The sequence below is a fragment of the Tachypleus tridentatus genome, chromosome 9 (assembly GCF_004210375.1).
Source record: "Tachypleus tridentatus isolate NWPU-2018 chromosome 9, ASM421037v1, whole genome shotgun sequence".
NCBI lineage: Eukaryota > Metazoa > Arthropoda > Merostomata > Xiphosura > Limulidae > Tachypleus > Tachypleus tridentatus.
This window is the reverse complement of record NC_134833.1, coordinates 105,214,063-105,358,241: the sequence shown is the minus strand read 5'-3', so window position 1 is coordinate 105,358,241 and position 144,179 is coordinate 105,214,063. Positions and strand designations below refer to the sequence as shown.

Here is a 144,179-nt window from a genome sequence, read left to right as displayed (position 1 = left end):
GTTATTGACATTTCTTGCATTCAAGACAATATAATATTAAATAATTAAATGTTGAATTAATATTAATTAAAATAAAGCCAAATGAAAAGTTACTAAGAATATTACTATCTATTACATAATAAACAAGTATTTAAATTTGGATGGAATTTCAATAATAAAGGTTAATGGTTATGTAGATAACATGAGTACAAAAGGTTTGAAAATGATATGAATTAATTAGGAAGTTTGAAATAAGAAATTTTTCAAAGGTGTTAAAATTAAGAATATACAAGATATCATTAGCAGCAGTGTTAACTAATAAACATGAAATCTGTGTTCCTACAAATAAATAAGTGGTATTGATCAGCTGCATCAGTTACTGTTCAAGGTTAATTACTAAACATATATCCTTGACCTTTAAACTATCTTAAAGATATGAATTTATTCATTCTAACGTTGATTAGACTTATTTGAGTTTTTTGTCCTTCATAACAATAGTCATGGTTGTACAGCTGTTTACTACTTTTGATTTTGTTTATACGTTAAATAACAAAGGAAGTGATATACGAGGTCTGTTCAAAAAATACGCGGACTGTTTGAATTGCGCGGCTCCAGTTGGTTCTAGGGGAATCCGCTTGGTGTCGCTAGGTTTGCACAGATCAGCTGATTACGACGCCATTTCCCGATTGCAGATATCTTCATTTGTGTATTACCTACGCGGTTTTAAGTGAAGTGCGATTTTTTCGTTTGGCGGATTTCAGAATGAATGACCTGAAGGAGCAACGACTTGCTGTGAAATTTTGTGTTAAACTTGGAAAATCTGAGACTGAAACTTTTGCTATGCTTAACACGGCGTACGGTGATGTTGCTATGAATCGTACGGCATGTTTCAAGTGGCATGAACGTTTTAAGGATGGTCGACAGTCCATTGAAGATGATGAACGTCCTGGACGTCCTTCCACGTCAACTGACGACCCACACGTCGACAAAATCAACATCCTGGTGCGGGCAAATCAACGTCTGACTGTCAGAGAGCTTGCTGAAGAGTGTGGGATATCAGTTGGATCTTGTTACGAGATTTTGACCGAAAAATTGAAGATGCACCGCGTTGCTGCGAAATTTGTGCCTCAGAACTCGTGTGTTTTTGGCCAAACATTCGATCACTGTTCTTCCCCATCCCCCCAACTCACCTGATCTTGTTCCTTGCGATTTTTTCTTGTTCCCCAAACTTAATAGACCCTTGAAAGGAAGAAGATTTGAGACGATTCCCGAGATTAAGGCAAATGCGACGAAGGAGCTGGAGGACATTACAAAAGAAGCGTACCAGGACTGTTTCAACAAGTGGAAACACCGTTGGGATAAGTGTGTGCGTTGGGGAGGAGAGTACTTTGAAGGAGTCCCAGACCTGTAACTTCTAAATAAAGTACATTTTGTTTTATGACGTCAGTCCGCGTATTTTTTGAACAGCCCTCGTATGTGCATGCTTTGAAGGTGAAACCGGTACAGTTAGAGTCATTAGAACATTCTGTTTTCTGGATGAAACCAGAACCACTAGAATGGTGAGAATATTCTGTCCTCTGGGTGAAACCGGAATCACTGGAGTGGTTATAATACTTTGTACTCTGAGCGAAGATGGAGCCACTAAAATTATAAGAATATTTTCTTCTCTGAACTAAACTGAAACAAACATGTGTTTAAAAAGCATCAAGTTACTTTTTTAAATTGATAAATTTAACGAACAACGTTTCGATCTTCTTCGGTCATCGTCAGGTTCACAAAGAAAGAAAGAGGAAACTGACCGGAAGCTGACCACATGTTTGAAAGGGGTTGTGTAACTGAGTGTCGGAATGTAGAGGGCGGTGTTAGATATTTGAATATATAATTTTATATTATTCATTTCATATTTTTTAATATAGGTATAAAAGTGTTCCTTTATATTGGTTTATTTTGGGTTTAAGTTGTTGTATAAGTAAGGTTTCTTTAATTTTGTGTTTGTTTATGTTTGTTTGTTTATTTAGTATTTGAGTGTTTTCTATGGTTATGTTGTGTTTATTTGACTTGCAGTGTTCGAAAACGTGTGAATGTGACTTTTTATGTTCTCTGAATCTGGTTTCCATTTTTCTACTTGTTCCTCCAATATAGAAGTCGTGGCAGTTATCACATTGTATGTTATAAATAATGTTGGTGTGGTAATTGTCAGTGTAGTTTTTACATAGTATAGACCTGAGTTTTGTGACTGGATATTGAATAAATTTGGTATTAACTGGGATGTCATATTTTGTTACTAGTTTTTGCCAAATGTTAGATATATTTACTTTTGTTGATTGATTTTGCTTTCTGTCTAGGTGTGTGTGTATAATGTTTTCTGTGGTTTGTGGAGGAAACTTATTGATGTTGATGCAGTATTGTTTTATTTTGTCCAATTCATCGTTAATTTTATCTGGTGAGCATAGTTTTATGGCTGTGTTTATTTGCTTTCTTACTATGTTGAGTGTTTGTTTTGTTTCATGTGCTGAGTACCAAGGAATGTAGTCCAGTATGGATGATTTTTCGGTGGATTTCTGTTTTAAATTGTGTGTCGGTTCTAGTGACTTTGAGGTTAAGAAATGATATTTGATTGCTTTCTTCCTGTTCACATGTGAAGTTAATGTTGGGATGTATAGAGTTAATGTGATTGAAAAAATTAAGTGTGTGTTCTGTAGATGTGAATCCCGCAATCGTGTCGTCTACATATCTGTAATAGTATAGTGGTGGATGTAATGCTGTGTTAATTGCTTGTGTTTCAACTTGTGTCACAAAAATATTGGCTAGAACTGGTGATACTGGGTTGCCCATGCTTAGTCCATTTGTTTGTATATAGTTGAACATGAAGTTTGTCTTTATCGTGGTGAGTTCTATAATGGTTGCTAATTGGTTGCTGGGAATGTCTATAGTTGGGTTAAGGTCTCGGATATAGAGTTCTAAAGCTACCTTGCAGGCTTCAGTGGTTGGAACTTCTGTAAAGAGGGATATAACATCGAAACTGGCCATTAAGGCTTTATGATTAAGTTGATTAAATTTAGACTTGAAATTAAAAGAGTCTTTGATGAATGAGCTGGCTGATGTTACATATTTGGAGAATGCCCATGCTATGTATTTTCCAAGATTGTAATTAAACGATTCATATGTGGACATTATTGGTCATAATAGACAATCTGGTTTATGAGGTTTGGGGATGCCGTATATTTGTGGTGTGCGTGAGTCGGTTTTACGTGGGTAGGAATAAAGTGTTTGTGAAATTGTGTTGGCTTTTTTCATTTTTTAGTAGAATTTTGTTTAATTGCGTCTCGTGTGTCTTTATTGGATTTGTGTGTATTGGTTTAAATTTGTTCGTGTCTGACAGGATGCTCTTTATTTTTTGGATGTATTCATTCGTGTTTATTGTAACTATAGTGTTACCTTTATCTGCTTTTAGAATTTTTATGTTTCTTATCTTGTTTTAGGTTTTTAATGTCTCTTTTTGTAAGATTGTTTTTTAGCCTTTTGTTTTGTGAAATTATGTTGATGGTTTTGTGAGAAAATTCTTTGAAAAAATCGTTTAAGATGTTGTTTTTAGGTGTTTCTGAAAAATATTAATTTTTAATTTTTCCTGGAAAGTTTGGCTGTTGGATGTCAATAAAATTATCTAAGTTGTCTTCTTTCTGTTGGTTGTTTTTGGTTGTTTTCTTGTTTTTGTTTTCTGTAGAAAGTATCACAAGTCTCCTGGCTAGGTCTTCTAAAGATGTTTTAAATTCTAAGGTTGGAATGTACCTAAGTGCCATTGCGAAGTTGAGTCCTTTATTAAGTAGATGTATCTCGTCTGTGTTTAATTGTCAGTTATCTCTTTCTTTATTTGTGAACCTGACGATGGCCGAAGTAGGTCGAAACGTTGTTTGCTCCTCTACGTAAAATATTTTCTCAACTCAAACGAGCCGTTTTTACAAATATATATAAAGTGTTAGGCTTATGCTTTTACCGTACTATTTTCAACATGTCAGTTGTCGAGATGTTTATGGGCGCTGTGTTCAACATCTTGATCTGCATGTTTTCGGATCGAATTGTTTGAATACTCGTTTAATTCTCAACTTTAAAATAGAGATATGACTGGAAGCTTTATCTTTACACTGTTGCCTCTGTTTCAGTAAAAGACCAATATTTTTTAAGACATAAAGGGTACAAAAGATTGGCCTGATAGTAAGCAAAGTTTGATTTGATCTCGATAACTACTCTCTTCTTCAACACTTCCCTGTGGTGATCATACATCACTTTAAAATGGTTTCGGTATTTGTTATGAAACGCTTTTGAAATATTTATTCATCCATTGGCTGTTAGAAAGTGGCAGTAGATCTTTTGAGTTAACAAAGGAACAAAAATAAAATAGTGTAAACTTTGGTAAAAATAGTGAGATTGAAACAAACACCACTAAAATTGTCACCAGAAAGAAATAGTGTTTACGTTTTGTAAACTTTAATAAAACTGAAACCCACTAAAAGTGTTATAAGGAGACCGGAACTGACTGATTCACTTTTTAGTTTAACTTTTTAAATAAAAGTCATCTGTGAATTCTAAGATAAGAGAAATCTCGAGACCAACATGAACTGTATACCTTCCTCCCTTGCATAACAAATACAAACCACCTACTTTTTACTAATTTTCTCAGAAATAAACATAATAAAAAGGTATGTGCTCTGTATGTTTGTGTGTCAACTAGCTCTTGTTTCGAACGAAATTAAATCAAAATATACTTTTTTGTATCAATCTATTTAAACACACTTCAGCAAATGAAATAGAAAACACCTCAACTATTTTTCACAACAATGCCAACAAAGACAGTTTGAAATTAAAAATTTAGAAAACCAATCACAAGATAGTAATGGAAAACAATCAACGTAATGAGAAATTTACAAGAATTTTAATTAATTTTCTAAACATTCAGACATTGATTAAAATTTATCAAAATGTATTTGAATATTTTGGTATTATATCTAACGTTGTTTTTAGAACATAAAAATTACATACAAATTCCTCACTGTGGGCTGTCTGACACGTGGGTTAATCGACATTTTGTCAGAAATTATTTGTATGTTGTTGTTCCAGTCATAGTTGTCAGACAAAATTATTTACCATTATATAGCTTAAAGAATGTATTTTCAAACACATTTTAACTTAAATTATTTCAGCAAAGTTATATATATGACAAAAAAATATTTTCAGAGAAAATATTTACTTACGTGTGTTCAAATACTTCATTATAATTATTTTACTCTTGAGTAGTCGATACGATTTTGGACCAAAAGTATATCATTTATGCATACATTATAACATAAGGGTATTTCAACAGCTTGAAATGCAAATGTGTTTCAAATCTGTAGTCCCAACTTTAGTTCGTAAACAATAAAGAACAAGAGTTAGCTTGACCCAAGAGATGAAGTTATGAAAGGAAAATACTAACATTCATGTTTGTTATTTGGAAAAGCATTGATATGTGCCACTAACAGTATCTGGCTTATTCCTATTTGTCTTTGTTTTATGTTTATTATCCTTTCTTAACACATGAGACAAGGAAGCGGAGGCTATGACTACTAGACAGTATATCCTCTCTGTAATGTGGGTCCTAGTATAGAAATTAAAATACCTTCCGTAGTCACCTCTTTGATTTATTTTCAAAACCCTTCACACAAGTGTCTGCAAGGTACGTCTTAATATCCCCACATTAGTCTGTGTCCTAGCGATATTTTTAATATATGCAGTGTTTTGTTGTAATCATTAAGGCTTGTTTTGATAATTAAAATATACACTAAAAACAACCAAGATTCAGTTTAATTTTTCAATTATGTATATTCCATACAAATGCCCAACAGTAGGAATGTACAAGGGAAAAGAACTGAGTAATTAGTTAACAATAGTGTGTTTTGTGACAGACGTGGGTCTCACTGTACTTTATGTGTCGATATTTGATGGGTTTACAAAGCGTTGCATTTTAGTCTTTTTTTTTTGTTGTTTGTTTTGACCTAAAAATTTGTTTTTGCAATGTACATAGTTCCATCTGCCTGCGTTTTAATAAATATTACAAGAAGCTAGTAGAAAGTTCAGTGTTAGAAAGTATACACTGACAATTTTGATATGACGCACCAAGAAGGTATGTGTGAAAATGCAGGGTAATATATAGTAATACATCAAATCTATTCCATCTGTTATTACTAATGCCGATGAAGCCTTTTGCTGACTGTGAAAATCTATTTGTCTACGTTCATTAGAAAGAGTTTTAAAATAGTGACGATATACATATCTTTAACATTTTTAATTTATCACAAGAAACATAAATGGTATTAGTTAGTACACTAATCTAGAGTATCATTATATTAGCTTCATAAAACTATTTTTTTCATCACACATTTAATTCCTAACTAGGAGGCCCAACATGGCCAGGTCGTTAAAGTACTCGATTTGTAATCCGAGGGGCGTGGGTTCGAATCCCCATCACACCAAACGTGCTCGCTCTTTTAGCCGTGGGGAGATAATAATGTAACAGTCAATCCCACTATTTGTTGGTAAAAGAGTAGCCCAGGAGTTGGCAGTGGGTGGTGATGACTGGTTGCCTTCCCTCTAGTTTTACACTCTAGTCTCTTAGTTTTGAGCGAAATTCAAAACAAAACAAACCAAATCCTTACTAGGAAAAATATACTTACGTTTCGTTTCAAAACTTTCGTTAGGTACATAAGACTAATTGTATAAATAAAAAGATTCTCTTAATATTTAATTTTGAATGTTATTGTTGAAACTGTTGTATGCTAATTAATCTTGAATGATTATTATTGAAAGTGTCGGATGTTAAAATAATTGTCAGAAAAAAATTGAACCATTTATAAGTTGTGTTGTTTTTCTTCAGATTATGACAAGTTAGAGTTTTTATTGGAATATTGAATTTCTGCTTTCAGAAAAAAGAATAATATGGATTTATTAAGATCGTACAAAAATATATTTGAAATTTTTTAGATTTTTTCAATCTTCTATTATTTCAAAAAAAATATTGTCTACTATCAATTTGTATTACTTCCAGAAATGTATTGGTGTCTACCATCAATTTGTATTACTTCAAGAAATATATTGATGTCTACTACCAATTGGTATTACTTCAAACAATATATGCTGCCTACTCTCAATTCGTCCATTATGATCTAAAGCTTTCCTTTCTTGATGACGGTTTCAAATGAGATATTTAACCACTTATATGTGTGCATACATACTTCGTCTTACTGCCATGTCTTATAATGTAAATAGAAAAGCGTAGTTGTTCAAAGTATAGTACATAAACTGTTGTTAATGGCTCTTTCGTCCCCCAGTGGCTCAGCGGTATGTCTGCGGACTTCCAACACTAAAACCAGGATTTTGATACCCATGGTGGGCAGAGCACAGATAGCCCATTGTGTAGATTTGTGCTTAATTCAATACAATAACAATGGTTCTTTCCTGCGAAGACGATTAAATAAAGTAATTAAAAAAGCACACGCTTATGGTTCATAGTGAAGCAAGTAAATTATTATCAATGGCTCTTTCCTTCGATCTAGATTAATTAAAAGTTTCGTTTTGAGTTTATATACTTGTTATAAGTACTATTTTATTACTAGTACAATTTTTACAGTAAGGAAGAATTTTCTTTCCAGAACAAGTATGACGTTTCGATTACTGGTACAATAACTTTGAAGTACTCTTTTGGTATTGACGAATTACGTTATGTAAACGTAGTAACATAAGACTGAGACGATAGGAAACTTAGACGACAGCAGTTGTGAATCAGCTATACTGGGACTCTAGGCGCAACCACAACTTTAGGCCTTTATCGATCTTCAGATAATTGTTTAGATCATGTTTTTTTCAAACTATGTTCATCGGAGCCATTGGGCTCCGCCATAGTTATCTGTGGCTCCGCAAGGAAATTTTAGAATGTTAATATTTTTCTTAAGACTATAAAATTGAATCGGAATACGCTGTACAAAAAAGTAAAATATGTCTTAAATATAACACGTTTATCACGTATTGGGCCTTTTATTATTTTATTTTGCCGAACGCCAGACGATTTTATTTAGCTTAGGGGACGTTCTCGCGGTGAAAGTGTTAATGCAATCTCAATTAACTTTGACTGTGGCACCACTGGTTGCTAGTAGATATGGTACCATCTCAAGATCGCTTGTGTCATTAGACTTGCAAGATAGCCTAGTAATTTCGTATGAAACATCGGTCAACCCTTGGTAGTGATGCCAACTGTCTTTTAAAAGCCAGATCTGGATTAGCTGCTAAATCTCGAACGAAATTAAACAAAATAAAACATAACGTCATAGCTGAAACTTGTCTAAATTTGAAACATTGTGATGCAATTAGGTGGAGTATCAATTATTTCAAAGTATATTTATATGAAGTATAATTATATTTATGACAATTATAATTGGTAATTGTTACTTTAAATTAGATTCGTTGTAGCTTAATTAGACAAACTTGGTGCCAATGAGCTCTATGACGTCATACGCCCGCGTGATGTCATGTTTCATTTTGTTTCATTTCCTTCGAGATTTAGACGCACGTCAGATCTAACATAATATTTTTTTAATTGGCTTAAAATTTCTGTTAAAAAAAGAAAAGTGTAAAAATAATTGGTCACTATTTTCCTTTAGAAAAATATATTATTCTTGTGGCCTAGTCTTTTTTTTTCCACAAATCTTTATTTCTGATTTCGTTATGGCAACAATGATTTTAGGTCAGCATATCATTGTATGATGATGAAACTCAAGTGCTTGAACGAGTTTTCATTAAGACGCTATTTCGTGTCCATTAAAATACTTTTGAAGTGCTAAAGATATAAGAATACGTTTTTAGACAAATTAATAATTAATTGTCACCCTTATAACTGATAAGTGGTTGAATATGAGCAATAAATTTGATACGAGTAAAAATCTTCCTAGGCCTAATACGAATTCATCGGCGTTATCATCGTGTGCAAATACTTCAACGCAGGATGATGTAAGAAGTACCGAAACAAGAAAGAAAAGAAAGTATGATAAAAGTGTCATCGAATATGGTTTTACACGTACAGGTAATGAAGATGGACTTAGTTGGTTATGTGTTGATTGTGGAACAGTGTTGAGTAACAGTAGTTTGCATCTAGCAAAGTTAAAACGGTATCTAGAAACCAAACACTCCCAGTCAAAAAATCCATTTTCGAGTGTTTCAAAGGAAAGTGTTTATAATTAAATGCAATGAAAGCTATATTTCGTTTGTTTGTCCATCATGACAACAAAGGTGCTCTTATTTTTTCATATCGTGTTTTTACCGTATTGCAAAAGCAGATGAAGCTCACACAATTGCAGAAGATTTGATAAAACCATGCGCAAAATATTTGATAGAGTGCTCAATTGATGAAAAATTTCTTAAAACATTAACTCTGTGCCCCTTTCTGACAACTCGGCTTCTCGAAGAATCAAGTATTTGTCAGCAAGTTCCTTAACAGAGTTAATAAGGCGAGTAAAAGCTAGTCCAACTTTTTCACTTCAGATGGATGAATCAACAGATGTCGCAGGTTATGCGATGTTGCTCGTGTTTGTTCGCTATATTTACGAAACTAGTTTTGAAGAAGATATGCTAATTTATAAGCCTCTGCCTACTTAAACAAAGCTGTCGTTGGATATCATGTTATTCCATGAATAAGTCAATGAGTTTAAATATTTCTTTGCTTGTTGTTTGAGTGGTCTTGATTTTATAAAATTAACTATTTTTATGACATCACCCAATACGAGGATCTTCAGTTTACTCTGTGAGGATATGGCACGTTTGCATAAAACTTTGCTGCTTCATACTGAAATCTGATGGCTTTCTCCAGAAAAAAATGCATGCTCGGTTTTACGAACTGCGTGAGGAGATAGTTTTTTTTTTTTTATCTGAATGCCATTTTGAACTTGCATACAAATTAAAGGGCAAATGTTGGATATAGAAAGGGGCTTATCTTTCGGACATATTTGCTTATCTAAATGGAGTGAATTCTATAATGTAGGGTACCAGAGTAACGTACTTCAAAACTCAAAGTAAAATTGAAGCACTTCAACGTAAGCTAAAACTTTGGGGTTAATTTATACTTACGAAAGAACTTGATTGTTTCGAAAATCTCAGTGGTTTTTCACTTATGAATGAAATTTCCTTAAGTGAAGATGCAAAAGTTTCAGTCTTACAGCACATATCTGATTTGTGTACAGCTACTGGGGAGTACTTCCCTCCTCATTTAGAAACATTATTGTATATTCAAAATCCCTTTTTGGCTCTGCAAATATCAACGATTTGCCTTTGAAAGAGCAAGAACAGCTTATAGAAATTTCAACTGATTACACCATACAAACAAAATGTCAGCAGGAAAAAATTACACAATTTTGGATTCAAATGATCATGGAATACCTTGAAATAAGTAACAGAGCTTTGAAAATTTTGATTCGTTATCTTTGTGAAAAAACATTTTCCCTGTATACAGCTGCAAAGATCAAATTTAGAAACAGCATAAATATTGAAGATGACTTGCGCTTACAGGTAACAACCATAACTCCAAATATTGAACTACTTTGTGAACCAAAGCAAGCCAAACCGAGCCACTAATAAGTAAAAGTGTACACTATAATTTTACTGATATAAATTTTGTAAGCAGAAATTTTTGAACAAGTAAGTAAGTAGAAGTAAAAATTTTTCTTTAACTATTGATATTTTTAATAAATTAATGTTCTAAAAGCTTGAAGTAAACTTTATCTGGTGTTAGTGACAGACTGTTTCTATTTTTCGTGTTTTTTTTATTAAGGCTCTGCAGGTCTAAAATGTTTGGGAACTCCAGGTTTAGATAATTCATAATGGTGTCAATTATTAAGTAATATGGTGTCAAATACATTGATAATAATATAAACTCAAACAATTAAAGAATAAGTACATATCTCACATTAAAACTTCATTGACTTGAGAAGCCTCAAACCGGTCAATTTTTTTTCATGATTCATATGTTTTAATTACTCGTTTTCTATGTTCAGAAGTAAAAGTGAAGGCAAACGGTCCTGGAATATCGTGTTTAGTGAATAATTCTTTACACTGTTTCAACACTTAAAATGATCTTTCATCTGTAACACTAGTGGATGAAAGAGTTTTAAAATTCTCAGAACAGTTTCTGTGTTTGAAAATGTCGAATGCGATCCATTTGATAGTAAGTTATATATATATGAGTAGAGTAAAAAACATTTTCTTCTTCACAAAATTAAAAAAAGAAGTGTTAGTTCTTCAAATGACTCCGTGTTTATATCATTCATGTATAAATTAGATATATTTTCAAACATTCATGTTTTTTTGTCTTTTGAAAATTCAAAGAATGTTTTAAAATGTTTAACAATTCATCTGTAACTTTCAATCCATTTGTCAATTTGGGTAACAAGTCGATCACAAATATCAAAGAAAACACAAGAAGTGAATTAATATCTTCCTGTTAACAATGCTTCACTAGTAATGTTTTCATCAAATGATACCATCTGTTATTTTGTTGTTGTTCTCTGCTTCTTTCTTCGTAACATATTTTGTTACAAGTGGTGAATAAATTACTGACTTCATTTTCAGTTGATTCAAAATCATTTCTCATATCAGAGATGAATTCTTTCAAAGATTTTACTAGTGTTTCTTCAAAATATCCAGCTTTGAATCTTGTAATGATAGATTTACCACTCTTACTGGTTTTAACATTTTGGACGAACATAAAATCATCGGTTTTGTTTCATAACTGTCAAGTTTGTTTGTTTTTTAAATTAAAGAAGTAGCTTATATTTTAAAGTAAATTTCTTGTGCAGGAATTTCAATAGTTTTTAAGAGAGCTTCCTTGACGTTGCAAAAATTGTTTGTAAAAGCATAAACATTTTGTCTTAGATATTTCTTTTAATGTTGTTTTTTCTTCCCTAGAGAATCTGTAAGTATGTTCTATCTTTATTTTGAAGCAGAGAAAAATACATACAAATTTTTACAAAATTAATAAATCATGCCGTTTTAATATACGATTTTACTTATAATTACCGACTAGATTTAACAAATGGCTAGCACAAGGCAGATTCTGCTTAATTTTTTTTATTCTTGAAAGAAGTTTCAAATATTTTCGAGACCTATTATTACAGGTCTGTCCTCTATATTTTAAAGTATAAATTTAATACTTGCATGATATTTAGCACAATTCCCTCAAAGATTCAACATTGTGAGATTTTATAAGAATAAATATAAAAAGTAAACTTTTATTTTCCTGTCTTCCCTAATATATCTTATTATAAAAGTTGATTAATATGACTTATGTTCGATGTTGAAATCAATAATTAAGGAAAAAATAAAATGCACAGTTATTTGATGCGATAAATAACTTGTAATTCCTTGAGCTAAACTATCATGCTGTTTCAAGTGATTTTTTTAAAAAATAAACATCATCAAATTCATTAAGACACTCGAGACAACTCAAATAATTATCTTTAATGCTTGATATTAAACTTTTGTCGTGGGCTCTAAATCCTAATCTAGACAAAAAATTTTTAGTTGTTATCACAGCGTATTTCAAAATTTCATATTAATATCTTTTTATTCAAAGAATTGTTTTGTCACTGCAAAATCAATGCGAACGAAATAAGTACAACGCCTTGAAAATGTACACATAGATATGTTTATGTTCAATCACTTTATTTTGTATGTTTTTCTTATCACAAAAAAAAACTGTAATTAATTTACTTTTTAGGGTTACTTCCTTTTTTTTCTCATTTTAGGAATAATTTGCAAACTTAACAATACACATGCTTGCTTCTTTGTTTTTGACCGTTGTAATCTTGAAACTCTGATTTTAATTCGCTCATGTTTCCCATATTTTCGGTTTTATTTATTATGTAACAGTCAATAACTTTGTTGGCAATTACACCAATCCATAAATCAATACTCTGCGAGTAGTTAATAAAGCTGGACTTTACTATTGCTCAACTTCAGCTTTATTGTGGTTTAAAACGTTACTGCTAGTTGAAGCTACATTTATTTTATTATCTCGAGATTAATCACTATATTTTTCTTTAGTTATTTTATCAAGTGAGCTAATTTATTCACTTTTGATTGCATGGTGTATAAAGAAAAAAGAAATAGTACCATTTTGTTTCCACACCAGAATAGTATACCATTTTCTTTTTTATTACTACACAATTTGATTCAGAAGAGAAAAAAATCACTTAAAAATGAACTAAATAGTTGTATTTACTAAGTTTTTTTTCGTAAGGCACTTGAAGTAATTACTTCTACTTATGAATGCTAGTTTACGTCACTTATGAGGGTAAAACATTCACAGGATAGCAAAATACATGTTACAATTTCTGGTTGCAAGACGACAGCTGGCGCCTTTCCCGCACATAACGACGCTGCTCATGTGTGTTGTATTGGTTTGCCATCTTTTTTAATAGAAATCTAGGAGATAAATCTGTGTGTATATGAACTTAAGTTTTCATAATTAATATACAGCCCAACTGTTGGACTACTCTTTTATCAACGAATAGTGGGATTGACCGACACATTATAACGCCCCATGGATGAAAGGGCAAGCATGTTTGGTGTGACGGGAATTCGAACCCGCGACCTTCGAATTACGAGTCGAACGCCCTAACCACCTGGCCATGTCGGGCCTCTGAACAAACGTGCGCCACACTTTGGTCCTACTTGTGTGTAAAATGGGTGACGTCGAAATCCAACAACTTGGTCAGACAAGAGAAAATCGAAAGCTGGTGTTGGTAGTGATGATTCATTGATTAATTCTAGTATACTGTTTAAAAAGTAAGGACGACTTGTTTTATTTGTGCGGAAGTTCTAAAACAAAAGAGGATGCATGTGAGTTTCATTAAAGCCAATGGATCCAGTCTTAAGAGTCTCAGAAACTCCAAATGAAGGTCCCAGTATTAAAAATTACTAAATATATTCCTAAGAAAATACAGGATCATAAAGTTTGATGACCTATGAAAGTTAACTGCCTGTCACTTGTCGTCAGGTAAACCTAAAACAACAACCGACTAAGTTTTTGGTATAGTTCTGTTTATTGACAGAAGTGAATAACTATTAAGGTTTGAAACTATAATCAGAGAAACTTCAATAGAAAAAGTATCTTAGGGTGATAATATTAAATATACTATTTTCATCTATTCTTTGGGTGTGGCCGTTGGCAGTAAAATCTTTAAGAATAATAACATATTCGATAACATAAATATTGAGGAATCACACAACATTTTATCTTATAAATGCGAATGTAATTCACCCCAATGCATTTATTCTTCTATAAACTATTGTCTGGTGGTAACCTTGACTAGGTAACTAATAAATATTTAAGACTGTTAATGAGTAAAGGTCTTAAACTCCAGGAATAATAAAAAAATAACTGAAAGCACATTAAACAAAAGTAAAAAGAAAAGGAGAACTTAAAACTAATACCATTTAGAAATTGGGATACTAATGTAAAATACATAATCCTTAAACGTATATCATATATAAAGAAATTCACTACCGCCAACAATGAATACGTCGTGAGTATGAAAGAAGTTACTGAGTAGTTAAATTCTTTTTATTATTAGATGTGTCTAATATAAGCAGTTAACAGCCCGTTTTAACCAGTAAAATATAGGCAGTTAACAAACCTTTTTAAACCATAAAAATATAAGCAATTAACAACCTATTTTAAACCAGTGACATATATATGTGAGTTTATATGTGACGCTGTGCTAAAACCTACAGAATACAAAATTCTTCTCATGAACTATAGCATGTGCATGTTTCATTGACGTTATGATAGTACAAATTGCAAGGTTAAGCATCCCTTATGTGACACCATTTTAGTGCCTACTGACTGACACAGACGACATCCTTCTGTCCAGTGGTGCGAGTGGTTGAATCAGGTGCCACTTCCAGATGACACTTTATGTAACAAATATTGGGTTTAATTCTAAAACGTTAAAATATTTGGGTAACAAAGCGCACAAACACCTTAAAATCGACCTAGAAAGCATCATATAGAAAAAACAATAAATTATAGTTTTACATATTCTATTAAAGTTTAATGTATAACATTTAAAATATCTTGTGGCTAAAAAGATTTGTTAGTTATAGTAAATAATAGTCTGAAACATTTTTAAATGCATTTAAAGAAATATTATAAAAATCGATAATAATCAGTTTATTATCATCAATAGATCCATTGAATATACTGAGAAAATTAAATACATTGATGCTAAAACAAAAGATATATTGATAATATATTTTTATATCGAAATAATCAAAAGTTTCTAGGCACAGATGAATTGCTCACTTCAGAAAAAAAGGAGGTTCTTCTATGAAAATTGTAATATTAAGCGTCTCTCATGTGACGTCATTTTAGTTTCTACTTATTGACTGGCAGACAACACATTACTATGAAGTTGTGGGAGTAGTTACAATAGATGACCCTTCAAGTTTTTTAGGTAAAGCTGCAGAGCTAATTTAAGTATTTGAGTGTTTTCTATGGTTATGTTGTGCTTATTTGACTTACAGTGTTCGAAAACGTGTGAAGGTGACTTTTAATGTTTTTTTAATCTGGTTTCCATTTTTCTACTTGTTTCTCTAATATAGAAGTCGTGGCAGTTATCACATTGTATTTTATAAATAATGTTGGTGTGGTGTTTGACAGTGTAGTTTTTTACAAATAAACACAACGTAACCATAGGAAACATTCAAATCTAAATAAAGAAACAAACATGAACAAACGCAAAATTAAAGAAGCCTTACTTATACAACAACTTAAACCCAAAATAAACCAATATAAAGGAACGCCTTTATACCTATATTAAATATAATAAAATAAAATTATATATTCAAACATCTAACACCGTCCTCTACATTCCGACACTCAGTTACACAACCCCTTCCAAACATGTGGTCAGCTTCCGGTCAGTTAACTCTTTCTTTCTTTGTGAACCTGACGATGATCGAAGAAGGTCGAAAGTTGTTCGCTCTTCTACGTAAAAAATTTTCTCAACCCAAACGAGCTGTTTTTGCACATATATTTCTTTACAAGTGGGTTTTCTCGACATCACTGATTATTATTTCATCACGGCGATTGTACGAGAAGTGTAAGTCTTTGTGTTTTTCTCAGTGTATCTGTACTTACCTGTTACCATTATGTCTGAACTAGCATACCGTACACCACTATTAACAGTACACGCTCACACGGTCGTTAAGAAACTAAGAAATTTAAACCAACGAATTATTAATAGAAGAAATGACATCTATTTCATTCAACAATGTAGAAAGGAACAACTAACCCCTAATTTTGTAAAGGTAAAAAATTCAAAAAAATTAATAAATACACAAACATAATCCAAAATTTACAGAAAAAACTACTTAAAACCATGTTGAACACAAAATACAAAGAACTACATGACTTACAAAAACAAAAAATGAACCTAGACCATCAACTGGCATGCTGCATTAAACCAGAGATTTACGGACTTATACAACGAAACATAAACCAAATCAAGACTAAGAACGACAGAGAAAAAAAGATCTGCCACAACAAAAAAACTAGAAAAACTAAGATGCAAAAAATAGAAAAGGCACCAACACGACAAATCGTTGATTAACCTCATAATTAACAGATCCGACCGACGATTAAACACAAATGAGAAACATCTACTTAATAAAGGACTCAACTTCGCAATAGCATCTAGGCACATCCCAACCATGGAAATCAAAACATGTTTAGAAGATCTAGCCAGGAGACTTGAGATACTTTCTACAGAAAAAAAAAACATGAAAACAACCAAAAACAACCAACAGAAAGAAGACAACTTAGACAATTTTATTGACATCCAACAGCCAAACTTCCCAAGTAAAATTAAAAATTTATATTTTCCAGAAACACCTATAAACAACATCTTAAACGATTTTTTCAAAGAATTTTCTCACAAAACCATCAACATAATTTCACAAAACAAAAGGCTAAAAAACAATCTTACAAAAAGAGACATTAAAAACCTAAAACAAGATAAGAAACATAAAAATTCTAAAAGCAGATAAAGGTAACACTATAGTTACAATAAACACGAATGAATACATCCAAAAAATAAAGAGCATCCTGTCAGACACGAACAAATTTAAACCAATACACACAAATCCAATAAAGACACACGAGACGCAATTAAACAAAATTCTACTAAAAATGAAAAAAGCCAACACAATTTCACAAACACTTTATTCCTACCCACGTAAAACCGACTCACGCACACCACAAATATACGGCATCCCCAAACCTCATAAACCAGATTGTCTATTATGACCAATAATGTCCACATATGAATCGTTTAATTACAATCTTGGAAAATACATAGCATGGGCATTCTCCAAATATGTAACATCAGCCAGCTCATTCATCAAAGACTCTTTTAATTTCAAGTCTAAACTTAATCAACTTAATCATAAAGCCTTAATGGCCAGTTTCGATGTTATATCCCTCTTTACAGAAGTTCCAACCACTGAAGCCTGCAAGATAGCTTTAGAACTCTATATCCGAGACCTTAACCCAACTATAGACATTCCCAGCAACCAATTAGCAACCATTATAGAACTCACCACGATAAAGACAAACTTCATGTTCAACTATATACAAACAAATGGACTAAGCATGGGCAACCCAGTATCACCAGTTCTAGCCAATATTTTTGTGACACAAGTTGAAACACAAGCAATTAACACAGCATTACATCCACCACTATACTATTACAGATATGTAGACGACACGATTGCGGGATTCACATCTACAGAACACACACTTAATTTTTTCAACCACATTAACTCTATACATCCCAACATTAACTTCACATGTGAACAGGAAGAAAGCAATCAAATATCATTTCTTAACCTCAAAGTCACTAGAACCGACACACAATTTAAAACAGAAATCCACCGAAAAATCATCCATACTGGACTACATTCCTTGGTACTCAGCACATGAAACAAAACAAACACTCAAAAGAGTAAGAAAGCAAATAAACACAGCCATAAAACTATGCTCACCAGATAAAATTAACGATGAATTAGACAAAATAAAACAATACTTCATCAACATCAATAAGTTTCCTCCACAAAATCAACCAACTAAAGTAAATATATCTCACGAATCAAAAAATCACGAAACCATATACTGCTGCATTCCATATATTCCCGACATCAGCAGAAAAATAACCAACATTTGGCAAAAATTAGTAACAAAATATGACATTCCAGTTAATACCAAATGTATTCAAAAACCAGGCACAAAACTGAGGTCTATACTATGTAAAAACTACACTGACAAACACCACACTAACATTATTTATAAAATACAATGTGATAACTGCCACGACTTCTATATTGGAGGAACAAGTAGAAAAATGGAAACCAGATTCAAAGAACATAAAAAGTCACCTTCACACGTTTTCGAACACTGCAAGTCAAATAAACACAACATAACCATAGAAAACACTCAAATACTATATAAAGAAACAAACATAAACAAATGCAAAATTAAAGAAGCCTTACTTATAAAACAACTTAAACCCAAAATAAGCCAATATAAAGGAACGCCTTTATACCTATATTAAATATAATAAAATAAAATTATATATTCAAACATCTAACACCGTCCTCTACATTCTGACACTCAGTTACACAACCCCTTTCAATCATGTGGTCAGCTTCCGGTCAGTTACCTCTTTCTTTCTTTGTGAACCTGACGATGACCGAAGAAGGTCGAAACGTTGTTCGCTCTTCTACGCAAAATATATTCTCAACCCAAACGAGCCGTTTTTGCATATATATTTCTCTATAAGTGGGTTTTTTCGACATCACTGAATGTCTACATTTAAATTTTTATATGGTATATCATTACATCATTGGTTTTTGCTAATTTCTTTAATTGTCATATTTATCAATGTTGTTTATTCGCAATTAAACAAAAGATTGCATAACGGGTTATCTGTGTTGTGCCAACCACGGCTATCGAAACCCGATTTTAGCATTATCGTCCTCCAGGCTAAGAGCTGAACCACTGGAGATTATCTTGTTTTTTAGTTCATTGTTTTATTATGATTACTAAATTTTCGTGAAGCTTAACTGCATTTTGGGTTTTGTAGAAGAATTAACTTTATTAATTAATTCCTCTTGTCTGCTCTATATATACTGCTTTGTTTAGTGACAGAGGTTAGTTTAAGTCAGATTATACATATATATGTATGTAGTAGAGATGGTTGATACGGTTAGTAAAAATTTGTATTTAAAACAAAAAATTATTAACAAAATTTTGACATCTTCAGTTTATTCATTGTATTGGATATTTATTTCCGACTTTGTTGGACCTGGGGAGGTTAAATACAACTTCGATCTTTCATGTTCAACTGTAGATTTTTGCTTTCTTATTTTTATTACTGTATTAGATGTTTCAGATCTCATGTTTAATTTTCTTTTCTTCTGAGATGAATTTTAGTACTTTTTATTGTTTGGAATTTAAAGTTTTTCTTGTTGTAGTTTGGTCGAGTTTACAGTGCAAGACGTAGTCACGTGCTCCCCCTAACGATGTTGAGTTCACCCGGGGTTTTATTTAATCCCCATAGAACTTTTCATGTGATGCTTCATACACTTACACAATGATAGATTTGTTTTCTTGGTGCTCGTAAATACAAGTTTGTGTTGTCATTTTAAGACCTTGTCTACATTATGGGCTGATTTAATTACACACAAACCACTGAAGTAGATTTACACAAAGTCCTACTTTCACACAATTGTCCATTGAGTATTACTGTAATATACATAAATAAATTTATTTCAGTACATATAAAATAAACTTTTTTAAAAAATAAATTTATAAATGTATCGGAAAAACTGTAATGCCTAGCACTAAATTGTCGTTTTAACAACATTATTTATCTCTTAAGCAGCTTATTAGGTCGTCTTTTGTGTGTGATTTTTTACAGTATACGAGTGAGTTTTAAAGAAGATAACCGAGAAATGTTTCATTATGTCTATAAAAAAATCAGATTTATTGTACGTGAATCTTTATAGACTTTTGTGAGTATAAAGTTTTGTGCTTTCTGTAGATGTTATATCTGTGTGTTAGAAACATTTAACCACGCCTTGTATGTTTTATATATTTTAAGTGTGATATCAGTGTGACAATTTACTTCGTACGAGTCTCCATTTATTATGTTACGTATACTAGGTATTAAGATTTCAAATGGCAGGAAATTTTAATTTAGTAGTTAATTGAATGTTAATATGTATTAAATTTATGATGTTTGCTAACAAGATTGAAACACACAATTTTCTTTTTCAACACAAATATATTTTAATATACAAATAAAAATAATACACTTAATAATAATGGTTTATATACAATAATTTTACAAACTAAAAAATAACACTGAATCTTCTGGTCCGGAACTGAATCTTTTATCCACGCTCATGGAAAGCAAATTATTTCTTTCTTGCTACACTTGTATGCTTCTTTTGAAGGCAAGCTAAGCTTGAAGCTCCTGTAAGTTTCACTGGCGACAATGTCTAATGACTTTGTAAAAATACTAACATCTGAAGTTAATTCAATAAAGTTGAATGGTTCGTCTTGTTAGAAATCTATAAACGTTCCTGGTCAAATTCTGTAATTTTCTGATTAATAGGTGTTAATCACAATTATAGCACACTGACTGTAGTTGACTAACAATGTTTTACATCTTCTGCTTTATACAACTCACGCGAGTTTTTAAAATTTTCAACAATGTTCTAAAACGCTAGCGCCTTTTCGTGAAACAAATATTTTTGACTCTTTCTCCCAAAAATCTTCTACAAATTTAGAGAACATGAAAAATTTGCGCAATGCATAGGTAGCGATGTACATCACATGCAAAAAAAGAAAACTGTACTAAACTATAACGTTGTTATTAAAATAAACGTATAACGTTAAATATCTTACATATCTGGTGAATATTCTGGATTATTATCTGCAGGCTCGCAAGATATATCACTCTAAACCATATCCGATTTTTGACACTCTTAATATATTCAATCCAAGTTGGTTGTGAAACGTAAATTAATCCGGAGAATTTTGCAGATATGGCGATATTGAGGAGTGTTCTATCTGTATATAGTTGAGGTTAAGATCTGCCTTGTTCAGTTGATTTTGTGAATAATGTTACCTGTCTTCTGCGGATGTTTATTTTGACCCTCCATTTATTACACAGTTGTTTTGTTGTGTTTAATAGTAGTTGAATACTATAGGATGTTGTTATAGAAGATAGGGTATTTTTCCAAATGGCCATATAATGTTCGAGGAGTGAGCATCGTATGAAGTTTGAGTCTTTTAGAAATATTTTATTTATATGCATAATGAACAAGATAGTACTAAGTACTCCTCCTTTCTCAGGGTGGAGATATTCGAGAAAGTGCTTTCTATATTCACTCTGGTGCTCGTATCCCACACTGTAAAAAATCACACGTAATAATCCGTGATGAAAACCCACTTGTAGAAAATTATATATATAAAAACAGTTGGTATGGATAGAGAAAGTACTAGTAGAGGAGCAAACAATATTTCGACCTTCTTCGGTCATCGTCAGGTTCACAAAGAAAAAAAGGGTTACTGACCGACAGTTGACCACATGTTTGAAGGCGGCTGTGTAATTGAGTGTAGGAATGTAGAAGGCGTGCTTAGATGTTGGTTGTTGTTTTGAATGAAGCACAAAACTACACAATGGGCTATCGGTGCTCTGCTCACCACGGGTATCGAAACCCGGTTTTTAGCGTTGTAAGTCCGCAAACAAACCGCTGATCTACTGGGGGGTCTTAGATGTTGGATATATTTATCAATATAGGTATAAAGGTGTTCCTTTGTATTGGTTTGTTTTTGGGCTTGAGTTCTTGTATAAGTAAGGCTTCTTTAATAAATATATCCAACATGTAAGCACGCCCTCTACATTCCTACACGCAATTACACAACTGCCTTCAAACATGTAGTCAGCTACCGATCAGTAACTCTTTCTTTCTTTGTGAACCTGACGATGACCGAAGAAGGTCGAAACGTTGTTTGCTCCTATACTAGTGCCTTTTTTACTCATACCAGCCGTTTTTATATATATAAATCACCTGTAAAAGCTACGGTAAAATGCCTGGAAGCATTGGGTGCCAACCTTTTACCGTAAAATAATTAATTTTACTGCTTAAAATCTGTAATATTACAGGGATAAATAATATCACTGTTAATTTATGTACTTTGATACTATTTTTACAGCTTTATTGCAGTAGTTTTACGACGAGAAAATTTTAATTTATTATTGTCCACAATCCTAGGATTCTGCTTGGATACTGGAAAGTTATCTGTAAAGAGGCAATAAAAACAGAAACAAACTTGCTTACATATAACAAGGTAATAAATTTTATTTGATCCTAATACTTCTTAAGAATAACAGAATAACAATAATGAACCCAACACAAATGCATTCTGGCAGTGGCATCACCTGGACCAATCCTATAGGAAGTTCATAATACCTATGATATATCAGTTCATAAAGAGACCAAGGACCTGGTAGAAAATACTTTCTCACACATTATTCAACTTTCATTAGACTGTAGTATATACTAACCCAGACGCACATTCATATGTTTACATTCTAAAAAAAAAAAGTACCCTAGCATATCCACCAGCCTCCAAAGTCACTTAAAAATGTGTATAATAGCTTTGAATTTTGTGACTTTATGATATAAAATAATAGAAATGAAAATCTACCTGTCATTGATATACAGCACATGAAATTAAAATATATATATAAAATACTTACAGTACCTCATAAAAATCTAAAACTGAGGGTAGGTAGACAATTAAAACAATATAGGCATTGCCGATTACTGGTAAAAGTGCAATAATCTTACTTACTGAATAGCATGGCTTTGCAAACTACAAAATGAACATTATTAAAACAATACTGTAAGATCAATCACAATACAGCTAATTTGTATTCGGTGATGATACAGAGATACAAAATAAACAAAAAATGGCATTAATTCTCTTTTTTTGAGTTTTACATGTTGGTTTCAACACGTTCATTCAAAGTCAGTAATCGCATTTATCAGAGTTATGACTTTGGGGTTGATGGCAAATAACTTTTTCCATTCACTCCTCTGGACCTTCGAACCTTTGTCTGGATTTAGCAATACAAGACACCTGTTAACTCTTTCGGCAGTGAATAACAACTTTGAATGTTTGGCATAGCGCTGAATATACATGTTTGATACTTCAACTAATAACGGTATCAGTACTAAAAGCATGATATCACGGCAATAACTCAACAAAAGTTCCTGAAATGTTCAGTGATTGCACCCAATACTATATATGTTAAATTCAATACATTAGAATAACAGGAATAAAGGAAGGTCGCCTGCCGTGCCGAAAGGGTTAACTAAAAGTAAATCAAAATACAACACATTAAAACTGTTGTTCATGATAAATAATGAAGCTACATATTCAAGAGAGTCCTTCGCTAGTACAGCGGTAAGTCGCTAAAATCGCTAAAATCAGGGGTTTGATCTCCCTCGGTAAACTCAGCAGATAGCCTGATGTGGCTTTGCTATAAGAAAACACAAACACACACCTATTTAAGAGACATTTATAAATGTAGTATTATGGTCAGAACAGCTTAACAATAGTAGAAACAATACATTAGTGACAGCAGAGTTAATGACACGGAGATACCTAAATATCTTTTTAAAAGAATATTTTAATAAAACTACATATATACGAGCCTCTGAATAAACTCCAAGGTTGATGCCGCTGCCTGGGGATATTGTATGTTGAAGCAGTAGAAACTGCCAAACAGCATTGCCAGAGAAGAATCAAAGTTTTTTATGATGTCCCGACTACTGTCTTGTCAATAGAAAGGTATAGTTCAGCACTGGTAAGCAAAGAGTCTCTTATAAAGACATGAACTAAGTTAGAGCCAAAAGTACTTTTCATTACATAGGTATTATAAAAACAGTTATATGATAAGATTTAATCATACTGAATGTTAGTATGCAGTTATTACTCCAATGGATGTATCCATTCCTGTTTATACTTTGAGTTCCCTGGGGCAACAACATCACAAGTATTTTCTGTACATTTTTTATAAAAGCCGAGACCTTCCGAGGAATTCCCTTATATTGTTGAGGGTTATTTAGCGCACTACTCCCAAAACATAGCAAAACGAAAGCCCAGATTACTCCACTCTGTTATACTCAGAAATAGAACAAAGTATTCATAAGAGATGGAAAATTTGGGAATCCCCACAATTTTGACAAGATCAGTACAATCCCGCTCAAATGTGAAAAAAAAAAAAACCTGGTACAGTGGTTTCCGAGGTGGAGTTGTGTACAGAAAAGGCTGGCAGATGGATGAATCAGTGTATTATAAGTTCCATTGATCAAAGGCCACAGTGAAGCTAAACATTCAGTTAGCTGGTGGAAAAAGTAAGTGTAAATATATCACTTACCACAAACTAATGCAAGGAGTGTCTGATAGGGTTGCCATTGACTCCAACTCTGAAGGAGTAGCAGTTTTCTGCAAAATTTTAGAAAAAAGTTGATTGTATAATACTTGAAAGATTGATATATATATGTATATATATATATTTCTGTTGTCAAAATATAGGTAGATAAAAGAGAAATGAAGTGGACATGTTTATTTTTTAAAGACAATTTGGGGTTTCCAAACAGATGTTTACGGTAAACTTTGTCAGATTTTTTATGACTTAGAGTATTTCTGTCTCAGACTGGTTTATTTTACAATGTAATACTATCCAGCAAAAATAGGTAATTACATAAATAGTAATTAATCTATACCTAGATTATAACTATTATTATTTTGACTGTGACTGCGGAGAACCTTCACTGTTCTACATGAGTAGTATTTTCACTAGTTGATGTGACACAACACAAAATCACTTCTAAATCACTCAGAAATTACGCGCTCGGAATTAAACTTGTATGACACTAATGAATCAATTTTTCATATTTTTGATTTTGTCAAATTATTCTACCTCAGATACGCTTCAGCCAATGAAATGTTTACAATAAAACTTACATCAGCCAGAAGGAAGGGATCTTCCTTTTTCTCTCCAAAGTAGCTCATAACAGTCAGTATCGTTCCTGTAGTCTCTAAGCTACAGTTGCCTGATATCTTTTTGGCAACTTGTATATCTTCCATTACCATTTGAGCTTCTCTTTTCTTCTGGGTGGCCATAAGGATAAAATGCCTGGGCGCTTCTTGGACAGAGATCTCAACATTGTGGTCTTAAAATCAATGTCCACTAGCTGTTTGAAATGTGTCATGAGTTCTACTTCATGAAACAGAAATGGCCATTTCTTTTGTAGTTCAAGAACTGAGTCCCCACCATTAGTGGCAAGCCTCTGACTGTAGTACGAGGACGTCATCATACTTTCGCAGGCAACTCTAGGCTACTTGCTTTCCCCTTCCTTATATATAGCTTGCAATTCATGTTTAATTGTAGCTTGAGATTCGGGAGTTTCACCTTCAGGCAAGGTGCTGGGCTACCATTTAACACATTCATAATTGTCGACTTTCCCCATTTTCTTTGTGGCCTTATCTTCATTACTATCATTCGCCCTCTCCAGGAGTCTGGCTATAGCAAGGTTGCTACCACAGGTTACATTTTTCCATTTACTGTTTTTTTGCTTTGCGAGAGAATAATATCCAGAACCAATTTTTTCTCCATCTAGACAGTCTTGAACTAATTTTAGATAAGCCTGGACAATCTTGTAGTGATGGTTTCACTTGTTTTCATTAAAGGCTTTTCCGATGTTGCCTAATGCCATCTACCACAGTGTGAACCATGACCCTCCTATCAGATGAACTGGGCCTTTTTCCCTACTTCAAACATTCAAGTAACTCACTTGAGAATTTACTCCACTAGATATCAAAAATTAGAAGCCTAGTTTGGGTTTGAGGTGAATGGCAATGCTCTCATCTTGTCAAAATTTGGAGTGGACGATTTGGATAATGTTGATGTGGAAGAATTGTAACTTGGCGATTCTGATGACCATTCTAGTAACTGGTTTGGACTTGTTATTCCTGGACTCCTGAACTTCATATCAGCCAGCTTAGGAGACGAGTACAAAGCTTGAAAAACAAATAAAGGACCAAAACAAAGATCAATGCTTTGGATGGCTCCACTGTAATTTTGAACACAAGTGTGAAAAAAATATTAAAGCGACAAGATGGAGTCAATGGGATTATGCTCATCTGGTGTAACATCTGAATACATACACCACCAAAAATACAAGTAAGCAACAAGCAGGTAAAATTAAACCATTGTAACCATACTATATGCTAACCAGACCTGGACATTTGTAAACTCACCCGCACCTTTAGGCTACCAAGCTTGAAGCAGTTTGCGGAATTGAATGGGTTTGAGAACATCTTTGAGGTCACACTTTTCTATGACTTCTAGGTCTTCCTCTTTCTCTACATCAGCAGCCTGTAGCTTTGCCAAGACTAAGTCTAATATATCAGTTTTTAGGGAAGGCAATATCTCTTTTATATTCTGCGTCAATTTGTCTATGTGACTGGCTTATTAATGAAATAATACAGCATGGTGTAAGGGAACAAGAAATGAGCCTCTGAGTTTGTATTTCATCAAGGGATCATAATCTAACAAATCTTCGACATTCACGCATGAAATAGAATGGTACGTATTAAGGCATGTACTGACAAGTTGACCATAAGAACAGAATGTCATTTTTTCTGCGACAAAGAACACTCCACAGTTATGTTTGGCAAGTATAAGCAAAATATGACCAAACACAGGTCCGTCTTTATGTTTCTCCCAAATAAAATACATGCCTTTTCTGTAAGTAGAACCTTTGTATGTCACACAGTTGGTTTATACAGTATCCTGAGAGATTAAACTAAACATTATAACTACTTCTTTAATTGTCTCACTATACATATTAACATTAAATGATTCAGCATATTGCAGCCGAATGTGGGGGGAAATAAGCAACCTTGACAACAGTATGCCTGCAAAAGCTGGTACCTTTTTGCTAAAGTGAGACATGGATTATTGAAATTCTGCAATATCCTGACACATTGTTTGAAATATATGTGTTTACTTTCAAATCCTGGAGTCCAGAGCCTAATTAATGGGTCGAACTCAAGGATGGCTTTTAGATAATGAATTAGGTAGTGGTGTTTTGGTATTAAGGTTTATTCAGAGAAATTAAATCTTTAATAAATATATTCATCCAGTAAGACACTGAGATAGTCTATAATGTCATAGTCTACTTTGGGAGTACGTACAATAGCCACAATTTCTCTTAACTTCAAACACAGCTCCCAGCCTTCATCACCATAATCAGCTATTCTATCACCAATTATGAGAGGCAACAGTCTTAATACTATACTGCATGCCCACCAATCTTTTCTCTTTTGCAGCTGACATCATTTGACTTATCGTTAACATCTTTACCAAGAAACATAAACTGGGATATGCTTCTGTTGAGTTGGTCATATGTAAACCACTTCTTTTCCCTGATAAAGTACTTGATATATAATGATAAATCTCTAAACACAACACCTTTGAATAAATCATGCCCTAAACATGGTGACAAACCAGTCTGGCACACATCAAAATAGTTCAGTTGGTTGAAAACAGAGCCAAATTTAATCCTATCAACCATTCCCAAGTATGTATTCTAATTTTATGAACACTCAAGTTATAATAAGTTTTAGTTCTTCAAATACCAACAGCAAGAGGATCCAAGTTGAAGTCCTCCCTCTGTGTCAAGCAATATCTACAAAAATGTGTGCTGATACTGAAATTTTCTGTAAACCCACCAATACAGTGTGCTCCTAGGTTATCTCCAGATATGCAACAAACTGTACCTTTCACATTATTTTCAAATCCTATTGATATGCCATTAATTTCCAGCTCAATCAAATCAGTGATTAATGGGGCAAATTTTTTTTTGATGACCAAACGTTTTTAAATGATTGTCCCTGCAAAGAAAAACAAGTTGCATGTGGTCAATATTTGACCGATTATATGCATAAAGGTCACCAAGGGTAAAATACGCCCCTAATGCTTTATACATTCTCTTCGCAGAACCCGAATAGTTTACTATTTCAAATGCATCTTGATATGAAACTATTTTCAACGCCCCTGGTGATGTTTGGTAGAGCTGATTTTCTTTGTAAACTCTCCCGTCAATCAGATCTTCGAATACTCTTTCCTGTCTTGGTTCCACGAGTTTCTCTCTGTACTGATCACAGACAAAATGCTGGTTGAATAAAGACTTCAAACTTTCCAGAATTGGTAAATACTGGAATAAACACTCTTTCTTATTTTCATCTCTCCCTAAACATACTGGAACAGGTGCCACATAGTTGAAAACATTCTTGAAAAATGATTTTCTAGTCTGGACAGTTCTAAGAGGGCCAGCATTACAGAGTTTAAAAAGATCATTTCCAACAATATCATTCATAATTATTTTCACCTGATTCTCCGTAACATTAGGTTCTTTCAGTTTTCCTTCCAATTGATTACATGAAAATGAGAGTTCAATATCATGTACAGTTTGAAATTCCTGTATAATTATCTGGACTGCTGAAGCTCGGAGAAAACATTTGGATTTTAGCTTCAAAAAAAAACAAGGTAAAGCATTTTAAATAACTTGTTTCTCTCTTCTCAGCAAACACAATCCATAAGATCATCTTCAGGCTTATCATTGCCTGAGGAAACACCTGTTTCTATTTCTACCTGTTTTGTAGCATTATCAGATCGTCCAATAATATAATCTGCTGATAGTCTTTCGGCAGTCCAATTATGATGATTGCGGGATACATGGGTAGAGGATGATGAACTTTTATTAAACCTTTTAGTGCAATCATTGAAAGAACAATGTATTTCTCTTCCGGAACAAATATTCAAAGGCAGGTGAGCAAACAATTTCTGTAAGTTATTAAAAGTTTTGCCACATAGGGTCACTTGGCAAATTGAAGAACCATCAATATCGCAGTACCAATTTAAATAAGTTTGTCTCTGAGTTTTCAAATGGTTGCGATGAATGTGACTTTTTAATGTGTTACAGGTATTACATTTTTGTGGATATCCAATTACCCCACAAGGAATTTGGAAATTCGATAGATTTCGGTGAATTTTGAAATGAAGAGCATAGGCTCTCAAAGAACCTGATTTATGTTTGTAGATATTGCATTCATACAATTTAACTGAATATATTTACTTGTTTGTCCACTTACTTGCACTAAACTGTAATTTATGTAGTACAATTTTATTGTAATTAACACTTAGCCGGAGTAAAAAGATTCCAGTGACTTGATCCAAAATATTTTACATATAAAATAATTATATATATATAATCTAAAGCACACTCATTAAAGCACAATTGTTTTGTACTAGTTTGTGTTTAATTCTGTGTAAATTTACACAAAATTACACCCCTGAACAAATCTTAAAATAAGTACCAATAAACACAGAATGATTTAAATAAAAAAATATATAATAGACTACCTGCTCTAGTAAAATAAATTTTCAATGAAAACCTGGCTGCTACAGTGCTACTGCTAGCTAACCCCATTGTGGCTGACTATTAACATATATTATGGCGAGCCAGCCACAACGGGGCTAGCTAGGGTCTGCTTACAAATTGCCCCAATGAATTCACGCAGACTTTCAGTCTAATCTAGAGTAGATCTGTACTTATTCCATACAATCACGTGTGTGGCACAAGAAAACTCTGCGTTGACAACCTGTTTATTGTGCTTAATAAAATATCCTTCTACAGGGTACTGGGCACTGACAACAACGGAAATGCACACAACTTTGAACCCTGATATTCTTGCTACAAAATACCAGTCTATTTTATGGTCAACTTACAATTCAATTATGCCTAGGCCCACTTACAACAAGAAACCGAAACTCTCATACTTGTTCCCACCAAAATACCAGCTAGCGCAAAATGGCTACCGCATCCCAGCATGCTCTGCGGTTTACTGGCATATCACCGTATATTATATCAGGTTATCCCATAAGTAATGCCTGAAAATTTAATACAGAAAGTGAATCATCATATCTATCTTTGTGGAAGGCTTTAATGACTAAAATATTTAGTAGAACATGTATAAAAATGTTCAGACAAATAAAAGAAACTAACCCAACTCCACTTTTTCAGATCATTAATCAAATAAATCCTTATGAAGATGGATGTGTCTGAGAAGCACATTAGGCATATAATGCTTTACGAGTTTAAAAAAGACAACAGTGCAGCAGAAACTACACGAAACATTCAAGGTACTTACTGTGTGTAGTCTCTCAACGAAAAAAATGACGAATGTGGTTTCAGAAGTTCAGATCAGGTGACTACAGCTTAAGTAATGCGCCACATTCAGGTCGTTCTATTGAGTTTAATGATGACTTGCCTCTGGCTGCACTTGATGAAGATTGTGCTGTAACAGTTGAAGAACTAGCACAGAAGCTTAATTCAACCCATTCAACAGTTCATCGTCATCTGCAACAACTTGGAAAGGTGTTAAGATTGGAAAATGGGTCCCCCATGATTTGACAGAAGCCAACCTTAGAGCAAGAGTGGACATTTGCACTTCTCTGCACTCTCGTGAATGTAACTCATCTTTTTTGGACAAGTTTGTGTCTGGAGATGAAAAATGGATATTTTATAAAAGAGTTAAGCGCCGCAGACATTGACTCAGTGCAGGTAAACTGGCTAAAGCACAGCCCAGAATAGACCTCCACTCCAGGAAAATCTTGTTAAGCGCTTTGTGGGATATTGTTGGTGTGCTCCACTTTGAGTTGCTACCACTCAATGTAACGACTACAGCAGACTTCTATTGTCAACAGTTAGAGCGCTTGAAAAGAGGCCTGCTTTGATCAATCGTAAAGGTGTTACTTCTCACCAGGATAATGCATGGCCCCATACAGCAAGGATCACATTTGCAAAGACTGAAAAGTTAGACTGGGAAAACTTTCACATCCTCATTATTCTCCAGATCTTGCCCCATATAATTATCATCTATTCCGAAGTTTGCATAATTATCCTGAAGGAAAAGAGCTTGGAACACATAAAGATGTCAAAACTATCCTGTCTACATTTTTTTTCCTTCAAATCCCAAAAATTTTATAGAAGTGACATTTAGAAGCTTATGAATCGTTGGCAGATGGTGATTAATAGTAATGGAACATACATTATTCATTAAATAACATTAAAAGCGATTGAAATAGTTTCTCTTTTTCTGAACCTAAAATCGAACGTTACTTAAGGAATGACCTGATACAATAAACACATTACGGTATATTACCGTGAGGAAATGACAGAAATCCATCGTCTTTTTACGGACTTTTTTAGAGCGTACAGGAAGTTTCATAATCGGCGAATAATTTCAGCTGGATGTTTCATTTTGGACAACTTATATCTGAGATAGTGAGGTCAAATTTTATCGAATGCTTTCTCAAAGTCGAGGAAAATCCGACCTTGCAGTGATTTTATTAAAGTTTATTATTATTATTTCTTCTATTAGTCTATTTAATTGATCAGTAGTTTGTTAGAACGGTTTAAGCAGTTTTGAACTTTTGGTAGTTTTGAAGTTGTTACCAGTGGCACAGTGAAATATCTGTAGATTTATACTGCCCTTTGTGTAGCTTTTTGCATAACACCAAACAACAAACAACAAGTTTTGAAGTTAATTCTAGATAGTTGAATAATCTATTGTTTTCTAACAATTTCCCTGTACAGGTTGTTAGATTAATAGGACTGTACTTTTTCTGGTTATTTTCTGGTTTACTTCCTTCAGGAGCATAATAACATTAGCTTGTTTCCAAAGGGTCGATATAAAGCATGATTGGACAGGTAAATTAAATAGTGGTGCTGGGTGCTTGTGTAGTCTCAGAGGCTCACTGTTTATTAGTATGTTTTGTTTTCTGTTCTATCCTCCTTAGGTTATCATCAGGAGAAGAAGGGCTTTTCAAAAAGTGACCGTTGTCGATCACGTAACGAAGGACAGCAATAACGATACGTATAACATACCAGAAAGCGTTGTATATAATTAATGTATTATATATGGTTGTTAACAGTCTGATATCATGAGTGAACACATTTAAGGAAATACGTAATATAGGTACACTTTGTCAATGTGAATAAACTTCTATGAAGATCATCGAAAGAAGCATACGTAAAAAACACAACTAACAACACAATGTACAGTTAATCACAATCCCTAAAGCAGTGAAACTGTTAACAATAAAGCATTACACTGCTACATATCTGAAATTTAGCATATTAATGATAATATAACTAAAATTTGGAAAACTTACAACCGAACACAACATTATAGTAAACGTTAGATTCATCCAAAAATCAGATATCAAACTAAAATCTATACAATTTAAAAATTACTCTGACATTGTGACAAGCATAAAACTAATGTTACTTACAAAAATACAATACAATAACTGCTATAATTTTTATGTCGGAGATACAAGCTAGGCTCAATGAACACACACACGTAAATGAAACATCTTTCCAAGTTTTTGAAAACTGTATTTCAAATAAACATAACTAAAAAAAACATCAACATATTAAGCAAATAAATAAACGCCAATAAATGAAAAATTAAAGGTCTTCTAATACAAAAACTTAACTCACATTGAATGAACACCAACGAACACTTCTATATGTATATTAATTATTTTCTTAAATGTATTCACACATGATATTGGATTGTTAATTACCATAAATAATAGATTAAATATACACAATGACCCCTACTACCTTATATCTATCATTATTGTCTGCCTCACGACACGTGATTCATAACGATCACATTTTCAAAAGCCATTCATTACCTGCTTTTTAATACCAGTATCAGCCATCTCTGTTCTGTATATATATTTACTTCAAGTGGGTTTTTCATTGTCATCATAATATTTGTTAACCTGAAGATGACCTAAGAAGGTTGAAACGTTGTTCTCTGCTTTATTAGTAAAAGTGTTAACACCCATACCAGCCATCTTGAGATATATATCATCATAGTATGTTTGATATAGCGCTTATGTTTTCTTTACATTTGAAGTGGTTATATTTTAATTACAGAACAGATAAGCTAATTATTTATGGAGGATTAAGGGATTAATTTAATTCCTTGTTTATTATTATTCATTGTGTCATATATTTATAAACATATATTTTTGGCTGTACTACTGGCAATGTACTGCTAGTGAGTTCTACGTAAATGTCAATGCCATATGTCTAAGCGGTAGCAATATATCTGAGATGGCATCATCTTCTAATAGTAATACTCTATAGCATGTACGAGATGTTTCTTCAATAGCAGTTAGAAATTTTTCGGTGTGAATGAAGGAATGTTTTATAAAGTTGATTTCTTCATCTTACGTCAGTTGAGCAAAGTCTTGCAGCTGTGTTCATAAAGTTTACAGTATATTGAACTTTTGTTTGGAAAAAAAGATAGTTGTTTCTTATTTTCATATAAAAAGAAAGTGTGTATGTGTTCGATAGACGTGAAATCAATAAAAGTGTCATCAACATATCTGTACCAGTATAGGGGAGGACAAAGCGTGGATTGTACGGCTTGCATTTCGATCTGGGTCATAAATATGTTATCGAGAACAGGTGAAACAGGATTTCCCGTGTTTAAACCATCTGTTTGAAGAAATGTTTTATTGTGAATTTTAAGAGTGAAACGAAAAGGGTACCATGATGTGAATTAAAGGACTGGGGTCATTAAGTTAGAGGGAAAGAACAATACGAGTATTACAAGCTTCCTTGATGGGAAGCTTAGTGAAAAGTGACACAATGTCAAAGCAAGACATTAAGGCTTTAGGTTTTAATTAGTTTAGTGTGTTTTTGAAATTAAAGACATCACAAAAATGTTGTGTCCCTTTCCACCGAATCCAAGTTCTAATTGTTAACCAACGACAGTTTGTTTCATGACAGAGAGGAGAATGGTATAACGGTGAAACTCACTATTCAGTCAGACAAGAGTAGCCCAAGAGTTGGCGGTGGACGATTTTTACAAACTGCTTTTCTTTAGGCCTGTCATTTCAAAATTAAAAATGATGTACGTGAATAGTTCTTGTGTAGCTTTGCACGAACTTTTGAAAGAAATATCTGATAATGACTTCTTTTCCCTTGAGCTTCCACTCACTACAAGCTAAATGGATAATTCAGATGCATTAGATGAAATCGATCTGTTACAAAACGTGTGGCCCGTCGTGGCCAGGTGGTTGAGGCACTCGACTCGTAATCCAGGGGCCGCGGGTTCGAATCCCTGTCGCACCAAACATGCGTGCCCTTTCAGCCGTGGGGGCATTATAATGTGACGGTCCATCTCACTCTTCGTTGATAAAAGAGTAGCCTAAGAGTTGGCGATGACTTGCTGCTTTCCTTCTAGTCTTACACTGCTAAATTAGGAACGACTAGTGCAGATAGCTCTCGTGTAGCTTTGCGCGAAATTCAAAACAAACAAACAAAACGTGTACGGAATATATAATCAGATTTCTTGAAAACATTTTTAATAATGGTTATTATTACTGCGTGTGTGTGTGTTTTGTTATAACAAAGCCACATAGGGCTATCTGCTGAGCCCACCAAAGGGAATCGAACCCCTGATTTTAGCGTCGTAAATCCGTAGACTTACCGCTGTACTAGCGGGGACTATTGTAACTGTCTGGTACTGTCAATCCAATGTGCCATACCTAAAGATATCGACTATTAATTATATTGTTCATTCTTAATCCGAATCAAGCTATACGTTATGTTAACTCCTAAAATGTAACAAATACATTTAGCAACATACATTTTTTCTACTTAATCATGTCACACCGAAAAACTGTCGTCCTCATAGTGTAATGATTAACTTGACTGACATCCAAAAACAACTTACACGAGGTTTGAACTTTATCACTACAGGAATTTAGTAAAGCTGGTTGAAATAAAGTTTTGTTTTGTTATATATTGCTGATTGGAGAAGAATTTAATATTTCTTCTGTGAAAAAGATAACTCCATCCTGTAACAGGCACAGTATTGTTCTAGATAAAAACATTAAGGATTTGTAAAGAAAGTTATTTCGCAGGAAGAATGCAAACAGAAACACCCTCTCTCACCCACCAGGTTAAGATCGGAGAGGTAATGCGACTCCCACCATGTCTGAGCATTCCTGTCTTAAAGGTAGAAGGAAATAATAAAGTTTCTTAGTGGGGAAAGTTTGTAATAATACTTTGAAAAAACAACAAATTAATTTTTTTAAAGCACGTGAATATTAAGAGACAAGTGTGATGCTCTAATTCTACCTCATTATGGCGGCTTATAAGCTATGCTTTAGTGTAATTTTATTCAGGATTCAATAAATTTCGCTTTAAAAGTTTAAAAAACTGAAATTTTACGGTTTTTCTATCTTTAGGATTGGCAGTGAAAATTTAAACAACTATGTAGTGGTATTCGAATTTCAATGCCTTATGTGTAATTGTGGCTCCCGTTAAGAAGGTTCAGTCGAATAAATAAACACTTATTTCGAATCGTTGATTGGGAGTACACAAAATTTTAACGGGCTTGTATTATTTTCGTGTTTTTCTAACTTAACAAAGATTTTCGGTTTTCATTTTTAGATTATTTGTTGCCCTTGTTAGAAAGCCAGTATTGTATCAGTATTTGAAAGTGGTCCAGTATGTCCAGATAGGTGGTTAGGGCGCTCGGCTTATAATCTGAAGGTCGCAGGTTCGAATCCCAGTCACACCAAACACGCTTGCCTTTTCAACCTTGGGGACGTTATAATGTTACGGTCAATCCCACTATTTGTTGGTAAAGGAATAGCTCAAGAGGTGGCGACAGGTGATGATGACTAGCTGCCTTCCCTCTTGTCTTACAATGCTAAATTATGGACGGCTAGTGCAACAGTACTTCTTTAAATACAGGATTTATCGAATAATATAAAATACTTCTATTCGGAGACACCGAAGTCTGTAAGACTGCTTGTCTGTGGCCTAACTTATATATAAGGTCTTGTACGTATAGCCTATATTCGATTAATGAAAATAAACTAACTCTGTAAATTGTATACATTTTTTGCTTTAATTTAGTTAGGGTAAACTTTACCATATATAATACACTCAGTATGAAGCTTATACTATTATTATACGATTTAACGTTAGATATTTTTTAAATTTTCAATCAGCTTTTAAGTAATATGTTATACAAAATGTCTGCTAAAGTGTGTCATTATGTAACGACATTATATAGAACCACCGCGCATTTTGTTTACATCCGTAGAAAAGAAATGCAGCACGTATGCGCATTTTCAGGACGAGCAAGAACTAAGTATCGTTATAACAGATATTTTAAAATACGATTTACAAAGATGCGTTTTCAAATTGCAAAAAGGTGCAATTTTTTGCATTTTAGTCCAAATATAACTTTAATTTTATATCAGTTGTAGACTACTCTCTTCTAATTGAGAGGAAGCCAGAATACTTAAATTTCATAAGTTGTTATTAAATCAGTGCGTGACGAAGAGACGGACAAGACATACACGCCGTGTCTTATAGTATTGGATTATGTTACTAGAAAACCAAACATGGTCATTATTTTAAAGTCAGTATTCACCTAGCAACTACATTACCTTATGATGAAACTTAAGCAATAACTAAGACTGATTTTTTGTATGTTTGTGAAAAGAAAAGAAAAACTACTCATTTAGACTCATTTGTTTGTGAGATAACGTGTGAAATGGTATGTTTATGTTATTGTTTCTTTATAAGTATTTTGGGAGTTTTGTTAAAATAAGAACGTCTGATTTATTTGAGAAGTTTCAATAACTGCATTTAATAAAAGACACTAACAACGTTTTCAGTGTATGAAAAAAAAATCAAACACAAGTGCTAAAATACTACTGAGAATAATGTACTGAACAGTTAATATTGCCAAAATATAAATATATTAAACTTAATAGTATGAATGTAAAGGCAAATAGTACCAGGAAACAAGGAGTTCAAGATTAACCATATATATTATGGCTGAAAATTACGTCGAAACTTTTGTTTGTACAATACATTCGTGAAAGTTGAATATCTAAATATCAGAATCTACAGTTGAACGAATATGAATCTTTCTATATATGTTTGAATACAAAATGTGCTGCCAAGAACAATGAGAACAGTATATTATTTTTATTGGTCACTCTAGTTGTTCTCAAAGTCTAGTTTTACCGCTGGTCGATTTTTATACGATCGACCACATAGATATAAAGGCTTAACCACAACATCCATTCTCATCTTAAAGAGAAAAAAAGAAACATTCCTTTTGCTATCTATCAGTTTTACCCCCTCCATGATAATCTGTCACAAACATATTCTTCGAAGAGAAATATAAGATTTGTGATTTTGGTGAAAAAATGTTAGGTTCGAATTCAAAGAATAGAGTCGTGGGTAAAAATGAACAACGCAAATTCGGCTGAGCAGAAAATAGGCTCGTAGATCAATTGTAGCCTTAACACGATAGAACATATTTACATACAATTGGGTCTGGTTTGTTTGTTTTTTACATATAGCAAATATAAGATTTTTATTAGACATCTTATATACCGTATTTTACATACATTATATTTATCTGAGTTAATAGCTTCAGAAAAACTGTACAGACATATCTCCTTCTGTTTTCCAGTGTCAAATCCAGATGCACATTTCTTTCTGTGCAAGAGTGTGTAGCGGAATAGCAAAAATGAAAACGCTTTCTTATCAGATAACCGCCAACAGGTAAAATACGAAATAAATTTGAGCATGATATGCAAAATAATTATTTATGAACATAAATATTGTTCACAGAAAATATGCATCATCAAGATTTCATATCAAATGTTTGATTGACTCAATGAATTAAAGGGACAATAGTTTTTTTCGTTAACTTTATTGCATGAAAATACAGTACTATTGTTTTTCTTTAGTTCTTCAGGAATGTATCGATTGTGGTAATTAAAACAAGAATAGAATATATGCTTTGGTGCAAATGTTCACACATATCTAGGCTAGGAGTCCCGAATTTTGAATTCATAGAGTAGAGAAAAATCAGCTACTTAAAAGCAGCCACCACCAACTGTTCTGCTACATTTCTCTGATCGAATTGCTATATTCGACTGCCATTCTTATAGTGCATCCACAGACTCAGAATGTGAAATGTAATTTTGCGCGTATGGAACACGAAATGTACACATTCGGGGTGCAATCCAACACGCCAACCACTAATCTGCACCGCTCAAATGATAAAGAAAATATATCGAATTTATTGGTTTCCATAACCAGAGGTCTCCTAGTAGGTCAACAGCAAATTTACTGTCGTATAATGCTATAATCCAGTGTTTGATTCTATGTGGTGGACATAGCGCAGTTAGCCTATTTCATAACTTGCTCTAAATCAGACAATCATAATTAAAGCATTTAACGCGATTAAGAAGGTAAGCCAGTGTTATTTCAAACTGTCAAGAAAGTTGGAGTGGTATATGCGCTTGTATAGATATATGTACATTTTTTTAGCGCCTCTTTTGAATTATATGTTACCAGCTCTTATTAGAGCCTGATTCTGGGTCGAGTGAGCGAGAAAAAGTTATCTTCAGCTCTGGATTATATTAACAAATTAATCTGTTGTTGTTGTTATAGATATTCCACTCTGATTGTGAACCTTTTATTTTCTAATTTACTAAAGTAGTCCTATTAATTTATGGATGTTATGTCAATTATATTATGTTTGGTTTTGTCACTTTCATTTTATTTTTATCTTACTAAAGCATGCTTCTTTAAAATCTTTAAAAGTACTAAAAATATGTAATAGTAATGCTTACTAAGGTCTTTGTTACAAGAGTAACAAAAAGGAGTAAAAAGGAACGTTTTTACACCGAGAAAAATTTTGTTAGGTCTGATCAATGGAATGAATTTGTTTAAAGTAAATTTGAGTATTTTTGGCACGAAACGTGCTTGTCGTTTAAAAATGTAAATCATTATACCTAACCTAAAAAGGCTAACGTGGAACCACAAAGAGAAAAATGTGCCAACAGCGTTGGTCTTATGACTTTGTAAAGATTAACTAATTATAGAAAGAATATATTGCTAAATAATTATTTATAAACAAATAAACTAATGATGTTTGTTATGGTGTACAATTCGCAGCTTGTCCCACATCCTGCTAGACACATTATACTGTTTTTAAACCTTCTGTCTCAAATGCTACTGGATACAGTTTTAAGTTACTAAACTAACTGTATATGAAAAATATCTTTCGAATATTTCAGATTTTTTTCCTTCTGAATGTAAATGTAAAATAGTTAAACACAATGCAATGGTATATTTTTTGAGCATATTTGAGTACAAAACAACATTCTTGTAAATAATAAAACATTTCTGTGGGTAAGACGATATTGCTGGCGACACAAACATCTCATGGGAACAAGAAAACGACATATGATTAAAAGAAACTATCAGGGACATTAGCATTTACTGAGTACGGAAAGACATGCAGAAACAGAAAAACATTCCTGGCAATAAGTGAAGACATACGAATACAGCAAGATATCTTAGAAGATGAAAATATAATTCTGTGAATAAGCCTAAAAACATGAGAAAACGTGATATCAAACATTACGTTCTTTTTCGTAATTTGTGTTGTAGCCATAAGTTCTCCATTTTTATTCAACTTTATATTATACCTGAAAAACTTTATATTTATGCTGATTTGATTTATTTAACAGATATTTTATTCTGTACCTGATGCTCTTTTCTAACTCATCGGTTTTCCTGTTTTAATCTTTCTGGACTTTAGTGATTCCTTTTAGTACTTTGTCTTTTCTCTTTTCACTTTTTTGTGTTTTAACACTATAATCTTTCTGAACATCTCCAATAGCTTCTTCGATCTTGTTTTAAATCAAATATATTTTTATTCAAAATTATGTTTTGTATCTTATGTATTTCTATATTGACTTCACTCTTAAATTACTGTCTTTTTAATTTTAATTTTCTGTAAATTTCTTCTTGATCATTTTTTCTTTTAAACAATCTTTTACTTTTCTGTTTTGTTTTCATGTCTTCTTTAACTTTTTGTATCCTTTTATGTTCTTTTTGTTTCCGTTTTCCACCATTTGATCATCTTCAGCAAATATACAATCTTACGTGTCGTCGCTTTGAAGCTTAATATGGTCTACTTTATGTTCACTAAAATAGTCCTACTTCTAACAATAACCAAACGATAGCTCTAACTCATAAATCAAGCTTAACAGTCGTTAATTTGTTAAATATCTTCAGGTATCCATGATGTAAATTCAAAACTGGTTGGGTAACAGACTCAAAAACTAAGTCACTCTAACTTACTCACTGACTACTTAACCATCTCATTCGTGTTTTTTATATGACCACTATACCTTCACCCCTAAGTCCTTAGAACATTCGAGGAGGCATATTGAATGTAGACGATCGGGAACCCTTTAAGCTCACATTTCATCACTATGTCCTACAAAATCTCTTTATAGCAAACAATATAAAATGTCTAAATCAAAATACTAAAACATAATTTACAACAACTGCTTGGCCACTGGACCAGTTTCCTGATTGCGTAGATTATTTTAAAAAGAGGAATGAAGCCTTATGTTTTGCTTTTAAATTTCAAACTGGTACAGTGTTATATTCATTTCATCGAATGTGCTAAATAACACAGTTTTATCAAAGAACCCCTATGTAACTTTAATACACAATAGAGGTTTTATTAAGAATTATCAGGAAGCTATTCTTTTAAAATCATGTAAAGTCAATTAAGCCTCTCTAAATAAAATATTCAAACACGGGTGTTTCATGAATTCCTTAGGTGATATTCTTGTATCTTTTCTTGATGATTCACTCAATTATTCATTAGTGTTCTTTGTCCACTTTGAGACTTATTTTACAGTCTGAACAAACATGCCAGATTAAATGTACTACAAAGTAAAATTTAATACCTTTAATAGTGGATTAAAATAATTTTATTGTGCAAGAGAATAACCCAAAAGAGGTTAAATTTGGGAAGAACTTATTAAAAAGTAACAGCTACAAAGTTAATTTCAAGTAACAATATAATGATAAAAATCAAGAATCAATCCCCTCGGTGGACACAGTGCAAGTAACCTATTTGACAACTTTGCGTTGAAATAAACAAAAATTAAGAAAAGGCGTTAGTTAACCTTTGGTACAAACGTTACATATAACATTACGTTTTTCATTTAAACAACCATGGCACAGTGCATACATAGGGCAGCTAATAAAGTAAACATCACATTTTCCGACCGACATATTAAAATAACATAACCCGAAAATCAAAGAAATTTATAATATTTGGAAAATTATACCTAAACGTAACATCAACATTTCAACTGCCTTTTGCTAAGAATTTCCATCTGTTTTGACACTCTCGCATATGTTAACCTTTCTGGAAAGACATGTTTAATTTCTTCTTCAGACTTGATTATTTTCTGTTTATGTGATCATTTGAAATTTGATTATTGTATCCAAATAACTGGTGACTGCGTTGTGTGGTGACCATGGGTGGAATTTTCAACGAAAGCTCAAACCGACAGAAAAGCTACTCAATTATTAAAACCTGGGAAACGTGAAGCAGTTCATTTAACTGAATGATGGCAAAGTGGGAAGGATGCGATCAAGCTATCCGATTGATGCACATTAGTAAACCTAGACAATCAACTCAACAACACCTACTTATTAGTGGCCCTAAGAAGTTCCAGCCCATTATTTAGAGTCATAGATCTCATAAATTGGAATTCAAGGCGAGATCATCAAGATGATAAAAATACAGGATTCAGGGCGAGAAAAATAACTCAGACATAGATTAAATACGAGAAAAGGTGCTTCAAGCATTGTACTGATTAGTGAAATAAAACCCATCATATTATTTTTTTGCCCAACTCATCAAAATTGCATTGTATATATACAGAATCTGTGTTAGAGTCATTTTTGTAAAATACGATGTTCAAACTAGTATATTCATAAGCTCACACTCACTGCGTTTAGTTTGAGGATGTACGTGTTTCATGGGCCGTAACTATTAGTGTGTTGTCAATAACACTAAATGGTTTACTGTATTCTCTTTAAAAAAGGTGATTATGAAATATATTTTGATTAACTTGAAGATTACCTAGGAAGACCGAATTGTTGTTCTCTGCTTTATTAGTAAAAGTGTTACTACTTATACCAACCCGTTCTATGTTTATATTTCGATATTTTTATTATTTATTTGTCGTTTAGTTGAATATAAGTGTAACTTTATATGGTCTTTCTATTTTTCTTTTTTTTCCTGGGTGAGTTTTTATTATATTCACTAAACTATATTGGGTAAATGAAAATAACTTAATATTGAAGAATCGAAAATTTTTCGAAAAGTACGTAGTAAACTTTGTTAAATATCAGTTGTGGGAGACGGTTTGTATTCGAACAAGAATTCTTTCTAGAGAATCAAGAAGCTTTGTATATATAGGGGCTAACTTTTATGAGTATTCAGAAAGATATTCTTAACATATTTAATTTCTTGGGATCAACTAAAACTGTGATTTAATATTTAGCTATACTGACCTTAGTTTAATTTATGACGCTAGAGCCATCTGTTGTGCTGTGTTCAAACGAATTGAAAATCTTAGATCGTGTTTTAATAAGCAATCTCCATCTCAATGGTAGCAGAAACAGTAATGTAACTTGTAGGAACCGTATCCAGCAGTAAGATTTTTTTTCTAAAATTAAAGGAACATGAATTTTATTATGAGGAATCTAAAAGTGGTCGATGATAATTGGATAATGTTCAAATAATTTATTATTGGTTTTGTCAATAGGGTTGTGCGATTTTTACTCTAATTTAGACAACAGTCATAGCATTGTTATATTAAATTACTTACTGAACATTCATCATTTCTAACTTTTGTGAAACCTCTTAGGAACTTTTGAGACAATTAGCTAGATTTTTCGAGTGTTTATTCCTTTGTTATTGTTAATTTATGATTAACTTTCTATGTAATGGTTTTGATAAAATATATGAAGACAACATGTAGTACTCAATACTTATCTTCCTGTATTGAATCTTTAATTTTCAGCAAAAATACTTTATTAGAAATTGTGATTTCCTTTTGAACAAAAGATTTACAAGATTTACTGAAAGCTTGCCAAATTTCTTAAAGATACATAAATAGTAACGTATCGAACGATGTATCGATACAATCGTATCACTACTTTACGGTACAGCACATATTTAGTTAACACCTATATGTTTGGACTATACGAATTCTGATGTGCACTGCCGCATTAAATGAAGTGAGGCTGGGTAATAAAATGCAGCTCTTTTACTTGACTTGTTTTTGAAGACGGCTTCTTTTATAATTACTTTTTTTTTGATAACTTGATAAAATCATAGTCGAACGATATACTTATTATTAATGTGAAAAATTCAACAAGTTGGTTGAATTCTATTGATTTTTATCTCTCTTTTTTTGTAAGCTAACGTTTTATTTTTTAAATCAGCAATAGATATTTCTTATCTGTTTAAGTTAATTTAATGTTTGTTTCAGTTTAATAAGCCAACATCAAATTGTATCTCTCTTAAAATACAGTGTACCTTGCCAACTGACCTGTCTGATTTAACTTAAGAATTTGTGTATTCAACTTATGTATATTTTATATGTTCAATTTTTAAATTACATACTTCGTCGCGCTGTTGAAGCTAGACCGTGACATAAGTGCTAATTTTCTCTTGTAACTCTCTGCTCTTTAGCAAAATAAAATGTGTTCCTTAAGTGTGCAATAACAAATCGTATAAGGTACAAAAATAGTTGATTTTATGTGCACTTCCTGACACAAACTGTTCATCAAATCGAAGTAATAAAACTAGTGCTCTTATAATAGACAAGGGCTAAAGTCAATTGCAAAAATCTAATAGTGCAAGTTTTGATCGAGTTTGGAGCGTTACTTATCAGTTTATTACAAACAGATTATTTGAACACACAAACACCTGCACTTATAGGTTATTCCAGTGTGTGTTTTCAGTGGATTTACTTCACCAAGCTTAAAGCTCGGCGTGGCCTGGTGGTTAGGATGTTCGACTCCCAATCTGAGGGTCACGGGGTTGAGTCTCTGTCTCCCCGTATGGGCGTTATGATATGATGGTCAATCCCACTATTCTTTGGTAAAAGAGTAGCCCAAGAGTTGGTGGTGGGTGGTGATGACTAGTTGCCTTCCCTATATTCTAACACTGTCAAATTAGAGACGGCTAGCGCAGATAGTCCTCATGTAGCTTTGAGCGAAATTCACACCAAATCATGGTGTTTGTTTTGGTGCTAAACTTAAGTATGCTCAAACTTTTGCACGAAATCAGTTTCTTTATTCAACATGGAGTTGTGTAAGAATAATTTTGCGTTGCTTGTATTGCTGCCAGGCCTGATAAGGAGTAACTTCCTAAAATGCTACCTTGAAGGAAGCTTTTCTTACATCTGTACTTATGTTGAGGTAATTGAAGTGAGTGTTTTAATACGTCCTGTTATCATACTTCTACGCTAAAGGTTGAGAGTTAAGACTAAGGCTGCTGTATATTTGCTCATAAACTTAGCTATTTAATAAATTATTTATAGACATACGAACCGTTCCCTGATATGTTCTGGAAACAGATTCTTCAAGATGAGCTATGGCATTGTAATTAGTGTTAAAACTGACTCGTCAGTGTTCTATAATTACTGTATTTATTGTACAAACAAGTTCTCCAGTGAGAGTTGTAATAAAGTAATTGTTGGAAAAACTTATTAATTTGTGCGAGTTATAGTAATTTAATTGTTCTAACAACCTATTCTCAAAGTTATAGCAATGCAATTACTGTAAAATAAAAAAAAAAGAGATCCTTTAGTGAGAGTTATAGAAATGTAATTATTATAAAACTAATTATTCTGTGAGAATTACTGTATTTATTGTAAAAACTAGAAAAATTTTATGTATTCCCGAAAGTATGCATTATTTCTTGAAGCAAAATATTAGGTCGTACATTGTTGACAGTATTAACAAAATGTGTCGTTTTATTTATTTCTGTGTAGAAGAGATTTGTAAGAATGTTTTAACTTTTGTGTGTGTATTTTCTTATAGCAAAACCACATCGGGCTATCTGCTGAGTTTACCAAGGAAAATCGAGCCCCTAATTTTAGCGTTGTAAAGCCGTAGACTTACCGCTCTATCAGCGGAGGACGTTTAACGTATTGAGACTTATTTACCGAATAAGATAAAACGGCAAGTTTCAATAACAGTAGTTACAGCTTTCATACCGTGACAGAATGCTAGTAAGTAAGAGTTATGTATGAAATATTCTGTACTCTGCACAATTGGAAAATGGTTATTAATTCAAAGTCAAATTTACCTTCTCGTATTCTTGTTCGACAAATGATGGTTACCACACTATAAAGCTTATATTGTGTGATGGCATTTATCGCTTAGAGTTAGCTGGTTCAGTTACCATAATTTTTATTATGCTAACTGGGAAAACGTTAAACAGTGTAAACAAAATAATTAAGATTTTTGCCCGAAAATGGGAGTTAAGCCCCTGAAATAGAGCACCTTCTCACTTTTTTGTAGATTGTTGGCTTTCATTACCCATAGTTGGCTGACTCAATTACAGTACTTTTTGTATGATTAACTGGAAACCTCTGGACAGTTATATTGTTTTAGGATTTTTAACCAATAAGAAAAAATAAAACTGATATAGAACTTGTTTTGACTTTGTTATATATACTTTTTAATTTTAATTTAAAGATACAAGAGCTTGATCAGTTAAATGATAAATTATTAATTTCTACAAAGCATGGTATGCAATTAGCATTTAATGAAGTCATTAGGAATTTAATAACAAAGAAAAGAAGGGGAACATTATCTAACATTGTCTTTTATACAAATTGGAAGTTTTCCCCTGAAGAAGAAATGTCCACCTTTCGAAAGCGCTTGGGTTAATGTGTTTTTATTTTAATCCCTTTGTGTGGTGGGTGGTAGGATGCTAGAGACCAGTACAAAAAATTTTAATTCCGTCATCGTTATATTTTGTACATTAAAGTCACTGATAGATGGCATTACAAGCATAATATCATTCTAAAATCTTACACAAAATATACATAAATAAATCACGATTCGAGAAGCAAATTCAGTATTAATTTTTGTTAATACGAAATACCAAAAAGAATTAGCTATGCGAAATTTTCATAATAGATATATTTAATAAATCCATTAACTTTACATGCTTGTTAATAAAGTTACAATATTTTAAAAAAATATAGACAAATTATGTACGTAACAACACAAAGAGAAAACATTTATTGTAACCATATCTAAGGTACGAAAAAGCAACAGTTGTATACAAGTGCAATTAAATTTTGAAAATAAAAACTGTCCTTCGATGCACTATGGAAGGTACTGTACGCATATTGAATACACTGTGTACAAGTTCAAATAATTTCAGAGATAGACACAGTGAAATATAAGATTGGCAGTTTTGCTGCTTATAATGTGTTTAAGATAAAAAATGTGTTTACCTATTTTGAATATTTTGTAAAAAATATTTAATCTACAAAATAAATGACATCCTGTTTTCATTAACAACAAGTACATAATATTTGGTTTGTTATTGAAGCAGAGCCACACTGGGCTATTCGCTGTGTAAGTTTGTTGAGTCACCAGTATTCAATGAGAAAATAAAATGTTTGAAATTATGAGAATATTACAGAAATAAAATGTTCGAATAGCTACAGGTAGCAGCACTACATCGAACATTTAAATTAGTCAATTCAAAGGATATCTGATTTTTATAAAATGGAATACGTTTTGAAACAAGTACAGAGTGATGATCAATGTTAAACAAAATAGCTATTTTATAAACAAGTAACTGAAACGTATATAATTATTAAATTCTGAAATATATTAATTTTTTTATCATTTCTCATATTGAGGTAAATGTTTTATTGAAAACCGTAATTTGAATTACAACTTAGAATACAGCAAAAATATGCCAAAATATTTTACATTTATAATTGTTTTCTGATTTGAAATATTTTATGAACAACTCCAAGTTACATTAATTTGGAATTAAATCCTAAAACTGGTTTGTAGAAAAATATAATTTTATAATCTGTTGTGAAGCGAATTTGTGAAAATCTATACAACTTCGTATAGATTTATTAATAATTATAATTCATCAAAATTAAAAGTAATAATAAGCAAATAGAATACAATAATACGTAAAAAAACTTGTACTTTTACACTTCACTTGCGTACCAAAAATAATGGAAAATAATAACGACTAATAAGTCTTTTTTTAAATATATGCTATAAATAATTAAAAAAACACATGTGGCTCAAGTTTAATCAGATAAGTGAAATCGGAAAATTATTATGGAGAAAAATGTCCAAAAATATTTGCCTCGAAAGTTATTTTAAGATTTTTAAAACTATTTACATTATATACAAGATTCAACCTCTTATAAATAATTGAAGATAATTAACTTTTTAAGCCTAATTTGGCAGAAAATCATTGGAAATAGTCTTATTTATCTCAATACTGTGTTCTATAATTATATTTTCTTACTGTGTTTAACAATCTTACAATAAGTAATTTACTTTGTGAAACAAAACAAGAAAAATGTCAATGCATAAACAAAAAAGAACAAAAACCTGTATTAAGTAAGGTAGCTTAATGATATATGTATACTGGAAACAACAACTGGCGTCTCTTTATCAGGATGTGGTGGCCCTGAAAAGGGCCTATGTTAAAATAAAAATGCCGGATCATTCTACTTGGAGCTGGTGTACTTTGTAACAGCCTTAGTGCCTTCAGACACCGCGTGTTTAGCAAGTTCTCCCGGTAAAAGCAGTCGAACAGCGGTCTGGATCTCTCGGCTGGTGATAGTGGAACGCTTGTTATAATGAGCCAAACGAGAAGCTTCGGCTGCGATCCGTTCAAAAATGTCGTTCACAAAGCTGTTCATGATGGACATTGCTTTGCTGGAAATACCAGTGTCTGGGTGAACCTGCTTCAGTACCTTGTAGATATATATACTGTAACTCTCTTTCCTTCGTTTTTTTCTCTTCTTTTTCTCCCCAGCACGAACTGCTTTCTGTGCTTTTCCAGCTTTCTTCACTGCTTTTCCACTAGGCTGAGGCGGCATTATTCTTTAACGACTGGTCAATACTTTCAACTTTTATGCCAATAATCACATGCGAAACGAACGTCGAATTTGTGACTTCTATTTATTATCTGACTGCGGATTGAAAACTAGCTTAAAACGGACCACAAAGAGAGCTTCTCCAAACTATCCAATCACAATGTGGAATGAAATATATATGCTTTTAATAGCCAATCGCACATGAAGAGAATGAAGACAGTTCATTGGTCAATCACAGACTACTGCTTTTGCAACCTCATTTCTTACTGGTGGCTATATTTACAATGCCAACCAATCTCACTGTGAATCAAAGATTGTTATTAATCCCAACAGAACTGATATAAACATGAACTAGATGACGTAAGCAACATTAATCCATTTGAGAACATACGAAAATAGTTTTGCTATGTCGGGAAGAGGGAAAGGAGGAAAGGTAAAAGCTAAAGCGAAGTCTCGCTCGAGCAGGGCAGGACTACAGTTTCCTGTTGGTCGTATACACCGTTTGTTGAGGAAAGGAAACTACGCCGAACGCGTAGGTGCTGGTGCCCCTGTCTATATGGCGGCTGTGTTAGAGTACTTGGCTGCTGAAGTTCTCGAGTTAGCTGGCAATGCAGCTCGTGACAATAAGAAAACTAGAATCATTCCCCGCCATCTCCAACTGGCCATACGTAACGACGAAGAGCTGAACAAGTTACTGCAGGGAGTGACCATTGCTCAGGGTGGTGTTTTGCCCAACATCCAGGCGGTTTTGTTACCGAAAAAGACCGAAAAAAAATCTTAAATCTTTATTTTATTATCGGCCCTTTTCAGGGCCACCATATCCTGTTGAAGAGACGCCTTTTTTTTGCAACTTGATTTCTTATTAATAAAATGATGTTGTGTTATTGCTATTAAGTGGCAGGCTGGAACATTGGAAGTGTCACCTCCAAGTATGTGTCTCAAACTTTACTAAAAATGTTACGATGCTTGTTTCAGTAAACACAAATTCAATACTCCTGTATACTAGTTTCATCTAACTCTCGAAGTTTCGTTCCGTAGGTGTAGATGTATTACTCTTACACAAGTATTTTTTACTATTGATGATATTTCGTCTCATGTAAATAGAGCTGTATTATTTATTAAGTTGCGAATAACTTAAAATCCATAGCTGTAGTCTTGTGTAATTAGTTAATCTATACAATATATACCTGTACAGCACTTTCATTCGTTCCTTGTTTTATTCTGGAATGGCATCTACTGTAAGATAGGTAAAGCTGGCGTGTCTTTCAATGTATATACTGTTATCATAAGTGGTCGAACAGCACTGAACTCGCCCAGTAAAAAAGTTGTCAATTGTCATCATAATAAAACAAATAATTTATACTCGTTGACGTTATTGTGTGAAAGTAGTTTCTATTTAACGCTATTGTACATAATTACGAATTATCGAAAACTGAATATTGTAGTTCACAGAATTAAAAACCAGCCTAAAACTATTGTAGTTCGTAGAGTTAAAAACAACTTTAAATATTGTAGATCATGAAATTATAATACAACGAAAAATGTCATCCGGTAGGACAGCGGTAAGTCTTAGGATTTATAATACTAAAATCAAGGGTTCGATTTACATCGGTGAATACAACAGAGAGTCCAACATTGTTTTGCTGTAAAAAAATAAACACAACCAAAAAATATAATAGTTCGTGAAGTTAAAGCAACCTGGAATATTGTCGCTCGTGAAGTTATAGATAACCGAATAATGTTGTATTTAGTAGAAGTCTCATAAATCTCAAATTCGCACAAACCATCATCAAACTGGTGAGAAAATACGATAAACTTAGTATTCTTCAAAACAGTGTGTGTTTAATTTAGTTCATCAATATATTTTATATTAATTATGCAAGGATGAGGCGTAAGTTAGTAACTTTAATATAAACGTTCAGTAATAGTTCTTGCCATAGTAATACGGTATTTATAAAATATCATTTATGATCTGTATTCCTTTATTGGTGTAATGAAAACTGTCCATGAACAGCAGTTTTAAGGAATTCAACGTTATCATGAACATCCATTCAGTCGTGATAATAGCTAACAACACATCAGACTACCAATAATGATTCTCCAGTTATTAAAACATGGCGCTTACACGTTATTTGTTATTTCGAAAGTTAAGGTTATTTCTGTTATAATAATAAGAATTTAGTGATAATAACAGTTTTGTTAAGATCACCATTACTTCAGTAACAATAATAATTATTTTCCTACAGCAATAGAGATACTCGGCCTTTATATTCTAAAGCACAGTGAATTTTGTATTCTGATAACAGAAGAGTCATAGAAACATGAAAGTTGTCATTTGTTTGCTCAAATAACGCCTGCATATCTTATTTAATTATAACCACCAGTCACAATAACATGGTGGTCATGCCCAGACCATATTATCTAGTGATAAGCACTAGTTCAAACAACATGGTCATCATGTCCAGACCATGGTATCTATTGATAAGCATTAAAGTTGCAACATGGTCGTCATGTCCAGACTATTTTATGTAATGATAAGCACTAGTTACTACAACATAGTCGTTATGTCTAAACCATCTTGTTTAATGTTAAACACTTGTTGAAGAAACATGGCCCAAATTATATTATCTGATGTTAAACGCTATTTCCAACAACAAGTTAATTACGCCCTCACTATGCTAAACACCAATCACAATACTGGATTCAAACCAGACTTTTTTAAGTCATCATTACTTATTTTGTAATGGTAGCAGTTCAGTTATAACAAAATGAATGTTAAAAACTGCTTGTTTAATGTTATCAATCTATGTGTAGCGTATACGGAAAAACGGGACTTTTTCATATCACCATATTGTGTATCGTGATAATCATCAAATTACAACATCATGGAAATTGCAAATTGAGTATTTTACAATCACTTTATCTATGTTTGTTTTCTAAATTTTCTATCAATAATAATTTCTACAATCTAAAATTTCAATTTAAAATTCCTAGGACATTTCTCTTTTTGAAGATCATTCGGTTGTAGCAATGTACATCTTACGAATTGTTTTCAAAGTGTCTCGTAATGAAAATTATACGGGGAGGAATAGAACGCAATTCAATCGTAAGTATATATTCTATAATGAAAAAAATATCCAATTATAACCGGAAGGAAGTTGAAAGTTGTATATTTTAAAGCTTCATCTGATCTCTTTTTCAATAAATTTTCCAGTTATAATAACAGTCGAATTACAAACTGTAGAAATTACTTTGATTTCTTTATCATGACAATCATCAAGTTTTTAAACACGTGAGTAACAGTTTGTGCTTTGAGATCGCTATTAACTTTATTATTATATAACTGTGATAATCTAAGTATAGTAACATAGAACTTATAACAAAATATGTATTTTAAGATAGTCATTAAATGCTTTGTGATTATAATCATGTTATGAAAGCAATACAAAATTTACAAACTGTGTATATAAAACCCTTGCAACGAAAACAATCCAGTATTTATATCAGGAATACAAACCTTTTACATATTCATGATTTATTTTTAAAGATAGCTATGAGAATATAAAAACATAGCGTTAGAAACAGTGGATTTTATTTAAGGAGCAGTTATTTATATCACATGGTTATTTTTCAAGACCCTTCAGGGTTTGTAAGATTTTTTTAAATCAAAGTTACTACCAATAATTGTACGATAGGGAGATGTACTTACATCTCAATCACCCAAGTCGTGATAACGCAATACTAATTATTTTGTTTCAATGGCTTAGAAACTGTTTGTATTTATTTAGATTTTATTTGTTATATAATTGTAATCTGGACCTGATAATACAGAAGATACGGTGCTACTTTTGCGTGCTGTCTACTGGGACATTTACACTGCACTTTAGGTGACCTTATCTGACACATGACTTGAACTGAACTTACTTTAAAAATTCAAGCCAAGAACATCAGTTTGACACATTTTTCCCTATACTATGCTGTTGAAAATTTTTTACAGAAGCGTCATTTTGACAGAAGAAACAGCGCTTGCATTTTCACGTGAAAACAATCTTCTGGACGTACCACAAGAAGTGAAAGTGCTAAGCAAAAACGAAGATTATTTATTTATTACCTTTTTAAATGATATACGAACTGTATATCAGTAAGGGGTATTGGAAGAAAAGGATATAAGAAGTGATATGAAGTATTTGTAATTAATACTATCCTGGTATGTAACGTGCCAGTTTACCATTCATAATGAGAATTATACGACGTATATACCATTTATATAATGCTATTATTCAACACATTTTCATGTGTTTATATAATGATTATTAATTAATAATAAAATAAAACATATGCCATTAATGTGATGCTATTATTTAAATTTTTTTCATATTTTTTTTGCTACAGTCTAAATGTCTCAGTAGACAGCACGCTATAGTAGCACTGAAGATACAAAGTATTTGCAATTTATTAAGTATTTCTGTTCGAATGATACTCATTGTTAATACAATATTTCACTGTAGATAATTAATATAAGAGTTACCAATAGTTTCTTCTAATCATCCAGGTACACCAAGTTGGGAGTAACATAATGCTACTTTGAAATACACCGTCATTTCTACTGAAGTGATACATACACAGACATAATGTATGGACAAGAAAGGACCTGTTAGTCTATCTAGGCCATCTTATCCATTACATTAAACTCTAAACCAAAAATAAAGCTGTGTTAGCAACACATGATCCCTACCCTCCCAAAATTTATATCTGTATTCCCCTCGTATTACCATTCTCATCATACTAGTTTTCTATTTAATAAATCAACTTATCTCTCAGATCTCAAACACCTTACTCATATCCCTTCTAACTCTTCTTTTTATTAAAAGAAAATAATTTCAGAGATCTAAATATACACTTGTATGACAAACTTTCTATATCTGGTATCATTGTAGTGGCCCTCCTCTAAACACTTTCCAACAATTTAATGTAAAAAGCCCAAAACTAAACACAGTACTCCAAAATTAGCCTAACCAATAGCCCGTACAATGACATTATAACCATTTTAGACTTGTATTCAATAATTTTGTAGATTTAACATAAAAACACTATTTGTCCTATCACAAGCTACAGCACTTTGTTTGGATAGCATAAGAAACTGATCAACCAGAACACCAAGATCTTTTACTTCCGTAATACTGGTAAAGGTAGTCCCATTTAAATTATACTAATAATTCTTATTGTTATATCTCTCATGCATTACCTTGTATTTATCATAATTATAAACCATCTGTCACATATTCACTCAACACACCAAATTATCCAAATTCTCTTGTAAAGAAGCAACATCTTCTCCACAGCTAAAAATTTAACATCATCAGCAAACTTAATTAATTTATAGATCATTCCTTCATTTACATCAGTAATGTAAATCAGAAAGGGCAAAAGTCTTAACACTATCCCTAAAACAACCCATTTGTTACATAAATCCAGCTTGTCTGAACTCCATTTAAAACAACCTTCTGCTTTCTTTGATTCAGCTAGTTTTCTATTTGCTAAACCAAGGTATCCCTCTCTCCTATGGAGATAAGTTTTAACAAGTCTTTTACGTAGCACCTTGTCATATGCTTTTTAAAACTCCATACACCAAATATAGATCCCTGCCTTCATTTAAATAAGCAGTAACCTCTTCAAAAAATATCAAAAGATTAATAAGGCAAGAATTTCCCTAGTGAAACCATTCTCACCATACAAAAGTAAAATAAACTTTGTTAAATGAATTTACAAAGCATCTATCATTAGACTTTCAAACCGTTTTCACACCACTGATGTAAGAATAACAGGCCTATAATTACTGGAACAACTTGTATTATCTTCCTTGAAAAAATGAGTAACAATAGGCAATTTCCAATTTTCTAGCTATTTAAAGACTTTGAAAAAATAGTAGCAAGTGGTTCACATATCTAATCCTTTACCTCCTTCAAAACTCTTAATAGAATATTATCTGGTCCAGGAGCTTTATAATTAAAACTTCCTAAATTTTTCTTAACAAGCCCAGAATTAATGTGGTCTTCTTATCTAGTCTTGTTTTCTTCTAACCATTGTTCAAGACGAGAAATATTGCTTTAATCTTCATTGGGAAAAATTGAACAAAAAGTAGAATGTGATGACCCAACTATCCCATAATCATCATATATTAGCCTTCCTGTATCATCATCCAAAGGTTCAACTCCCATCCTAACACCTTGATAATCCTTAATGTATTTAAATAAATTCTTACTATTAATTTCTCCATTGACAACCAACCTTTTGCTCTTTTACAGTCATCCAAAACTTCCATCTCTGAAGTAAGTTTAGACTTCTTAAATTTATAATTATTTTCTTTAATTTTTATATTTTATGCCCATCGTAAGCCAGCCTGGTTTTGAACTTTCAGCCACCCTATTTTCTGTAAGTTTCATTTTGAATTTTCAAATATTTATTTTAAAATGTTTCCCACATTTGATCACTTTCGACAATGAATTCAGTTTCCTAACTCACAACACATAATTCTTGTCTCATCCCATCAAAACTTGTTTGTATGTATGTTTTCTAAAACAGGAAAGAAAATATCATTATTCCTTATCTCCATTTGCAGCAAAACATGAAATCTAATTGAGCGATGATTACGTGCACCCAGATATTCCCCAGTCGTATATATCCTGTGATATATTGAAAGTTAGTAATCAATCTAAAATAACATTATTCCAAGTATGTTCCCCTAACCAATTGTTGAAGAAAATTCCCTTGAATAGTTTCTAAAAACCCGTCTCTCCCTCTTTCAGTACTCTACACTATTAAATAATATCCTTGTATTTCAAATAAATTACTGTCATCAAAATTGCCTATATTTAAACAGGTTTTTGTTGTTTCCATTGTACTACAGTTCTCTCTCTTTCATCCATTTTATTTATTGTATTTCTTATATTACAGTTGAGCCTACAATTAAACCTACATTTGTACCTTGTTTGTACACTACACTTTTCTCTACGTTTTATATTTTCTTAAATATCGTGGCCTTCACCACTGTCTGGCTTTATTTTAAAGTATGCGTTTACTGTTAATAACCGTTGCCAATAAGGCAGGCCTTACTCTATATTATTTAACTGTAAACCATTCTCTCCAAAAAGCTTTTCTTTTCTCCAAAATCCAGCCAGCTAACCTGCTCTTACATATTAATCAAAGCCTTGCATTCACTGAGCCCTAGAAGCCTATTTACAATGTCATTTTCTGGGTTAAGTCTTAGCAGTATCGCTGATGAGCTTAATTTATTATGGTTTTTATTTGAATGTTTAAATCAACACCTTGTACTTAACCATTAGCTTCTCTCACTTACCTTTCCTTGCATCATTAGCCACTGTGTACACTACAAAGTTTGCATCACTACTAGCACCCTTTACTATACCACTTGCTCTATCGGTTATATTCTCTATCGCTGGATAGCATAATCTAATATTTTCTTCATATTTACCTCATATACTGTCCTATCTACGTGTTATACTAAAGAATCGCCTATAACAACACCTTACTTATAGTTTTTCATTCCCACCTCTATCTGTCCTTTTTTTTTTTTAACCTTTCCTCACCTACTTTTTCATCCGCATAAGCTAAAGGTTGGAATCTGTTACTTAATAGAACCTGTTCATTATAATTAAATCCACTGTATCCTTTGCATGCAAAAGCTTAAGTTCATCTATATCCTACTGCCATTTTCCACAGTTTACCCTTTTCTTTATCCTTACTTCAACCCTATTAAAGACAGTCTTCTCGTCCAACCTGCAAACTCTACTTACAAATTGTACAACTTCATTTCAGGTTTTGTAGAAAGTGCACCCCAGTTTTGAGTTTTCCCACAAAACCCATTACACCTTACAAACTGTGAACGTTTAACACTCTCACTACCCATATTACTTTGTATAATGGTTTAACATGTAAGATTAGTTATACAATTTTGTATGTTAAACGAACGTTATTCTTTGTAATGACCATTGCCGCGTTTTGACAACGTCGAAGATAGATATTTTCTCTATCTTACTTTCTTAAGTCAAAACGCGCAATACAAATTGTATGTTGTTTAAATAACCATATTTAAATTTTTGGTGAAATGAAGCTTTTCTTAGATTTCGAGTAAAATTGTTTTGATTTTACAATTACTTAATTTTAACTACACGTATAAAAATTATTTAATTCCAAAAGTGTTTTATAATAAAGATTAATAAAGGATATCTACATGATATTTATACACTGTGTTTTATCGTAATTGTAACAACTTGGTTACAGTAATTATTCCTATTAAAATATTGAAAATGAAGCCTTTGAATGCCTTAAAGATCACCCATATCTTTCACGTTCATTTGTTATTCAGCGAAAAATACACAAGTGTTTAACATTGCGTTAGAAGACCTTCGGAACTCATTCATCGTTCAGTGTTGAGGTAATCCACTTACAGAAGGAAAACATCAGGACTGACGGTCGCATAATTTGCAGTAAGGACTGTTTGTCGTTGCACGTGGATGAACGCTCAGTTTTTAGCGCTTTTAAGCTGTAGAAAAAAAAATTATCAATTTTCTTTAAAGAGTTCAGACTCTCTCATTTCCACAATAACTCTAAAAGCTCAACTGAATACTCTCACTTGGGAAATTCACTTAAATCACGGGGCCGAACCTACAATAATTCGCTGATATTTCTATAAGAAAAAAACAAACTTTAATCTAAAAACAGCACATGACCACTTAAATAAGATTCATGGAATTACACCCTTCATCGGGAATCCTGAAGAAATGTAAATCAAGACTAGGCTTCTTACAGTAATGATTTATATATTATATGTATGGTATTTTGATAATCGTCACTGCTACCTTAGATACAGATTTGCTCTTGTCAAACTTGCTGTTTGAAACTGGTCTAATTCGGTGATAAGAGATGACTTTAATCATAAACTGGGCTTCAAGTTTTTCTCTTAATATCTTAAACAATTTATCTCTTCAATAACCCAGAATAATAAGTTAATAGCATCAAAACCACATATTTTCAAAACCTTTATAAATACAGGTGAGTGAAAAAAAAGCCATTATACATGTGATTCTAAGGTTGTCAGTACCGTCTTTAATGATTTCTTACCTTCAAATTATAGAAAAAATACAATTTAAAACTCGGATAATGGCATAAATATATTAATTAATTAATCAATGATTTTCTATAATATATTTTCTGTGTTGATTAATTTCCAAATGTCATTTAAGATGCTGGGCTTAAGTGTCTAAGACGATTCTGTTCAGTTATGCAATCAGGCAGTTCCTAGCTTATTTCAGAATGCAGTTGAAGTATATATATATATATTATTTTCATTTTCATCCAACATAACATGAAACACTACCGACTGTCTCAAACTCTACTCTTTTTCTTTGAAAAGTTGCTTTTTTCTACCACAAAACAATTCGCTGACAACGAAATATGCAGAGTAACCACGGGGTTTATTTAGACTGGTCACTAGATAGCTACTACATCTACTCGTATTATTCTGTGAGTGCTGTTATCACACTGCTAGATTGATTAAATTGAATCTTTGACTTCTCCTTTCGATACTGTGGGCTCAGCAGATATCCTGATATGGCTTTGCTATAAGAAAAACACACACACACAAACTCGATACTGTGGACTCAGCAGATAGCCAGATATGGCTTTGCTATAAAACACATACACACACACTCCATACTGTAGGCTCAGCAGAAAGCCCGATGTGGCATTGCTATAAAACACACACTCCATACTGTGGACTCAGCAGAGAGCCCGATGTGGCATTGCTATAAAACACACACTCCATACTGTGGACTCAGCAGAGAGCCCGATGCGGCTTTGCTATAAAACACACGCACATCCCTTAGATACTAAAACTCTTAATGAAAATTATTTATAAAAATTATTTCTGGTGGTGTGGCTTTAATGTAGCAGTATTATTAAGTTTTCAAAACTAAGTTTGTTACTTATTTTTATTTAGTAAGCCACATATAATGTTTATTTGGAAACCCATTTATAATAAGTAAAGCTCTCCCTCCATCTAAAGATAAAGGGTATTCAATTATTATAGCAGAAAGTATGGTTTATCGTTATTTTCAAGAAGTTACTTCCTTCTTGGGAAGTAGTTGAACATCTTAATATGGCCAGGTGGTTAAGACACTCGACTCATAATCTGAGGGTTACGGGTTTGAATCTCAGTCACATCAAACATGCTTGCTTTTCCAGCTGTGTGGGCGTTATAATATTACTGTCAATCCCACTATTTGTTAGTAAAAGAATAGCCCAAGAGTTGGCGGTGTGTGGTGGTGACTAGCTTCCTTCCCTCTAGTCTTACGCTGCTAAATAAGGGACGGATAGCGCAGATAATCCTGGTGTAGCTTTGCGCGAAATTGAAAAAGACAGATAAACAATCATTCTTACGCTAGGAGTTGTCTCAAAATCACCATTAGTGATAGTTCCACAAACACATTCAAAACATTTGTTTAAAAGTAATAACATGAATGAAATCAAAATTTGAGTCCTAATTAACGTTTTTTATGAGATTTCTTTCTTGATCAAATACAAAATAACAAGGACACAGTTTTTAAGAATGTTTTCCAAGTACAAGATTAGAGTCGTCAACATAAAATGAAAAGTTTCGTCGACATAGGTGCTGTACTTTTGCATCTCTACATGAGGACGACAGTAAGAATCCTAATTGGTACTGTAAATATTTCCAGAACTGTCTAGTAATATGCGCATGTGGGATACTTAGGAGTTTGTTGTTGTTTATTTGTTTCATATTCCATAAGTGTGTAGGAGTGTCTATAAAGACACTACTAAGTTTTATCCACTAAAGCAGGATTACAAACGTTTCACACTGGTATTTGTGTTTAATCCAAGATTTGTCTATAAAGAATGACATGTGCTTAAATACACAGTCTTATGTAGGAAAATATTATTTATAACACTATTCATTGCATATCATATCCAAAATCTTGTGTCAGATCGAGAAAGCAACTAATAATAATTTATGGGTGTGTTTACTGCGAGTGTAGAGATTACAGTTCAGATTCTAAGTCTAAAAAAGAAGTAAAAAACATGAATTAGAAAAACCGGGGTAACAATTTTTTAATTTACAAACAGGAGATGCATAGCGACAATTGACACTTTCTTCATTTCCCGACATTAAAAAAGGGACAGAGAAAAAAATAACAAACATAAGAGAAATAACCAAATGATATTCAATTTGAACACTGCGTGAAAAAACAAAAAAAATTATAGATGTTATCTAACAATAACAATAGAAAATCATTTAATGAAATGTTTTAAAACTACGTACACTTGTTTGTTTGAAGTTAAGCATGAAGGTGGATAATGTACCATCTGTGCTCTCCTCACAGGGGTATTGAAACCCGGTTTCTAGCGTTGGGGTAACAAAAAGAGGAAGAAGTTTAGGAATATGTAGAGGATAGTGAGAGAATGTATGCAGCGGACATTTGTATTCCTTACTGAGCCTGACATACGATTTATAGAGAAGCATTAGTCTCATTCAGAAAACTGCGAGAATAGTGTACAGGGTCATCCAAGGTGGAAATTTTTCAATAACTTCCAAAAAGTAATCCTGCATATAGAGTTAAAAAATGACGTTTCTCCATAATATAGTGGATGGATAGAGTTTACCTTCCCAAAACAATGGGTAGGTGCTGTCCATTTTCGAGTCTGGCAATGCATATAGGTTCTGATTACGTTTTACTATGTGATATACACTTCCATCATATCATTTGTAAGCTATAACGGGATAACTCTGATTTGTCACATTGTTTGGTCAATACTATCCTCAAATAGCTGTTTTTCTTAAGAAACACTAAACATGTTTTAAAACAATTTTTTTTCGAAAAATCATTTTCCATTTATACAAGTAACAAAAAACATTTTGTAATTGTAAAATAACTTAGAGGTTGCAGTGCCAAAAAGAGTACAAACAGGAATACAGGGATGGTACAGCTATATATAAGTATCCCTACATGATTTTGTAAAAAAATTTGTTAACATTTAATGTTACACTATAAAATGCACAATGGTTACGAGGTCGGTCAATTCGTTTATGGGCTTATAACAGCAAAATTGGGGCTTCAATAGATAACAGTAAGCAGAGTACAAATAGCCCATTGTGAAGTTATACCTTTAACAATAAATAAACAAATAAGTTAACTTATTATCAGGTTATAAGTACATATAAGTTGAATCATCGTATTAAATTTAACGACGTGCTCTCTACACAAGTAGACAGCATTAAACCGTATCTCTTTCAGCTAATATAAATAATGAACCTGAGAGACTGGAGAAATCTCTGATCTGTCCTAGAACAAATGATAAAAAAATCGTTTCTCAGACCAAAGTTCAAAGCCTGGGTGTACGAATAGATACTTTAACTTGGTAAGATAATTGCTTGCGATCTAAAATTATGTCATGATTTACTTTGTAAATTAAAGTATATTTCATACATATTTAACTAAAGGACAATTGGATTCGGTTGAGTAACCCTGTTATTTTCATCTTTTTCTGCAAACCATCTGTTCTTATCACCCGGCACTTAACAAGTAACATTACTTATTTTTTATATTTTAACTGGTTGTACACTGTTGAATAGCTTGGCATTTAACTATAAACAAAAAGTTACAAATTAAAGAGCATAATTTAAAACTTTTCAAGTGTAAAAATTACAAAAATAGTTTAAAAATGTTTGAGTTGTGCACCGAAGTTTTTCGAGTGGAAAAATTATGCATTGAGGTGTTGTGAATGGAAAACTATTGTACAGCAACTCATATCTATTAATTTTATTTATGTCTGAATTCATTCTTGTATCAGTATACAACAAAGTAAATCATTTTGAAGACGTATACATGCTTTTCTCATTTATTTTTTGATGTTTAATTTAGTTATACACGTAACCAATACTTTCAATTTCAGTTTCTGGCCAATATGTTGGCCTTATGGCCCGGGAGAGACAAGTCGCAGACCTCTTGGTAGTGAGGTTACTTGACGGTTGTTGATTTAAGCGGCATGGTTTTGGTGACGTGTGCAAGATCATTGTTTCGGGTGACACAAACAACTCAAACGCGGTTCTAGACGATGGTTAAGGATAAGGTAACATATATTCATAAGAGGGTTGTATTTCATAGCTCTGATATGCAGCGTGTTCACGTAGTTCATTTATAAAATTATTTTCCTTAAATGTATTTGAAGAAATAGGGTATAATTTTGTTTATATGTTTATTTTAGAATATCCTATATGCTAGACCAAGAATTTTACTTATTTCCGAGTTACAGTAGTTGTAGTGGAAATTTGGTACGCATTTCATTCATATGGTAGAAAGTAAATTCACTGTTGTGAACTTAAATAGGAAATTAAACAGTTTTCCTATACCCTGCTCGTGGTTTAGGAAACGTATATGTAATTTAAAGTAAAATAGCATAAAAATGCATACGAGCAAAACAGAACAAAACCACGAAATTGACAAAACACAAAAAGCAACAGCTAGAATTATATATGAATGGCACACTACTCCAGACTGCCCCATCGGCAAAATATTTAGGTCTGACCTATGATTCAAAACTAACTTGAATCAATCATGTGAACAAAATTAAAAATAAAGTCTGACGAAGAACTAACTATGTTAGGAGTCTAACTGGTAAAAACAGTGGATACAGATCTACATATAACATACTAAAAATCTATAAAACATATATTAGACCTGTAATAGATTATGCAGCTCCAGCATGGATAACTGTAAGCAATAAAATAATTAAAACCAAACTACAAACAATCCAAAACACACTCCTCACAACTGCATACAGAGTTCCAAGAACTATATCATCTCAGTTCATTCACAAATACTCGAACATACCAACCATACCAGATAGACTCCTACATAGTACAATAACGTACTTTAATAAGAATTGGATGAAAAACGAGTTACTATGCGAACTAAACAGGTACCTCATACATGATGAAGCTAGTCCTAAATATCTCTCCCCTGTTAATTTATATTTTAAATAGAAAAATAAATAAAAATATATATAAAATAATAATAATAAAAAGTAATAAAAATATATATACATATATATATGTATTAAACAATAAAAAAATGCCACCAACAAACTTGACATTCTGCTGATAGAGCAAAATAATCACTATATATGAGCCACGATACATGGGCATTGCCCTGAAAAGAATCAAAATAATATTCAGTTCTACAATTATAAATACCAATCCGACAAGAACATAAGTACGGGGAGGAGGAAGAGGTCATAGAGAACCTGACCCTCCAGGGTATGAACTTTTCTTACCCAAACACCGACAGAGATTCAGATTACTTTGCCTCTTGAGATTTTCACACAGGTCCAACACCTCCCACTACCTTCACTGACAATCTCAATTTCATTACTGCTGCACCCCTCTAGAACTTAAATTTCTTTATTATGTTTTCTCATAAAAGTTTTTTAGCACTTTTTCACAGATGAATGTGGTATATAATTAATATCTTAGTATTCTATCCTGAATTTCTTATCTTCCACTTTGTTTCTTTTATTAAATATTTTTCATTATTGTGTTATTTCGCTTCCACCTAACGAATGCATATATTATGGAGTGAAGAAAAATGGTATATCTGTGATTGTCCTTGATTTTTTATAAATAGACACCTAGCAAACCAAAACTGACGGCACTGTTTAGGAACACATCTCGGAAAGTAATAAGTCAATACTTTTGTCAATTCTTAATCATATGAAACTGCATAAAATTATTGGATAAGTGCAAAATTAAAGGGAATGAACAAGAAACATGATAAATTAAAATGATAACGAGAGAATAAATAAGACAAGGAACACATCAAGTAAAGCAAGTTTCAGGAAGACCACGGAAAAAAATTACAACTGAGAAAAGTGCAAATGGTTAAACAATCATGAGACAAATGAAGGAAGAAAAGATGGAAAATTAGAACTAAGCTAAGTATTGGAGAGATGCCACAACTTTCAAACGGAAAAAGTATTTCCTAGACGTGGTTTTGTTAATTATTCTCCAAAATGTATGAAAATTCATGAGGAAAAACAGTGAAAAGTATGAAATTAAATGTATATATATAATGAAGATACCTCAGTGGAGAAAAAAAGTCTTAAATAAACAAAGATAAGTCGTTAAGAACAGAAAAGTCGAAGTTACGTGAGAAGGAAGGAAGCTTCGCTTCTTCTTTGTGGGTATTTGGGTGTGTTGGATTTTAGATACCCAGGAGGGTCAACTGTAAAAGACCTCTTCCTCCATCCCTAACTTTCATGTCGGCTACTACTATGTTGTAAGTTGTAGTGTTTTTGGGCCACAGTAACCCACAGTACACCGGCCCTTTTCAGGGCAATGTTCATTTACTGTCTTGTGATGCCTTTTTTTATTTGTTTTGTTTTTTGTTTTGTCCTTTTATATTTTTCATTATTATTTTAATTAATTTTCTAAATCTATTTATATATATTTAACGAAACACTCTGTGGATGACTCAAAATGTTAAACAGTGTTAGTAAACTATGTAAAGCAGCAAGAGCAGTAAGCAGAACAGTTGACGAGATGACTCAGAATCAGGCTTAGCAGTTGAAAATATAGCGAAAAGTGCATACATTTGAATATCCCTAAAAACAGTTTCATTTTTGAGCTGCAAAATAGTATAGCATAGAGCTTAAAATATTAAAACGGAAATACTAAGAATAATAATAATCGTACGTTTAGTAAATTAATTGAATTAAAAAACAGGAAAAATAAATTGTATCACTAAAAAAATTAGAAATATATTAAATCTGAAAGGTATAACAAGCAGTAATGAAGAAGGGGCAAGTACGATAAAATGGTGTGGAAACTATATGAAACGTAACCATGTCGCTCATGATAATGGACGGAAAAATACATAAGCAGCGTAAATAAGAAAATATGCCTGCTTTCAATGATAATAGTTAGATTAGAAGTCAAGCTTAATGAAATGAAACCTTGGCAGGGGTTTAGTTTAGAAAGAGAGAAGTCTCAGGAATTCTCTCCTCAACAGGGGTGGTCAGGAACGTTGTAGTTCCTCTTCGTCCTCGCTCATGGAAGATTATTTATCTCTACATGGGAGTTATCCTGTATTTTAATTTGACTTGTTTGAGGCAATGAAGTGAAGTGGGGCAGTATGAAAATGTCGAGTGAGAACGCTAAACGAGACCAGGGCAGCAAAAGAAGTGGACAAGTCTGGAGTCCGCCGGCAGAAAAGAAGCAAGCCGCAGACCAACCCCGCGATAATCAGAGAAACGTCCCGTGATCAGGGCAACGGAGAGGCTTGGATCTATAAATCCAAGTGCCTCAGAATTTGTTGTGGGAGAAAATGGGAGTGCCCCGAGAAAACCCACTTTCACAGGACAGGCGCTGAATATTCTACCTGTCCTGTGCCCAGAGCTGACAAAAAAACAAAAACATAAACATATATACACCTTATTAAATGTTGTGTGTTTTATTGGGTGATTTGTGACTGTTGAAATATGTTGTATGTTGAGATATATTTTGTAGGAGCACTGGCTAATTTGTATAGTGACGCAGTTAGTTCGTATCTATGTTCTGCTTTTAAGTAATATTTGTATGTTATTTCAGTTAGCTTATTCCTACGGGTGGGTAGAATACCGATTTTGTGTAGCAAACGCAAACGAACGTGGCAGGGGCCCAGTCCAGAGAGAGAGAAGTCTGAAGAATTCTCTCTCCAACTGGGGTGGCCAGGAACGCTGTGGCTCCTCTTCGTTCCCTCACGCGAAAAATTATTGAAATTTACATGGGGCTTCTGCCTCCACTTCATTTTGACCCTTCTAAGATGAAGAAGTGAGGTGGAGTATGTGAAATTTTGTGTAGTCTAGCCTATCTGCCATAAAAAGCTTAAAAGGATGTTACTGGGGGATAGCATGACGTACACAACCGATATACGCAAGCTACTGGTATGAGTCACACTTCCTACTTCTCTATTGTGGAGACACTTACTATTGGTTATAAAACCTGTTATATGATTGGTTGAAGAATAAGTTAGAAGCTGTCTTTCATTGGTTGATGGAACGGCACTGTAATCCTTGTTTGCTCTGTTTTCCTGCACGATTGCGCTACGTGTGTTTGGTTATAAGTAATTACCACTAAATTCTAATTAAGTTGAAATAGTTCTCCTTTAAACTAAATAACTGCCATGAAATTTTCGTTTTTTTCTAACTGAAAGCCACGAGCTTACCTGATTTAGTATTTTTGTCACAAAATCATTAGGCCTTTGTTTCTCAGTATATTTCTTACAGTTACTTTCTTGGGGAAATCGGATATTTAATTAATTGTTACAAAGATACATCTTTGAATTTAACGCACTTATTCAAATAAACAATACTACAAAGGTGGGTGATAGACCTGATCTACTTAGATCACGACGCCAAATGAAAAAGAGCAGGAAGTGAAATACTTCACTAACCAAAGTTCATTACCAAGTAGCACCCATCAAACATTTTGTTGTGTGTTTTGTTTTGTTATTATCGTTATTGTCGCTAATTAAGCTACTATTTCGTGTCAATACCATTCTACAAAGTTTGCTAACGATACAATGTTATTAAATTTAACGTGAAAGCAAATCTTCTTCAATGAAAATTAATGTTTTTCCAAACGTATATAAAACTTTCTTCGGATTACGATGATTTCAATGCATGAAGTATTTATGGAATACACGATAATCATAATATATTTCAACAATGAGACCTTTGAAATATATAATAATTTGAATATAAAATAATTCATTAACCTTTAAAACATCAAACCATTTAACACTAAAACCTATGATATTCAGTATAAAATTAAAAGTTTTTATAAAATAGATTCTATATATAATACAGCAGTCTCTATACATCAGTTTTTAATAAACTCAAACTTCTTGCATGCATAAAACGTTTCACAATAAAGCATGTACATGTAGAACAATCCGAATACATGAATTCTTCAACAGTAGGTAAATATATATATACATAACATAGAGATAATAATATAAAAGCAATAATTATCGTAATACTTGTAAATATCTTTAATGAATATATCTGTATGAGTAATCTAAATGCAATTAAGATTATTATGATTTGAGACAATAAAGTGTTTTCTCTTTGTTAATGTAGTTAATGTTTGTGCTTTGGTTGGGTTAGCCTAAACTCTGATACTTCGTTGATTATTGAACAAAATCATGTTGTGTATCATATCTCTATGAGTAATCTAAATGCAATTAAGATTATTATGATTTGAGACAATAAAGTGTTCTCTTTTTGTTAATGTAGTTAATGTTTGTGCTTTGGTTGGGTTAGCCTAAACTCTGATACTTCGTTGATTATTGAAAAAAATCATGTTGTGTATTATTTATTTATCTCTAAACTAATCGTGAGTTAAGTAAAAAAATGAATAAAATATTTACAAGTGTACAAATTCTTTTACAATTTGCTCTACAGAAATGCAAAATTATCTGAATAACAAATCTTTTAACGCTGATATAGATTATAGCATACACAATAATACATACACAAATCCTTCAACAATGACATCTTTATAATGTACAATAATTTTAACACAATAATCCTGTAATGAGGCTCTTACGGACATACATCCACTTGAATAAAATAATCCTTGAAGAACAAGACCAGATAACATTCTTGCTTATCTGAAACATGGTATCTACAGGGCTACTAAGTCGCTTTCGCAAAATTAACTAAACACAAAAAATGCCCTCCAAACTGTATATGAATGAGGCTTTTATCCAGACAGAAACATTAGCTAAATTCTTAGTTCTAATACATGACACAAAATTAACATGGATGGAACTCATAAAGAATATAAAAAAACCACAGTTTGGCAGTGTACGAACTAACTATGCAAGGAGTCTAAAAGGTAAAAATAGGGGAGTAACAGCTGAAAACATAGTAAAAATCTATGAAGCATACATATGACCGGTAATTTGACATGCATCATCAACTTGGATAAATACAGCATAAAATCTAATTAAAACTTAGTTACAAAAACTACAGAACACACTACTTGCAACAGCATACAGAGTACCAGATCAACTTCCTCAGCATTTATACACAAATATAGAAACACTAACTGATAGACTTCTACAAGGTTCACTAAATTATTTCGCGATAAATTAGCAAAAGAATGATCTTCTATGAGAACTCATACACGATGAAAATAATCCTAAGTATCTCTCCCCATTGACATTTATATTAGAAGTAAAAATAAACTAAGGCCACCAGAAAGTTGACATACATATCATTAATAATATATAATTTTTAACTTACTGTGAAAGTCTTGTAAAGGGTTTTTATATGTTAAAATATAATTGGAACTGTTCGTGTAATGTGGAGTAAAAGCGTGAATAAGCTAAATTCTTGTCCTCCTGTAGTGATCAAATAAACATTGAATATATATTAATCAACAAGTACGGGAAAAAAAAAGATCCACCCAAGTTGTACATGAATGGATCACTTTTACTGACTGCTGCTTTTGTAAAATTTCTAGGTTTAACTTATGATTCAAAATTAACGTGGATACATCATACAAACAATATCCTGATACGAAAGTGGAAAAGAGCAAATTATGCAAGAAGCCTTTCAGAAAAAACCAAGGAACATCACCTGACAATATAATAAAAATCTACAAAACATACATCAGACCCATAATAGGATACGCACCTCCTGCCTGGATAAACATAACACAAAAACAATTACAGAAACTACAAGGAATACAAAATTTAATTTTAACTTCAGCCTATAAAGTACCAAATAACACTTCATCCACAAGTATGCGAACATAGAAACAATATCTGAAAGACTCTTGCATAATACACTGAAGTATTTTAATAAGAATTGGCATAAAAATGACTTAATGTGTGATCTCGACAGATACTACGTACGTGATGAACATAGTCCTAAATACCTCTCTCCTATATATATATGCTTAAGAAATATCAAACAAGCTCCTAAGATATATGTTAAAAGGGGAGAGGTATTTAGGACTACTTTCATCATGCACGTAGTATCTGTCGAGGTCACACATTAAGTTATTCTTATGCCAGTTCTTATTAAAATATTTTAGAGAATTATGCAAGAGTCTTTCAGATATTGTTTCTATGTTCGCATACTTGTTTATAAATGTGGATGAAGTGCTACCTGGTACTTTATACGCCGAAGTTAAAACTGAATTTTGTATTCGTTGTAGTTTCTGTAAATGTGTGGGTGCTATGTTAATCCAGGCAGGAGATGCATATTCTATTATGGGTCTGATGTATGTTTTGTAGATTTTAATTATGTTGTCTAATAATGTTCCTTGGTTTTTACCTGAAAGACTTCTTGCATAATTTACTCTTTTCCAGATTCGTATCAGTACATTTTTTGTATGTTGAAACCACGTTAATTTTGAATCATAATTTAGACCGAGAAATTTAGCAGAAGTAGCAGCAGTCAACACGAGTGAAAAACCGGAGTACATACACATACGGTTAGGAGTATTAAGTGATTGGCTAACGCATACTCTAATCTTGATACGTGATTGGTTAAAATTGAAGCTTCTCAATCCCGTTTTGTTACAAAGTTGGTATAGCTAGTCATATTTACAATAACGTTTTTCCTTATAACAATTGTTACAGCTATCCTTATTCTAGAGAGAAATGAAGAGAGATCGCATGATTTCCGAGCACGTCTAATTTTATCACAATAAACCTAACGACGGAATTGAATAGTGTTCATAACTTTCACTGTTGCTGTATACAACTAACATGAGCGGAGCGAAGGGGTATATTAGTATTCTCGAACATTTCGGTTAGGGAAAATCAGTGAAGTTTTTCTTTAAAACTTCCACATTTAAATCTATGAAATGAATGAAAAACACACAGTATTGTACCAACTCCTTGTATTCTTAAAAACCACTTTGTAGTCTTATACTCGAGAAGCGACATCACCAGAGGTTCTGAACAGATACTTGAAATATAATATAAAATTAGTCAACTCGCTAGCTTGTTGTTTTGTTTGATCTAAAGCAAGGCTGCATTAGGCTCTCTGCTATGTCTAACCCGAGAAATCAAACCTCGGATTTTTGAGTTAGAAATCCGTAAGCTTACTAATGTCCCACAGAAGGACTAGTCAGTTAATTCAACACGATTTTCGGTACACTGAATAAATATAAATGTGAAAACTGTATACATTTATTATCACATTTTGTTCAGAACTATACTAAATATCATAATAATAAAATAAAAATATCCTGGGACTTAATATACACATGGTACAGATAAGCCTTCAAAAACATTATCAAAAATTACATAATTAATTCTTAGTACCCATGGTTTTCTACTAAATCTAAAGTACAACATCACTATTTGACTTGTGCTTTCTTAGAGGGCCGCGCTCTGCCTATTTATACTCCCACAAAGAGCAAAAGTTTATTTCTGAGGTTATTGTATGTGAGAAGTGTTTGAGGATTTACAGAAATTACTAATCGACATGTCTGGTAGGGGGAAAGGTGGAAAAGGTCTTGGTAAAGGAGGAGCTAAACGTCACAGAAAAGTTCTCCGTGATAATATCCAAGGTATTACAAAACCAGCAATCCGGCGACTGGCACGTCGTGGTGGAGTGAAGCGTATATCCGGCCTTATCTACGAGGAAACTCGTGGTGTTCTGAAGGTGTTTTTGGAGAATGTTATCCGGGACGCTGTAACTTATACCGAGCATGCCAAACGGAAGACTGTAACTGCCATGGACGTAGTATATGCCCTAAAAAGACAAGGTCGAACCCTATATGGTTTTGGAGGTTAAAAAAAGCTACATTTTATCAAACCGGCCCTTTTTAGGGCCACCACATCCAGCAAAAGAGAGCCAATTTTTCGCATATACATGAGTATTAATGTTTTAGGTATCAATTAAAATGAATTTCTCAGTGTCACTCTGACTCCAATGAATATTTTTAATAGAGGTAGGTGTGAAATTCTTGCTGAAAAACGTGGCTACACACAAAGAAAAGAACACTATTAGTATTCTAAGAACACACACCAGCAGAAGGACATTAATTCATAATGACAGATGCTTGCCTTCAATATATGCCAGTGTAATCAAATTTTTCAGTCTCCATGTCAGTGAAAGAAGTAAAACGTTAGTAGTCGTACGTCTACTATTCAACACTTAGAGAAAAATAACATTGTACTTTCGGAAAGTCTAGAAAGAAATAAGATTAAACTAAACTCTATATTTGGTTTCTTAGTAGTACATTATTCTAATTGTGGTCTATGTTCTCCTTTGTACTCGAATGTCGTCCAAAAAGACTTCAAATCTATTCTTTATTTATTCAGGTGCTTTCGTGTCTTCTATCACTCAGTCTGTTTTAATATATATATAATGCTTTAAGTTTTCTCATTGTTGTTGGTTACTAAAAGTATTTTAGCTTTTACTTCTCTATCGGTTCTTTAGTGCATATTAATTGTGATTTTTACTCGTGTTAGTCTTTCTGTTATTTTATATCAAACCATTAGTTTCATTCGAAATGTTTCTCATCTATACAAAGATACTTAAATGATTAAAGTTTCCATGACTTTATAAAACATTAACCCAGCCTTAATGCTCAAAATATTTTAATCATTTGTATACCTTTATAAATCTGAATACTTTGTTAAGACTATTTCATTTCCAAAATAGTAATTTTGTAAAGTTATCATTAATTTTCTAAATGTTTAAACTTGTATATAATATTATACCTAATAACAAAAGTTTCTGATTATTTTACAGTTGCTTGTATCCTACAATCTACTTATCTTGTAACATGAGACTACAGTTGTTTTATAATTTTCTGTACTCTTATATTGTACAGTTCAGTGGTTTAATAAATACTTACTCGTCCCATGACTATTGTTGTTTTATAATTTTCTGTATTCATCTATTGTCCAGTTCTGTGATTTGGTACATATTCCATTAACCTGTAACTAACACTAGATAATTGTCTTTCTTCTTCTATTGCTTTAATATACACTTACTCACAATGTGAAACTATTGTTGTTCTTTATTAATCTGTATTCTTCTGCTCTTCAGTTCATTAGTTTAATGTGTAATTAAATTGTTCATCATATGACACTATTGCTGCTTAATCATTTTCTGTATTCTTCTACTTTCCAGTTAGTGGTTTAATAAGTATTTTCTCATAACATGATACTATTGTTGTTCTCTGTTATTAACCTATATTTTTATACTGTTCAGATCAGTGGTTTAGTATGTATTTACTTATAAGATGACAATTTTGTTGTTCTATATTTGCCTATGTTCTTACATTGTTCAGATCAATGGTTTAATAAGTATTTTCTCATAAGTTGACACTTTTGTTGTTTTATATTAGTTTGTATTCTTATATTGTCAAGATCAATAATTTAGTAAGTATTTACTTATAACGTGACACTATTTTTGATGTTTTATTATATATATTATTACATTGCTCAATTCAGTGGTTTACTAAGTATTTATTCTTAGCATGACTCCAGTATGCTCTTTCTTAGACTGTGTTCTATTTACCTTGTTAAGATTATCATTGTAAATACTTATGTCTCGACATGATTTTTATTCAGGTACATTCTTCTTTGGTTTAAATTATGTTCACAAAAAGATATTTATGACTTGATATTTGTTTTTTTCCTGTACACTTCAGTATTCAGGTTTAAAGGTACAAATATAAAGTTATACTACGATTCTCCGTTTTTTAAATTTTCAAATATATTAGTTTTTCATTTTTGTTTCCATTCTTAGATATGCTTCTTTAACCTGTACCTACCAATAACCTGTTAGTAAATTATTAATTAGTTCGTTTTTTGCCTGAAACAGCGGTTGTTACAGTCCATGCCACGTTAGCCTTTAGCTATTGGCTAGTACCCGTTATATAGCTGAGTAGACTGAAACAAATAAGTGGTCGATTGTCTTGTTCACGAACATTATGACTAGGCATAATAAAGCTTATTTTTTTTCAATCTGAATTTGGACTTTAGGCCTATTTTTTTTTATCTGTGAAAGTCAGATACAAAAATGGCTTCCTCCCCCTCCTTAGTAGTCGATATATTTTACTTTAGTATGTATTTTGATTTATTCTGGAAAATGCTAGTTTTTATCACTTCATAAGGTTCAGTGTTTATACCAGGAGGCACGAGCATACATTCTGACCCCTCTTCAAGGAATTGATAAAACAAGCCAGTAAACCATGTCATCGTCATCATCATAATCTGACAGAACTGTTGAACAATTGACTATTTTAGTGGAAATTGTTTCTTATATTATTCGATTTTTATGTTTCTGCTGTTTAGTTTAATTATTAACATTAATTTTTAGTGTTTAAAAATTATTGGGCGAGCATGTTTGGTGCGACCGGGATTCGGACCCGCGTCCCTCAGATTATGAGTCGAACGCCTTAACCCACCTGGCCATGCCGGGCCATCATAGGAGTAAGACGTAGGTTTTGAATAATTTATGTTCATGTTTCACCGCCTGTGTTGGAACCACACATTAAATAAACATGCATTTTAGGTGAACAACAATACTTCATATTTGTTATCGGACCAGCGATGCCAGAGACCATAAAAATTTGTTCAGTAGTATTTTGATATGTAGCTATACTTGTGAGTTTCACATTTTAATAAAGGTTGTACTTGCTTCGAACTCGCAATCTATTGACGAACTATAAAGAGTAACATAATACTCTGCGAAGTTATTTAGAACGTTAATGTCAAAATTAATAATCAGTTATTGTTTTCAACGTTATCAGAATAACAACAAAAGAGATATTATTAGCTCTGTCACTGAACGAGCACAACAAGAGTTCGTTCGTTTAACATTGAGTTCATAAATGTACGCACGTACAGCTCTGTTACCTCACCTCGCTCAACGCCATATTGCTGAAACAGTGACGTACAGACTTCTTGTTCACTCTGGTTTATGAGAAACACCAGGCTCTCTCTTTATGATATACAGTGTTTACTAACCACAGTTTTAGCTTAAAATGCAAATGAAGTTTTAACTGCCCATTATTATACACACATATATACCGTTTTTACATATGCGCTATATTATGTGGTGTGGTTGAAACAGCGAACCATTAGTGATAACTACTAAACAAGCTCACTTTTGATTTTAACTGAATTCTACTATTATTTTGTATGTTGTTTTCTTTCTGGACAAACGGTTCCTTGCACTTGTTCATTAAACTGAAATATGAAATTTATGTATGTTCCACGTTGCATCTTACTTATCTACTGCCTAGTTTATCTATATAGCTTAAGAGTTGATCATCATCATTATGGTATAGATTTGGGATTGTTTGAAGATTATAGAATTATCCTAGCCCCCTGGCGGAGCGAGGATAAAACATAGAGCGCTTTGAGAACGAAAATAGAATTAGTTCATTGGATCCAGTACTGGGAATTTGAGGCGAGGATCGATAGGTACGGTGGGGGAGAATAGAGGAAACAGGAACTCGACTGTTGTAGATTAGAGAACATTTAAACAGTCTTTTCTCATGTGAAATCATAAAAGTTTCATGTTTATTATACAATGTTTTAGTGGTAGATCCAATATAAAAGTAGATAATTACATGTTGGGTAAAAGGTTATACAATTCCTTTGTTTTGTGCAGTTTTTGCTTCAAACACACATGACTGTAAATATGAAGAATCCGCAGTTGTAAATTATTTAGTCACCCGTTGAGACAGTGGTAAGTCTTTGGATTTACAACACCTAAAATCAAGCGTTCGTTTCCCCTTGGTGGACACGACAGATAGTTCGTTGTGGCTTTGCTATAATGAAAACACTAGTATTATTTAATAAACAATTAAAATCGACGTTTTATATTCACACAGTTTTAAAAACCTTAGTGAAACTATCAAAGGTTGTTGTTTTGAACTAAGCACAAAGCGACACAATGGGTTATCTGTACTCTGCCCACCACGGGTATCGAAACCCGGTCTTTAGCGTTGTAAGTCCGTAGACATACCGCTGAGCCACTGTGGAGCACTATGGAAGGCTTCCATTTTAAAGCACACTTCATATGTGCATTAAAAACGACGTAGAGGTCGTCGCGACAATGTACAAGTACAGTGTGGTTTTAAAGTGGAAGTCGTTGACGGTTTGAGTAAAGTTTTTAAAACTGTGTAAATATAGAATATTGATTTTAATTAATTATTAGACTTTACACACGACTCTGATTAAGAGTAATGTTATTGACTGCCTAAAGGTAAATAGGCATTGAAATTATCCAGTTATTGACAAAACAAGCAAATATTTAATGTTAGACGAACAGTTATGTACAAAGAAAAATACAAAAATACCAATATTTGTTCAGAACAATTTTGGTTGATAATTATGTTTTAACACTATAATTTTTGGTAACAAATTCGTAACATGTATTACCATATTGGGCAACGCTAGAGATGGAACTTTGATATAGTTTAAGTTTGATACAGAGAATAATATGCGTGAGAAACAAACAAACAAACAAAAAAACCAGCAATAACCAACAAATTAAATCAAGTTCATCAGAGAAATAGCCCATGTCAGAACTTATGCTAAACGTGTGTCAGAATATATAGAGCAAAAATGGCATTTTGTAAGGGACTTTTCCTGTAGTTTATTTTACGTAGAAACAAGGGGAAAATCGTATAACTTTAGAGAGATTTTGGTTATTTAACGTGCACTGAGAAAAATGTGAAATTAATAATTGCGTGTTATTATAATTTAAACTAGACGGAGTAGCAATAATACGGAAATACAAATTACTGCTAATGATAATCTAAGCCAGCGAATGAGGTTAGAAGAAAGCAAACAAATACAGTACAATAACAGTTTTAAGTAACAGCTTGTGTTTATAGATTAAAACAATATATATGCAACAAAATAATATCAAATATTAAATCGTCAAAATAAAAGCCATAATAACTCAATTGCATCCATACATTAAGCTTCTAAACTGAATAGTAGAATAATATTGTATTATTTTCTTTCTTCCTCTCTGAATCAGTTATACAGTTGGACAGGAATAGAGAAACGTCAGTCACGTGTCATGAGTGACGCTACTTCGAATATATTATATTATTTGTTTTATTTTGTTGTTCATCTATGTCAATTGTTTTCTCTTTTTGTTCATAAGCTTGAAACATAACATGTATTTTCTAGATTGGATTTATTTCTTCTATCTTTCGCTTTCAGATAACTTATATAGCTTGAGTTTAGAGAAAAAATTACTTAAACTCTAATAATATTCATATTCTATAATTGTAAGTGATGGTATTGTTTACTGTATTTTACGTACGGTAGTGCTTAAAGTAGGAATAAGCAGATACACAATACATGCAATACAAACTATTTACTCATATACCCCTGTAACAACCAAATAATAAGTCTTCAACAGTATTTCAGACATCCTTAGGTGATAAACAAACCAAATACAAAATTACATTTCATACAACCACTTGAAAGTATTAGCACAGCAGAAACATAAAATCTACAAAACCACAATTTCCCTAAGTAACATTGTCCAACGCTTTTAGCAGTGTAGCAGACAAACTTACCATAACTCTGTGTGCTCCAAATAGAAACACAGCACAGGGACCATGTGACAGTTCTTGTATTTTCTATACTAAATATTACCAAAACTAATAGTTATTTGAATACATCACGTAATGTCTTGATCAGGGATGCCATTTTAAAAAAATACACAAATCCACTCGCTAAGTAGGTGTAGAAGCCCCGCCTTTATATAGAAAATGGATAAAAGATGTTTCTGTCAAGAGATACTTATTGTTTTACAATATTTCAAATATATTTGCCTGAGTTAACTAAAACTGGAGTGAAAACATACTGATGATTACGTCTAAGTATGCTGTGTTGTAATAATTATGATCAGTGTATTTACATGTAAACAAACAAGGACAGTTCCCAGCTTAAACCTGTTTCTTTCATGAATACCAGTCTACATTACCATTTTTAGCTACTTGAAATTCTAGTTATTGACTGAACAAGATGACGTGGTTAATTAAATTGATTAACTAATTTATCAATATTAGTACATTCACACAACCACAACTCACACTATATCACACAAATAATACACACGTGTACATTCACAATGTGTACAAACACCATGTGTAAAGACAATTCACAACATACAAACACCATTATAATATTATGGTTCACACCCACATTGACCATATGCAAACAGGATATCAACACAAATAAATGAATGATGCATAAAATCATGCCACCTTGCATGAGCAAGTAAAAACATTATTGAAAAAAAAATGAAGATGTAGAAATGGGTGCACCAAAAAAGTGAGGAAACAAGGTAGGAATGGGTGCACCAGAAAGTGAGGAGACAAGGTTGGAAGGGGCATGGTGTTATAAAGCTTCCTATATATACAACATCACAAGGAGGGGGATCTGTTCAATGTCTGCTGCATACATTATGTGTTAAGTTACAACTGCTAGTTCTTATAATGTCATATTGTTTCTGTGCTATGTACTTCTCTAATACTGTGAAATTAGTAATTCTTTAAAATGTGGAAATGTTGCTTGATAAGTGTCTCTATTTTTCTACTGTTTGGTTCAGTGGTTTAACTTATTACTCTTATTATTGTATTTATATATTATTTACTAGTTTAACATATGTTGATTAATTTTTACTTGCTCTCCAGTGGAACAGAAGTATGTTTGTGGACTCACACCACCAGAAACCAGCTTTTAATACCCATGGTGGACAATGCACAGATAGTCCATTGTGTAGCTTTGTACTTAATTATAAATAAACAAATTTTTGTTTATAAAATAAAATTTTCATTCTCTCTGTTTTAATACTGTAACATAATTGATAATCAGGTGTATATAATGTATAAAAAATTAAAATATAATTGTTTTTCATTGTTTTTATGTGATTTTGTTTAACTTATTGTTACACTTATAACAAATACTTTTGTGATTTCATTTTGCTTTCTTCTATGTGGTAGCTTAACTAGACTTGACTGTATTATTGCACTGATTTCTCTTAAAGTTACAATATTTACTTGCAGCACTATATTAATGTTGTTTGAGGTTCTTGATTTTTTCAGCATTTCAGTTCAAGGGTTTGAATTACAATTTCAAGTTGTAAAACAATAGTGTTGTTGTTAAATGTTTATTCCAATTTTCTATTTATTGTTTCAGTGATTCTAACTGTAATGATGCACTAATGTTGTTTTAAAGATATCTAACTTAGTATAGTGTCCAGTTCATAAGCTCGACTTATTATACAAGTTACTGAAGTTGCACTAATTTCTTTTCTGCTTCACTATTACCCAGTTGAGTTGTTTTTAATAACAGCTACAAATTGTTGTATATAACCTGATGATGTATATTTTGTTTGCTTTTCTACTGTATAGTGTGGTAGTTTGAATTATAGCTACAAATTGCTACTCATAATTTGACATTATGTGTTTTCTCTATTCTTCAGCTGTTTAACTTTTATATATAATATGACATTATGTACCTTCCCTTTTTTCTGGTGTAACCTAGTTTACTATGGTAAGTTACACCCACAAATTGTTACTTATGATCTGATAATATTATGTGTTTTCCCATATTGTTCTACTGTTCTGTACCTTGGCTTAAATTATGTTAATTTCTCGTTGTAATTCTATAATTTTCCATAGTTGAGTTATTTTTTACTAATACAATTCGTTGCCTCATAGTCACAAATAATTTCTTATAACAGAATAGTAATGTTGTTCTACAAAGGTATTAGAAGCAAAATATGTACAAGGGGCCAAAGTAAGAGGTGAATCAAGGGTATCAGGAAGACATCTGAAAATAAATACTAGGATGGGAGAGCAAGCTTTTCTGGAAAATTTTTTTATAATTAAAATATCAATTTCTGCCAAGATATGTTGGAGTTCAGATCAAAGACATAATGTCAGAATAAACAGTTTTGACCATCTTACACGATGTTTTATTTCAGAAAGAGACATTTTAAGAGACAGTAGTTCCATACTGTTGTGCCTATCCATAACCAATTAAATAGTTATATTGTAATACTATAGTTATATGTTATTGTATATAAATTATTGTTCCAAGGTGTTAGGTCAAAGTGAAAAAGTAGATTTCAGACAACTTTCAAAGAACAGTGGAAGGTAAACCACAGGTGAAACATCAATATTTTATTAATCTTCATGTTTAGTGCAATAGAAACTCAGTGGAAGTGCTTGAGTTCAGCAAATAATTAATATTTTGTGTGTTCCTTTTGCTTTAATAATTGCAAACAGTCTTTAAGGCTTTGTTGCAACATATTCAATCAAATATTTTACTTCATACATATCTTATACACTCTTATAAAGTTTCTTTGAAAGTAACTTTTGATTTGTCAAGGTTTTAATCAACCAAATACCAGATCTGCTCAAATGGGTTGAGATTGGGCCTCTATGGGAGATATTGCATTATTTCAATGACTCCAACAGCTTCTTTCTTAGCTATGTAATTTCTTCATAGGTTGGATGAGTGTTTGGGGTCATTATCTTCTTGGTAGTAGAATCTTTTACTAACAATACACAAACCAATGGCTATACCATGACAGATCAGTATCTTATGGTACTTGTACTGGTCCATTATTCCATCTATTCTGCAAATATCTGCTGTCACCTCAGCAGAAAACATCCCCCACATTATCACACTGCCTTCCCCATGCTTCATGGTAAATGCTATGTATTGAAGTAAGCATCTTTCACCTTTCTTCCACTAGATGTACAACCTACACCTTGAACCAAATATTTCAAACTTGAACTCATCTCTCCATAACACCCTTTTCCTAAAATCAACAGTCCAATTTTTGTAATGTTTAGCAAATTTAAGTCTCCTGATAATATTTGGAGATTGAATAAATGTTTTTTTAATATTCCATTTTCATTGAGTCTTCTTGATACTGTAGATCTGGACATTTTTCTGTTATTTTGGTATTAGATCATTTATTTCAAGCTTGAGATCAGTGGCAAAATATGTTTTAGTGTATTTTAGATGACTTATTTGGACTAGTTTCCTGTCTGAGATGACACCAAGAAATTTTTGCTGTAGTGGATATCTGGAAAATAGTTCTGTGAAGATATAATTTTTTGGTAAATGTTTTGTGGTTTTTAGAGATTTAGAAAAACAAAGAAGTTCTGTGTGTGTGTGTGTACATTTATTTTGGTATGCCATTTCTTGCAACAATCTTTTATAATGCTATAGAATTCAGGCAGAATACTCTTACAGATAATCACACCACTTGTAAATTATGATAAAATACAGTTATTTTTGTGTAACAAGAAGCTCAATAGGAGGAAAAAAAGCTTGGGGCAGCTTTGTCACGGTAGTTCGGGACTTCTTGGGCAATCACAAGGCTGAAAATTATGTGGAACTGGTTGAGGCTTTGGTGAAGAACTACAGCAAAATGAGCTGCAGGATGTCCCTTGAAGTCCATATCCTTGACACTCATCTTCATAAATTCGATGAAAACATGGGAGCATACTCAGAGGAGCAAGGCGAGTGCTTCCATCAAGATATATTGGACTTTGAATGCCACTACTAAGGAGCGTACAACGAAAACAACAATGGGAGGCTATATTTGGGGGCTGATACGTGAAAGTGATTTACATTACAGTCGCAAATCTCAAAAAAACTACTCAATTATAAACATTTTTGTATAACTTTATTATAAATATATGTAAATCTTGATTCATATGTTATTTTATTCATGCCTCATGTAAATGAAAATGTGCAAATTTGCCCATTTTTACACAGAAAATAGGTTAATATCTAAATTTCATTATCCAGGTCACAAAAGTAAAGTTTGAAGGGAATAATGGCCATTTTCTGTACTTTTACAACATGAGCAATTAAGAAATAACACATACTATCCAGGAACAAAACTTGTGTTACATAGTGTAATTTTCTTCGTTTTTTCTAATACTCTTTATATTATGTTGTTATTTCTTCGTGCATGCCTGTAACGTCCATATATTGTTACATGGCGACAAGGGCAACTTTGTCTTGTCTTTCAACTGTATTTCTTGAAAATTAATTCAAGCTAAAAATGTCTTCTCTAATGACATACCTTAATATGAAATTTCAATTGTTCTGGGGGAAAAAGATAACTGTATATACTATGGTAATATATAAAACATTAACACAAAACTCAAATTTAAATTTTCGAAGTACATAGTGGGGTTTCAATACCAGTTTATTAAAAATAAATACTATTAAATTAACTCCACGAAACCATATATATATACGTATGTACGTACATATGTCCAAAATTTCAGCTTACGCTATTATGAATTACATTTTAGTATACAATCTATAACTATTTAGTACTAAAACTTAATCTTCTGTATTAACTTTAGAAATTTTACTAAAGTGCCCTTGATAAAGACGAAAGACAAAACGTTGAAGATAAGAGAATTTTTAATAGGAACTTCTGAGTTAAAAAAGAAAAGTGTATAACTATATGTAAACCACACCGGTTTCTGGTTAAGACGCTATTTATATTAGCGAATGACTTGATAACTATTACGACTCTAACCGGATTTTAGGCTAATTTTGTGACATTTTTTTATTGTTTATTCTCAGCGAAACTTGTACATATAATAAGTTGTTAATACTTCGCAAAATTATCAAAACATCGTTAAGATGGAGATCTTAAATAAAACACTCGTCATCTTATTAAATAAGTTAGTTCTGTCTTTCAAGCATGCTTTAATCCGACCAAAATGAGCGGTACGTTGAGAATATTTTTCAGTTTGCCCATATATATATATATATATAACACTACATTTAACAGCAAGACTTGATGACTTACACCCTAGACACTTTCTGTATCATATTTTCTATGAAACTTTACCACATATTTGTTTAGCTAATACGAAAATATCACAATTTTCAGACAACATAACTGGGTCACGTTACGCCACTCGGCAGCCATCTTACAGATACACCCACGGACTAGCTACGTGTTTTGCTTTTCTATCACACAAGATATCTACAGACGCGCTTTCATGTTGATTTTCATAGAACCGAGTGTTCCAACCGTTTACATCAACATTAAATGAACTTTACTGGCTAAGTTTGATCGAGTGTGCAGTTCACAGTACAGCTCAATTATCATTCTATCTTTAACCATGGAACCTAAGCCACTGATAAACTTAGCAAACACCCCGAAAAATTTAAATAAGAGGAACAGTAAGAATGCAATAATGTGGTAGTTTTACAAGTGTTGACGCATAACACTAACACTTACATTTGATACTGAAGTATAAAAATGTATATATATATATTTGAGTACATCTTTATATATATAATAGTATACATACATGTACTAATAACAGGTGGTGAAAAGTACGTCAATCCTATCAATATGAACTAAACTATAATTTATAAATTAATGAACCTAATTATGTAGAATACAATTTAATAAAACACAAAACGAAACCCTATAATGATTACAATGAACTGGGTCATCATTTGGATATTCTGGTTGTACCACTCATTCATATTTTTGTACTGGCAAGATATTTATTTACCTGAATATACTGTAAAGATTAACATAGACGACTAAACATGAATGTTAGTTTATTAATATTTACTAACAGTGGTATAGTGCTAAATAAAGAAGTGGCGGAACGCGAAATTTACTACAAGAAATAGTGGCAGTACAGCGTTCCCTGCTCACTCTTGTACGCTTCCGTTTATTGATATTAAGATATGTTTGAAGAACATGAGATCCCGAGCGTAGTTACGAGTATAATTATTTACAAGACACAACATTCGTTATCTCATGCTTGTCTCTTTTCTTATAACTTAAAAGTTATATGTGGTAGTTTATACAAAAGAATACCCTTGGTGATCATAATGTGTTACATTTACTTCAGGGGTTCAACTTATTGTTACTAATATGTACACATATGGAGATCCTATTGTTTCTGTACTTGTTCCTATAACCGCCTATAACGTTGTTCAATGTTTAAAGCTGCTACTATTGGTATACACATATTTCTATTCACCTACTTAACACATAGTTAAATCATGTTTTCGAAGAAGTTGCACGTTCTCCGTTCACCAACTAATTTAAGCTCAAATCGTACTGGGTAACTGAAAATATTGAGTATCTGGCAATTTATCACTTCTATTGTTTGAACTTACTACATTTTAGAAGGCCATAATATAATAAACAAGACATATAAATACATATGGGCTTCTTATAATTAATGAAAATTGTATTTTTTCCGAACGAAAAAGAAAGAGTGAATAAAAACACTGTATAACATGATTATGTTTAAACATATTAAAATAAAACTTGCATATTTAATCAGTTACTAGTATCCGTATTTATAGATTTATTTTATTTCAATTTTTTAATCGTAGACTGTTTTGTTCTGTTGAATTAGTATATGTATTTAGAACTAACCTAAATCTCCGAAACTGGCTGATCCTGGTACATTTCATACGGTTTGTGACTGTAAACCTAAGTAAATAACAATACTACATATGTTCTAATTATTATAAATCTCTGTTTTCTTGTGGTCATTAATTTTATGACATCACCTAATGCTGATTAGAGTGGTATATAATATTAGTTATCCTATTTACTTATTTAGTGAATTTTGGTTCTAATGTATTTAGCTACTTAGTTTTGATGTGGCGTTATTGATAGTAACTAGGATGTTTACACCTAGCTAGAGAGAGTTCGAATGCTGAGAATATTTCTCTAGATTCGTAGACATATACAAACATTGAGTGAACCAAAGCAGTTGACAGTAAAACTTGATGACTTAGAGACTAGGCACTTTTATTATTGTACATGTTAAAAAAACTTTACTCTCAGTAAAAAACAACAACAAAAAAACGTGTTTATCTTGAATCTAGATAAGAAAATCATCACTATTTTCATAAACATAACAGGGCCACGTAGCGCCACTCGGCCGCCATGTTGCACACACACACCTACGGATTATCTAAGGGTGTTGTTTTCTATCAGAATATTTTTCGTGTTGATTTTCAGAGAACTAAGTGAACTAGCTGTTTATACGCACATTAAACTACGTTTACTTGTCAAGTTTGGTAGTGTGGAGCTCACTGCATTGTTGAATTATCAGTCTAACTCTGACCAGGAAATACAAGGCATTGATAAACTTAGTAAAACATACTGCAAATGGGTAAAGCAAACAGTTAGATATGCACTGAAACTGTAGTTACATAAATGTTCGTGCATAATATCTGTCTTTGTTGTTGAAATATAAAATAATTATTTGCACATACACCTACTTCTCTGCATATGCAACATACACTGCAATTTCGTTTTTATGTACACAAATAATTCAAATGCACATCGTACATTACACATATATATTATACACATACAGTCTTATATTTATACATACAGATATATCAGAAAGATTTTTGTTCAATTTGAACGATATTTTTCTAGTTAAACTTGACCTTCAAGTTGTCACTAGTTATTGTTTTCGTTCTGTTTCTTGTTTTCTTGTTCAGGTGGATATAGTTACTTATGCCATTATGTTGCTATTACTATTTAGGTTTCCGTTATAATATAATTTATAGATCATATGTTGTTTCCACATTTACAGTAGTTCATTCCATTAATTTATAACGAGATTATTTCTTAAGTCCAACATTACAACTGTTTTCTATACATAAACAAAAATATCCCTTTTATAGGTAAATGGATTAGTTATTGTTTTCGACTTGCTATCTGATTAAAAACTGTAAATATTTTTTGGAAAATAGAATAAGTGTCATTCTAGTTTTCACGAACTACTGAGTAGAAAAATATTTAAGGTCAAGATCCCACATCCATATTGTGCTCTTGGACACTACCGCTAACAAAGGAAAAACAAAACAAAAACGCAAACTAACGTGGCAGGGGTTTAGTTTAGAGAGAGAGAAATCAGAAGAATTATCTCTCCAACTGGGGTGTTCAGGAACGCTGTAGTTCCTCTTCGTTCCCTCTCGTGATAAATTGTTAGAATATCCATAGGTTTTTTCGTTTACTTTTGTTCTAATATTTTTAAGGTGGAGTGGGGTATTTGTGAGTAAGAGACAAGATGGGAGAACTGGACGAGATCAGCATAAAAGAAGCGAAGCGGGCCAGACCTTGGCCCGAGGACGGAGTACACTGGCGGCTGGCGAATGGATTTAAAATTTACTATACTATGGCTGGTTGAAAAAACAAAAACATTTTGTGGCAGGAATTATATCGTAAAGGAAAGTCTACTTTCCTCAACTGGGGTGGCCAAGGGTATTAATATCCCCCTTCGCCCTGCTCGCGGTGGAAATTTAATTCTTATAATCGTGATTTTTAAAGTTGTATTGGTCGCTCATTTCACTAAAATCTGTTGGTATTTGAAATAGTGAGTATAACAGCGAAATGTAGTGAAAGGTCTGGTTGGTTTCAAGGTAACAAAGAGAAGACGAAGAAGGCCAATGACGTGACGGCCGAAGATGAAGCCGACAAGCGTTCGACAAACTTCCTGTGATTAGAGTCATAGGGTGACTGGGATCGATCCAAATACCTTAGAATTTGCTGTGGAGGAAAACGGGAGTACCCCGAAAAAACGCACTTTCATAAGCAAGCCTTATCACTGAGTTAGTTTTAATGCGAGGATTACTTATTCCCCAGGTTTGTACACGTACACGTACAACGGAATTGTATCAGCCATTAGAAAATCGTTAAAGTTGCTACAAGCTGTTCTTTATAGTCCATACAATACTGTAAATAATTTCTTACTTGTGTGATTAAAAATAAATCTCTACTTTCTGAAAATATTTACTCATTCTTCTCTTCATTGAATCACCTACACCATGACGCTTCTTTTACTACCGAGTGACGCCACTCAGCCGCCATATTGCAGATTCTTCTTGTGTTTTGTTTCGTCTACAGAACATGTCTTACTTTTTTTCTTTTCTGGACTTTTTCAAAATGCTGATACACTAAACTGAGTTTATCAGAGTTTTGTGGGATATGCAACTTGCAATAATTAATAATACCGAACCTGCACCAGCGATACAGATTTATATAACGATGTTGAAAGTGGGTACGAAAATAGCAACTAGGTGTATTATTGAAGCTGTAGCATCAGCAACATATTAGTGCAATGTTTTAACGATTATAATTTTTTTATTGATATCGGTAATATGTATTGTGTGTATTTATTTCAACTGAAATGTTTAATGTTATCTCACGTGCACTAGCCCTCCACTGGCACAGTATGTCTGCGGACTTACAACGCCAAATCCGGTATGGATACCCGTTATGCACACAGCACAGATAGTCTATTGTGAAGCCTTGTGCCTAATTACAAAAAAATAAACTGATTTTCGCTGATATACATTAATATCCTTGCTTTGATAAGTTATTTTAGCTACATTTCTTACCATGGTTTGTGTTAGAGCATAATAATATATATTTTTTAACGTTTCCACGTAATGTGATCTTCCATGGTATAGTTACATATAGTAACATATACTGTTACAGTCTCCGAGCATAAAATAATCAAATTTTCTAAAGACAATATTTAAATATGCTATATATATTTGTGAAAGCGACTCGGTAGCACATAACGCCAGGGTAGATACTTATGAGAATAACTGTGTGATACATAGAGTCCAGGAGTATAATTTTGAGTCAATAAATCGTTACAAGAAAATTCCAGAAAGTGAAAATAAGACCAACAAGAATGATAACGTAACATAGATTACTTGAAATTAAATATTATTTTCCGATAATAATGCAAAGATTCACATACCAATTGATTGTAAATCTTAACCCTAAAACTATTCCTTGTGTTTATTATTATTCACTCTTACTATTATGCATAAATTATATTTTAAAGTGTTACCTGTGGAGATACGAACTCGGGATTTAGCATGCTATGAACAATAAAATCAGGGTAAAAATGTCGACATTTGTATCGTTTAAGCTTTCCAAAACAATAGAAATACCCTGCAAAAATAAATAAATGCTAGACATTCGATAACCTAGTCAGACAAGAGCCTGAACGCTAGGACGACATTTTGAACGCCAGAACGTCAACGTTTAATTGTGCACGTACACAAAACAACAGTAGCTGCTGTTCGTAAAACTTGGTAACATCCTGGAGTCAAGGCTATATGTCCTATGTCCATGCCCTAGACACTATAATTATTGTGGTTAGTCATTGCCTTTTCACAAACCGTAGAGCATGACGCAGATAATAGTTTAAATCGACAGCATGACGCCATCTAGTCGCCATGTTGCTAGATTACATGTACCACAAACAACGAACTACATAGTGCTGTTTCGTCAACAGCATGTTTTGTTTTGCCCTTATTCACAAAGCGTTCGCTATGCCAAGCCTGCGAATAAACGGTTTTGTACAGAACGTACCTTAGAATCATGTTCAATTACTAAATTAGTAGCCCTTACTACATGGGAGAAATATGGAAATATTCACAGATAAAAACAGATCTGTAAATAACTACCAAGGGTGAAAACTCATCATAAACAGTATTTAAATGCTTCATATTTTTTTCTCTGTTTCTATAACGATTTGTAAAACTATTATCGTGAATTAAAATATGTTTTTGTTTTTGATCAACATTTTCAATATATCTTTCATTCTAACGCTGAAACACACTTTCATGTGTAAATTGTTATTGAAACTAGAAAAGGAAAAAACTAAAAGCCCAAGTTTTCCCAACTGTAAAGATAAAGAAATAGTAAACATACTTCATAAAGCATATGCATATTAGTCACCTAACAAGCCATTGAAATATAGTATAATCTTTTGATGTGGTTTGTAGATTTAGCTTAGCGAGCTAAATGATATATTAAAGTTACGAAGTGCTCTTTAGGTCCTGCATATATAACAGAAGTTATTATTCAGAGAAACTAGGAAATTCTTATATATCTGTCAATTCTTTTTTCCTTTATGAGAGTTTCAATAAGTATTTCAAGTGTAGCAGTCAGAAACTGACGGAAAAAGCTATTTTCAAAAAGCCTTTTGGGAAAAAGAAAATTAATATGTGATTTAATTAGCTTTAACCTCACTATTTGTGGATGTCGTTTTACAAAGTAACCTATGCTGTGTTGAAGGGTTGAAGTCTTCGAAATCTTGGTTGATTTTCAAGCTGTAAACATACATGTATTTTTATGCAGGGCTCTTATAAGAATTTATTTGATGCCGAGTGGAATTGTGTATCTTAATTAATCAATTAATAACTTTATCAATTCATATAGTTTAATTTGGGGTTAATGTTTTAGGGATAATTTTAGTTGACACGTAATTTACTTTTTTAACATTATTTCAATCTTGAATACAAACTTTGATGTCACAAAAACTTTCTTCACATGAATGTTTCAGACATGTGGATATCAAAAACAAAACAGCATGTAACTTTTAGATAAGCCGAAAATATCAACCATACCTGTTAGAGTAAATATGTAATACAATCATATTATTAATAATGCCACGAGATGTTATACTATACAAATGCTTTACTATGCTGAAATCTTTAAACAATGATACAACTAATGAATGAAGATTCTAAATAACAATTGAATTCCATAAGTTTATACGCTGTGTATCGAAATAAAAGTTCAGTACCAGCTGGTTTTGTTAACAGAATGAGAAACTTTCATTAAGTGTTTATAGCTCTCTGAAAAAAATGTACTTTCTAATACACCTAAGTGATTTCACAAAACGCTAGATGGCAGCATATGCAAAACGTCAACTACGCAACTCACTTTGATGATTAATGAATGTTGTGAAACAGAAAGAAATGCAGGGTAATTAGCAATGATCATTAAGTAACTATACTTTTGGATTTTAATTACTAAATCACATAAGCGTTGTGTTGTGTTACGCATTCAATAAAGGGAGGTTCAAGTGTAGGGAGAAGTCTATAAAGATAGGTGCTACCTTTGAAGGTAAATAAAGAAAAATGATTGATAAAACCAAGCTATTTACTTGGAGTGCGCACCCTCTGAATAAAAATGCGATTTTCCCCGAAAATGGTACACCTTTTGGGTATTTTAGGTTGTTTATGTATCTTTTAAATATGTTCTATATACCATTGTGGATGTAATTGCGCGCGCGTTCGCATTCACTTGCTTAGTAAATATTTGATGTTCTTTATAGAAAAAACACTACTTCTTCATAATAGCGTATATTAATATACGCTGTTATAACACATTTATTGTGTTACTGATAATGATGACACAGATAACTGTGTTTTGTATGACCTACAAATTACAATACATTTTATAATTTACCAATAATATTGCTTACGTTGAGTATGAATTTGATCTTCCTTTTAAACGTTATTCTATTATACTATTGCTCTAAATATGCAAAATGCGCAAAACTCATTACTTTATTATAATAAAAAGGAAAAAATAACAACAAAAGAAACAAATAAAAAACGGTCATGGCTCAGATGAGTTACTATCGCACGAGAAACGTGTGTAGAGTTACTTACCGGGCGATATCAAAGTTCTGCTGCTGTGGATTATGGTTAGTATGCCAACTGTTTTTTCTGTTTCTTTGTATTCGTTATAAAAAACAGTTAGCCTTAGTAGTATTCTAAAACGATACAAATCAACGCATGAACGTTTATTAGTAGAATCGGAAAAAAAACTATTACTGATGGTATGGTACACAGATAGAGAAAACAACGGCAAAAACAAAATAAAGAAACAGCAGCACAACACGTGGCTACAAAACTCATAATCATATTTCAGTGCTATAGATTATCTTAACTTTATAACATACAGTATCTTGCAGTAAAATAATATCGTCACACAAAATGAACTTATTTTATAACACAAAGATAATACTGATAACATAATATACTTTTCACCATGTAGTTCGTAATATCTCGTTATAATTGGCTGATGGATACGAATAACACAAAACGTAATACTTATAATATGAAGTTGATATTAATAATACAATATTGTTTGTTTTTGTGATTTTCACGCAAAGCTACACGAAGCCTATCTGCGCTAGCCGTCCCTAATTTGGCAATGTAAGACTAGAGGGAAGGAAGCTAGTCATCGCCACACACCGTCAACTCTTGGGCTACTCTTTTACCAACGAATAGTGGGATTGACCGTAAAATTATAACGTCCCTACGACTGAAAGGGCAACCATGTAACAGTTATTCGAACCCGCGACCCTCAGATGACGAGTCGAACGCCTTAACCCACCTGGCCATGCTGCGCAATAATACAATATACTTGCCGAACGTAATTCATGATATCTTGTGAGAACCTACAAAGAATACTTAATACAAAATAAAACTTTTATAACACACAAACTTGACACTGATAACACAATATACTTCCTAACCATAAAATTCATGCTATATTGTTAGAACCAGCAGACTGATATTAATAACACAAACTATAATGCAGATAACAAACACATGGTGATGGTAATACAAGATATTTCGTTATTAGATCGTACTTCTTTGTTAAAACCAGCAGACGAATGCTAATAATACAAAACACAATACTTATAACACATAGATGATACCGATAACATGATATACGTGTAGATCATGTAATTCGTATTACCATGTTACAACCAGTAGATATATACAAACACAAAAGGTAATATTTATAAAACAAACTCCATACTCATAACACAATATATTTCATGACCACGTTCTTTGCTTCAACCAGCAAATGGAAGTGAATAACAGAAAAATTAATACTTGTAACACACACGTGATACTGATCATATACTTCCTAACTACTTAATTCATACTACCTTGTGATAACAAGTAGATCGATACTAATAGCTCATACCACAATACATATAACCTAAAAATTATGCTTATCACATAATATACTTCCTGCTGATGTAACTCATACTACCTTGTTACAACCAGAAATGGAAGCGAATAACTTAATACTTATAACACACAGATGATACTGATCATACAATACACTTCTTGACCAGGTAATTCATACTAGCCTGTTACAACCAGCAAATAGAAGCTATTAACGAAAACACACACAAAAAAACAATAGAAACACAAAATTTATAGCTAACAGATGATACTGATAATACAATTTATCCTGACAATGTAATTCAGACTACGTCGTTGAATCCGGCTGATGGATAGAAATAATGTAATCCACAATACTTACAATACAAACTTTATACCGATAATATAATATAATATAATATAATATACTTCCTGACCTCGTAATTTGTACTACCTTGCTATAATCAACAAATGGAAGCAAATGACACAAAATATAATACTTATCACACACAAATCAAGCTATTAGTACGATATACAATACTATGCAAAAGTTTTAGTACAAAGTCAATAATTAGATTTAAGGCTACTTTCAAAGAAGGATGGAAGGTAAATCACAAGTAAAACATTAAAAGTTTATTAATTTTTCACATTTGTTACAACAACATCTCAGTGGAAATGCAAACAGTTGATATTTTGTGTCCCATTTTGCTTTAATAACTGTAGACATTGCATAATTGCAAAATATTTAATCAATGGGTCTTTCGGAATTTTACTCCTTTTCTAATGCACTCTTAAAAGTTTCTTTGGAAGAAACTTTTAATTTGTCAAGTTATTGATCTATGAAATCCCAAATCTGCTCAAGTGGGTTGAGATCGGATCTCTGTGGAGCCCATTTCATCACTTGAATGACTCCAGCAGTTTTTTTTTTTTTTCAGACAAAGCAAATTCTACATAGGTTGAATTAATGCTTGGGGTCATTATCTTCTGGGTAGTTTAATCCTTTACTGATAATAGACAAATCAGTATACCATAACGAATCAGTATCTGATGGTACTTGCACTAGTCCATTATTACATATATTTTGCAAATAACTCCTGTCACCCCAGCAGAAAAACACCCCCAGATCATAACACTGTCTTTCCCATGCTTCATGGTTCATGATAGGTACGATACATTGAGGTAAGTATCTTTCACATTTTTTCTACCGGCTGTACAACCTACGCTTTGAAACAAATATTTTAAAAACGGACTCATCCATCCATAACACCCTTTCCCAGTCATCAGCAGCTGTTCAGTTTTTAAACTTTTTAGTTAGTTTCGGTCTCCTGACAATATTTGGAGATTGAAATAAAATTTTTTGTTTGTTTTTTAAATTACATTCTCATTGTGTTTTTTTGTTACTGCAGATCTGGACACTTTTCTGTCATTTGGTACATGGTTGTTTATCTCATGCTTGAGATCAGTGGCAGTCTTCCTTCTGTTCCAAATGAGGCATGAACGACGATATTTAATCATTGAGTTTAGGTGTTCTGCCTCTTCTCTTCCTATTTTTAAATTTAATTGTCTCGGTAAAGTAGAACTTTTATGATATGACCTTGATACAAGTATATGGGAATTCTAAAGAATAATAAGCATTCTCACCCTGATTCATTAAATGGTCAACAGAGATTAGTGAAGCATTACTATAGTGTTGAAGTTTACATTCTGTAATGGTGTGGAGGAATTAGCCCCATGAAATAGAAAGAATGACCAAACATTCTCTTGCCCTAACACTTTTTCATGGTTCGGTATATATATAATCCTGACCATGTAACTTATTACTTTGTTACAACCAGTAGATAGATATTAATAATAAAAGCCATAATATTTATAACACACAGATAATGCTGATAACATTATATACTTCATGACAATGTGATATATACAACCTTGTTACGACCAGAAAATAAATGATAATAACATAAACCGCAATATTTACAACACCAGTTTGGTATAATACAATATACTTCCTGATTGCTTATTCATACCAACTTTTTACAACCAAGAGATGGATACCAATATCACATACCACAAAAATTATATCATAAATATGATACTGATAATGTAACGTATTTTCTGTCTATGCAATTCAAGCTACTTTCTTGGAACTAGCAGATATATATTCATAACATAAAAGACAATATTTATACAACACAAATGACACTGCTAATATAATATACTTCCTGACAATATAATTCATATTATATTGTTAAAACTAGCAGATGGATACTAATAACACAAACCACAATACTTATAAGACACAAATGATGCTGGTAATACAATATATTTATTGATCATGTAAGTTATACAAACCTGATACAACAAGCAAAACGATGCCTATTACTTAAAACACTTATAACAAAAGATTATATTGATAATGCAATATAATTCTTTCCATGTAGTTCATACTACTTTTATAGCACCAGTAGATAGATATTAACAACACGTTTCCCGCTTGGATAGCGGTAAAGTCTTCGGCTTTATAACACTAAAATCAGAGGTTCGATTTCCCTCGACGGACACGACAGATAGCCCGATGTGGCTTTGCTATAAGAAACAAACCACAATATTTATAACATACAAATGATGCTGGTAATACAATATATTTCCTGATCATGTAAATCATATTGCCTTATTACACTCAGTAGATAAATATTAGTAACACAAAACATGACACAGAAAATACAACGCACTACCTAACCACATAATTCATGCTACTACTATAATTATACTTCAGCATAAATACACACGTGATGCTATCTATACAAACACCTTAATTTGTTACAACTTGTATATAATATCATTTATACAGAATACAATACAACACTATTTACTATGTGCTAACCAAAACATGACAATGCTCATATAATATATAACTCTTGATTATACTAAAACGAGTAAACTAGCCGTATGAAATAAATAAATTGTTTAAACTTACAGACATTACTAAGTTTACAAACACAATACTTTGTGATGATATATAAACAGTTCTATCACTAGAAATTACAATCTTTTAATAAAACACAAATTACTACACATAACATAACAGTTTTAGGATATAAAGATGAGCTTATTCATACAAAACTACTATGTTTTTACAATGCCCAAGTGAAACTAACTATGAAATATATCTTACATTTATTAAAATATACAACAAGAAACATGTAATGTTGCTATAGCAAGTTACATATTAGTTACTATGAATATGAGATAATTTTACCATCCATTCAAATAAATTACAAAACTCTTCGAAACAAATAAGCAAGTAAGAAATTTACTAATCAGTACAAAACAAATTTTGAAATTCTTAACTTTTTAGCTTATTTCTTGAAACCCTGTAAAAATAATATATATAGCACAACACATTTAATAAAAAAACATTCACAAACTGTTACAACTTTTAAGAGAAAAATTGATTTTAAGAAGCCCTTTTTATTAAATTGAACATCACAAGAAATTACAACAAATTATTATTTTAATAGGAAAGTGATTTTAGCTGAAATTTTACTACGCTTATATGATTATGACGGCCCGGCGTGGCCAAGCGTGTTAAGGCGTGCGACTCGTAATCTGAGGGTCGCGGGTTCGAATCCCCGTCACGCCAAACATGCTCGCCCTTTCAGCCGTGGGGGCGTTATAAGTTACGGTCGATCCCACTATTCGTTGGTAAAAGAGTAGCCCAAGAGTTGGCGGTGGGTGGTGATGACTAGCTGCCTTCCCTCTAGTCTTACACTGCTAAATAAGGGACGGCTAGCACAGACATCCCTCGAGTAGCTGTGTGCGAAGTTAAAAAAACAAACAATGATTATGACGTAACTGTTTAGAAAAATATTGTGATTTAGCAAATAATACAAACTGGATGCTTTCCTTACATTATTGCAGTTTACGTATGGTGATAATTGTCACAACAGATTACTTTTGTTATATCAAATAAATGATATTAACCATAGAAAATATTTTAATTGCTATTGCCTAAAAATTACTGCACAAGAAAAGATATAGCGTTGGTATAACTCTCGCGAATTTGGAGGTAAGTATTTTTACACTTCACTTCCACTAGAAATCACATTCTTTTCAATAAGACACAGATTATTACTCAATATAAAATAGTTCTTAGAATATAAAGATTAGCTTGTTTATACAAAAGTATTTTGCCATTAGAATTCCAAAATAAAACTAACTATAAAATACATTTTACAACTGTTAAAATATGCAATAAGAAACACGTAATGTTGCTATAACAAGGTATACACATTATTTTACTATAACTTACATATATTGCTTATTGTAGAGAACACAATGATTTTGTTTCACTACACAGGTGATAACTATAGGAAAATATTACATTGTTATAATCTAGAGATGATGCTAATTTTACAAGATACAATTCTTATGTTTTAAGACATGTGTGATTTTAACCACAGAAAATAGTTTAATTATTATTGCCTGAGAATGATTTTGTACAAATAGAGATAAAACGTTCGTATAAATCTCGCGAATTTGGAGATAACTATTTTATGGCACTTCACTAAAAGACGTGGTTATACTGTGATTGTTTAAAAAAACAAACATACCATGGTGTAACTAATGAGCACACGAAATTGCGAAAAATGTTAGTTCGAGGAAAAATTACGTTCACATCACCCAAACCTCGTGGCAATTGTAATGTGATTGTTTATTAGTTACTTCTAAGAGAAAGACTAGTATATTAGGAAAACGTTATGAGAAACATTGATTATTGAGACTAAAACCACGTAATTTATTCTTATTAGTTAGACAATAGCAATAATAATGTAATTACTAAGGAATAAAAAACAACTGTAACTTGATTAATCTTTGCAAAATGATATAAATACACTGCTAACACTGAAATAGCAACAATAACTGCTTATGCAATAATTACGAGCAACAACAACATATTTTGAAAATGTAGAGCAGAATCATCATATAAACTACGTATGTGTATATATATATATACTCGAAACTGAAATCATAATAATAATAAGTTAACTGTTAACCACAAAAGAAAGTTATACAATTCAAATATTTAAATTAAATCGACTTTTTTCTTTAGCTGAACAACACAGGATAATATTCTGTTACTTTCAAATGCAAATCACACAGCTACTAAGATATGAACAGGTACCAAAACACAAAGAAGCAAATGTAGGAACGGCTGATATCAGTCTTTAAAAATAATATAAACATGATAGCAGGGATGACTTTTGCCTAATCCCTGCATAATAATAATAGAACAGGCGCACTGTGTTGTAGAATGCTAACAGAAAAAAAAAAAGGAAAAATTAAACTCAACTGTGATTGAATAGTTATATATATATATATTGCTATATTGTATTTATACTTTAGTTCTAAATACAGTGAAGTTCCAACTGTAATATTTTTGTCAAGCTGATAGTTCCCGCTTCATCCCGTACTTTAGGTTTTCAAATGAACACTAAATTGCTGTAAGAATACTGTAAGAAATCAAAGTACAAAGGGTAATGATAACATCGTTTATAATAAAATCATGATTTTTAAAAATAACTACTTGTTATAATTACTAATAACACTTATCAAAGCGGGTACTTCGTTTGAAACTATATCATCTCAGTAAAACTGGTTAACATCAGTGTTTTGGATTTTGAGTTGTTATGTAATAAAAAAAAGGCAGAATAAAGATGAAAAGAATTTCAAACATTTTTTTCTATGATGTTTACAGACATTTCCAGAACTCGTAACTGAATCATTACATATATACTGTTATGAAAGAAAACACTATAAAGTATTGTAAAGTCCTGATGACCCATTGAGGAGATATTTAAAAAAAAATCCTTTTGATGAACAATCTGAGCCACTACTTCATAGGTAATTCTACTGCAAACTACAAGAGAATGTTTTAACAAAAGCTTTAAAGGTAGTTATTAATTTCAAAAAAATTGGAAAAAGTTTATAAATACTTAATGCATAATTTCTGAAAGGAAAAATATATTTAAGTATAATCAGATATTTCTATAATACACTACATAAAAATGTATCTGTTGTGAAGGGTTTACTATTATATACCTACGTGAATATCAATGTTTGTTTCAGTTAAAAATACGTTTGGAAGTGCATTTAACTTATACCGTTAAATATCTCTTGCGAAATTCCTGCTTATCCACTAAGAATGTAGAAAATTCTCGAGTGTAACAATCAACAATATATGTGAAAGTAAACATTAGTGTTTCGTCTATACTGTTTTCTAAACTGAAGTTTCGAAAAACTGTCCTTACACCTATAAATATAACCAATGCGACGCGCCAAAAAAGAGTATATATTATTGGTATCCAACAGTTGGTATACTATAAACCTCAGAATCTATAACTGTGATTAATACTTATTAGTCGGAATTTCAGATATATTAACCAGACACGTTTACAAATTTCGAACATTACAAACCATTTAACTTCAGTGAATTCCAATCGGACAAAAGTAATTTTTTTCGAAAACATTATATAACTTTATTGGTGGAAAACTAAACCCGCGACCCTCAGATTACGAGTCGAACGCCTTAATCCACCTGGCCATGCCGGGCCATCATAGGAGTAAGACGTAGGTTTTGAATAATTTATGTACATGTTTTACCGCCTACGTTGGAGCCACACATTAAATAAACATACATTTCCTTTCACAGTTTAGCAGTCATAAAAGTTTCAGATTCAAAAATAGATGTAAACACTATAGTTGCTATAGATTCTTTTTATAGAATATTGTATAGTAAATTGGAACGCATTTTCATGTACTGACTTTAAATTTATGTAAAACAAAATTAAAACATGAGAACTCTTGGTGATAACAAGAAATGTGCTTCAAATGCTAAATTACAAAAAAAGTGGACATCTTATTTCAACTGAAATGTAGAACGTCGAACTATAACATTGAAAACCACCAAGAGTTATCTAAGATGTTTTTACTTTTTGTCTTTAGTGGTCAAAAACTCGTTACAATGACCTTCTATTCCCGGACAGGGTGTGAAACCCTATGGGCTAGTGATTAACTTGCTAGGGTGAGAACGAAAAAAGTCAAAGGTTCGAGGCGCATGTCACTGAAATTTTTCATTTTCAGGTGTGGCTGTGTTATAAAAGTTACAGTCATTTAATTAGTTGATTTAAAGAACTTAATGTTCGAAATTAAAGACGCTCATACCTGAATCCTAAGAAACTCTGAACTGGTTGTTTAGTTAACGGACAAATAAAGTACCATTAGATGCCCTTCAGATTGAAAACTCAATTTTTCCCCTTCACTTGTTAGGTTTTTGTTTGTTTGTAGTTAAGCACAAAGCTATTTGCGTTGTGCCCACCATTGGTATCGAAACCCAGTTTGCAGCGTCATAAGCTAAGGCACTGAAGGCAAATTGTTAGCTAAAATATGAATACAACTAACATAATAATAATTAAGTAGAAGATGAAATTAGCATAATTAAACGATGTTAACATTAAACTTGTAAAAACAGCAATTTCAAAATTATGTACTGAACTGGCGAGAACAAAAGACTGGTTTACGTAATTATGAAACGCCACGAACCAACGCCATATTATCTCTTGCTGTAGTAAAACATGTCAACACCGTCAATAAGGATCAGTTCAACAGTAGTGGTTTCCATGAGATCTGCCATGGAAACATATACAGAGGAAGAACGACTGAGATCGATTTGAAAGCAATATATCGTTCCAGGCAAAACATTGTGGAAGTTGGGTGTTTTCAGGGTCCAACTGAATGAGCAGTTAACAAAACAACAAACTATAACATTGTTGTTTCGTGTGAAATCGAGAAACTATGTTCACCAGTTGCTCTGTCACCTGCACTATATACACTTAATAATTTCATCACCCAACTCCAAACACGAATGTACAATACTTTCTTGATGTCGTTTCCCACAACACAAAACTAACAGGTCTTCATTCCTGCTACCAGACGACAAGAACATTGTGTTTATTAAATGTACTTCTACGTAATTCACGTACATAATACAGTCTTTATGTCATTCTCTCACCAGTAGCGCACTATGATCCGGAGGCAATTCACAGAAAGAACTCGTTTTGTTTAGACTGAGATGATTTTTTAAAAATCTTCAACTTCTACATGAAAAAACGATTTAGGAGCATCTTTCAACATCGTAAAGTAATATAATCTAGATGTATCTTTTTATGTCACACGAGCAATACAGATTTTTAAATGTTTTTCAATAGAATATGACCTGAAAGATATTGAAAAGATTTATTATACAACATGTAAAATATATTGTAACAGCAAATTCACTCATCAGTTGAACATTATGTTCTTATTATCACCTCATATCCACATAAGCAATATGTTCTTGATGTGTTTTCAACTTACTTATGAGAAGTGCACTATTGATCCTGCTACATACACTATAGAACATAGACACTTAATGCTACTTGTCACACTACTTGATCAATGTAATTGCAAGGCGTTGTCTCAGATAAAAATTACAATTAATTTCTGCACAATATTTTAACTAAGCGTGAGGCATATGAGTAGACTCAAAACAATGCACCTTATCTTACATATCAGATTTTTTACTGAAACAGATCTTTTTATCGAAGAGTGGCTCATATGATGCATGGAATATTTGTACTGAATGAAACGTTTTTCATCTGACCTATGAAACCTTTGTTCCAAGCTCTATCTGAAACATCAGATTTATCTGTTAAACAAACAGTATCTCATCTGTTACAACAAATCTTTTTTGTTTTATTTATTTTTTAACCAGGCGAAATTATTTCACCTGACCCAACAGATTCTTCTGTCGAAGAAATTGTATCTCATTTAAACCACCAAGCATTTATTTGAAATGAAGCATGCTTAATTTTAGCTATTAGTTCCTTCTACTGAACGAAGAGTGTTTCATCTAACCTATCATATCTTTTTACCAAACGAAGTGTGCGTTTCATCTAAGACATTTTTCCAAACCAGTCGCATTTCATTTGACAAGTCAATTCTTTCAACTAAATGAAATTTGTTTCATCAGATCCATGAGATCTTTAAACTTAACAAATGTTCTTTCATTTGACCCATAAGAGCTTTCTACCAAACACAGTACACCTTAACTGATTACTGAAGTCTTTAAATTGAAGACTTTCCATCCAATCTGTCCTATCAGATGGTTCTACTTCTTTGTTTTCTCACCATGGTAACAAGTATATTGTGCTACTTTATTAGTTTCTCTCGATTTCATTATTTTAGGCTAAACAGCATAAATCACACATGATTTGAGTTTCTAGCTCATGTCCTTATATATGAAAAGATTCATATTAAGTACTGCAAGCTTGATAAATTCATTATTTTCATAAGTAAGAAGTGATTTTTTCTATAAAAATTACAGATTCGTCAAAAATAAAATAAACTATTCTCCGGAGATAAACAGTTTTATTTTACCCTAAATTTGTGTAGTTAGAAAGCTCACACAATTCGTATGTTTATAGCTTACAACAATCAGTTCCGTTTCAGCTCACATACGTCTGTGTTTAGGAGGTACGCAACTGCTGCTGATGTTAAATAATATAATGTTTGTGTTATTTTGCAGAATGATTTTTTAAAAAATAGTTTAATCACTAAGACACGTCCGACAGTTTCGTACTGTTTGAACATAACACTAACATAAAAAATCTCTGTTTCTATATATCTTAATGTAGCATTTAAAAATCTGAAAACCGTTTGAAGATAATGTGAGATATTTTTCGGATGAAAAATGTAAAGATGAGATTTGACAAAAGCGTTTACAATTTTTTTAAAAAATGTAATGACATTTGATTCTACTTATAATTTTATTGAACAACTCTACATAAAACCTGATCCTCTGCCTCATTTTTATCTTTCACAGTGTTCCTTAATTCAGAATACACATCTTATCTTGTCGCAAACCTAAACCTGATGAAGTAGTTGTTTTAACTATTCCTTTCAGCTCTGGGAGTATTATAATGTGACGGCAGATTTAACTTTTCGTTGGAAAAGAGTAGTCCAAGAGTTGGCAGTAAGTGGTGATCATCATCTGCTTTCTCTCTAGCTGTCGCGGGTGCAAATCCCTTTCACACTAAACATGTTCGCCCTTTCAGTCGTGGGGGCGTTATAATGTTTCGGTCAATCCCACTATTCGTTGGTAAAAGAGTAGCCCAAGAGTTGGGGGTGAGTGGTGATGACTAGCTGCCTTCCCTTTAGTCTTACACTGCTAAATTAGGGACGGTTAGCATAAAGATAACCCTCGTGTAGTTTTGCGCGAATTCAAAACAAACTCTAGCTTATCACTGCTAAACTGGGGACGTCTAGTGCAAATAACTCTCGAACACTTTTTCTCAAACTTCAAAACAAATCAAACAAAATCATAAGTAACACACAATAAATAAAGCTTAGAGATTTCATGCAAAATGAAAATTGTGAAATGCTTAAGTTTTAGTATATTAAAATCTTGAAAACAAATGTTTTAGATGAGGAAAACATAATAAATTATGAATACAAACAGCAAGAAAACTAAATCATGCATAAGGCGAAAATTAAAATTTAAAAAAGCATTTTTACATAAAGCAGTTATTATGAGTAAGCTTGTTAGTTTTTCTTATAGCAAAGCCACATCGGGCTATCTGCTCAGCCTACTGAAGGGAATCGAACCCCTGACTGTAGTGTTGTAAATCCGGAGACATACCGCTGTACTAGCGGGGGGCGTTATGAGTAAGACTAGTGTCTTATATTATGAAAAAATTCTAAGATACAGTATTTTGTGTGTGTATTTTTGTTATAGCAAAGTCACATAGAGCTATCTGCTGAGCCCACCGAGGGGAATCGAACCCCTGTTTTTAGCGTTGTATGTATTATTTTGCATCGAACTTCAAACTAAAATCTCTAACTATATTCAAATCTGTTACTTTGTTAATAATGTTAGCAGCAAGCTACATTCTGAGAGAAAAGTTAAAGATATGTTATTTTATTACTGTAATCTTGAACAATAAATTACAGTTAACATATTCTTTTATTTGTTTAAGGTTTTTGAATGTTAACAGAGCGCGTTGCTTACAATTTCTCTAAGTATTCCTATATTTTCTTGACAACATACTCCTTTTATACTTGTTTTTGGTTGGTTGTGTTCAGGATAATTCTGTAGTTCACGAATTGCTGTACTATATATACTTATTAAGAGTAACCTGTAGGTTATGAAAACTGTTGACTTAGAGTAAAATGACACTTTGTATTTTCAAACATACTTTATAACTTTAACTTTGTAATGTAGTATTCTCTTAATAATATTTATAATAAAGTTTTCTATTTGTTTAAAGTATTATTACAATTAGAGAAACAAGTAACAAGAAAATGTAGACAAACTTATTTGACACCTAATATAGTGTCGTGTGAGATTTAATAGAAATACTGTTACTAACCACTTCTGTAGCTCTGAGGATGTTTCTCTGTGTAAGAACAAAATGAAAAACTTTACACATAGAGATTTCAAATCATCACTGATACAAAGAGCCTAATCACACTAACAAATATATAGCTTTAAAGTTTTTTTAAGAATGTTATATAAAATACACACACTTCCATTTTAGATTGTAATTCCTCTTATTATTTAGTTAAACACGAACTTCTTCAGAGACTATCATCAGTTTGTTTGTTTTGAATTAACCACAAAGCAAAGCCATTCGTGCTTTGCTCACCATGGGTATCAAAACCCGTTTTTAGCAGTGTGAGTTTGCAGACATATTACTGTGAAACTGCGGGGGGGGGTAGATTTTTATCATCAGCAAGTCATGATGTGTGGTAAACTAGGATAAACAGATCTATTGAGGAATTAATGTGAACAGCAACAGAAAGTTCGAAATAGTATTCCTTGGAATTATGACGACGAATTACTGAGTTAGTTTTGAATTGACTGAAGCATGGATAGTTCCTATGAATCAAAATAGGTAAGCTTGTATATTCGAATATGAATATCCAAACAAAAGTACATGGAAAACGTTACCAAATACAAAATACCAGGCTGTTGCACATGAAATGTTGGATTTTCATGTGCAAATCTGAAACTCGATTCTTAATGGCTGAAAGAAAAGCATTATCGTAAATTTGTCAGAATGTTATAATATAGTATATTAAATGGTCCATTTCAAGCTCACTTTATTTTTCTTATTATCATATTTATAATCATATTTATATTGAATTTTGTCACCACGGATAGAACTGATATTCGTGTAATTTTCTTGTCACAATGCCGCGACAGCAGTTCGTAATATCAATCATGCATTTGGTGATGGCACAGCTAATGAGCACTCAGTACAACTTTGGTTTAGAAGGTTTCGCACTGGTGGCACAAGCCTTAGGGCGTTCCTCAGACAGCCAATAATGAGGAAGAACTGAAGGCATTAGTTGAATCAGATACCTGTCAAACTGTGGGAGAACTTGCCAACACATATTTTCGTTATTCAACAGTTTTCCAACATCTTGAAGCAATCAGTAACGTGAAAAACTCGATAAATGGGCACCTCATGAACTAACTGAAAGCTATCAAATAAGACGAGTTGACATTTGTTCCTCACTACTTACTCGCAACAAAAACAATCGGTTTCTCCATAGAATTGTCACCTGTGAAGAAAAATGGATTCTTTACCACAATTAATGACAACTTGGTTGGTGGTTTGACTACAAAAAAGCACCAAGCATATGCCAAAACGAGCTCCTTACCCTAAGAAGCTTATGGTCAGTGTTTGGTATTCGTCAGCAGGAGTAATCCATTAATCATTCTTAAACCTAAAAGGAACAATCATAGCAGAGAAATATTGTACTGAACTTGATAATATATATATGCATCAAAGTTGTCACGAAAACATCCAGTAATAGTCTGTTTCAGTGGATTCGCACTGCTTCATGACAACTCTCAACTTCATGTCTCTCACGTTACTGTCTAAAAACTAAACGAACTTCAGCATGAAACGTTACCTCATTTACCATATTCACCAGGTCTTTTCCCTACAGATTATAACTTTTTAAACATTTGGACATTTTATACAGAGAAAAAAAAACATTTGCAATTCAAAAATTAACTGAATATGCTTTCGAGGACTTAATTGCATCAAATGATGCCTACTTCTTTAAAGATGGCATTTATAAACCTGCAACTTGTTGGTAGAAGTGTATTGAGTCCAAAAGAGCTTATTTTGGTTAAATAAATTAATAAAAAACCAAGAATATGTATTTGTTTTACATTTTCATTTAAATATTCGGCATTCCATATGCAACAGCATGATATCTACAATTTTCTATAGAATAACTCAATAACTGCTCAACATGCTACGAATAGTTTAGAAACAATTACGTGATACTGATGGTAAGCCACTTTTTAAAACATGTGGTGTCTTAAACGTGGATAGTTTTCTGATTACGTACAAGCTAACAGTAAAGAGGAACAGTGTTACAAGTGTGGTGGGACAGTGTTATGAGTGTGAAGGAACAATTTTATTTTTATGGAAGAAAAATGTTACCAGTGTGAAAGAACAGTGTTACAAGTGTGGGGAGACAGTGTTATCAAAGTGGAAGAACAGTGTTACCTGTATAGAGGAAGAGTGTTACAGGTGTACAGAAACAATGCTATCATTACGGAATAATAGTGTTACCAGTGGGAAGGAAGAGTGTTATCAGTGTGGAGGAACAGAGCATCCAGTGTAAAGGAACAGTTTTATTTATATGGAAGAGAAAGGTTACAATTACAGAGGAAAAGTGTTATTAGTAATGAGGAACAGTGTTACTAGTGCAGAATAACATTGATACTGGCAATGAGAAGCATAGCTCTTAGTAATTAGGAACAACGTTGTCAGTGTTATCGGTAATATGGAACAATCTGTTAGGAAGTAGCCTATAGGTGTGGAGTAACAATTTTTGGTAATATGGAACAACCTGTCAATGTTGCTGGTAATGAGGAACAGTTTGTCAGGAAGTAGCCTATAGGTGTGGAGTAACAGTGTTACCGATAATGTGGAACAATCTGTCAGAAAGTATTCTATAGAAGTGGAGGAATAGTGTTAACGATAAAAATAAAGCATCTTTATAGATTATCTCTACAACATAGACTTCTGTACCTTGGTTCTTGTTCATATCACCATAGGTATTGAGTCGTTATTATATCAACCATGGCACCAGTACAAAGTGGTTATTGTACAATTTCTAGTACTATAATATTTCTTTCTTGTTTTAACGTTTAAAAAAGTTTATTTTCTCGTTGCACCTATGATGTAAGGAATTTTGTAGATATGCATTTACATACTGGGTTATGTAAAAGATACAGGTACAGTTATTATTGTACGGTTGGTACTAGAAAAAAATATTACGAGACAACAACTTAACTACTGATTGTTTCTGAGCAAGACGTTAGAAATTAAAGCGCGTTTGAAATGAAACAAATGTTTAGTTACGTTTACCCATGCTGTATAATTTTTTGTTTGTTTCTTAATTAGGAGCTAACACTTTGTTTCTCAAAATGATTGTTATTGTATCGCTTAACTTTATTTTCGGTGTTATGACAGCAAGAACACACTTATTAATACGAAATAATTAGGTATATTGATCGTTTTACTCTTAAACATGCTAAAAATATATTGAACTCCTGTACTTTAAATTATAGAAATGAGTTAACTTATATTATTGTGTGCAATTTACACTTTGATTTCATTATATGCTAAGTATATAGATAATACTTGATTAGGGGTGAGATTAGGATTCCACAACTTATTAAATATTATAATGAATTATGATAGGCCATTTTATTGAAAAACAAATAAATCACATCTGTAAATAATTATTGCATTAATTAATTATACTCTACGACTTTGCGTGGCTTGATTGTTAGGGCTTTCTACTTGATATCTATGGATTACGGGTTCGAATTTCCTCATTTTTCATTCTCGGCCTTTCAGCCGTGGGGCATTATTTTTTGATGGTGGATCTAATTTTTTGTTGGTAAAACAGTTCAAGAGTTGGCGGTAGGTAGTGTTAACTGGTTCCTTTTCCTTTAACCTATCACTTCAAAACTAGAGGGCCCGGCATGGCCAGGTGGGTTAAGGCACTCGACTCATAATCTGAGGGTCGCGGGTTCGAATCCCCGTCGCACCAAACATGAACGCCCTTTCAGCCGTGTGGACATTATAATGTTACAGTCAATTCCACTATTCGTTGGTAAAAGAGTAGCCCAAGAGTTGGCGGTGATGATTAGCTGCTTTCCCTCCAGTCTTACACTGCAAAATTAGGGATGGCTAGCGCAGATAGCCCTTGAGTAGCTTTGCACGAAATTCAAAACAAATAACAAACAAACTATCAAAAACTAAAGACTGCTATAGCAGATGTAATTTTGTTGGAAATCTCGCAAATAAACAGACGAAGCTATGTTATAGAGATAAGTTACAAATACTCTCTATAAAAGCACTTGACGCAATTGGAAATACGATTTACTGAAAGTAAACAATAGAAGTATCAGAACTCACAACTAGAAAATGAAATACTAATTCTTTATTCTTCTAAAGAAGAACAGTGAACTATTCAAAAGTGCCTTAATTTCGGGTCTCATTTGAAAACTATTAATTTTCAATTTCTCTTTTATCGAAACAGAGCAGAGGACACATTCTGTATCAGTATATGTATTTACATTCCCATGAAAAAAATCCATCTTTAAAGAAATCTATACCATTTTCGTAAGTTATAATAGCTAGTAATATTAATTGTTATCATGTAATTTTGATTAGATTTCACTTTGATGAAAAGTATCTTTCAACAATAACCGACACTATTACCTTGTAGAAAACAAACTGTTTATTAAATTATGTTCACATTGCCTGTAGCTATTTTAGAAGGTAATTACTAAACCTGCTATGATTTTTATTGACTGCAAATTAATGTTTTAATTTGCTAGCTCTTGTTTGCTTAGCTAACAAGATATGTGATTAGATTTCGACAAAAAAACTTGATATAACTAGTACTACTCTACTGTGTACGAAACTCGTGCTTTTTAAATATAAAAAATCTGAAAAAATAAATATTTTTATATTTCTCTGAATTCTTTCTGTAAAATATCTGCCACGTTTACTTTATAACATTATTTTTTCTCACACATTATTTCATTATAAAAAAATGAACTGTTGTTTTGAATTAAGCTACACAATGGGCTATCTCTGCTCTATCCACCACGGGTATCGAAACCCGGTTTTTAACGTTGTAAGTCCGCAGACATACCGCTGAGCCACTGTGGGACAAAAACGCGCTATAGGCTCATATTCAAAGACAACAATTATATTTTTAGCTAAATACATATCGATTAATTGTACATGTAAGATAAAGGGGTACTTTCGTACATAAAAGGGTCATTTTATCAGTAAATGACATTGCTTATAATGTTTTTTCGAAACACAAACAAATCTTCTGAGAAATCAATACAAAAAAGTCTGCTTTAAAAAAGTGTCCTAAAGACGTATATTTTTATATAAAAATCAAGTTTTCAGTAGAGGAATATGCTAAGGGTCGATTAGTACTGTAAAACATTTAACACTGCTTGGTGTACACTAAAGAATAAAAGAAGGCAAGTTGACTGAGATTATACGTACATGATAAGTATTCTCGACATGAGATAATATATCGATAAATAATTTTGGATCACAGCAAACAAAGGAGTGAAGCTTCATTATAAGACAAGTACACTAAAAGAGCAATCTTTAATATAAAACACATCAAGGTCTTTAGAGGAATACATTAAAGGAGTAAACATTTATTATAAAGTACGTCAAGGTCGTTAGAGGAATACACTAAAAAGTAAATCTTTGTTATAAAGTACGTCAAGGTCGTTAGAGGAATACACTAAAAAGTAAATCTTTGTTATAAAGTACGTCAAGATCGTTAGAGGAATACACTAAAAAAGTAAATCTTTGTTATAAAGTACGTCAAGGTCGTTAGAGGAATACGCTAAATAAGTAAACTTTATTACAAAACAAGCTTGAAATGAGGAATTAACGAAAAAATAAGACTTTCAAAATACAAAAACGAGGTTTATATAAACGGATCACCAAAGGTGTAAGATTTTCTTATAAAATAGAATAAAATATAGTAAAGAAAAATACTTTTATAATTGAAACTAGACTGACGTACAAAGAAATAAGGGAGGAATTAAACGATATAATAACGGATCAGGTTGACATTATAAAATACAATGGAAAATAGTAAATGTTTATAATAAAAACGAGTATTAATGGGAGTAATACAATGAATGGCGGAACTTTAATAGCAAAAAGCAAAATTTACATAGAATGATACACTACAGATTTTATGTTTTAAAATAAAAAAACGGAGGATAAAATAGAGAAATACGAAAGAGCAATATACTTTTGAAAACAAAAGGTAGTTGATGCAGAGAGCAACATTAGGGTACCATAAGTTTACAATTAAAATAAGGTTCTAAACATTGAAGGAGTAAGCTTTTAGATTAAAGAAGGAAGAGACGTGAATGGATAATATGAAGGTGTAAACCTTTGTATCAAAAGTGAGGACTTCAAGGAAGATTATGCCAAAGAAAGAAACTTTAATAATAAAAACGGTATATTAGAGAGAGAAAAAATGTTCATCTTAAATAATCATTGAAAAGTTATACTATTATAATGAAACTGAATCAAAATAAAACTAGTTTGCTCAGTAAGTTTTTTAAAGATCTTAAAACAGAAATAAGTTATCATAAAGGATTGTATCAAAGGTGTAAAATAGTACAATAATAATGATGACGATGAGGAATGACATATTGAAAGAGCAAACTTTTACAATGAAAACAAAGTTAACGTAGAGGGATTAATTGAAGGAGTAAACTATTACAATAAAAACAAATGTTGCATAGAGGAATACACTGAGGTAGAAAGCTTTTACAATAAAAACAAAGCTGATCTAGAGAGATACAATGAAGGAGTAAACTTTTTACAACAAAAACATATCTGACCTAGAGACATACACTGAAAGAGTAAACTTTTACAACAAATATAATGCTCACTTACAGGTATACCCTCAAGGGAAAAAGTTTTACAAAAAAAAACAAAGTTGACCTATGGTGTACACTGAAAGAGTAAACTTTTAATTAAAAACAAAGTTGACCGAGATAAATAAACTGAAAGAGTAAACTTTTAATTAAAAACAAAGTTGACCTAGATAAATACACTGAAAGAGTAAACTTTTAATTAAAAACAAAGTTGACCTAGATAAATACACTGAAGGAGTAAGAACTTTTTACAACGAAATCCAAGTTGACGTAAAGGTTTGAATTATAAGAGCAAGTTTTGTTAATAAAGACAAAGAAGGGTTTTGAACTATATTCCGAGGAAAAGTGCTTGTACAAGAGCAGTACCTTGCCGCAGAGGAATATACTGAGTATCTCAAGACGTCTAGTATGGCTATTAACACTGAAGTCAAACTAAAGCAGAGAACAATGTTTCGAACTTTTTAGGTCATCTTTAGGTTAACATACTCTCTCAGCCGTTTTGAGATACATTTTTACTTCAAGTGGGTTTTTCATCATCACGGAGAGGAATGTACTGATGGTTTCATCTTAGACGTTATGAACAAAATAGACCTACAGACAAGTATCGAACAGCTGTACTTGTAACAGAATTAACTTTCAAACATGGTATGAAGTTTATACTGAGATCTCACAGTTGTGGGATAAAAAAACAATATTATTTTGAGAAGATATAATTACAAATGTAGGTTTTCAGGATACAACCAACGAGATGCTGTTTGGGGTGTACTAAGACAATATGTATACATATGAAATACTGAACATGTGTACCTGAAGTATCGTACGTGTCTCAGTTTGAAACATATATTTGGTCAGATATGTAAACCTTCTTCTTATAATCTTTTTTTCTATGTTCTTTTAATATCAAAGGATTTATTAGATATACTGAATGCATAATGTTAAAAGTGTATATAAATACTCTTCATATCCTCGTTTTACAGTAAATATTTTTACATCTTTCTTCAGTACTCCTACCTCATCTTATCCTTTATCTTCTTGTGCTTTTGAAAGACTTGATTGTGGTGTTTCTTAACGTTACACTAATGTTCGTTTTTATAGAAATTTTCACATTGGTTTATTGATGTATGTAAACTAAATATACATATGTATGTATTTACTGTTTATAATTATTCATATAAATAATTTTATTCAATATATATAGTCTTCTAGATATCTTTACAGCTAAATAATTTTGATACTTATTTATTTGACAATTAGAACGAGTTTTTTTACATCTATGACTTTGAATGAGAATTGTTAATATAAATATTAGTTCTTTCTGTCTGTACATGTCACTTTGCTTACGGTGAAGAAAACTATATACTCCAAAATAATATAGAATAGCAAAACTGAGAGTTTATAGACTTAAAAGTAAAATATAATAGCACTATGAACTATTCTTAATGTGTTTTATATACTGTGGAACACAAGTGACACACAATAATAGTTTAATAACGTGAGGTTTAAAGTAAACTTTTTCAATGCCCTGTTTGTGACAGTAGTTTTACATGCATCATGTTGTTACCTTCATGTCTTTAGTTAAAAATCGTATCAACTACAGAATTTAGTTTTATTTCTCGCAACTCTCTTAGAAGTGTTAATTTATGAAACATGTTATCTTTGAACTCCTAAGTTTTAATTGTCAAGTTAGAAAAATTTTGTTACAGAATAATTTTTTTTTTTTAAAGCGTCCGGTCATACACGCGCGCAATTATGATACTTTGTAATACTGATGGTCAGTCACCTTTCAAGATACTTGTATGTCTCCTTTAACTGTTTTAAGTTGTTGTAAACTTATTTAATTTGTGTTTCAGTGGAATATTTTTCCTGATTTTAATGTGTAACAACAATTTTGTTCTGGACAAATCCTTCACAACTCTGAGACAGAAGCTATTAGAGCCTACAATAAGTTTTCACCCAAAGAGAAGCTACTGAACTCATTACTAATCAAAACGTATCTGTTTATAATGTTAGAGGAATATCTTAAACAGAAGTAATTTTTCTATAAATTATCTGTTAATAATTTTTTATGTTAGAAACTTATTATATTTGGACCCCAAAAATGTTTCACGTGACGTGTACTGGAATGGTGAATTCCAAGCCAGAAGTGTGTTTAGTGACTCAGGAAATACGTTTATTCTTACAGTTTCAGAACAACCTTGGACTGTGAATATTAAGCAGTCTTTCAGCCAAGATTTCATTTTCACCTTATATGAACAGAAACACGAAAAAACCGTTAATATTTAGGATAAATGTTCGAAATATTAAACATTTCATTACTGTCATGAACACACGTCCCCTACTTCATTGTTGATAAAAACGAATTAGTTGATACAAAAGTAAGGTTTTTTGTTTCGTAATGAAATTTCAAATCTTTTTAATGGTTATATGAAATTATATATTAATCCATGCTTGAGAAATTCAGTAAATATATGTTTAATATAGTGAAGAAACACAGCCCTTTCCTGATCTCTGATGTAAACAAGCCATACACTTTGCGAGAAAAGCAACTGACTACAGGAGTTTCCTCCACGGTCCGCGCTCAACTTATAATACAACCGCGCGCAAGTGATTGTGATAATATTCTTGAATTCAAAGCTTGGTGAGGAGTTGAGAGTTGAAACTCGTGAATTAAAAAAAATGGCAGATACATCGAAAATTAAGGCCGGCAAACCGAAAAAGCTAAAAGTTGTCCCAACCCATCCTAAAGTTTCAGTTATGGTTTATACTGCCATTACTGACTTGAAAGAACGTGGTGGGTCGTCGCTACAGGCTATAAAAAAATACATCGCTTCACACTACAAAGCAGATGTAGAAAAACTAAATCCTTTCATCAAGAAGTACTTGAAAACTGGAGTTACAAATGGCACCCTAACCCAGACTAAGGGAAAAGGTGCAAGTGGGTCTTTTAAGGTTAGTACAGCCGGTATGAAAATAACGGAAAAACCCGTGTCTAAACCACCCAAGAAAAAAGCTGTTGTCCGTAAACCAGCCAAGCCCACGAAACAAGCTGCCCCAAATAAGCAGAAGACTGCTAAAAAAGCCGCAAAAATAAAATCACCAGTTAGAAAGCCTGCAAGAGCTCCAAAGCCGAAGACTCCAAAAAAGGCGAAGCCGGTAAAGAAATCTGCAGCCAAGAAGGGGAAGAAGTAGACGTTGCTGCATCCTTTAATATCATCATTGGTCCTTTTGAGGACCATCACATCCTGCTAAAGTGAAGTCAATTAATATCGCACCTATGATGTATGCTTGTGCGTATTTTAATTACTGTTAGTGTGTGTGTGTATGTGTATAACTTATGAGTTAATAACTGAAAATTTATTCTAAATCCTTAAGTAATTTAATATCTTCACTCATATGTATATGAGTGTATATGTATATGTATATATATATATACACACACACACACACACACAAAATTTGCCCACCATTTTAAACTATGTAAAAGGTGTTTTTTATGGATACGTGCTGTTAATATTTAATGGAACTAAACATACAACTGATTAATATAAATACTGTGGAAGATGGATTGTTGCCGTTTGAAAAGTTGGAGTTTATATGTAACAATAACTGTACAGTTAGTTTGTGGTGGCTTAAAAGATGATTTTGTTATTAGTACAGAAGTTGTAAATAAGACTTAAGGTATCGGTAGCATATATAGTTTAGGTTTAAAATATAACGGTTCGGTTTCGAGTAATAACACAAAATAAGGTTTAAGAGATAGTATTAAAAAACGAGGTTTATATATAAAATTTAGCATTAGCGTAAAGGATAATGGCAGTAAAAGTTTAACAGTCATAACAGTTGAGAGGTATTAGTAACATATTTTAGATATGACATGTACTGTTATAATAAATAGCAGTATTTGAAATCGTAACATTTGACTAAGAGATAGTGGGATGGTTTAAATATAAAATATTGTGTTAGCGTTATACTTTACATAAGGAAACAAAAACGAAGTTGAGCAAGTTGGGTATTATGATCCGTACGTATTATGATTAGTAGGTAATACTAACGGCTCATTTCCGATATTTTTGCTTATTTTTAATCGTTCTACATCTTAACGCTAAGTTGTTCTCAGCTTGTGTGAAAAAAATGTTATTGAATTTTGTAATTAATTTAGTAGTGTAGAAACTGAAACTAAATTCAATCAACTAAACTTTGTTAGGCTTAACACTGTCAAATCTTCTAAGCGATGTGCTACACATTTCTCATGTTATGCCGTAAAAATGTATTGCTAAGATTACCTTAAACTCGACATAAGCAATAATAACACATATAATTAATATGATAAGCCAAAAGGAAAGAAAATCGATGCAACATTTATGTAAATAACTATCATATAGCCCGTCAAACGTGACGAGGCAAAGTACCACAATCTCCACCCAAATATACCCTAACCTCACATTTCATAAGACAAATAAATAAATCTTGGGAAATCAAGTTTGACCAACGAAGAGGTAAGAAAGTGCAGTAGAGGCACTCAAACTTCGGTAAGTTCAATTGTGAGCTAATCAAAATTAATATCATTCATGAAACGAGTTCGTGGCGTATTCATTGAATATTTTTGGTAAAATTAGTTAGATTAACAATTGTTAATGTATAGAAAGGCTTGTGCGTTTAGGTAACACGGCGTACCAGCAATGGCTTTTATGTCATGATACATAAGAACAAAAGTATAGCCTAATTTTATTGTTAGTCTAAGTACTGAAAGCATAAAATGAAATGTATAGAAAACGAAACTGGAAAAAAATATTTCTTGCTTTCTTTGTTCAGAGTTTCCTTTGATTGATGAAGATTTTTTTGGTTAAAAACGTTGGTGACATAAGAGAAACTAGCTTAATTCAGAAACGGTTTAATTTTAAAACTGTATCAATATGTTTACTTGTATGATATATTTTATGCACTTGATGCGAGGTCAGGTGATACCAACACTCACTACTCTTATAAGGTTTCATGGACCCCATGCACTTCGTCACTAAAATCGTAATGGGCAGACAGTAATCGAACTATTCTATCTGTATGAAAATATTTTGACTTTTATGATTCTTCCTATTTCAAGATATCAAGCATGACGTGACACACACACATACTGGTTTTTACATAGGTTAGATGATAACATGCTAAAAGTAACTGTCGATGAAATAAATGCGTATATGATAATATCCTTAGTCATGATATAACAATATTAATCCAATAACAGGGCGATAAAGTATCCACACACAAACAAAAAATCGGGACAGTCCAGTCTGTGCTCCTAACTTCAAAATAGTTATTATAAATTTGAAACAATTTAGCCTTTATTTAATGCACTTTAAATATATTTTACTGTTCCACAATACTTTCAAATATATTAATGTTTGTATTGTTTTTGAAGTAATTTCAGCTACCTTTTCAGTGATAGATACAAAACAAATGATAAAAAATTATAAAATTATACAACCAAGAAATTATTAATTATTCTCTCTCTGTCCATCCTAATATAGGCTACTCATACCCAGATTTATTTAAGAATCCGTAACATTTTCGAACATAATTCGTTTAGGTTTTAACATCACTTTGAAACTTTTTAAATATATTTATATGAAGAATGAATAAAATATACAAGTTATGTTTTTCATTGAATAGTTGTAAAATTAAGTAGAACTATTAAGTGTTTTGAAGATGAGTACTGTTTAACTGTCTACACAACCAGACGTGGGTTTTACACGCACGAGAGTTTGGTAGCAGGAGAGTACGTGCTACAATAACGAGTGAGTCAAGTAGGCCAATTACATTCGTTATTCTATATGACTGACAGTTTGATGCCGTTCTCATAAAATCGGGATGTCCCGAGAACTTTTGTAGGGGCAGTGGAACAAACTACCAAAGAAAAAATGAGACCATCCCAGCAAAACTGGGAAGTCTGGTGACCCTATGCAGTAATAAGGTGCATTATTAGAAAACAAATAAGGATGCTAATATGAGATTAATTAGGAAAAAAACTGTATGAGAATGAATACACGTGCACTAGTAATTTTAAGTAACCTAAGAATTAAGGATGTCGAAATTCCAAACTTTAAATATTTAAAAGCTAAACTCTTTCAGAGACTTGATGCTATTAGACGTTTGCACAAACAATAATTTATATTACATGAACCGAGGATGTAAAATAGAGCATGCAAGTGTCAGGTTACATTAATAACATTAAAATCTTAACTCCAGTTATAAAACGAAGTATCGCAATTAAGTTAAAAACTAACACATGTTAAAAAGGTGACCAATGCTGTACATTAGTAGGATTATGAACAGACTGTCTAGGTTTCACAACGAGATAAATAACACAGCTTAGTTAATAAAAAGGTGTGAATTTAACTCAGTCTCTATGATGTTCTATGTTAACTCACGGTATGTAAGTTTATTGTTTATTCCACTAATTTATCCTACAGATTTGGATCTAATTGGCCCAGATTAGGCAGACGCACTCCGGATAGCTCTGGGAGTGTAATTATCTATACGGCGCGGCCTCTCAACCAAAGTTGTATCAAGAGGAACTGAAACTGTCCAAAAGGTGACGGGAGTTTAATAGTAGGTATTCAAGACCATTGAATATGATATCAGATTTTGTGTTCCTGGTACCCTTTGAGATTCACAGAATGCAATGTTTGGAAAATCTGTTCGTAACCGCGAATACAGCCAGAATAAGAATAATAATAACACAGTCATATAAATGTTTACCAGATATCATATTTCAAAAAGTTTTTATGTAGAAATACGGTCTCCAGTTAGTGTTATGAATTGTGCGAGTGTGTTAGAACAGTGCGTGAGAGATATTTTAAACATAACCGAGTTCAGAGAAAGCACAATTGACAATTCAAAACTTGGAAATATATTCAAGGGCATGGCTAGACAGACAAAAAGATCCAACTTTATGTGACTGAAATTACTGTCAAGGAGAGAAGATGTTTTAGGACTTAAATTTAGAGCATACATCAGATAGATTCGAATATACTGTAATTTATTTGGGGCAAGTCACACGACGTCTTCAAACAGAGTAAGTTCAGATAGCCCTCGAGTAACATTGCACGAAATTAAAAACAAACCAAACCAAATATAACTGATGGCTAGTGTATTAACACTGTTAGGATGGGACAAGGACGACAGACATGAACCCGACGCTGCTGGATTCGCTATTGAATCTACATACTGACATATATTTTCATTCGTTTACAAGCTAGCAGAACCAAACCTTGTACACCTGCTTAGGTACAATGATGAATAATTCTAACTTTTCTTTTTAAGGATACGGACCCCCCATCTTGGGGTATCTAAAGAAGTAATCAGAGATAATGAAGGAGCTTGAATGGTAAATTAAGGTTTTTGTGAATAATGAAAGGAGCTTTGAATATTACAGTTCTACTTTATATTTCTTCATAGCAGCCCCATTTTTTTACTTATTGTCAGTATAAGTTGTATAGTATATCCCTCTACAATAGCTATATTTTACTTATTCTCAGTATGTTCTACTGTATATCCCTTCCCAACAGCTACTTTTTTTGTTATTGTTAATATATTATAAAGTATATCTCTCTACACAATAGCCCTTTTTACTTATTCTTTGCATGTCTTACAGGATATTCTTCCACAGGAGGTCCCATATTACATACTATGTGTATGTTCTACAGTATATGCCTCCATAGCAGCTCTTTTTTATTGTATTTTCTAAAGTATATCTTTCAGCAGCAAATTTTTCTTGTTGTTCGTATGTTCTACAGCATATCCTTCCTCAGTACCCTCTTTTATTTTTTGTCAATATAAGTTCTACAGTATATCCATCCCCAGCAACTCGTGTTACTTATTCTTAGTATATCGTATGGTATATTTCCTCTCAAGAACCCCTTTTTTACTTATTGTTAGTATGTTCTACAGTATATTTATTCTCAGAAACCCCTTTTTACTAATTGTTAGTTTGTTTTACAGTATATTTCTCCATAGCAGCTCCTATTACTCACTGTCAATATGAGTCTAAACTAAAGTTTAGTGACTATGAGTCACTGAACTAAAATCTATGGTCTCCAACAATACATGAATAATGCTAATAGTATTTATATAAAATTAATATTGATATAAAAAAGGAATTCTAACCGTTTGACTAACTGAGCTGTTACAAGATCTGGATCACTGAAAAGTAGCTTCAAAGAACATCTAGATGTGAAATTTTTAAGAATCTCAAAAACATACATAGAAGTGTAAGCACATAGGTCTTGTGGTGAAAAGTTATCATATTAAAGAGAGAAAAACTGACAAACTAGAGTGAAACATTTGTTTCTTACAGTCTGAATTTTGATTCCTTATGAATGAGATATAAGTATTTATAATTTTGAACTACTGACCGGAGGGAAAGCAGTTGACCACTATAATAAACTTATTTGGTTGTTGCTGTCCTAAAAAATTAAATTCACTGCCACTGAAAGTATGAGATGTGTTCAGTTGCATCAGATCTCAAACCGTTGATCCTTTGGTCCACAGCTTGACACATTAATCACATGGTTAGCATTTTTTAAAATAAACTTTTCACGAGTGTAAAAGGAAAGATCAATTTATATTACATCATGAAGAATATAGATTGGTGTGTAGTGTCAAAAATATATAGCTATTTTGAGAGTGGAGGTTTATATTCGCTGTTCTTCAATGAATACGCTTTCGAGATGATTAAGTAAAGGTGGAAATCTTTATTTGAGGATGGATTTGACATATGTTTTTAGAACATTGTTTTAAGAGCTTATTGTAATATGAAGGAAAAATTGTAAATAACTTCTCTGTTTATTTATTTTGTAGTTTCTTTGCTTTCTCGACTGCTGGTTACAGAGCCTAGACTAGACCTTGAATATGACAGTACTAGTTTGTGGTATATTACTGAAAAGTATGCTCTGTACTTTACCGCTAATGGTGTACAATACCACTATTCCCTTACGTCAAGAATAACCTATGAGTTGTTGGTGTGTGCTATTGACCAGCTGCTTTCTCTCTAATAAATCAGTTCAGAATCAGGAGTGGCTATGAAAAGAGAGCCCTTCTGTAAGTTTTAATCAAAATCTTAAAAAATCTTTCTTCCTTCTCATTATTGTTCTTAAAGTTAGATGAAGATTATTCGATTCTAATGAGGATATAACTGAAACTTCAATGACACTATGCACAGTAATGAAACAATTAAGAAACTCCCAAGCAATAAACATACAGGAGTCACAAACTACGTGTAACTGCAACTAGATGATAATTAATGGAACAAAACAATAAAAAGATTAACTTGTGGTTTGTCATTTCTTGTGACTGATAACAGGGCGTCGTGCCCCTAGGTCATCTAAATAATCCTAAATCCAAGTATAAACATTTGATGAAATAGAGTCACAATATTTATCTGTACTGCAAACCAATAAGTTAATCAAAGCAACAACGTACTTTATGAAATATTAAAAGTAAAATACATACCACTTATTATTATTAACCTACCATTCATAACAATAGTTCTTTATTTTATGAATGTCCCTCCCTCCAATAAAACATTTAGCTGCATGGCATTCCCGAATGATAGTAAATTTCATTCACATAAATACAAATAATAAATAAATAATCAGTTATAAGTTATAAATAATATATGTATAAGTAATGCAATGCTATTAAATATTGCCTAGAAAGCTAGATTTTCCTCAATGGACCCAGCAGCCTGGTGTGGTGCTGTTATAACAAAACATACACATTATCCCAAAATCTTGCTTGTAAATAACTTAACTAAATTTGATAATGGTTGAATTTCATTTGTTTAATTTTGTTTACACTATAACAATTGTCTGTTACGAAAATAAATAATATGTATATAGCCTAACGCACAGCTCTGTTGTATTCCAGCCTGTCTTAGAAACTGTGGTATTGGAGGAAAGGCCTTTCTGGCACTGAATGTGGCAGATTTATTGTGATTGACGTATTATATCATATTCTCATTTGCTTACACTCATAGGTTCTTCGAATTATAACAGAGAATATGAATTAAATATAATAAGTGGTTAAATGTTACTAGTATCATGAATGCAAACTATTTGTTTTATACAGGTAACTGAATTTTGTTTTTACAGTGCCATAGAGCTGAGAGTAAATTTCTTTACCTTTGTTTATCAGCACTCATGGTGCTATCGATTTTGTGTCAATGACTTAGATTGCTGCTTGAAATGTAACCCCAAACTTGTGCTGAAACCACCCTGCTTTAAGGTAGGTGTTATATATTGACTATATCATTTTCCTCTACATCACTAAATAAATTGTCTTTGATTGTTGATGTTCAATTCGAATTTGGATTCATCTCTAGAAAGCACAAATTTCTAGCTTTTCTCACTCAAATGTCTGTGGTTTAATACCAATTCAGCCTTTTCATTTCACTTCCTTTTCCAAACAGTGAATTTCGAACTCTGAAAGCATATAATACTAATATTTTTATTACTGTCAATGCAAAATCTCTGCCAAAATTTGCATACTCGATCATCAGTTGTTTCTTAAAGAACGTAACTCGACAAACAAAATCATTTTTCAAGACTGTTGGTTTTCTACTTAGAACTGTTCTATTATTATCAGTGTCTTGCATACAGCAACTACTGAAACAAGGAATCACAACACAATTTATTTCATAGATTATGCTTTCACAGCCAAAACTTCGAGTTCTACACACTTATGCAGTATTTCAGTGACTGACTAAAGCTACTGCAAGTGACATTGTATGAGTGTCTGTAATTTTATTGTTTGTATACTGGTGAATACGTTCTGATTGATCGGATGATAGCCAGTCACACTGTGCAGTATAAGCACGTGACTATACTAAGGTGTAGTTTATTTTCACATATAGAAGAAGACTTTTCCTTAATATTTGCATTTTATACTCATTTTCATCATTGTTTGCATTATTAGTTCTAAAACTGGATATAAAGAAAAACAATTCCAAGAATGTTAGTAAAGGACTTCATAATTGAAAATATCAAAGCTTTTTCATATCCATGCTTGAGTAATTATATGTGTTTACGGTGATTTGGCTAGAAGAAGTTCCTTCATTATTTTATTATCTGATTCACATCCTATTATTTTAGTGTCTTCCTAGTTTATTATATAATCTTCGTCGCTGGTATCAAGAACTTTTTTTAAAGATAACTCAGTATCATATCTAATATGTCTTTTGTGTCCCTGAATAATGACTTGAGTTGGTGTTTTTCTTTCAACCAACTGTTATATTCATATTCACACAGAATACCTTGTATGAAATTTTTGCTCTTAGTTTTCAGGTGATATTTCTGTTTAAACATATATGCAAAATGTAGAGCGTTGTACCGTAGCTTACAAATGCCGTTTTTTCTTTGTAATTTTTGTTTTGTATGGCTTTATGGCTGCTTTTTTTATGTTATTCGTTGTATTTCTATGCTCAGTTTTTTTCATCCAATGATCAGGATATTCAATGTTGTTATACTGTTTTATTTTTTTGCTATTTTGGCCTGTTTATCGTCAGAGGTTATCATACTAGAGATTAAGCAATCCATTACATCGTTGAAGTAGTTTTGTCTCTAATTAAGTATTTGCTAGTGTCTAAAGGTTTCGAATAAACATCTGTAATGCAATATGTGAGGGATTTACTATTATATCGATGCTTCTTTTAGTTAAATATATATTTAAAAATACATGTATGTTAAACCGTTAAATATGTATTGCAAAATTCCCACCTCTACACTAAAGTTGAAGAAGATTTTCCAGTGTAAGAATCAACCATGTACTATGTACGTAAATAATAGCCTTTGCCAGTATTGCTCCCAACTGAAATTTCTAGAACCTCGCCTAACGTTTATAAACTCACGCTCCAAGAAACAATTTATGTTGTTGGTTTGCTGCAGTTGATATACTATAAACTTTTGGAAGCTGTAACTGTGATAAGCACTTATGAATCTGGAACTTTAAATACATCGACCAGGAATGTTTGTATATTACGAACTTTACAAACCATTTACGTTCAGTGGATTAAAATCAGACATTAGTATTTTAATGAAAGCATAATATAACTTCACCAATGGGAAACTCGACTTAAAGTTAGCTAGCTCTCTGTTAAATAATGTTTATCAACTAAAAATTAATTCCTTCTAGGAAAGTCAGTACATAATCACACGTATACAAAGAAAAGAAATAAAAATACTAGCACCACAGTTTTATCACAAACTAACCTTACCCTGTATTAAAATACTCCCAAAATTAAACAATTCCTAATGTTATTTAAGGTGATGTGATTTAACTTGAGAAACACTCATTGAAACTACGTACAACTAGCAGTAGACCATGATTCATTAATGCATTTTATAAGACCCGATGAATTTACATTTATAGTAGTACAAAGAAGAGTTGCAACTTAAATTTAAAGTTTACCACCACTTTTAGTATTACGTACATCACATAATTAATCAATACTATAAATGAGAAATTGTAGGAGATTATGAGATTTATGGTTTGTTCGAAATTTGGCCGCAAGAACACGAATGAATATTTTTAAGCAAGGTTTTTTTACCCGTCTCCGTATGAAATTGATTTTGCATTTGTAGAAATATTATTACACTTTTCGTATGTATATCAGACAAATATGAAATAGTTAAAATGAGTTATTTGTGTGGTAGAATTGTGTACATTGTGTTTCAACTATTCGTACAAATATCTGGTTTTAAGTAAAAGTGCAGCGCATGTAGGGTAATTGATCTTCGTAATTTCTTTTTATTGTTATTTTACTTTTATCAAGCTGTACTAAAATTACAGTATTTCGCATGTTTTAGCGACTTATTCTAAAATATCGTTTTGAAATAACCATTTGTCTGCAGAGAGATGTAACGTAACTAATTATTGATCAGAATTCAACACGTTTTTGTGGAATTTTAGTACAATTGGAAAATGTCTCAGGAGAAATAACCAGATTCGAGTTGATTCTGCTGATATGATTATATTTTAAAAAATACGTTAATCATTTCACTAAAATTTATCACTGCTTGGTTTTAGTACTTATCAAAACAGTGCAGCGTTGCGTTGTCTTAATTAAAAATCATATTTGAACATGTACCTCCGATTACACGTGATATAGAATAAAATATTTATATCTTTATTACATATGTTTCCGTAGGATCCCCGTAAGTGTTCTGTTTCAAGTATAAATTAAAGCAAAATTAAGAGTAACAAATATTCTCTTTTCTTGCCTCTGAATTCACATGCGACTCTGTGTTGTAGCCTAAAGAATGCACAATTCTTTTGTGATCCATGGTATGCCCGTCACTGACGTCACAACAGTAGAAATTATAACGTTAAGCGTCCTTATTTGACGTCATTTTAGTGTATATTGACTGACTGACCGAAAGACAACAAACTACTGTATAATGGTGCGAAGGGTTAAAACATGCAACCTCTCCCGACGGCCTTTTAGGGGTGAAATAACGTTAGCTGATAAACCTTTAATACACTCAACATGTGATACTCATTTTTTTCACAAATACAATTGTCCTATAATAAAAAATAGTTAAAATGGGTGAACAAGTTAATTTGAATAAATTTAATATATGTAATAATCACAAATACATTATAAAAATTTTATTGAGATTTATATTGTACTGCATGGTCTGATTAGACTTTTTTACTTTGTGCTGCTGCTATGCTAGTATTACAATTCATATCCATACAGAGGCTTGAGTAAGTGATATTGAAACGATTTTGAATATGCTAATCAGCGAGTCATATGACAGCCACCTTTGATAATAAAATCCACTGGAAGGGAATGTATTAGAATTGTATTTTTATATTATTCGGTAGTTTTGTAGATAATATGATGCATCTTTGGAAGGTTGCGTAAAAGCCCTTTTCGACAAAAAATATTCATACACTCAATTGATAAAGAAGTGTTTAAATCGGTGAGTAAGAATTATCAATACACGGATAACCCTTCTTAATGGCCAAGTCTATCTGATCAGATGCATATGAAGACACATTGGTCAAGTCGCCAAACACGGTGCCTATGGATTTATACCCGACTGAGCTGTTGAAAACGGCTGAGAAACTGTTTTGTACGTTATATGGTAAGTGTACAAAGAGCAATAGCGTGCTTTTGACATGACAACCTTACGATAGATACTTTTTCAAGATGCATGGCTGAACGTGGTGACATGTATTGTAACGATGTGGTAGGGCTTCAAAATCGTTTTAAAATAACTTCTGTATACATATTCAAGACGATAACCATCCATATTGATAGAATAATTAGAACTAACGAGTTGAAGTAAAAAAAAAAAGTGTAACAACATGGCAACCACACTACATCTACTCCATATCACTTATAATTAGGGATTGTTTTTAAGTAGCCTTACTCGGAAGTTCGCAAAAAATAATATTTATGAATGCATTAATGTTGGAACTATTTTCATATAGGGGGGGTTGCTAACTATTGAATGATACTGAAACCTATGTATATGGAGGAAGCAACGAATTTGGTGTGGTTCTGCAAATAAAACGAAACCAACACCAACAAGCATTTATCCATTTCAGAACAGAAAATATTTTGATCACTATCCTTGCACAACGTTTATAACAGGCTTACTAGAAAATGTTAAAAGTAAACATATTGAAAATAAACCAAGCCACATGTTACTACAACTCTGAAAATGTACGTTCTGCAAAATTGTTATTAAATATTACATCATGAATAAAATCAAATTTTTTCTTCAGACCTTATTACATGCCTAACATAACAACACAGTTTAAAAGTGTTTGTTTATTTGTAATTAAGCAAAAACTACACTTTGGGCTATCTATGTTCTGCCGAATTTCTAGCGTTGTAATTCGGTAGACATGACCGCTGTGTTACCAGGGGACATATATAAGTCCATGTCTGGAAATTAGACTCAAAATATGTTTTAAGTGTACGTTTATCTTTTTTTCAGTCATGTTTTGTTTCACGTTCTTTAACGAACTAAAATCGATGTCATTTACATACTTTCCAGATCAATGGAACTAGCTAGCTTCGTAACAATCTTGACCTACTTCACCAACTCTTGAAATAGTATCTTTCACACAATGTACATACAACCTGCTGTTCCTTCGTCTTTGAACTTCCAATTCAGGGCCTCTCTGGCTGGCTTCAGTCACTTCTCATCTTTGTGTCACATCCATTATTAATTTTATATTATAACTCGTCTTTATAAACGACTCAACCCCTAATACACAACCTTTCCTGATTTTCAAAAACTGATTCTTGACCCTAAACCTTTCTGCCCCACGCTTAGAGTTTAATCATGTTTAAGTTGAAGAGATGATTTGCATTTATAGAACAACTTAAAGTTTCTAATAAAGGAAAAAATAAAAATCCTTCACAGGACAGATGGCGTTTACATATTTAAAAACAAAACAAAACACACACACATATCAATATATATAGAAGTACCAGAACAACTTGAGAAAGGCAGATTTCGACAAATTTATGTTAAATGAGTAAAGGATTTTACATTAAAAAAGTGAGAATTGGTACCATGCACTCTTCTTACAATGATGATAATAAGAAACATGTTTTATTGCCTAAAAAAAACCAAGAACAAACATAATGCTAGTAATTCTAACTTCTTTGTAGATGTGGTGAAACCCCTGTAAACGACATTACACAAAAATTGGAAGGGCACTGTTTTAAATTACATGCGTAGGTATGTGGTGGAGAAGAAAATCACAGAAAATGGTTGCATATCTCTCATCCAAACTGCAGATGACACACAAAAATTGTAGATGTTTTCAAAACAGAGCAATACATATTACGTTTCATATTTCCAACAAATTTAGTGTAAATAATGACAATAAGCTGCTCCTTTGATAGTAATTTGGAAAGACAATTTAAAAAGTTTGGACAAATAACAAGGAAATCTCTCTTCAGTTTGTTATACAATTAATATTCTAAGTAAAAACATGGTTAGTTTTCAACACTTAAGCACATGCTTAAATCTAAAACTTGCAGCACACTGTTTTACTTTAAACATAAAGTTGAGGTTTTAGAAAAAGGTATGATGCACACACAGTAGAAAAGACTAAAGTAGTAAAATTCATCTAACATATCACCAAACACAAAATATCTTAAACAGTCAAAATGAACAAATCTCAAACTGCATCCTTTAAATAATGAAAATAATATTTATCTAAAAACGAATCTTTAGAGATTACTGATACTTTTTCCACTGTATGATTACTGTTTGTTTTTCAGCACAAATCTACCTGTATTCTGTCCACCACGGGCAACTGAGCCCCAAATTTTGTGGCATAAGTCCTCAGACATACTTATGACCAATCAGAGAATATAAACTGTTTGACATTAGGGGCTCAATGAATTAATATTTTCAAGATAATCTTCAAATAAGTGAAGTCACGTGAACATTTTAAGATGTTCAATTGTAAATTGACTTTCTATAAAAATAGATTATATATTATAACAGTTGCATTTAAAATTAAGTTTTATTACAAACCATATTATAACTTTCTTCCAAGTTATTCTTTACATATCGATAATTTTTACAACTGATCATTAATTTATTTGCATAGTGTCTTAAAACCACTATATGTTTGTATATATTTATGTCCTTCACAAAGTCAGAATTTTCTTAATTTATAGGATTGATAAAATAAAAGTAAAACTGTTATCCATTATTTAATATACAAAAAAAGGTTTAATGTTTAATTTTAGTTTTACTGTGCACCTGAATGCTTGGTCTATTTTCTTCAATTTAATTTAAAATCATTAGTTAAGACATGTTTTGACTATACACACAAGTCATTTTCTAAATTAGAGTTACAGTTGAATGAAAGACCTTATTTTAAATTATGTCAATCTTTTATGCAACTTCCCGTTTGATATTATTTTACTATGATACATGATTCTAGATACATGTATATAAACCTAAAAAAAATGAACTATTTAAATTTAGTGTCATCTGCTAACTTTATCAAGGATATGAAGGTACTAATCTCACCAATAAGTGGAACTACTGTCAGTATGTATTTCACTGTTGTTTTAGCTCTTCATTATGCTGACTAATAATGATTAGATTTAACACCAATTTTCATGTAAATAATTTGAAGTTTATTTTGACATAATTTGAGATAGTTTATTCAAATAATTAGCTATACTGATGGCCTGGTTCATGTTTTTTAGTTTTTCCTGAAGTCAAAAGCTGTTCTAGTCCAGATTGAAATCAGAATGCTTAGAATACTAATTACACTGCACAACAATTTTTTTTGCTTCCTGAAAAGTTTTTGCTGAATGTGACAGGTACCTGGTGGGTATGCACAAATATAGTTTTGGTTTTGCTTCATCACGTAGGAACTCTGAGAAATAGACAGTTAACTGTTTACCAGTAATAACATATGTAATTGTGTTTATATTTCTAATATACTATTAAGTTCAACATAATTAAAAGTGTTTTGCTCCTGATTTTCGTTTGTATTCAATGTCTGGTGCATCATTCTGCAGTGTCCAACAGTAGTCAGCAAGCGTTGATGGATTCCAGTTGCCCCGATATCGTTTTCCCATTGTAGCAATGTTCTGGTGAAACTGAAGATTTCGATGAAACAGTATGTAATGGGCAAATTTGGATGTGATTTTCTTGATCAGCTGCCAAAAATCTACAAGGAACACCCAACAGTGTTCAAGAAGCAAATATTTTGTTGTGGCATGTTATTTAATAATGTACTTATTTTAAAACTATGAATATAGTTCATGTTTTAAATTATTAGTATTATAGCATTCTATAAATTACTACAATTTCAGATGCACAATAATTTGTAGTATTATTTAATTTATTTAAAAAAAATTACATTACATGGCAAGGAAAATGTTTGATAAACGTTTATAATAAAGTAACATTATATATATCCTCAGAGATTTTTGTTTACTTCAGTTAGTTAGTGACTCACTCATTAATAAATTCAATCTCAAATGTTGCAGTACATTTAAAATTAGCCTTGACATTCAATACTTGGGTCAACCAAGTGTATTATTTAATGAAAAACTTTTATATTCTACATATTCTTCACAAAAGTAATGCTACAGCTTGGAAGTGCTATTTTTGAAAATCTTATGGATTTTAATATAAATCCAGGGATAAAATAGCCTATTTTAAGATTAATTGAATAAAGTGAATAAATAAGAATTTCTTGGGTGTATAATTTGACTATTTTTGATCATTTTTTTGTGATAGACACAAAAAAAAGGTATTTGAAATTATTTCAAAAACAATGCCACGCTAATATATACAGAAAATTATAAAAAAAAGTTCAATAAATTTAAAGTAAATTAGATAAAACTTGAATTATATCGAATTTGTAATAATTGTTTTGAAAATCAGGGCAAAGTCCAGACTGTCCCAATTTTTTTGTTTGGAATCTTAATCATTCTATGAATAGCTTAAAACACTAAGATATTTAAACTTTCTTTCATAAAAGTTTCAAAGTTATTCTCATGAAAATTCCCTCCAGTGGCACAGTGGTATATCTGCAGACTCAAACTACTAGAAACTGTGCTCCAATACCCATGGTGGGCAGAGTACAGATTGCCCATTGTGTAGCTTTGTGCTTAACTTCAAACAAACACACTCATCAAAATTACGATAACTCACATGCAATATTTTTAAATCAGTATATTTAAAATCAGCCATTTACTTCAACACATTGAATGATCTAGATTAGTTAATTCATATAGAAGTGATATTCTCCTCACAGCCAATACCTAAGATTGTAATATCATCAGCTAATTTAAGCAGTTTATTGACATTTCCTTATCTATGTCATTGAAACATGATAAATGAACAAAGGTTCCAACACTATTTCCTAATATGTATTCCACTTGTGACATTAATCCAGTTTGTTTGAGCTCCATTTATAAAAACTTTCTGTTTTGTTCCATCGAGTCAGTTTTTGATTCAACTTATCATCTACATCTGTTTTCCAATAAACATCTTATAAACAATGTTGATGTCAAACATAACAAAACTGAAAAAGCTTTGCAAATAGGTTTGTCATTCTATTCTAACTGTGTTGAAAAGTGATGAGAAATACATTTTCAGTTACATGAAGTAAACTATGTTATTACTATTTTCTGGAAATTGTGATACTATTAAAGGCATACAGGATTAAAGAAATTTATAATTTTTTCTCATTCCATTGGCTGAATAGTTTTTAAAAATATATAGTTCAAAATTACAATGTTCTGTTCAATTACTACTGTTTTACCTTTTTATCACTAATGTAACTTGGCTTCAGGTACTGAGGCCAAATAGATGTATTTTTTGAACATCTACTTGGAATTTCTATTTATGTAATTTGTAAAACATAATAATTTTGGTGCCTATCTTTTCTGATGTTTCAATACTAATCACTTCTGTTAGTCATATAAATTGTGTACATTTAAAGTCTTTTCCAATTATTCTTTCACACTGACAGAAATTTCTGGTCATCAAGGCTTTCAGGAACTTAAAATATATATTTTCATTTTCACCTGTTTATTTTACAGTAATTACAACTACTGGTAATCATGATCGTCTGGAGTTTGTAACATATATCTAGTTTCTTCTTTAACATCACCAATACAAATTACTGGCTATTAAGATTTTGTGGAACATGTAGTATTGAATTATGTGTTCTGTGTATAAAACTTTTCTTAACAAACTACAGACAAATGTGCTGTTATTTGTGTGGATTAATTGATGCTTCTTTTTAAAGTTTTCACTTTGTGCAAATTGTTTCATACAGAGATCACAGCTAAATGGCTTGTCTCAAGTGCAGGTCATGAGATGTTTATTTAAATGTCCACTATGAGTAAACCTTCTTCCACAAATATCCCAAGTGAATGCTCTTTCAGTTGTGTGGATGGGTTAATACTACTTTAAACTTCCACTCTCCAAGTTTCTTTCCTCAGGACTGGCACTAGCACAGAAGAGGAGCTGTATTCCTAAGGCTGAAGCCATCCATTAACTAGAGGGAACCAGTACAGTACAAATGTTATCTTGGGTTAATTTTTATTTAGTCTAGTGATCTCTGTTAAACTCAGACATGCCTTCTCAGAAAATGAACACTTACATTTTCATACTGATAAATGAGAAAGTACTTTAAATTTCCCCATACTTCATAATTTTTAGTCAGACCCATTTCCATAGTATAGATACATAAGTTAGTCTTTTCTTTTAGTATGTAATGAAGGCAGACAGATTTAGGTTTCTAAATGATAAAGATAGAATTTATTATTAGGATTCTACTCTTTATAGCTGAGCTATGTAAACCTTGTTCTAGGCTAAATGTTTTGGATTTTACATTTTGTAAATAAACAATGTTGTAAGACAAGAGCTGAAAATAATTCATTCATTTTCTGAATATTATTATTTATTTTGCAAACCTTTTCACCACTTTTTTTTAAGACTTAAGTAACACAGACATAAATACTAAGGAAAATATGCTTAAACTAAAGTTGCTAGATGAACTAGATTTCCAATGAGCACCAAAGATTAAAATTTTGTATCCTATCTCAGCAGCACATGCTAGGAGCCTTGTAAATATTATGTTTTTCTCTTTTTCTAAATTATCCAAACAAAATATTTTTTCCCCATCTTTAAAATATCAATGGAAATATTTATTTATAATAATTCCATACTTTTAGATCCACCTGACCAAACCGTGGTTTCCATTACATTATGATGTAAATATTAAGAAGAACTAAAAGCTAACCTTCAACAACTGTCCAAAGTGATATTTATTGTATCCCTTTGGCAAGTATTGTATGTATCATTTTATCCATCTTTCTGTAGGTTAACCCAGACAAGTTTGTGTTCCAATTAACCCTTAAGTAGCAGCCATAATCAACTGATGCTTCTATCTACAACATTCCCACTGTTTAAAAGTTAATAATGATTTAACATTATTATGTGAATTTTAAGGCATTGCTTTTAGTGTGTAATAAGGATCATTCAGTGTATGTAAAGTCAGAGACAAAAAATATTAATACATCATCCAGAAACAAAAAGCTTGATAGTCAGTACAGGATTGTGAAGACTTACAAGACTTACAATAATGATAACATTTGTAGACATTAAGAGTCAACGGTGGTGAGATTACAGTCAGATAATATATTAAACAGTAATAAATACATGCTAAGTCAGAAGTAAAAGTGAAAACCTTGTATATTAATTAGTTATGAATAAGTATTAAGCATAGATTAAAACAAGATAATGATTAATAGATTTAATGTCAGCTATATACATGTAAGAGTAGTGTACATACTTGAATATTATAGTGCTGAGCATTGTTAAAACCTATGCTGAAGCTAATTAGTGAGTAAACTGTCTAATACTGTCAGCATGTTTTTAGGAAACAGTATTGCTCCATAACTACAATAGCTTCAATTGTTTGTGTAGGATCATATGAAGAGATTAAACTTTTTCGTGACATGCAAAAAAGAATGAGTTGAGTGATTTTTTGTAATGGTCAACAAACTATTGTGTTATTGGATGTAGATCATTTATACCATTTACACTGGTTTAGTTTTGCTTAGGGATTCAACTAATACCAATACCCAGATTATCTGTCAGTCTGAAAAGTATTCAGTGAAGGCCTCCACATTTTCTGTGACAATTTATACACAAATTAAAGCTTTAATATATTTACTATTTATGTTGGATTGTGGTATTCTTACTGCAGGTCCACTGATATAAAGCAGAAAAGCCAAAAGTTTCTGCAAAATGAAGGTTTAGCATTGTTACATAAAGAATAAAGTACACATAGACAGTAAAGGAAAACCAGTCAAACACAAATGTAGTTTGGAATAAAGAAATTCTTTATCTGACCATCATATAATACTATGTCACTCAAACTGTCTGGGATTCTTCTTCTGTGATGTTTGTCTGCTGCAGTTGAAGGCAGAAAAACAAGAGACTAAATCAAGAGCAAGAGCTAAAGAAATACTCAAGTAAGATTAAGAAAGCGAGGTATTCCACAAGTTCAGAAGTTACATTCCTCAACCAATGTCCTACATGCAATGTTAAGCCAAATTAGGTATAGAGATTTCTTTATAATGTTTGAAAAGGTTGCCTATCAAGAAACCACAATGAAACATATGCATACTAGCTTAAAACCTAAGAACAAATGTTGAAGTGTTTAGTATTTAACTTGTGAGGAAGGATTAGCACATGCTAACCAGCTAGAGACACCCAGTCAGCACAGATGTGATTAACTATACACAGAAACTGCAGGTAAATTTAGAAAAATATAAATATCACCTCAACACAAATATATTCAGTACTTGTTATGGAAGGATGAAATTCAGTAATTACAATGTTAGTTGTATTACTGAGAACAACAAATCTACATTAGAAAAGATGAATGTCTTAAACATTTTTTTGATAACTTCAGATTATAAAAACTGTAATATTTTGATCTAAATAAAACTATTTGGGAGTAAAATACACATTGAAGAAGACAGTCAGATAATACATGTACTATTCAAATTTTGACCCACACAAGTCCAAAGATTAAGTGCTCAAAAAATACAAAATTATATTATTTTTTTTTAAACAGCAAACTAATTACTAGACTTGAAATTTTACAATTAGTAAATTGAATTAAATTAATATTTTGAGGGCTTTACTTTTAATAATAATTTCAGTTTAGATGCATTTGTTTTCTTGAATTTGTATTGAATTAGATGAATACGTTTTGTGCTAGCTATCCCTAATTTTAAAGGGGTGAACTAGAGAAGTGGACCTCAATAGTTGGCATGTGGATCACATTAGATCCTTAAAAATTTGATTTGTGAGCACTATTGATTGCAAAAACAACTATACAGTATTTAGAGTATGCATGATGTACAGCCCAACAAGCTCAGGTCTAGCTTTTGATTTTATAGTCATCATCTGAAATAGCTCAGTGTGGAAAATAATTGTGAACCACTGGACTAGACAGAAAACAGCTGTTAGTGATGATAAGAAACCCAAATGAAGCAAAAATGTATCTCAGGACGGCTGGTATGGAAATTAACACTTCTACCAAAATAAAGCATAGAACAATGTTTCAACCTTCTTAGGCCATCTTCAGGTTAACAAAGAGAGTGTTTGCAACTGACCATTGCTGGGCATGTCTTAGGGACTAGAGTGTAAACGGGTACAGGGGGTGTTGCAGTTAGATGTTTGTTTGTTTGTTTTTGAATTTTGCGCAAATCTACTCGAGGGCCATTTGTGCTAGCCATCCCTAATTTAGCAGTGTAAGACTAGAGGGAAGGCAGCTAGTCATCACCACCCACTGCCAACTCTTGGGCTAATTTTTTTAACAATGAAGAGTGGTATTGACCATCACATTATAATGCCCTCATGGCAGAAAAGTCAAGCGTGTTTGGTGCAACAGGGATGTGAACCAGCCACCCTCAGATTACGAGTTGCACGCATTAACCCACCTGGCCATGCTGGGCCTACAGTTAGATGTTATGTTATTAATTAGTATAGGTATAAAGATAGTCCTTTATATTAGTTTAATTTTGGTTTTCGTTATTGTATAAGTAGGATTTCTTTGATTTTAAATTTGTTTATATTTGTTTCCCTAATTAGTATCTGGGTGATTTCTATGGTTACATTGTGTTTATTTAACTTACAGTATTCAAAAACGTGTGAAAGTTTTTTGTTCTATGACTCTTGTTTCTATTTTTCTGCTTGTTTCTCTAATATAGAAGTCATTGGCAGTTGTTGCATTGTATTTTACATATAATGTTGGTGCAGTTTATACATAGTGTGGACTATAGTTTTATACCTGGTTTTTGAAGAAATTTGGTGTTTACCGGAATGTTGCGTTTTGTTATAAGTTTTATGAAAGTTAGTTACTTTGTTGTTTATGTCAGTAATATATGGTATGCAGAAGTGTAAGGTTTTGTAGTTTGTTATATTTTTGGATGCATTATTGTTGTTGTTTTTTAACTAGGTGTGTGCGAATAATTTCTTTTAATGGTTTTTCAAGGGCATTTGTTGATGAAGTATTTTTTTATTTTGTTGATTTCATCATTAATTGTATCAGGTGAGCATAGTTTTGTGGTTGTGTTTATTTGGTTTCTTAATATGTTGAGTTTTTGTTTTGTTTCATGTGCTGAGTCCCAGGAATGTATAATCAAATATCAATGATTTTTTCTTAGATTTCCATTTTGAATTTTGTATCAGTTCTTGTGATCTTGAGATTTAGAAATGTTATTTGTTTTTTTTTCCTTTTCACAGGTGAACTTAACATTGGGGTATATAGAGTTAATGTGGTTGAAAAACTCAGTTTGCGCTCTGTAGATGTGAATCCAGCAACTGTATTGTTGATATACCTGTACCAGTACTGTGGTGGGTGTACAGCTGAACTAAATGCTTGAGATTCAATCTATGTCATAAAAATGTTGGTTAGAACTGGTGATACAGGATTCCTTATACTTAGGCCACTTATTTGTAGATAGATTTGGTTATTAAACATAAAGTTAGTTTTGGTGGTAGTTGCTAATTGGTTGCTGGGAATGTGTATCAATGGATTGGGGTCTTGGATATAATGTTCTAAATCTATTTTGCAGGCTTCAGTGGTTGCGACTTCTGTGAAGAGGGAGATTACATCAAAACTGTCCATTGCAACTTTCATGTATAAGCAATCATTTCCTTTTGAAAAAAAGTAATAAAACTCATTTCCATAATTTAGATAATTATGTAGGTTTCAAAGTAAATTTCACAATTGATGAAACTATTTTGCTTGATGAAGTATGTTGACACTGTATATTATTTCAAGTTTTTGCCCAACAGCTACAGAAATGTTAGTAACATTGAATTTAGGTCTATATTAGTCCACTGTCTTGATATTGACAAAAACTTTTTTTGTATATATATATGTGAGAGGAAATGATGTATATATAGAAGAAAACAACTTGATCTTTAACAATTTCAGAAATATATAATTTTCTGTTTAGAAAAAGAAGTATTATTATTGCTGATGCCAAACTTAAAACATCTGATACTGTTTAACACAATATTGTAGCAATTCTGTTAAAACAACCTATAAACAACAAAGGACCACTTTGTCCTTTAAGGTTGTTCTTATCCATCCACCCTTGAGAAGAGTAAAAATTTCAATTCATCCCTTTATTTTTCACTTACACTCTTACATTTCTAAAAGGTGATGGACTACATTAAAACCTACAGAAATTAATTTCTTAAGTCAATGAAAAATATAAAACTGTCTTACGTGAAGTCTAGTCTGCCTTTTTCAAGTCATAAGATAGTATCCTCACATCCTGTTATCTTTAGAATGACACAAATATAATCAATTTATTTATCTGATGAACATTTTAATCAAAGTACATTATACAATTTGTTAAAAATAATTAGAAATGTATTAATCTTTAAAACAAGGATTTTTATTTTTGAACAAAATTGTATTATGCAATGACTAGAATATACTATATGATATCTTTATATAAGGAATACATATAATAGACCAGTCACGTAAAACAAACGTTTTGAGCTTGATGTAGCAATTATATCAATTGTCTTAGCAGACCTGCAAATAGGTTCAGTTGCAACAGCTCAGTTATTGGTGTTCTAATTTTTTTACTTCTAGGTAAAAATGCAAAAATTCTGTAACTTACTACTATATGCATTTTAATAATTCACTTCCATACATAGTGTGTTCTTACATACACTACGGTAAGTTTAGGAACAAGTGACCATTTTTTCAATTTATCTTTACATTACTTTACAGAATTATTTCAATGAATACTTGGTCAGTGATCATTCCCTTATGATACTTTCTCCATATTGGAAAAATAATTCAAACCTAAGTAATATTGATTGTACAGTTCATCACCTTCTGAACTACTTTAAAATAAGGTTTGTTCAACTGTCAACTAAATTATTTCACATTCAACAATTCACTGCATGCTTAAGAATTTTTTCAATCTTCTGTAGATGATTTTGACAACCAAACTTATATTAGGTGACCTGGATAAATGGTTACAAATACTTTTTTATTGGTACTGTTACTAGACAACAATTTTTCATAGTAGTAAACCTTCTAGCAGTCTTAATGTGTGCTACCAAAAAACTCATTACAATGCACGACAATAACTACTAATTATAAGCAAAAGGTGCTTAGTCTACCACAGTTAATGTTTTATGATAGATGTGCACTTAATTATATATTTTATTAACTTTTTGTTCTTGACTATTACCATAATCAGATTTACTGTATTTGCCCTCAGCACCCAAAGTAAACATCTACAATGCTGTGGCTGAAACTCAATCATTTGAGGGTAAAGAAAACTAAAATCAAGTTCTGAATACACTAGTCATGGCACTGTTTTTTTATGGGTATGGTGTGCAAGATTATGTTTTCATTAGTTGGATTTTTTGTAGCAACTATATAAGCAACTTTTACAACACACAAGTAAACAGTTCACATAATCTTGTTTTGTTAACACTACAATACAGGGTATCAAATATTCATAAATTGCAAAGTTGTGTCTTAGTCAAAATTAATTACTTAATTAGGATAAAGTACCGTTTTAAATAAAAAAGCAATTTTCAGTCAGTGGATATTTCTAGACATAGCTAAGTTTTTTTTGTCAGATATGTCCCACATGAGTTGTCAAAATGCACATCTTGTGCAAAAGTGTAATGTTAAGCAAGCTTAAGGTTATAAAAGTGATACAAAATCGTAGACAAAACTAAACATCAACTTACACACATTCAAACTATCATTAAAAATCATCAGGTAAATTAAACATTCCAAATGTTGCTCAGTTCTGTGTAACCTGAAAGAAAGTTTAACTAAAAAAAAATCTGTCAGTATCTTATAAGGTCATATTTATTATCTCTAATATTCATGTCACATCTCCTTAGATGTCACAAAATTTTACTATTAGATAAAATAAGCCCCTAACAATTCCATAAATCTGGATATGAAAATTTCTATATATCTGTATTTGCAATATTCCAGCATAAAAGAGTAAAATGATTAAGCCTTTATTTATACATGTATACAGCTAATTGTTTAAAACCAGGTTATTCTGACAGGCCATCTCAGCATGATATTCTGATTGTAATATGGCCAAAACTGAACAGTAATTTAGAACTTGCATTTTTTCAGTTTCATATTAGGTGGTAGTTATATCTTAATCACAATATTTCTATATATATATTCCAGAACTCAGTTAAAATTGAACAAATGGTTCCAAATTATTTGAACAAGATAAACTACAAGAACCTGATAGTGTACAATTTAGATTATGTTAAACTACAATTAAATTTAACAAATAAAACCACATAAATACACTTTATGAGACATGAACAGAGATGCCAACTTTTAGAAATATTTGAGTAAGACTTTTGAAATTGTATAATATTATCATATGGCAAAGTGCTGTGAGTGCCAGAGATACAAGCATTTTAAGATGGTCTGTCCAAATGCTTCTCTGGGATATTTTTTTTATTAAATGAAGAAAAATGTTCAATCTGGTGTAGTTCCTGGATCAAAGTCATGCTTATGTTGACTTGGATCTAGCTGGCAATTCAATTACAATACATTACAAAAGCTGCTGATTTGACCAACTTGTGAACTTTTTGACTATTTTGACTCAAGTGTGAGAATATGCCCAGATGCATGAATCTAATGGGACAAGGGTAGAGATGAGAAATAGACAAGATAGCATCACAACCTAAAAAGTTCTAACAATAGATGAATCACATTTGCAAAGCCAATGTGGAAGAATGAAGAGAGAGGATGTCCTGAGAAAATCCTTAAGTATTTCTGTGAAGAATCTCAGACAGGAGATGTATTGTGAAAATGTACCAGAAAATTGTTGTGAGAGTAAGATGGAGGCAGGAAAACTGGGCATGAGTGAGACAAGCAGGATATTCACAGCTTGTCCCCCAAACAGGTAAAAATTGAACCTAACAGTTGTTAGTTGAGATACGGAGAGTCGGCTCTATAATTTGCATGGGCATACTGATCCAAACCCCACAGGGGACAAGGCATACTAACACCATCACCAAACTAAGAGACAAATTGTTCAGCATGAACCTGAATGTTGGAGGAAAGGGAAAAAACAAAAGAGAGTTGGGAAAAATAGTCATGCAGTGATGAAGAACATGGGTTATAAAAAAAAGAAGCATGAAACAAAACATCACATACCTGAGAAATAAAGTGAAAACAAATTTTGGAAGGACAAACAGAATCCTCAGGAAGAGCATGGGAAGGTATAGGAAATACAGGAGAAGAAAACAGGCATTCAAAGTCTTCATCAGCCTGCTCAAGAAAAAGTGGTGTAACATCTCGAGATGAAAGTTTACCCAAATTATAGTTAATCTCTCTGTAAATAAATGTAGACAAACTTCTTAACAGGCCATTAGCATCTGAAGCCTGTGATGACATGCTTGTCAATTGTGAGACACTTGAAGTAGTGACATTATCTTAGGAATTCATGTTGCAACGGTTGAGAAAAGTGCTTAAAGTAACATAATATGTCCAGGATAAGGATAAGTGTACCTAACTGCTTCCAAATTTTTGAGTATATCAAATTGAAACCACTTCAGTAACAAAGTTAATTTAAAGAACTAACCAAGACATAAACTAAAGATGATGGAGTGCATGCACTACCAAATGAGAAGTGATGGTTTGGTGGAGATGCATAAGATAGAGAAGCATGAGACAAAACTGTGAGTGTACTATTGTCTTATTGGTGGAGCATGATACACAATGGTTTGCATGAAAAACGCACTGATATCATTTGATTCTGGTAGAGGGCATGGTAGGCTTGTGGCATGCATAATAAAAAAGTTTGCAAAAGAGGACAAAAACAAATGGGAATAGTTATCTTATGAAAGAGAGATGTATTTCATCTGAAATCAAAGCTTTCCATATATTACATTTAATTATGACCTCTCACTTTACTAAATACAAATTAAAAAAATCATATACAGATTTAGATATTTCAAAATTAACAATCTTAAATACCTCAATTATGCTTCTCTAGGACCTCTTCTCTCCAGCAAAAATTGACAAGAGATGTCAAAAGATAGTAAGAATTAAAGCAGATTTTTTTTCTAGCAAAATCATGTTGATTGTCCAACAAAATATTAATCTTTGTTCAATGACTTTTCAGAGCATATCTTTTATCAGACATTAAAAAAATTTTCCCATCACATTAAAGACGAGCACACCTATAATTATCAGGACAAGTTTTGTCACCTGACTTAAAAAGAGCTGTAACATTTCTCACCTTCCAATATTCTTGTATGTTTATATATCCAATTCTGTATTTCTTTTAAAGCCCTTCAGTAAAATCTGTATGGTCTAGAAGCCTAGTACTGCTAAGCTTAAAAAAATAATCTCAAACAACTTACTAGCAAATATAGTACATTATTGGTTTTTTTAACAGTTCACATATGGTTAGACATGTTATGTACAGTCAGCTAAATACTAACTTAACAATCACAGTATTATTTATTTTGATATTTATGCTGAGAAAAATTGTAATATTAGTAAATGTATAATACTAATTCTACATTAGATTTTCAACTCAGTTCTTTTAAAGGCACTTTCTCTGAATAACCATAAACAACTAGCACCTTAAACACAGTCATACAAAAGATAACCAGAGCTGAAAAACTTTACAAAATCCTTACTGGTCTGGTGGAATTTGAAGAAAAAAAAACACTTCTTTTAGTTTATGTGGTATGTTTTGGAATTTACCTTAATCAGATGCATAGATATTAATCCCTGGGTGATAACACAAAAAAAGTATATGGGATTAAAACAGACAAAAGAAATTATTTAATTACAGTTAATTTTATAACTTGTAAGAAAGATTGTCATTATCACACACCACTTTGGAGTTTAAATTTAGATTATGCTTACATTTATTATTAAAAATAAAATGTCCACAGATTAACATAAAATAAATAATAATTAATTTTTCAACAATCCTAATGTCATTATAACTGACTCAATTTTATGCTAATACTACATCATTAATACAAAACTATAACAACTCTGTATCTCAAAGTCAAAATTAGTTACATAATTAAACTTGATAGAAATTAAATAATATACATTAATCACAAAATACAGTGTTAAAAATTATAAATTGTTATATTGAAAAACAAATAAAATAATAAATTATTTTGTGTAAAATTCAATTCTAAAAAAACTTTTGCTGATCAGTGAGCCTCCAAATGATATTTTGATATCAGTATTCCCATAACATATGTAAAGAAAAAATCAATTTGAATAACTTTTAAACTGTAGTTTTAGGGAATATTATTTAAGAGCAAAAATAATCAAGTGTCACCATGGTAATTTTTTTTTCCAGAAGGTGCTTTTCCTTGTTCACAAGTCTACCTTTAAAAACTTATTTAATTTGTAATTTGGTTACATATAGAGCACTGTAGAAACTACACAACATATACTTTCTTCAAACTATAGAAAGTAATAATTGGCATAGCTATACAAATAGTACAGCTTGTAATGTAGTTGAATGCTCAAAAATTAAAAAAAGGTGTAGGTAGAACTTATTATGACTTTGTAAAAAATATTTTAAATAAATCTTACATTTTATCGTGGCCTTAATCATTGTTACAAAGCATGCCTAAAAACAATTATTGAATAAGTCAGAATAACCAATCTTTCACTAAAACTATCAGTATCACATAAATTAACGTTAGTAACATTAACAGGAAAAATACATGAGAAATATAATTCTAACTTTCAGTATTTTTAATACTACTTCAGCACTTATTTATTCTTGTTTGAAAACATTCAGTTTTTCTCCAACGTTACAAACACACCATATTTGTAATTGATTTGATGTACATAGGGTATTTTCAAACCTGTACTCCTTTGTAGAACCAAAAGTAACGTCCAACAACAAGCTATATTGTGACTTGTAACCATATTCTGCTTCCGCTTGTAAGTTGTAATTCAACCACTAAATGCACAGTTAAGGCATCTCACAATTACCTAGTAGTTGTTCGGTTACCATGCAGGCCATATAACGGGGTAAATTAAACTGTTGATGTATCATTACTAGGCCTAAATATATATACAGGTCACATAATGAAGAAGATTATTGCAGTTATTGTTTTATTTTATAACAAACAAGTGGTGTCTAAATGTCGTTGTGTTGTTGTTATAGAATCAGTGCTACGTCCTATACAAAGCTGAACCGCACACTATGAAAATTGTACAAGTTATATTATTTCAACTAGTTAATATTATCAGCTCGCCAAAATGGCTCGTTACATATATTTTACGAAGGCTTATAAAGTTATGTATTTATTACCATATACGCATATTGAAGCTAAAAGAGTTTAACTTCTAACATTATATGATTAAAGATAGCACAAAAGCTTAGTAACTGCTGTTTTTTACCAACGCTGCTTAAAACTGAGGCGAAGTGCAGTTCTATGCACTGGTTTAGCACAGTACCGATTTATCAGGAGCAATGGCGTAACCAACATCACATGAAGGCATACATGCGAAATTTTGCTGCGAGTGATAGGTTTTTGTTTGTTTGTTTGTTTGTTTGGGAATTTCGCACAAAGCTACTCGAGGGCTATCTGTGCTAGCCGTCCCTAATTTAGCAGTGTAAGACTAGAGGGAAGGCAGCTAGTCATCACCACCCACCGCCAACTCTTGGGCTACTCTTTTACCAACGAATAGTGGGATTGACCGTCACATTATACACCCCCACGGCTGGGAGGGCGAGCGTGTTTAGCGCGACGCGGGCGCGAACCCGCGACCCTCGGATTACGAGTCGCACGCCTTACGCGCTAGGCCATGCCGGGCCGGGCGAGTGATAGGAGTTCTGGAGGACCAGTGATATATTACAATAAAATTTGAATGAACGGATGAGAAGACATTAATTTTATGTGTCTATATATTTTATGTTTAAACATTAAGTAGTTCCCCAGTGGCTCAGCGGTATGTCTGCGGACTTACAACGCTAAAAAACCGGGTTTCGATATCCATGGTGGGCAGAGCACCGATAGCCCATTATGTAGCTTTGTGCTTAATTCAAAAGAACAACAAAACATTAAGTATATTCCATATATCTTAAAACTTAAAACAATTGTGAAAATGATGTAACGTTTGAGGATATATGATAACTACACCACTTTAATTAAACACACTTGTACCTCAACATCAATGTCCATAAATGAATCGCACATATAATCCAATTCGAAATTAAAACATCATTATGTTTTATTTTTATCTGGTTAAGTTTGTTTTGGATTTCACTCAAAGCTACCCGAGGGTTATCTGCGCTAGCCGTTCCTAATTTAGCAGTGTAAGACTAGAGGGAAGGCAGCTAGTCATTACCACCCATCGCCAACTCTTGGGCTACTCTTTTACCAACAGATAGTGGGATTAACCGTCACATTATAATGCCCTCACGGCTGAAAGGGAGAGCATGTTTGGTGTGACGGGAATTCGAATCCGCGACCCTCAGATTACAAGTCGAGTGTCTTAACCACCCGACCGTGCCGGGCCTTATTTATGTCTGCATACGAAAACAAGTAGATCAGTCTGTAGGCAATATCAATAATCTGCAATATCGTTTTAGGAGAGGTGTTTTCTTGAATTATTTTTCTCAGTTTTCTGGTCCGGCATGATCAGGTTGTTAGAACGCTTGACTCGCAATCTAAGGGTTATGGGTTCGATTCCTCGTCCCTCTAACAATTGCCCCTTTATACGTGGGGGCGTTATATGGGATGATGAGTCTCCGCTATATGTTGGTAGAAGAGTTGGTGGGTAGTAATAATTAATTGACTTCTTTCTAGGCTTTCACTGTTAAATTAAGGACATTAAGCACGGGTTGCTTTACGCGAACTTCAAGGTACAAAAAAAAAACAATTGAATTTCCTGTGCCAATTCCATTTAAAAAGAGAACAAATAGTATTTGCCTATTCATACCAATCCATTAATTGTCATTGTCATTTGTTCAGTTTTAAAACAAACAATCTAAAATTTAGGACGGTTAAAATCTGGTAAAATGAGCGGCCACAACAAAATATTTAATTATGATAGGACAAAAGTGGCGCTTGGATATCGAACTGTTTGCGAGCATATACGACCAAATGAAGGGAAATATTCATATGAAATTATTTGCTAGTATATATAACCAACTAAAGAGAAATAGCATTAAATGCTACATAACCAGTCTATTCATGAACATGGGCCTGAATAGGGACGTACAAATCAGTGTTTAAATGCGGTGTTTCACACTAGTATTCAAGCTTCGTTTTTTTGAACAGCCTCATATCATTTTAAAGTTGATAATCAACAGTAAAGGAGGGAAGAGAGAGTCTTAATGTGTTTGATTTTCTAGGACACGCACAACGACCAAATGCCGTTAAAGATAAATATTGAAAGAGAAGATATATTTATTTAATAAAGTTATTTAGCTCTAACACAATATCGTTTTTATTGAACTTTTTATTAAAATAGGAGACTTACCGAAATAGAAGCCTTTATGGTAACAAATGATAGAAAGTTGAATAGTAGTTAATTTTCTTAGATTTTATGTGGCTCTATTTAACTATTTTAACCATAATTTTAATCTTTACAATCATGTTACACTTTTACACACAATTGTTTGAAATCAACTAACATATAAGACGTTTGTGATGTCATCTGTTGGCCTTATATAACATTACAAACCAAACATTAAATAATTTCTTAGAATTACTTTGACACTGTTCCACATTAGGTTATTTTGTGTTTAGAAGATGCGTTACCACTATAAATCAATCAGTTATGATAGTCTTTTCAGTAGAGATGGTCGGGGATTATAGTTTTTTGTTGTTCTTCATTCTTCATTAACTTTTTTTATACTATATTCTAATTTCCAACTCATTTTCTAATGTTATAGGACCAAATGATTCCCAACTAGCCTTTTGATTTTATTTTTACGAATTTATCCGTCAGAATATCCCCAAAATTTTCCTCGGATCCAATTAAATATACAAAATAGCAGAGCTTCCGTTTTTTACACATGTCAAACAACTTTGTATGTTTTAGTGCTTCATCTTTTAGTTCCCTTTCTTTGAAACCGTCTTCGTTTTTTATATAGTTTAGGCCACATAGAGTTGGATTAACCACATATAATATTTTCGAGTATTTTGTTATAACGCGTAGATATTCTTCGTTTATTTGAAATTAGACACAAAGCTACAAAATGGGCTATCTGTACTATTTGATACCATCATGGTATCAAAACCCGATTTATAGAGTTGTAGGTCCACAGACATCCCGCTGTGCACACGTAAATGAAAATCCAGAACACTAAATACACCAAAAGAGATTATTTATGAAAAAGGAAAAAAAAAACTTGCTAATATATTTTATGCTGTTTATTATGGGACAGGATCACTAAGTTTTATAAAATTACGTTGTTTTTTTTTCTAATTATAATAATAACATCTCGATTCATGTGCCATAATTATTATTTTATTACCAACATTTGTTTAATGAACTATCTCATGTGCTTATTCGAATACCTTGTTGTTACACAGTAAATTGCTGCTGTCCCACCAGAATTTTTTTCATATTAAGTGCTATTTTTGTTAACAGTGCAGAGTGCATGTGTAATGACAATTTATAAATTCAAACTGTGTATTTTATGTAAACTGAATGTACAGCAGTATTTTGTAAAAGGAAAATATGTACATTTTTACCTTTGGAAAATGTGATTCAATGCATTCTTTATTTATATTACAGCCAAAAGCAACTGGAACTCATAACCAACGAAACTACGACCCAACGATCACCATGCTGCCATCTACCTAATAATTGAAAGATTAAGTAAATACAGTTTGATTCATGAAATCAAACTTTTTGTTTATATTTTCAATACTAAGAAAAATAGGTCTGCAGTAAACCATAACAAAATACGAAATCACTAGTGCGATATAATAATTATAATAAGAATCAGGTGTATTCGATTCTGATTTTGAAAAACTGACCAATGAGAGAACAGCAGTAAGTAGTAAATGTTGCCAAGAAAAACTGTGTGTTGCAGATACTTAACACTTTATGTTTGTAGTATAAATGTACGATTCAGGGAAATACGCAATAAGAGATGATCGATCCATAAGTAGATGTTTACTATTTATCCATATTGTTTTTTGTCCTGGAGTGACTCAGCGATAAATGAGAGCTTACACCACTAAAACTCGAGTTTCGATACTCGAGGTGAGTTCAGCACAAATAGTCAATTGTGGAGTTTTAACTTAATTGAAAGTAAACAACTTTTAAATTACTTATTATTCACTAGTGACATTATACTTTCTATAATTTTTGCATGAAGATGACCTCGTGAGTTCTTTATTAAACGTCCTCTGTTGGTACAACGGTAAGTCTTCTGATTTACAACGTTACAATCAGGGGTTCGATTTCCCTCGGTGGACTCAGCAGATAGCCAAATGTGGCTTTGTTATAAGAAAACACACACGCTTTATTAAATAAATAATCATTGTTGTTTAAGAATTTAAAAGAATTTCTGCGGTTCTTTTGTGTTGTGTAACAAAAGATTGTTACAACGAACTATTTGATAAGTTTGGAAGATGTAGTTATATCTTAAAACCTTTTACCAATATGGGCTTTCACATTTCTTGTGCCGCATATAATTAATCATAAAATGTTTGTTTAAGTGTAGGCTTAAGAAAGTGAATTTAAGGTTATGTCGAACTCCTACAGTAATAAAACGGG

General features: G+C 32.2%; 3 protein-coding genes and 2 long non-coding RNA genes across 18 annotated transcripts; 2 read left to right on the top strand and 3 right to left on the bottom strand.

The window, feature by feature from the left end:
• Positions 1-46,182: 46,182 nt before the first annotated feature.
• Positions 46,183-48,408, bottom strand: LOC143225958 (histone H2B). Its single transcript, XM_076456226.1, has one exon. The coding sequence runs from the start codon at positions 48,333-48,335 to the stop codon at positions 47,961-47,963; it is 375 nt and encodes a 124-aa protein (XP_076312341.1). The 5' UTR covers positions 48,336-48,408; the 3' UTR covers positions 46,183-47,960.
• A 282-nt stretch (positions 48,409-48,690) lies between these two features.
• Positions 48,691-49,702, top strand: LOC143225957 (histone H2A). Its single transcript, XM_076456225.1, has one exon. It carries the CDS (start codon positions 48,739-48,741, stop codon positions 49,111-49,113), a length of 375 nt encoding a protein of 124 aa, XP_076312340.1. The 5' UTR covers positions 48,691-48,738; the 3' UTR covers positions 49,114-49,702.
• A 20,163-nt stretch (positions 49,703-69,865) lies between these two features.
• LOC143227446 (uncharacterized) lies at positions 69,866-113,133 on the top strand. The gene is made up of 2 exons (XM_076458892.1): positions 69,866-70,224; positions 110,935-113,133. Exons 1-2 carry the CDS (start codon positions 69,915-69,917, stop codon positions 111,516-111,518), a joined length of 894 nt encoding a protein of 297 aa, XP_076315007.1. The 5' UTR covers positions 69,866-69,914; the 3' UTR covers positions 111,519-113,133.
• LOC143225961 (uncharacterized) lies at positions 73,954-87,003 on the bottom strand. Its single transcript, XR_013014228.1, has 2 exons — positions 86,338-87,003; positions 73,954-74,226 (listed from the first exon to the last, which is right to left on the bottom strand). It is a non-coding gene; the product is annotated as an uncharacterized LOC143225961 (long non-coding RNA).
• LOC143225959 (uncharacterized) lies at positions 92,454-142,059 on the bottom strand. Of its 14 annotated transcripts, none has more exons than XR_013014216.1 (3): positions 136,602-137,680; positions 133,656-133,711; positions 92,454-92,839 (listed from the first exon to the last, which is right to left on the bottom strand). It is a non-coding gene; the product is annotated as an uncharacterized LOC143225959 (long non-coding RNA). The 14 variants fall into 14 exon arrangements; XR_013014217.1 differs by lacking the exon at positions 92,454-92,839 and adding an exon at positions 102,066-102,919; XR_013014224.1 differs by lacking the exons at positions 92,454-92,839; positions 136,602-137,680 and adding exons at positions 123,937-128,393; positions 141,927-142,059.
• Between the last annotated feature and the right edge of the window lie 2,120 nt (positions 142,060-144,179).

What these genes read in the sequence shown, in the direction of transcription:
- LOC143225957 (XM_076456225.1), top strand. Translation starts at nt 48,739, where the DNA reads ATGTCGGGAAGAGGGAAAGGAGGAAAGGTAAAAGCTAAAGCGAAGTCT.
- LOC143225958 (XM_076456226.1), bottom strand. Translation starts at nt 48,335, where the DNA reads ATGCCGCCTCAGCCTAGTGGAAAAGCAGTGAAGAAAGCTGGAAAAGCA.
- LOC143227446 (XM_076458892.1), top strand. Translation starts at nt 69,915, where the DNA reads ATGTCTGGTAGGGGGAAAGGTGGAAAAGGTCTTGGTAAAGGAGGAGCT. An exon ending in CCTATATGGTTTTGGAGGTT is followed by an intron (nt 70,225 to 110,934) that starts AAAAAAAGCTAC and finishes ACCGCGCGCAAG; the next exon opens with TGATTGTGATAATATTCTTG.